Below are 114094 nucleotides of genomic sequence, written 5' to 3'. Positions count from 1 at the left end.
GAGAAAGGAATTTGTTACCCATTTTTAAAATCAGAAAGAATCAAACTATGGCTTCAGAGTGTTAACCCCTTATTTACTGTAGCCTGGCTCTACCTATCCAGATTTTTGGCTTAAATAATTTATCCTGACAAAAAAACTATTATTTTACATTAGGGAATAGTTTTAAGTTTAACACAGAATGTCACAGAATGGCTTACTGAAGAGGTTCTCAGGTGTCACTCAGAGGATTCAGGATCTCTCAAATGTGAAAAGGATCTTGGATCTAGTATTGTCAGAATCTTAACCTCAATAAATCCTAACAAGTTATTTAATTTAGCTCATATAAGCACTTCACATTTAGTAGCATGAACATATTTATTTAACAAACTTCATTGTAATTATCATGTTTTCTGGTTACATCTGAAGTCTTAAAAAAACAACGGAAAAATAGGCTGACACATCAACTATCACCTAATATAATACCTGGCATATGTTGGGCAACTGGAAAAGATAAGAGTCAAAATGAGAACTTGAAAATTGGGTCTTTTCAAAACAATCCAAAATTTTCTAAACTACATACACATTCAAGTAATCCATTATTCAATGTGTTCTTATACTCTGTATTGCATTACTTGAAGCATAAAACTTTGTATTGCATTACTTACAGCATGAACAGTAGTTTAATAGCTTATTCTAAAACTAACAATGAAGCATGTGATAATCCCTATATAAAAAAGAATTACATTATCATAAATAGAATCTTGTTCTAATCATTTTCTTATAATGACTAAATACTAAAGGCAAAGTCATGGAGAAAACTTACCTATTATAATCTCCTTTACTTAGCATTCAGTATTGAGTATAAAAGTAACAATAGATTACATAAATTTAGGGAAAAAATTACTGAAAGTTTTAGCATAAAGTAGAAGCCAAAGTGAATTCTCTGGTTAGTAATCAAATGAAAGCTTTTTACTTGACCCAAACAATGGCTTATTCATAATATGGAAATTAAATATTACAAAGTATAAAATCATAACCCAGTTTGATGAAACATTTTAAAGAAACTTTAACCTTAAATACTAAAACACTAAAGTGACTAAGTATAAGAATATAAAGAATTGTATAAAAGGTCTTCAGACGAAGTTCCCATAACAAAAGGCTTAAAAGATGTCTAAAAACAACGAATTTAAAACTAACCAAAGACCATTAGCAGATGTGTAATAGGTGACTTTATGGTTTTCTTCAATATTGAGACCAATGGAAAACAAACTTGAAATATATGGCATTTTGACAACTCAAACAGTTAGGAAATACAAATACACATTGATAAGGTTTCATAGCATAATGACTTTAGAAATTCAATGTCAGTAAGAGTTGTGCACTGGCTATAACAATGAATAGAAAAAAGAAAAAGAACAATCACAATATTAACCATTTGACATAGTAACACTGCAGAAAATAAATATAGGATTCTCTACTATGCCTTGACTATACAGATTAACCTAAATATCAAATTAATGGAACATCCTTAAACCCAGAAGATGCTTTGCAATAAGTATGCTTCACTTTAAAATGTGAATATCCTAAATTATTATTTACATCATACCTTATCCCTAAGTCCCTGTCTACACATAACATAGTGAAATGAGGAACTGAAATACTGTTTCTAGTTATCGCCAACCAAGCATATTGCTTCCATACAAACCCTACCCTACCCAAAAACTGTGTGAAATTTCATCAGTTTTAATTACCACTTCAGGAGAAATTAAAACTACAAATGACCAGAAAATAGCTTTAATTAGGTTTTTTGGTTTATACTGGTTTTTAATTTCATAAAATCTAGGTAGGGTTGAGAAATATCCAATTTATCATCACATTTAGAATAAAAGCTATATGGAAAATTTGAAGTTTATATTAGGTATTCAAACTTTTATTAATCCTTTAATTACTTTTGATAATTTAACAATTCAAGACAAAGACATGCCTTGTGTCAAGTTCTTAAAAACTTCAAGTTAAAATGAAACTGTAATTTGCTGGGTCTGTCAGTAAGTGTAACAAAGGAAATTGTATTAGGATTATGTTTTAGTTTTCCTTTGGTATTAAGAGATATGTTGTTTTCCTTTAAAAAGTTATCAATAATTAAAGGATGTCTTGGGGAGAATATAATAGTTGATTATCTGCTATGTATATTTAAAAAATGTGATTAAAACCAACCTCTCATAAAGATTTACCTCTTATCCAATTTACCTTGGTGGAAAACCCATTTAATATTTGATAATAGATTAGGGACATAAGACTTTTCCACTTTCTTCTTTTGTAAGAACATACACATGGGGACATGACCATGGGACTATGTATCTTCAAATTCTTATTATATGATTTTTTTGTTACTTTTAGGTGTTCTTTAATTTTTAGTAACATTAATAAAGTTTAAAAGGCAAGGAAAGGTAAAGAGTTTATAGTAAGATACAATGAAACACTGTAGTTAATTCTGCATGGTGACATCAGAGTGGGTTTTTCATTCTATTTGCATTTCTTTCTTACGTGTTTCTAGGTTGCTTTTATAATAACAATATCTTTCAAGAGCAAAGAAGATAACTGTATAACACAGTGGTACCAGTTTACCTATCATACAACCATCTTGGTAATAAATAACTGTCAAATAGTCAAACCTACCACATGGCGATCCACTGAGATAACTGAGACACCAAAAATGATTCTGGATCAGACATAATGTGATTTAATACAACACAGGGGATACAGAGAGGGGAAAAAAATCCTATGATTAAAGACAAGGCTTTAAAGAAGACACTTTCTTAGGTATTTTTAACCATATTTTATCCACCTCAGAAGTGTTCTTAAGACTATATGGAATGTCCATAGATTTTAGAATATTTGTGCAATTCTGCTTTTCATATAATACTTCCCATTAGGCATAATCTAATTGCAGTGAAGGTCTGTTTTAATATAAATCAGTAATCTAAAAGCATTTTTAATCAATTTAGTGCCATCCTAGAAAAAAAAAAAAAAACACTTATAACACGTTCCCTGGAATATATGCCTTTGATTTATATAACAGGATTTATCAATTAGCTTTTCTATTTAATGCTTTAAAATAAAATAATTTGAAAATTTTGTAAAACTAGAAAAAACATTGTGGCATCCTATAGCTAATACTAATTTGCAGAAATAGTGAATACAAGTTTTTTTCCCCCATATATATATATATATATATATATACCATGCTATTATACTTGAAAAAAGTCTGTACAGCTATTTTAAAACTATTTATATTAAAGTTTATGAAGCATGTATTTTAAGAAAATAGAAAAATATCAACTTTGACTGGTATACTTTAACACAAAAAGTTTTTAGCTTAAATGGCCAAAACATTCCTTTATGTTCATATCATAAATTTTATTGGGCCAAGAAGCTGACAAGTTTGTTCAAAAATGATGATGGACAGATTTCTGAAACAAAAAGTATCAATAGCAGCTTTTAAAGAAGCATGTCTTTGTTCAAAACATTTAATGTCCAATGTAGTGAGTACTTTCTTCCTTTTCTAGTCTTAGAGTGTTTTTTATGGCAAAATCCATATTTTCTTGAAATTCTTGATATGTATTGGTGATTGGAAGAGCTAAACAGTTATTACACTTGTTTCCGACAGGAAAATCCATATGAAGACACTCAATTGAAGGAGTGGGTTTAAATCCAGCTGGTGGAATGGAATTGCAACCAGTTGCAAAAATAAGAATGTCTTCCATTGTTACTGCAGATTTACCATCTGAAAAGTTTACCAAAAAAGAAAAATAAATCCATGTTATATATATTGCTATCATCATAGACTCTTTCCCAACTAGACAGTGAATGAATATTTAAAGGCAGAGAATCTAACATCTATCTTAGACAAACTAAATCACCAGATCAAATGTAATAAGAGGAAAACTGTACATCCAATAAATGTTTATTTGAACCTCAAAGTAGAACTCAGAAAATCATTTAGTAGAACTACTCATTATACATTCGAATGCCTTCTCTAATATAAAATTATCATATAATTAAAGAGGTTCAGTGGGCATGATAATAAAAATAATTTTAAACCATTTCCGGATCATCCCTATTTAAGAAACTAGTTCATCAAATGTAGAGAGGAAAAATAAATGGTGTAAAACAACTAAACAGCCCACCTAAAAAGAATTTTAACTAAAATTTAAATCCTTCCTGCTCAATTTAAATGGAATGATTTTACATAGCTAATGCTCAATGATATTTACCATTTCCATAGCCCTAAGCAATGGATGAAGAATAATTCAATTTAACTTAACATTGCAAAAGATGAAATCGATGACTAGTTTTAGGATTACTCTATGCTGTGGCAATCCCCTATTTATTTATTTTTCAAGTTTTTATTTAAATAACAGTTAATTAACATACGGTGTAATATCAGTTTCAGGAGTAGAATTTAGTGATTCACCACTTACATACAGCACCCAATGCTCATCACAGCAAGTGCCCCCTTAATGCCCATCACTCATTTAAACCATCCCGCTGCCCACCTCCCTTCCAGCAACTCTCAGTTTGTTCTCTATAATTGAGTCTTATGGTTTGCCTCCCTCTCTCTTATTTTTTCTCCTTTCCTATGTTCATCTGTTTTGTTTCTTAAAATTACACATAAGAATGCCTTTCACATCAAATTATCAAGAGGACAATATATTGCAAAATTTAACTTTACTCTGTAATCTTTCCTGATCACTTTTAACTCAGTCATATAAACTTGTCTTGAAATACATTCTGTAAATATGGAGTTAGATGAAAAGTCTTATTACCAAAAAGCAAAACTCAAAGAAATAAACTAATATACTATAACAAATTTTTTAAGACAATTAAAAAAAAATAAAACATCCACATACCCTCAACAGCCTGTAAATAACTGTTCCAAAACCCCAAAGACTGTACATTGGATAATGTGCGGACTGTAAAAAGATCACTAAGGATTTCTGCAGAAAGATTCTCAGGTTTATGACAGAAGATACTATAAAATGCTTCTGGGTAAGCCTGAATTTTCTCCAAAACACCAAGAGTTTTCAGACCCTGCTTAAAACTTAAGAGAAATAAACAATAAGCCAACATTTATACATGTGTTTGGTATTACAATTACAAATTAACATTTCTAGCTAATTTACTACCACATATACTTACATATGAGGAAAAATATATAATAATATAGATATACATGATATACTTTTAAATCAATAACAAACAGGTATACTAATATAAAATTAATATTTTATCTGCTCACATTATTTGAGTTTATAAACTAGTTATAAATTAAGCTAACAACTTTTTAAAAGGAAAAAAGTAGACATGTGAAGTATTTTACACTGCAAAGTTAGTTGGTAGAAGAATGAAGATGCCTGGAGAATGCAAAGAAAAATAGTAGTAATAAATCTTAGCCACATAAAAAAATTAAAATATGTACTGCTAAAAAGAAATTAAGAAGACAAAAAAAAGTGGGAATATGTTTGTTATATACATGACAGAAAACTAATTTCTCTAATATACAAAAAATTGAAGTCATTTTTCTGAAAGAACAATTTAATAGGAAATGAGCTAAATATGAATGGGTAATTAACAAAATACAAGAAGTAAACTTTTAAAAATGCACATTCTTACTAGTAAGGAAGAATGGAGGTTTATTTTTGCCTATCAGACTGACTGAGCCCTACCTGCGGCTCTAGATCCCCTACCCACCTTCTTAGGTACCTGCTACAGATTCATCTCCTTTTCTATTGGCTTTTCCTCCAGAGCACAGAAATGTGCTTATCTTTCCCATCTTTAAATAGAAAAAAAAAAATCTTTCAATCCCATCTGTTTTCCTTTCTAAGTAGATGGTCAAGTAGGAGACCACCCACTTGAAAGATTCATGTACATTCACTATCTTCATTTGCTTATTTCCTATTCACTTTTATTCCATTCCTGTCTGTATCTGAGGAAAAACTGCCCTAAGTTCATGAATGATCTCCTTCTACAGCATCAGTCTTCTGGTTTCTCTTATTTCTCTGGCCAGATCGTTTCAGGCTCTTACAAAGCTTTGTCTTTCTTTATTTTGCCTTAAATGTTGCTGTTTCTCCCTCATTGATCTGTAACAAGGCCAATTTCTCTTCTCCCTTACCCTCTCCCATGGCTGTATTTAGCAGGTATACACTCACTCATCACTATAAAATCTATTACCTCCAGCCCAGAAATATACCCAACAGGCTAATTGTTACCATATATCCCAAGCAACCAAACAATTATCAAGTCCAAAAGAAAGTTAATTAGCTTACTACCAGAATCTGAACCATAATTGACAGTATATGCCTCCATTATCCCTCAAATTAGGATAGCCAAATCTAAAAGTCACCCTTAACTATTTCCTCTTCCATCCCTTATTACCTAGTCCTATGAATTTCCTTTTCTGAAATCCCTTTTAGCTGCTCATTTCTCTGTATACCCCTCTACCACCCTATTACAAACCACTTGCAGAGGAATTGTATCAGGCATGCAAATTCCCAAGTTTGTTTCCATGCTCTAGCTCTAGAGATGTGCCAGAAACAAACCCTAATACTGTCAGTCATCCTGACGTAGACTGAAAAGACGTAGACTTTTTCCTTTGGAAAAAAAGGTCTAAATAAATATAATTAAAGATCTTGAGATCATCCTATCTAGATTACTTGGGCTGTCTAAATACAATGACAAGTGGGTTATAAAGTGTCTCTTTATAAGAGACACAGAGAGGAAAAGGCCATGTGATAGAGATTCTAAACTACAAGTATTTTCTACTGTGGAGTGATCTCCAGAATATATTGCCAATTAAAAAAAAAAAAAAGACCAGAAAAAAGAGTGGATGGTATGTTACTATTTATCTAATAAAAGAAATTAGTACACATTCACACAAATATTTATCTGCTATCATTAAAAAAAAACCCCAAGTAGAGGTGCCTGGGTGGCTCAGTCGGTTAAGTGCCTGACTTCCCTCAGGTCATATCTCATGACTCATGAGTTTGAGCCTTGCGTCGGGCTCTGTGCTGACAGCTCAGAGCCTGAAGTCTGCTTCGGATACTCTCTCCCTCTCTCTCTCTGCCCCTCCCCCACTCAGTCTCTCTCTGTTTCTCAAAAATAAATAAACATTAAAAAAAATTTTTTAAACCCATAAATAATAGAAAGATAAACAATGAAAATCACTAAAATGATTACTTCATCAGGGAATGAAAGGTGAATGTGATAAAGATGAAAGCTATACCCCTCTGAATACAACTGGTATAGAGCTCAGTTGTTTTTTTTTTTTTTTGAGAAAGAGAGGGTGAGAATGGACACAAGTTGGGGAGGGGCAGACAGAGAAAAGTGGGGAAAGAGAGAATTCCAAGCAGGGTCTGTGCTGTCAGTGCAGAGCCCGATGCAGGGCTTGAATTCACAAACTGTGAGATGGTGACCTGAGCCAAAATCAAAAATCGGACACTTAACCGACTAAGCCACCCAGTTGCCTCTGAGTTCTTTCAATATACTTTCATTATAGATTAGACTTTGGAACCATGCAAATATTTGACATTATTTTAAAATAAAACAAAATTTTTAAAAATCACAAAAAATAGAGGTGCCTGGGTGGCTCAATCCATTAAGCATCTGACTCTTGATGTGAGGTCACGATCTCACAGTGGTGAGATCAGCATCATGTTGGGCTCTGCACTGAGCATGGAAAGGAGCCTGCTTGGGATTCTCTCTTTCCCCACTTTTCTCTCTCTGCCCCCCCCCCCCAACTTACATCCATTCTCACCCTCTCTTTCTCAAAGGAAATAAACATTAATAAAAATAATAAGTAGGGGCTCCTGGGTGGCTCAGTAGGTTGAGCGTCTGACTTTGGCTCAGGTCATGATTTCATGGTTTGTGACTTCGAGCCCCACATAGGGCTCTGTGCTGACAGCTCAGAGCTTGGAGCCTACTTCAGATTCTGTGTCTCCTCCTCTCTCTGCTCCTCCCATGCTCATGCTCTGTCTCTCTCTCTCAATAATAAATAAATGTTAAAAAAAAAAAAAAAAGAAAGAAAGAAAAAAGAAGAAAAATAAGTAAAAATTATTAAAAATAAAAAATGAAAATAAAATGTATATTCAGTTAGTAGTATAAAAACAGAATATTCCAAATGTTTTTAAAATACAATAATTTACACAGCCCTAGAAAAATGTTAATCTGTTTTCAATACTAATATGGTATTGGTGATAATGTTGGTAATGTTATTTGAGACTGTTATTAATGAAATGTGGAACAAATCAAGTGAGTATTTCATACTTTAATTCTCCTATGTTGTTGACAATTAAGATTCTCAACATGGAGCAAAGAAAAAGTTAAAAATCTTGTAGTAGTGAATTTGAAGTTATCACTAAAAGCCAATATATTTTTTACCTTAAAAACCTGAAACCAAACCAAAACAGTCCTATATTTCCTAGTTTGGCTCCACTGAAAAGGCCTAAAAACAGTGACTAATCTGGCAAAAATAAGCATTCCTAGCATCCAGATTGTGTTTTTCAAATACTATTCCCCTTTCAAAGAAACAAAGGTCCCTTAGTTCAAAATGCAAAACAGAGCCTGAAAGACCTCATCATACCATACAGCAAGAAAGCTATCATAGATCATTAAGGTTAACATCAGAAGAACTCAAAAAAGAGGCGCCTGGATGGTTTAGTTAGTTGAGTGTCCGACTTCAACTCAGGTCATGATCTCATGGTTTCATGAGTTCAAGCCCCACATTGTGTCACTGCTGTCAGCTCCAAGCCCACTTTAGATCCTCTGTCCCTCTTTCGGCCCCTTTCCCGCTCATGCTTGCATTCTCTCTCTCAAAAATAAAGAGACGATAAAAAAAAAAAAAAACAAAACTCAAAAGAAACAAAAGAAGATTTACAATGGCAAAATATGGAGACAATTAGAACTTAAGTGTAATGGTTTTGAACGCATCAAATGTATTTAAATCTATGGATTAACAAGGGCGCCTGGGTGGCACAGTCGGTTGGGCGTCCGACTTCAGCCAGGTCACGATCTCGCGGTCCGTGAGTTCGAGCCCCGCGTCAGGCTCTGGGCTGATGGCTCAGAGCCTGGAGCCTGTTTCCGATTCTGTGTCTCCCTCTCTCTCTGCCCCTCCCCCGTTCATGCTCTGTCTCTCTCTGTCCCAAAAATAAATAAACGTTGAAAAGAAAAAAAATTAAAAAAAAAATAAATCTATGGATTAACAAAGGTAAATGAACAAGACTGGCCACAGGCTGACTAGTAATTATTAGATTTGTGTGGTGATTACACGGTGTCCCAGTATGCTTACTTTCATATGTATTTTATATTATGAGAATAGAAAAAATGTGAGAACCATAAACTTCCAAACTTCTTTTAAGAGTGACTAGAACAAAAAGTTTGAAGACCAGTGTTCTAAGCTAACAAAGAGCAAAGCTCACACCTACCTTGTTAATCAAAGAATGCTTAGTACTTATTACTCAGCAGACAACAGGTGCTCAATAAATAGTTATTAAGTGAATGAGTAGAAATCGAATAGTTGGCTTATATGCTAAGAAATTTAAAATATTTTTTATTTAGAAAAATAATTATAAGTTGAGACAATGATTCCTTTTCCTACCCAAGTATGAGACATTTACACAACTCCATATAAAAGGGTTAGAACAGTAACTATCCTTAAGACATTAGTTTTAAAGCACTATTTAAAATAGCTTAAATTTTTATCAAATATATCTAACATTATAAGACAATCACTTTAAACATGTAATTTGAGAGAATCATATAAACAACTTACCTTTCAAAGGGTGCTTGGACTCTCTTAATTACATGGTAAACTAGTATATCTTTTGCCAACATGTATTTGTCACTTATTGATGTTATAAGTCTTAGACATCCAATAAGCTCGAGATAGTTATAGCATTCATTTACTATTGAGTTTAAGTCAGCCACAGTTGTTGCAGTATTTACCTATAATGAAGAAAATATACCCAGTTTACCCATATACGTGTGAATGATATTTACATACAAATGACACTTACTACTTTAAATTTAATTCTAGAGAACACCAGAGTGGAGTGAAAGTATATCAAGAATTATTTTTCTATAATAAATGTATGGCAATCCAGTTTAAAAAGTGTAAATTTCTGCCTTCAAGAAACATAGAGTATAATGCCACTTTAATATAGAAATTTATTTACATCTGAGGCAACAATTGACACAGAACAGTTACATAGCATGAGAGAGGCAAATGAGATAACCTGAGATTTCATGAGAGTATCAGCTAAGACTTAAAAGAGGGATAGAATCAAAAGAATAGTTGAGGGAACAACATAAAACAAAGAAATTCTTGACCATTTATATGCCAGACACTTCCATATAGGTTAGCTCTTTAACAAAATTACACAGGGAAAGAAAGATTAAATATAGGAAGCAGTCAGGGTGCCTGAGTGGCTCAGTCAGTTAATTGTCTGGCTCTGGATTTTGGCTCAGGTCATGGTCTCATGGTCTGAGATGGAGCCCCGCATCAGGCTCCGCGCTGATGGTACAGGGGCTTGGTATTCTCTCTCTCTGCCCCTCCCTTGCTATAAACAAACTTAAAAAAAAAAAAAAAATAGAAAGCAGTCAATAGTCTATTTGAATAGAAAACTTCCTTTTTATTTCTTCTTTCCAAAAGACTTTTTTCAGAGATTTACATGATTTTCCTCATTCATTTCAGATCTCTGCTGAAATCCCAGAAGTTTTTCCTGACTACCCTCATCAAAATACTACCTTCACACTCAGAGACTAACAGTTGGGTAATATTACCTTATGCCCCCAAGCCCAACCTGAGTTTTAGTTAGGCACACAGCCAAACTTTCCTTACAGCTCAATGTGGCTATATGTGATTAAGAGCTGTCTAATGGAATATGAGTGTCAAACTTCTCTGAACTTTACTTCTATTTCCTCCTTTAAGAACAACCTTCATGTAGATGAAGACAATATCATGATTACACAAGAGATGAGGGAATCCAATTCCCTAGATGACTTGGTGTATCATAACTATACTGCTAAAATAGAAGCCCTCTGAAAGGCCAGAGACCATTTTACACTTTGTGAACCATAGGGTGTCTGTTGCAACTACTCAATTCTGCCACTATAGTGTGAAAGCTGTCACAGACACAAAACAAATGAGAAATGGGTAGGGTTGTGTTCCAATAAAACTTTTATTTATAACAAAAGAGGCAGCAGGCCAGATTTTGTCAGCCATAATTTGTCAGACTCTACACTAAAATCTAGATAACAAGTTTTGGAGATATGAGTATCTGTTGGGGTCTCTGTTAGGGAAGCTAAGACTAAGCTCCAACTTATTATACCCCAAACATTATCTCCTCTCTTATTCTGTTTTACTTATTTTTTTAAATGTTTGTTTATTTTTGAGACAGAGAGAGAGAGAGAGAGAAACAGAATATGAGTGGGAGAGGGGCAGAGAGAGGAAGAGACACAGAATCTGAAGCAGGTTCCTGGCTGTGAGCTGTCAGCACAGAGCCCAATGTGGGGCTTGAACTCACAAACTGTGAGATCGTGACCTGAGCCGAAGTCAGACGCTTAACTGACCGACACACCCAGGTGCCCCCTGTTTTACTTATTTTTATAATACATTTTACTACATGACAGTATATTATATATTTATTTATCTTCTGTCCTCCCTCTAAAATGTAAATTTCAAGGAAGCAGGGACTTTGGTTCACTACCCTATCTTCAGTGATGAACCAGTATAGGGTACCTAGTTACTTGTTAACTAAATGAATGAACAGACATGGATAGGAGCACAGAAATAGGAGTAGATAAAGCCATGAGGAGGCCTGGAAGTCTTAAATGCCCTAATGAAGAGCCTAACTTTGTTCAATAGGTATTGAGAAGTCACTGAAGATTCCTGAGGAAGAAAGCAATGTGGTCATAACTACTTTTCAAAGAATCATCCTGAATAAGAATATTAGAATAATATCCTAATTATTTAAGCCTAGACATAATTTGACTTTGGTACAGTAAGTGCATTTGAAATAAGAAGGAAGGGCTGAAGATAAGCCACTTTTAGAGACAGATGACTTGACACACACTGATAAATAGAATACGGAGGAATGAAAATGACCCATTCTCCAGAAAGGCATGGAAATAAGAAATCTCTTGAAAACAAAAATCAGGCAAAAAACCCCACAAATTCTGGGGAAAAGTAGTTCTGTCTTAAATATATTTGGCTTAGTGTGTCAGCAAGATTCAGATCCTATTTGATATAAAAGTCTAGGGGCTCAACAACACAAGTCTGGGAATCATTTAGAAGGTTACGGGGGAGAAGAAGGTTTCCAAATAGTACAGAGTGAGGACTGTTACAACAAACCTAAAAACTACCCCAAGTTTCAGGAGTAGGAAGAAGTAAATATTAAAAAAAAAAAAAAACAAAAAAAACACAAAAACAAAAAAACAAAAAACTGTAGAGATGAATTCCAAGATAGTGGTGATTACAAAAGGAGATGAGGAAAGAAAGGCCTTTGCATATGGTGATTTAGATCCCTGGAGATCAGCTACAAACTAGGGAACTTGGGATAATGGTGGTGGGAACAGAAGCCTGACTATAAGAAGAAATGAATATGAAAGAGGAAGCTGAAACAATGAAGTTATAATAAAGTATAGTAAAGTATACTATATACTATATAGTAAAGTATAATAAATATAGTAAAGAGGAAAAAAGGAAAAATAAGTTGAAGAGTTAAAGGGTTAATTTAAACTAACATTTTAGGATGAAGTGTTTTGGGCCAAATAAAAAAGACAGACTTCCATCTTTCTTACTTTGTAGTTTTAAAACTGAGGCTTAACAAGATTAACTGATATGCCCAAGGTTACACAGTTTATAGCACTTATTTTAAATTAAAATCTGACTTCTGAGCATGTGCTTTTAAACATTAAACTATACTACCTATCATTTGAGACAACAGAGTAGGCTTAAGCAGGAAGGAGGTTAAAGGAAAAAAAGTTGAATGGATTTCAGGGTCTCCATTAGTTTCCAAATCAGTAACACGTATGTAGACAGGGATATTTATAGGGCATTATGATAGTTAAATTTTGTTTGTAAGGTCATATGTAGTACAGGGCTCAAAAAATCGTAACTATTTTTAGGTGGAAACACTGAGTCTCCCCACTGTTTCCATAAAGAAGAAATTCAGCCTTGTCCTTCTCTCCACCTAGCACTCTTATCTCCCTGTAGGAGTTAGAGTAAGTTTTTTGACTGATAAGCCAAGTCCTTGCTCTCTTCATATCCATGTGCCTAGAGAAAAGTACACTTTCATCTGCTCTCTAGCAGGCAATAAGGAGCCTGCCTTATGTCGTTTCTAGCAGGGTAGATAAATCCATCTAACTCTGAGGAGTGTTAACAAGCCATTTTGACCAAAGACCAAAGTCACATTATCCAACTGGTTGTATCAACATTAAGCCTGGCCCTTTGATCTCTAGTTGTCTGACCTTACTTAACATCTATCTCTTAATTGGTTGTGAACTCTGCTGGTAAACAGAACTACTGATGATACACCTTAACTACCACAAAAAGAGAAGTATTATTCTATCATAGGTCCATCATTTATATTCAAATATAACTAGAATATAGTCTTTATTTTAATAAACAAGTACATTTCTTACCCTGATTATCATTTGCGCCACGTCAAAGTCTGAAACATCGTCTAAAATTGGTTGGGTATTTTCTGGTCCATAAACAAGGCAGTTAAACAAGGTTTTAGAAAAGAAACCAGGTGAAGGACCACCATGAACCAAGGAAATGGCAAGGATTTTGCCAGCTTCATAGTAAAGATTCTCTTTCAGAGCTGTAAATACAGATAAAAATACATCAAATATATTTTATTATTATAAGATAACCATCATATGTGATGAATACATATACAGTAAAATTAAATACCCAAAAACTTAAATAAATGTAAAATAACTTAATTCACAGAAATTAGAATCATGTATAAAATATAGATGTCACCTAAATATATTTTTCTGAATAAAAAATGACCCATAATAGAAAAATGTAAATACAGAAAATCTTTTAATACAAAAATCACCTATAATCCTATCACCAGAATAACCAGTGTGCACATTTTGATGTAAATTTCTCATATGTATATTACTATATACACAAATAGTTTGACTTCTGCATTTTTTCACTTATTATATTGTAAACTTTTTCTATGTTATTCAAAATTATTCAAATTTACAGTTAATAAATGTACTAAGACTAATTTACAAATGTGCTACAATGTAAACCATCTTATAATGGCTATGTTAGCTAAGTTACATTTTCAATTATATGAGACACAATATTAACACCTATTTCCATATTCTTGTTTATATATCTTTGGTTACTTGATTACTATAAATTCCTACATATGCTAGTAGTTCAAAAGACATAAACATTTTTTTTTTTTTTCAACGTTTATTTATTTTTGGGACAGAGAGAGACAGAGCATGAACGGGGGAGGGGCAGAGAGAGAGGCAGACACAGAATCAGAAGCAGGCTCCAGCCTCTGAGCCATCAGCCCAGAGCCCGACGCGGGGCTCGAACTCACGGACCGCGAGATCGTGACCTGGCTGAAGTCGGACGCTTAACCGACTGCGCCACCCAGGCGCCCCAAGACATAAACATTTTTAAGGTTGTTGATACATAGCACTAAATTATCTTCCAAATGGCACAAATTTACTCCCAACAGTATATGCTATCTTACCATGTAATCACAGATTTCAATATTTTTAAAATTATCACTTAAAATGTTTTAGCTAAGTGAAGTAAGTCAGCAAAAGACCAATATCCCATGATTTCACTCATATGTGGAATTTAAGAAACAAACCAGGGAAGGGAAAAATATGAGAGAGAAAGAGATACACACACAAATCAAGAAACAGACTCTTAAGAATAGAGAACAAACAGATGATTACCAGAGGGGACAGAGGTGGGGGGATGTGTTAAATAGGTAATGGGGACTAAGGAGTGCACTTGTCATAATGAGCAGAGGGTGATATATGAAGTGTCAAGTTACTATATTGTACACCTGAAAGTAATATAACACTGTATGTTAACTACCTTAAATTAAAATAAAAACTTAAAAATAAATAAAATGTTTTAGGTACTTTGATAAATCAAAAAGATATCATGTAAATTTTCCTTAAAATTGTTCTGAGCAAATTATTAATAAGTAACATTATCAATACATGAACTAAATGAAATCTCCTCAACAATAATAACTTTATATGCAATGTATTAGCAGTCACATTTTACAGTTGAACACCCTGAGTTCCAGAGAGGGCTACATAATTAACCTAAGGATGTAAAACTACTGAAGCAGATGTGTACGAAACTGAATTCAGATTTTGTGAATTCATGCACTCATTCACTGCACCAAAACTATCTTGAATTAACACTGCTGATTATTTGGAGTGTGTTTTGTTGTTGTTGTTTTTTGTTTTTTAAAAGGAGTTTAGAATTAAACTCAGTGTAGTGCATATAATACAAATAAATCTTGATAGTTCTCAATTATTTTAATGATTCAGGCAAAAGTGAGGAAGTAAGTTCTATGACATATATAGAAGGAAATTCAAATGGAATAAAATGAGACTTCTTTCAAATTTCCTATTACAGCAAAAGTGGTATAAAAGCTCCTAAAGAGTGCTAGAATTAACCATGCTTTTTTTTTTAATTAAAAAAGGTTTTTTAACCATCTTCTGAGATGCATGTTTTAATTCCTTACCAGAGAAGTATCATATACATAATTTCACACAAAAAATTCTTGAAAGCAAAAGTACATTAAAAAATCCATTACAGAGGCGCCTGGGTGGCTCAGTCGGTTAAGCGTCCGACTTCGGCTCAGGTCATGATCTCATGGTTCGTGAGTTTGAGCCCCGCATCGAGCTCTGTGCTGACAGCTCAGAGCCTGGAGCCTGCTTCAGATTCTGTGTCTCCCTCTCTCTCTGTTCCTCCCCTGCTCTGTCTCTGTCTCTCTCAAAAATAAAGATTAAAAAAATTAAAAAAAAAATCCATTACATATGGACCAGAATAGTATCTGATAAAAATCCTAGGTTGTAAAGAAACATCCTATCAGCAAACTCCAAATATGTGAACAAGAAGGGCTCAAATAATCATCCATTCCATTTGGCTACATTATTCAAATGAAATTACAATGAATATAAAGTACATTTTTAAGAAGCTACACTTAATTATGAATTCACTCTAAGGAGGATATTTGTTATAAAGAAATTAAGCATATTCTTAAATAAAAAACGTTTCACTATAAAATTTACTTGTAAAAGTATCACTCCCCCTTCTCTTTTCTGTGATTCAATCGGTATTTTATTAACAAAGTGAACTATACATTTCGACCACAGGACTGAATAGTAATTCTAACCAACTATCTCCTTCTTTATACATGGTATCTTCAGTAGGTACAATAAAAAATAAAACAATTACCTTGAGAATTTAGAGACAAGTTCTTAGACAAGGACCCTTCAAATATTGGTGAATTCTCAAGATGCTGCATTAAGAGACTTAGGAATTCTTGCTTTGATCCAGGATGTTCTCTTCCAAAATTATCATTTTCATTAACATATGCTACTTCAATTGTGTATGAAGGATTAAAGTTTTGATTTCTGAATCCATCTAAGGCACTATTCCAGATATTGGCTTTATTAATCCATAATCTTTTAGCTTTTTTTTTAATTTGAAATCCTAATTCCATTATTATTGTTGATATATCTCTTCTAAATTTGCTGCCTTGCCTATAAAACATGAATTTAAACATAAAAGTTAAGTACTCTAAAGTACTTCATGTGACACAGCAGTTATATAGCCAATAAAAAAATAGAAAACTACATTAAAAGGAAGTTCTTCACCAACTCCCACCCAAAAGCACACAACAGGTCCCCTATTATTTGATTTGATTCTAAATTCTTGACTTCTTCCCAATTTCCTACCAAATTAAAATGTAATGTCATAAATGATTTATGAGAATGTTGATAGATCTTTATATCAAATTTGATCATTTTAGTAGATTCAGATATAAGAGTCAGAAGCTCAGAATCTCACCATCTTGGCCAATGGCTATAATAAACAGTTGCTTAAGTGTATTTCAAGCTCACGAGATCCTTTAAAAATAGAACAAATATAATCTTTGCTTACTCTATGAGAAAACCACAGTTGTAAGAGATTACACAATGTATTTAATCATAGAGTTAGTTAACAGCAGAGCTAATATTATAAACACAATTCACAACCCTTTAAATCGTACTTTTTAGTACAGACCAGTAATTCTCAGAGTGTGGTTCCAAACCAACGGCAGCAACATCATCTGGAAACTTATTAGAAATGCAAATTCTTTTTTTTTTCTTTCAAGATTTTATTTTATCTTGACACCCAATGTGGGGCTCAAACCCACAACCTTGAAATCAAAAGTTGCATACTCCACTGACTGAGCCAGCCAGGTGCCCCAGAGATGCAAATTCTTGAGCCACACAACAGGTAAACAGAACCAGAACCTCTGAGCGTGAGGGCTAGCAATCTGTGTCTTGATAAGACCTCCAGGCAATCGTATGGACTGACTCAATTGTCCCCGCCTCAATTTCTACATCTGTATGTGGAATTAATGTACTCAAAATAATTCTGTTTGGAGCAATGCCCATGGATCATCTTTCTACATCAAGTATAATTTTTTCTCATCCTAAAACATTATAATGTGCCAATGTGGGTCAGCCTTTGCTTTTTTTCTTCACACAACCCTCTCACTATTCATTAACCCAAGTTGCAGGAAAACCAGTCTTTTGGAAATTAAGACTATCCTTCAGAAGTATGCCTTCATGTAGCAGGTTGATTTCTTGCTCCTGCCTGGAATGGAAATGCCAATGCTATTCTTTTAGAATATGATGTTAAAGCATGGAACAAGGAATCAAACTTCCCTGGTATAACATCTTTGGAAACCTACATACTAAAATTTTTAAAACTAAGGTGAACATCGTTTTTGATACTAAAAGTAATATAAAAACATTTTTAACAGATTTCCAGTTAACACAAGTGGTATCTTACAACATCAATTCTTTACTTTTTGAAATAACTTCATATTCAAACACTTTTGGAATACTTCATATTCCATTTCTATCCATAAATCTAGTTATCAAATATTTTCACAGAAATTCTTTACTTTCTCAGTTTAAACTCGATACTATTATTAACAAAAAATATTTCAACATGTTTAGCTACTATAATGTTACTTGTCTGTTTTTTTTTCATAAGCTCCTTTGTAAAGTTATATATACTTAAAAATCTTAACTTCGGCTGAAATAAATACCTGACACAGAATAAGGTTGTAATTCTAGTCTTATTTAAATGTTTATGAATGATTTTAAAGTTACTTATTTTGCTTTTATGAAAATATTTAAGCATCGCTGAGCGCGGTGGTGCGCGCCTGTTGTCCCAGCCATTAAGGAGGCTGAGCCAGGAGGATAGCTTGAGCACAGGAGTTCTGGGCTGCAGTGCGTTATGCCAATCGGGTGTCTGCGCTAAGTTCGGCATCAATATGGTGACCTCCTGGGAGCCGGGGACCACCAGGTTGCCTAAAGGAAGGGGTGAACCGGACCAGGTAGGAAAATATTTAGGCATTAATACAATACAATAATACTTGTAAGTATGTCTTAAACTTTCTAAAGAGGTGACATTTAGACCTCTGACATTGACAGCAAATATATTAAGCAAATGATTATAAAGTAAAAAAATAGTATCTATATTAAATGATTCCTTCCTTTTAATAAAGTAACACAGTATACTTGATATTTTAAACTACCTTTAAAATGATCTATAATATGTATTTTACATCATGATTTAGTACACAATAAATTTCATACACATTCTTTCTATGTGCAGTGCAATCTGATATTTTACATTCTATTTCAGCCTGTTTTTCTTTTTTTCATGTCGGTTACACTGACTTCATGATGATATGTTGGTCCTATAGTTTAAAAAACACTCTTCCAGGGGCACCTGGGCAGCTTAGTTGGTTAAGCTCTTGATTTTGGCTGAGGTCATGATCTCACGTTTTGTGAGTTCAAGCCCCACATCAGGCTGTGCACTGACAGCCTGGAGCCTGCTTGGGATTCTCTCTCTCCCTTGCTCTCTGCCACTCCCCTGCTCTCTCTCTCTCAAAATAAATAAACATTACAACAAAAATAAAAACGAAACAAAAAACGCCTTTCAGGGATGCTTGGTGGCTAAGCTGGTCAAGTGTCCGACTGTGGCTCAGGTCATGATCTCTCTCTGCTGTCAGCACGGAGCCCGCTTTGGATACTTTGTCCCCCTTCCTCTCTGCCCCTCACCTGCTCACAGTCTCTCACTCAAAAATAAACATTAAAAAAAAAGGAAAGGAAAAGAAAAAGAAAAAACACACTCTTCCAGAATACTAAGATCAGCTAATATGCTAAGTGTATAAAGCTACTTCCTATTGTAATTTTTTTCAAAATAGAGTTTTATAGGGATTGCCTGGCTGGCTCAGTTGTTAGTGCAAGTGACTCTTGATCTTGGGGTCATGAGTTCAAGCTGCACATTGGGTACAGAGCTTACTTTAAAAAAAAAAAAAAGTTTATATTTTTCTCCAATTCAAAATACATACCTCAGAAGATCTTTATGCTGGGCTCCAGGTGACTGTCTGGGTAATTTAGGTGATGATTCTTCCAACAAACAATCAGTTATTCCCACATTATTAGTGTTGGGTAATGTATGCTTTTTGGCTTTTTGGAAATCCTCTGCAGATTTAAAACCCTATGTTAGCATTATAGAAATATAGGAAGAAACTTTTCAATAATATACATTTGAAAAAAAAAATCTTTATTCAAAATTGCAAAATATTACCTGAATTGTAGAGAATACCTCTACATTCCAAACACTCCCAATTTTGTTCCCATGATCGTAATGAGGAACAAGCTAAATGTGTTCCGCTAGAACCACAACACTGACAGCGCTTTATTTCCCATTTGCTGAGGATATAAAGAGAAGCAAATGTTTACATTTTGGTATTAACTTGGTCTAATTCCAACCACTAGCACTACCATAGGCCAGCACATATAACCACATATAACCAGCTCTTCTACAAAAGGAGGAAAAATAGATTATCTGCTTTGATACTATATTAGTTTTTCTTCAAGTATTTTTTTCCTATTTCATTTATTATGTTTATAACCTCCTCCTCTAAATATTTGCTAATTTAAAAGACCTAAACTAAATATCAACATGTACATGCACATACACAAAAATATAAACACTAGAAAGAATATGATTAAGAAAGAAAAAATTTCTTTTATATTTGGAAACTACTATAACCAAAGGGAGATTGCTATGTGAATGTGCCCAACATGGAAGAAGCACTCATTAAATATATTATTTACCTAAAATATCTTTCCAATTCAATGTGAGGAATTAGTTCCTACAAAAGATTGTTCAGACACCGATACTGGGCAGCTCAACAGGATCCAGATCTTACTATCTTGCCCATATTCATATTCTCTTATTTGTTCCCCTCCACCCCCACCCCCATGTTTCCCACTAGGCTGTGTGGTATGTGTGTTTTTTGTATAGGTGTGGGTATGGGTTGTGGTGTGGTGCCTACTTTTCGTTTGATTATGAGTAGACCCTCAATGAATCAAAATGGATATACATTCCCTGAGTACATGGATGTGTAGGTGATGAGAGAGGCAACTGGAAACCCTCCCGTCCAGTAGGTATAGGTGAATCTCTCTCTGTGTGGATATGGGATATGGGTCTACAGCTGTGTGTCTCCCCAGCTTCCCCCAATAGTTCTGCCAAATGATGATGAAGAGAAAGAAGAGCACAGCGCTTAATATACACTAGGACCAGTTCTCACTCTTATACAAAAAGTTTAATCCTTGTAATTTTAAAATGTAGGGAAAACCACTGTTACCCTTCATTTTAAAGAAGAGGAAACCATAGCATAGACGGGTAAATAACTTGCCCAATTAAATTTACAATGCTAGTAAGTCTCAGTGAGGCTTCCAACCTAGTTTACCCGGCTTCATTCAGGCCCATGCCCCTAACCATTACACCATGGTGCCTTTCAGCAAAACTGCTTTTCTATCACTAGGATGAGGGAGTGAGATTACCAGAAAAAGCATTCAAATGGCAGGTATTGTGCCCCAGGAGAAATGAGAAGGGACAGCAATCTTGAATAACTGCTAGAAAGAAAAGGGAGCTTGGTAACTACTGACTGGGTGAATAAATTTAGAAAATATCAGCATTAATGAACGTATTTGCTTCTTAGAAATCTAAAGTGCTGGGGCGTCTGGGTGGCTTGACTGGTTAAGCGTCTGACTCTTGATTTCAGCTCAGGTCATGATCTCACGGTTCACGGGTTTGAGCCTTACATCAGGCTCTGCACTAACAGTGTGGGGCCTACTTGGGATTCCACTCGTGCGTGCCCCCGAACCTGCCCTCAAAAAATAAATAAATAAGCTTAAAAAAAAAAGAAATCTAAAATACCTTATTGTTTACAAAGCACATCTATATACATCATCTTATCTGTGTGTCAGCACAACTCTTTAGAGGGGGTATTATTGGTGTTTACAAATGAATAATCAGGATCACCAGTCACATAAGAATATACAACACTTGCCATCTTTGATAAGATCTCTGCCCTTAAAGAACTTTTAGTCTAATGAAAAAAACAAACTTGAATAATGTCAATCATATTGTAACATGCACACAAAAGAAAAAAACCCAGCCCAGAATGGGAAATCAGGAGTGGTAAGAGCTGCTTAGGGAAATTTTTCAAAGCTGGCAAGATATCAGCTGAGTCTTTGCAAATAAGAGGTATCTTACCCAGCCAAATCACTTTCCATGAGAAACAAGGCTCCTAATATTCTGCTTTGCACTTTAAGTTTCAGCTTGCCATGTTAAGATTGTGTAACAGGGATTAAAAATTTATTGAAATATCCTCCATAAATTTCAACAAAACTAGATTGGTTACTGTTTATTCTACATCTTAAAAAATGAAGATACTCTTGATTTCTAGTATCCAACACAGTATAGTGTACACAGAGGGCACATAATGATTATTGATTCAGATTAGAGCCAATATCCACTGACAGTACTTAAGAATAATCAATAAATTTCAAATGCCAAACCCTTTTTATAGTGATCCAAAAGAATACTGCTAGATTATTTTAGTTAAATTAAGCTATGGAATAGTGCCATCCAAAAGAAACACAATGCGAGTCATTTAATTTAAACTTTCCTAGTACATGATTGAAAAAGGTAAAAGAAACAGATGAAATGAATTTCAACATTTCCAAAATATGATTTTGCTTGACATGTAATCAATATAAAAACAAATATAAAAAATTATATTAACAAGATACTTTAAAACTTATTAACAAGATAAAACTTATTAACAAGATACTTTAACTTATTTTTGTCTTACTGTTATGGGCTGAATTGTGTCCCCTCCAAATTCATAAGTTGGAGTCCCCAAACCCAGTACACCTCACTATGTATCTGTATTTGAAGATAGGGCCTTTAAAGACATAATTAAGATAAAATGAGGTCATATAGATGGGCCCTAATTTAATATGACTGGTGTTCTTACAGGAAAAGAACATTAGGAAACAGGCAGAGGGACAATCATGCGAAGACAAAGTTAGAAGGGAACCATGTGCATGACAAGGAGAGAGGCTTCAGCAGAAATAAAACCTGCCGGTACCTCTATCTGGAACTTTTTTTTTTTTTTTTTTTATAATATATGAAATTTATTGTCCAAATTGGTTTCCATAAAACACCCAGTGCTCATCCCAAAAGGTGCCCTCCTCAATACCCATCACCCACCCTCTCCTCCCTCCCACCCCCCATCAACCCTCAGTTTGTTCTCAGTTTTTAACAGTCTCTTATGCTTTGGCTCTCTCCCACTCTAACCTCTTTTTTTTCTATCTGGAACTTCTAATCTCTAGGATGGTGAGAAAATGAATTTCTGTTGTTAAGGCAGGCTTAGCAAATGAAGACACTTAAAACACTTCTCAATTTGGAGTAGGCACATTTCAAGTGTTCAACAGTCAATGTGGCTAGTGGCTACCATACAGGACAGTGTAGCTCTAGAAAATGAAGGCTCAGTAAATACACCACAGAAGTAAGTTACAACTATGTGGACAACAATAATTTCTCTGTAAAAATGCATTTAATAAATATACCTGCAAGTTAAAACTTCAAACATTCTAAGAGCCAAACTACATTTCACGAACTAGAAAACTACTTCCTCAACCGACTGTTTAAATAAGGACACTAAACACATGGGACTTCCCAACATACCTATCAGGTGCATTATAGTCTCGCCCTTCTTTGCAACGACATCTCTGGACATCACAATGCTCATAGTGCTGCAGAAGTTCTTGATAAGCATTTTCCTCTAATTCCCAAGATGCATCTCTGTAAATGAAGAAAGATATAAAATACACTTTGAACTAAAATTTTACATAAAAGGATTGGTAATGAATATAAAAAAAACTTTTCACATACTTGGGAATAAGGATAAAACTTTTGTTTTTTAGGATTAATCATTCTCTTCAAGATATATATCTATTAGTGTCATTTTATCCTACAGTTAATTATTCTTACAGTGAATTTTCAAATGTTAAATGAAAAATTAGAAATTTCCTAAAATTTATATTTTTCCTAATATTTCACTTCTAATTTTTAAACGTCAAGTTTAGTGCCATTATTTCTGGATTCCTCCTCTTTAAGTATTAAGAAAATCCTTCTTATACACTTTAAACCACATCCTGATTCTCTTAGATAATTTATACATACCATTGTGAAGTCTGTTACTTGGGTATAAGTCAACCAATTAATATTGTATACACTGAGGTATTTATTAAGAGACTGTAAGTCAATTAATGAGACATTTAAGTCACAGCCCCTGCTCTCAAGAACTAGCAATCTGGGAAGAAGGAGGCAGTTTTGGGGGGGGGGGGGCAGCAGCTTTACATTTCCCCATTTAAGATGGCTGCTTATTTATAATTTTAATCATTCATAAATGATTATTTTGATTATTTCCACTGTTATTAAATACTACATTTAAATTATCTTTTTTGTCAAAGGCTAAATGGTACTCACTTTTCAGGAATATGAATTCCCATTCTCAACATCTCTTTCTGAAATATATCACTATTATTGCATATTGTGCATCTAAAGAAAAACACTCCTGCATTTATTGCTTGAACCTGTAATAGAAAACAGAAATCCATTGTTAACAATTTGATTATAAATTATAACAGCTAACAGAACATGTGATATTTTTTACTTAATATATTATGAAAACAAATTTTCTATGCTAGTTCTCAAGCTTTGATAAATGAAGTTATTCTATTGCTAAAATTTTGAAAATTTTTCCCCCAATGATCAAAAATAATTGTTAATAAATCGGCTATTCTTAGCTTTACATCTATCACTCACATATTTTTCTCAACCTTTGTTATTTTTTCTTTCTTAGGTCATTTTCTTTTTTTACTGTTTACTTATATGAGAGAGAGAGCAAGTAGGACAGGGGGAGAGAGGGAGGGAGGGGGAGGGAGGGAGGGAGAAAGAGAGAAAGAGAGAGAGGAGAGGGAGAGGGAGAGGGAGAGGGAGAGGGAGAGGGAGAGAATGAATCCCAAGCAGGCTCCATGCTGTGAGCACAAAACTCGACATGGGACCCAAACCCACTATCATGAGGCCAAGATCTGAACCAAAATCAAGAGTCAGACACTCAACTGACTGAGCCACCCAGGTGCCCCTAATGTCATTATTGTCCTCAAATATTGTGTTATCCATCACTGTCTGTGAATAAAACAGTAAAAATATTGACTTACTTCATCTGGAAGGGTGTTTAAATAAGTATTACTATAAATCATTCTTGGTTCTGTTTTTAACTCAATCTCAAAGTTACTTTTTTCCTAAGAGGGGAGAATTATAAAACCTATTCTCACTTTCAGCACATAGAAATACAGAGCCCTCAGGCAGAGAGTACAAGGAAACAGAAAACTATAAACCTATTAGAAAGAGTAGCCAATCTCTATTTAAAAAAAACTAGCAGCGGGGCGCCTGGGTGGCACAGTCGGTTAAGCGTCCGACTTCAGCCAGGTCACGATCTCGCGGTCTGTGAGTTCGAGCCCCGCGTCAGGCTCTGGGCTGATGGCTCAGAGCCTGGAGCCTGTTTCCGATTCTGTGTCTCCCTCTCTCTCTGCCCCTCCCCCGTTCATGCTCTGTCTCTCTCTGTCCCAAAAATAAATAAGCGTTGAAAAAAAAAATTAAAAAAACAAAAACAAAACTAGCAGCACATATTCATTTAATAACTATTTACCCCCCATTGTGTAGGTGCTGAACACTATGCTATGTACCAAAAATAGAAACATAAAATAACCTAGATCCTGTATCAAGGAATTTTTGTGAGGTACAATTATAATTTGTAAAAGAGTGTGTCTTTAAGTATATACATGGAAGAGAGAGGAAGAAGTACCTAAGTCTATGTAAGAGCCTGACAAAAATGTCACAGGAATTGCGAGGTCAAAGCAAAATTTGGAAGAGGAAACAAAGGTTTACCAGGAAAATAGGACAAAAGACATTATAAGGAAATGGAATTGCACATATCAAGTTTCCATGGCAAGAGAGAGCACAATGTGATCAGGGAACTAATTAATAATATACTTCGGGATTACATGCTGGCAATACTGAACTCAGTAATGAGGTTAGACAGGTAAATCAAAGCCAGTAATGTATGTGAAAAACTGGTAAGGAATAAAGCATGCAGGAGAAAAGGACAGTTAGTAGGCTCCTCCGAAAGTCTAGCTTAAAAAAAAAAAGTGTCTAAAGTTATATCACAGAGGGTTAAGGCAGAGGCTAGCAACAAATAAAGATACACAAAAATATCTACCAGGTTGAGCTGACAGATGGGGAATTTATGAATGATAATGAAAACAAATTCGACTTGAGGTTCAAAAAACATTAGTAGTGAGGCACCTAACTGCTATGTCAGAAGAGTGAGCAACTGTTGGTCTCAGGCTCATGGGTTCAAGTCCCACATTTGGTGTAGAAATTACTTAAATAAATAAAATATAAACAAAAGCAACCACCAAGTAGCAAGTGGGACACACACACACACACACACACACACAAAGAATGTGGGAGGGAAAGGGTGTGTGGGTGGCTCAGTCGGTTGCCCCGACTCTTGATTCTGGCTCAGGTCATGATCTCAAGGTTCTAGAGATAGACACATGAAGCCCCAATGGTCAGGTTCCGTGATGACAGCTGGAGCCTGCTTGGGATTTTCCCCCTCTCTCTCTACCCCTCCCTTTCTCTCAAAATAAATAAATAAACTTTAAAAATGTGCGAGGGAAGCAACAAGTTACTAAAATCTGTGAACTAAAGGGTTTTTAAGCAACTGTACACAGATACCAAGATCTTAGTAAATAGAGTATATAATACATGAAAGTGTCTAGTATGGAGGAAAAAACAACATGGGGCATATGGAAGATACCAACAAGACCACTGCAATGATGGAGGAATCCAAACTGAACAAGAACAGTGGCAATTCTCTACATACACAGAGTGAAAAGTTTCCATCAATTTTTAAATGCTTATTTGTTTTGAGAGAGAGAGACAGCGTGTGTGCACACAAGCAGGGGAGGGGCAGAGAGAGAATCCCAAACAGGGCCTGTGCTGTCAGCACACAGCCCAATGTGGGGTCCAAACTCACGAATGGTGAGATCATGACCTGAGCCGAAATCAAATTGGACACATAACTGAGTCACCCAGGCACCCCCAATTTTTAAAATATTAATCTGCATGCTCTCCTCACAAAATCCCAATGTAGTGGTCACAAATGATGAAATATGCTTAACCAAATACAATTCTCATTCTATTTCTTCAGTCTGTTTTTCCTTCGACTTTTTTATGTTAATGAAGTTCAGGAATTAAACAATTTTTTTCTTTGAGGGGCGCCTGGGTGGCTCAGTCGATTAAGTGTCCAACTTCAGCTCAGGTCATAATCTCACAGTCCATGAGTTTGAGCCCAGCATCAGCCTCTGTGCTGACAGCTCAGAGTCTGGAGCCTGCTTCGGATTCTGTGTCTCCCTCTCTCTCTGCCCTTCCCCTGCTCATGCTCTGTCTCTCTCTGTCTCAAAAATAAATAAAAACATTAAAAAAATTTTTTTTTAATTAAAAGAAATTTTTTTTCTTTGGGTATTGATATATAATGGGAAAAACTCCATTTACTATTTCAGTTAAGACTTGTGACAGAATGGCAAAGGCACTGTCAGATCCTTTACTGAACATGACTCAAGAATTAGCTTGTACTGGGCTCTAATCAAGTAATAACGGCATGTTAGTATTAGGTGTCTGTGTGGCTGTGATTTTATACTATATTTGCATAAAGTAGGCCTACACTGTTGTAAGAATATTATTTTAACTTTTTAATGATGGAATTAGAAATCTGGTATTTTCAGTGTTCACACAAAGCCATATGAATACTAGGGTCAAGTCTGAGAACCTGTTTCATTACCAACAAATAATTGAGACAAATCTTAATTGTTTTGAAAAATAATATACTCTTACAAATTAACAAGAGGATGCATTTGGTAATAATTACATTCTTTCAAATACAAATTCTTAATGAAGAAAAAACTGTTTTTGTAAAATTGTCATAAAATGTGAATTGTTCCTCATTAAGCAAAGATAACTCTTCCTGATATTTATGAATTGCACTCTCTGGATCCTTTTTTTACAAACACTTCCTTGTAAGAATTGACAGAATTTATGAAATTTACCCAACAAAATTAGGCTCCGCCCTGCCATTTTTAACTGAATAATCCTAAATATAAAAAAGTTCAAGGCTCATGCAAAAAACAAAACAAAAAAAAAAAAAAACAAAAAAAACCCCAAAAAACTACTCAAGTATTTTTCTTTATCTAAATTACATTTTATTAATAATACAAATAAAAACTGATTTATCAGATGAAGCTAAAAAACAAGGTCTCTTTTTAAAACATAATGTACCATATTAAGGGCTTTTGGGTCTATGGTATAACTAGGACTGTCATATTTCTTCCCAGATACAACCTAGAAGTCAAGGTTTTGACATTCATCTAAGATTACCTGTAATAATCCTAACTCACATAAAAAATCTCTTTTGCAGACATTTACAGTGGGTGACAGTTAACATTATCTCCTACCTTTTGTTACATTTTTGTCACGTCCCTTTACCCCACTGTTAAGCATGAATATATAATTTCATAATTCTGTTTTTTAAAATGCATACTGTTGTTTCTTTATTTCATTTAGTTATATACATTCCTGATCATCTGATTTACTTTCTTTATCAAAATATACCATCAAAATAAAGGTATGTTTGAGGTTGCTTCAGTGTTCAAGTTTGCGTGTGCTTTTCTTTTTCTCAGCTTTTCTTTAATTGTCCTAAACATGACTAGCTTCATTTTTACAAATATACATGATATTGCTACCAAGTCAGGTTTGATACTGATTGTCCTGACAGTAAAGCATTTAAGCTTCTCCCCAAAAAGGGCTGTATGTACTGCTTCTTTTGCAGGTTTTGAAAACTGTACTTTCCCAACAGTCATCTCTTATGAAAGTTCTGCTTAAGGTTGTTGTTCTATCAGTGGGTTAAAAACCTTTTGTTTTAAGCTTCCCTGTGGAAGACTAAACGCTGTGTTGTGCCACCCACTGCTAAACTCAGTACACAGTGTGACTTAAAGACATAAGTCCTGTAGTATTTCCTGCAATACACTGGCCAGCATCTGTCTGTATGTCTTCACAGAACACTAGCACTCATGAGGACAAAGTACAGAAAAGTTGTGCACGGTTTCATTTTATTAATGCTTTTTAATTTTAAGGCACTGCTTTTCTCAGGTAAAGCTAAAAAGGGACATCAATATGCTTAATCACTAAGACGAAACAAGAAAATCAGTTAACAAAAGATTACCACACTATACACATAGAAATAAAGAAAATAATAAAGAAATCCCTTAAAGCAGACTCAAGATTGGTACAGTTGGAAAAGCTTTGGGATATTTCACTGCATGTTTGTACAAACAACACACGCTGCTTTCCTTTTCATCCTTAGATCCCAGAAGCTGGCTTTACCTAGTGGAGTTTTTGGGACAACAAAGACAAGGCCAAGAGTTCCACGAATTCATGAAGTTCTTCCCCTATCCACTGGCACTATGAGGCAGCAACAGTTTTTAAATAATTAAACCTTGTTCTTTTTCTTCATGTTTGTAGTGTTTCACTGAAAACTTTTTAAATTTAATTTTATTTTATTTTGAGAGAGAGCACATGTGAGCTGGGGAGGAGCAGAGAGGGAGAGAAGGAGGGAGGGAGGGAGAAAGAGAGAAGAGAGACAATCCCAAGCAGGTTCTGTGTCAGCACAGAGCCCAACGTGGGACTCAGTCTCACAAACCAGGAGATCATGACCTGAGCCAAAATTAAGAGTCCGACACTTAACCAACTGAGCCACCCAGGCACCCCCTCACTGAAAGCTTTAAAAAAGAAAGAAAGGAAGAAAGGAAGGAAGGAAGGAAGGAAGGAAGGAAGGAAGGAAGGAAGAAAGAGAGAGAGAGAGAGAGAGAGAGAAAGAAAGAAAGAAAGAAAGAAAGAAAGAAAGAAAAAAAAGCCATCATTCTACTCTTTCCTCTTGTCAAAACTCAGTAGTGCCATGAGGGTGAAAAGGTAACTGGGAACATCTAGGCATTAATATAACAAGAATTATCCATAATGGGCTACTGGTAACACTGTACATGGTTAGACAGTGGGCAACCAAGATGAATTTCAACTGCCCATGACATTAGATTGAGGTATTATTAGCTCTGTGGGCTGACATTTATCATTAGAGTAACAGCATCTTGTCACACCGTCACTCTGACAAAATCCTATGTAGCATAGGATGACTATGCTATTTAAGTTTATGTACTGTGAAATAGCACTGTGAAAAACTTGGATGACAGACCAGTTTCTTGAACTTCACATGTGACTTTAGAGACATAGGGCTTTTTGGCTCAGATGCCTTGGCATCTCACATTGTTTGCAGCAGATTAAGGCTGGATAGTTCAAAAAAATACAGGCAGTACAATTCCACTGAGACCCCTCACCATCTTCTGTGTCTTGAGTCCTTGGTGTTTTGATAGTGGACCTTTGATCTTTGGGTATTGGTGGCACAGGATCTACAAATCCCATATTGTCATAGAAGTTATGAATAGTGCTGAGATTAAAATGTGGTCCTCAGGTTTAAAAAAGATCAATTTCTTTGGTTAATGTCAAGGTCAATCTGGAATGGTCAACTACAATTCTAAACTGCTACATTTCTTTGAGAGAAGATATTTGGGGATGTGGAATTTAATCTTTTCAGGTGCCCCTGAGTTAGAATATTTTCCATTTCAATGACCTCAGATTTTAGTTTAACCAGCTTTTTCTTTTGAATTTCGAGTTCTTTTTAAGTTGTTCTATTCTGGCCTTCTGGTGTACCAAAAGAGCTTGAGTGTAGACACCATCATCAGATCCCACACTCAACTTCTGTGCTTCACTTATTCTATCCACATGTGCTACAAAGTAGGGTCCATTAGGTGCATTTGAATATTCTCTATTTCTACATAATGATCAGGATGGCTTAAAAGATTTGTAAGTTCAAAGGTAGGGGACACAACCCCTGGTGAAACTGCAGAGGGTTTATTACGAGAAACTGTAATTTTCAATGTTTATTTATTTTTGGGACAGAGAGAGACAGAGCATGAACGGGGGAGGGGCAGAGAGAGAGGGAGACACAGAATCGGAAACAGGCTCCAGGTTCTGAGCCATCAGCCCAGAGCCTGACGCGGGGCTCGAACTCACGGACCGCGAGATCGTGACCTGGCTGAAGTTGGACGCTTAACCGACTGCGCCACCCAGGCGCCCCGAGAAACTGTAATTTTGAAAGTATATTTTTTACTGGGCTGAGTGACCACTACTTGAGAAGAAACTGAAGTTACTGCCTATTGTTTGGTTCATTCAAGTGCTTTACTATTATTAATACTTTTAAGACTGTCTTGAAATATGAGGATTTATAACATCTTTTAACTTTAAAAAGTACTTTTGTGGATAACCTATAATGAATAATAACATTATATTTTACTAAACAATAATAAAAGCCAAACTTTAATAAAAGCATTAAACTTAAATCCTTTATTATTTGGCATTCTATTAACTATAACTATCAGTTGGCCGGTTCACACATGTACATTATTGTATATGATGTTATCAATAAGTGAGATCTTTTTAAAATCTTCAAGAATCATCTGAATCAAATAACTGTTCAATTACTTAATGTTATGTGTTGTATGGTATTTACTTAATAACTTGTCATCAAGTTTAACATACAAGGTGGCTTTCAAAAAGAACTAATGCTTTTAATTCATTAAACAGTAATCAGTCCCTGTCAAGAAGCTGTCATATAGTGTTGACCACAGTTGTTTCTGTTTTTGTTTTTGTTTTAAAGGCCTCTTAACATTTAAGTATCTTAGCTTACAGTTAAATTATCAATTCACATATCTTGGTCTTCTAAGCTTAAATATGTAAATGAACTTGGGAATTAAATCTGTGTTTTATTCACTGTGAAATACAAACAAAAGCCTTAGGTAAAAACAACAAAAATGTTCAAGCATAATAAAAACTAAAAGGTAGTATTCTAAACTATTTATTAAAATATTAGTTTGATATTCACTTCAAAAGAGTAAATTTCAATACAGTAATTCTTCAGTACAGTATATTTCATATGTAAAATATGCTTTACTTAAGCTGTTTTTAAAAGTTACAAGTACAGGTAAAATACACATGTCAACTCTTTCCAATTTAAAATTCAAATCAGGGCACCTTGCCACCCTCAGTTGGAGGAGCATATGACTCTTGATCCCAGGGTTGTGAGTTCAAGCCTCATGTTGGGTGTAGAGATTACTTAAATAAGTAAGTACATAAACTTAAAAAAAATAAAATAAATGAAATGAAATTCAAATCAGCAAGCAACAAATTTTATATCAGAAAAAGTTTACAAGATATCTTACCTGTAAACAGTCTCTATGAAACCAAGCATTCTTACAACAAGGACTTCGTAATATGCTGTAAGTTGGAATAGGCTCAATAAATTCCAAGCAAATGGTACATGGTAAGGAGTCTCTATAATTATTAGATGTAATTATTTGAACAGGTCGATGGTTCCAACAAAATGACCTAAAAATATAAATTATTTAAAAATAACATCTAATAAATTGCAAAGCACAATCAGGCTAGCATTGTAATTTGCATTTAATAAAAGAAAACTCATTTGTATCATTATTAACCTACAATAGACAGGAACCTTAGCACTATAAATCCATCTCACAGGGAGGGGGGATGGGCTAAATGGGTAAGGGGCACTAAGGAATCTACTCCTGAAATGACTGTTGCACTATGTGCTAATTTGGATGTAAATTAAAAAAAAAAAAAAAAAAGAAAAAGTAAAGGAAAAATAAATTCGTGGTTGTAAGACATTCATATGAATGGGTATCATTTAAATTTAACTTCATATTTCTCTCTAAAGGAGTGAGAATGAATAAAAAGTTGAGAAATACTATTGTAAGATAATGAGAATTTGAAGTTGTTCTGTCTCTACCTCTTTACCTAATAAAGCTTGACTATTACTAACTTTAAAAAAAAACTGGAGAGTGTTATGCTAAGTGAAATAAGTCATACAGAAAAAGACAGATACCATATGTGTTCACTCTTATGTGGATCCTGAGAAACTTAACAGAAGTCCATGGGGGAGGGGAAGAAAAAAAAAAAAAGAGGTAAGACAGGGAGAGAGCCAAAGCATAAGAAACTCTTAAAAACTGAGAACAAAGTGAGGGTAGATGAGGGGTGGGAGGGAGCGGAGGGTGGATGATGGGTATTGAGGAGGGTACCTTTTGGGATGAGCACTGGGTGTTGTATGGAAACCAATTTGACAATAAATTTGATATTTAAAAAAATCCATTTCACAATCTATGAGCAAGGAGAGCTGGACATTCAGAATGTGTACCTTTTGTTGGTTAGGACTTAACTCACAGAATTTCAGTAACTAGTATTATGTTGAGAATCCTATGCAATAATATTGTTAGCAACACCATTATACTCAACAATGCACAAAAGAAGGAATTTAAACTTAAAAAATATTTTAATCAAGTAACACATAAAATGTAAGTAAAAACTTATTTTAAGTCACTAAATTTATTTCCTCTTGTATTTTCTAAACTGCAGTTTTATACATGGTAAGAATCCATTAAATAGTTCAAGAACACAAAGACCACAAGAAATAGGACACTAATAATATCAAATACTAAAATTCATAAATTTTGATGTTTAAAGCTTGATTCAGGAAGTAAACATTGTCTGGGGCACTCCAGGGCATAATATTTATTTTTGGACTCCACCAAATTTAAATGCCTTCAATTTACTCAATGAGAAATATATCTGGCCCTGTGGAAGAAAAGTGGATCATAAATCTAAAAACATGACATAAAAATCTAGACTTATGAAAGGTGGAGATTTTTATTAAATATGAATAATTTAAGGGTTCCGTATCATATTCGAGAGTTGAAAGCTGAAAGTGAATATTAATTGTTAAGCCCATTCTACACTGGCAATTTCCAAGACTTTGAAGACAGTGATGACTCCATAAAAGAGGGGAGTATTTAAAACATAAATGTACATATATGTGTAAACTCAGTGTAGCTCTGAAAAGAAATTTTACAAAGGAATTATCATTGGGATATCCATATCCATTTTCTACTTTTCCCTAACATTCATCGTTCATATTCAATAGTTAATTAACTTACGCAAAATTGCCAGTAAATTGGAAAATACATTCTCTCTGAAGTCCACATGGAAAATGATAACTTCGTTTACATCGGGGTGCAACACATCCAATTGAAGCACCAGTTTTCTTGCAAATACAGCATTTCTAGAAGAAAATATGAAAACAGAGATCATAACATACGAAAGCTGAGTACTATAATATGACCCAGGTATAAATGAATATTCTTTGTGGGGAGTCTGAAATTATTTTCATCTTACAACAGCTATGATGATGGTATATTAAAGCAATTTCCTGAAAAAAACTGTCCAACCCAGAAACAATCTAAAGACACTAAAGATTCACTACTGTAACAATTTTTCATAAAGGAGTCATCTCCCATCTAACATGTGGATGAGACAGAGATGCTTCTTTTCCTTTCTACCTGGCTAAAATACTTTCAACTAAAGGATTTGTAAACATAACGGCTATACATTAAAATCTCAAATCTCAGGGCGCCTGGGTAGCTTAGTTGGTTAAGGATCCAACTCTTGATTTTGGCTCAGGTCATGACCTCACAGTACATGGAGTCATGCCCCATGTCGGGCTCTGTGCTGACAGCATAGAGTCTGCTTGGGATTCTCTCTCTCTGCCCTCACCTCTGCCCCTCTCCCACTCTCTCAAAATAAATATATAAACATTAAAAAAAAAGTCTCAAATCTAATAAAAAACACATAACTAGGAAATACTCATCAAGGAGAACAGCTGAACAATACTAGAAACCAATCTGTTAAAAAAAAAAAAAAAAATCTGCTAGGATCAATCACTCTATCCTAACTAAATGAAAAAAGTGTTAGATACTCATAATAGGTTACATAGTGACCTCCCCCCAAAAAGATATGTTCAAGTCCTAATTCCTGGTACTATGAATGTGATCTTATTTGGATATAGGGTCTTTGTAGATGTAAGTTAGTTAAAGATCTTAAAATGAAACCATCCTAGATTTAGGGTGGTCCCTAAATCAAATGACTAGGATTCTTATAAGTGAAAGGAGAGGGACATTTAAGACACAGACACACAGAGGGGAAAGCCATGTGAACATGTGAAGCTGAAAGCAGAGACAGGAGTTATGGTGCCACAAACCAAGGAATGCCAAAGGTTGCCAGTAGCCACCAATAGCTGGGAGAGAAGCATGGAAGGGATTCTCCCTCAGAGCTCCCAGAAAGAATCAATCCTTCTGACAGTTTCATTAGGAATTTCTGGTCTCCAGAACTATGAGAACAAATTTCTGTTTTAAGAGACCTAGTCTGTGGTAATTTATTATGGTAGCCCTAAGGAACAAACACAATACCAATGGCACTAACTAAAATATAACACTGGTATATGAACACAAAGACTAATATTAGATAATTCAATCATTACTAAAATACACAGCAGTATCTAAAACATTTTGGAACCCTTGAGACAGCCATTATAAAATGGTCACTGATGAAGGAAGTATGTAGTCTTATTGCTGACCCTGAAGTACCATTAGGTTACTGGAGAATACCTTGCCAACCTGATGCTCCTCCCATAAACTGACATATGGAACTCTAGCTTCAGGTCACAAACGGAGACAACTCAAGGATGAGGATATTTTTAAAGGTTCACAATATGCTCACAGAGGATTAAGATGTTTTTAGAAAACAGGTATTTCCAAACTGCAAGGAGACCCTTTCAGGTCATATTTCACCACAAGTTCACTAATCATCAGAAGGTTGAGGAATTCTGATACTAATATTCTCACATAGTCCTTAGATAAATGCCACTGCTAACCTTTCGCCCAAGGTTTTCTTTTATGCCCTACAGTTATATCCCACCATCTAGTCCCATGCCTCCTCAACATATTTAAAAATAACTGTTTCCCCCCCCCCCTTTTTTTTTTGCCTCAACTAAAATAAAGGTCTTGGGGCGCCTGGGTGGCGCAGTCGGTTAAGCGTCCGACTTCAGCCAGGTCACGATCTCGCGGTTCGTGAGTTCGAGCCCCGCGTCGGGCTCTGGGCTGATGGCTCAGAGCCTGGAGCCTGTTTCCACTTCTGTGTCTCCCTCTCTCTCTGCCCCTCCCCCGTTCATGCTCTGTCTCTCTCTGTCCCAAAAATAAATAAACGTTGAAAAAAAAAAATTTTTAAAATAAAGGTCTTGCTTCCCTTTCAGAATTTCTTGGATGAAATTTCTTATTTTCCCATCGTCTTTCATTTTCATTCAGACTTGGCAAGGGTTGGGAGGAGGATATGGAAAAAAGCAAGGGGGATATCAAAATATTATTTTAGTTCTCTATTACAGACTATAGTCCACAACTCTACCTTCATACTTTAAAAACTCTGGTCCTTTGAGCCTAATGACATCTATCCTCTGTTACCTACTAACTTCTCCTGCCTTGAGACTTTGGCACCTTTCTCTGTATCTAATTCTTGCTATCATTGTAAACAACTCCTACATTGATGAGACAACCTTTCTTCGACTTCTTCAACTATGATGTGTCAATGCTCTTCATCTCTACTCCATAAAAATCATCAGTTCCAGTTATCATTTCCTCTGGACAGAATTCCCTATACTTCCAACCTTCTCATTTTTTTTTTCTCATTTATTTAACCTTCTCATTTTCTAATTCTCCTTATTTCTACTCACACCACATGGAAACCTATAATTCTTTCTTTGTGTTTAATACAGTAGGTATCACACAGAAGACTCACAAACTATAATTAGATGAACAAAGGGTTAAAGTTTAGAATACAGTAAAACCTTGATTTGAGAGCATAATTCATTCCAGAAACATGCTTGTAATCCAAAGCACTTGTATATCAAAGCGAATTTCCCCATAATAATGGAAACTCAGATTACTCATTCCATGACCCAAAAAAATTCATATAAAAATGATTACAGGATTGTAATATAATACAAAATAATAAAGAAAACACAAAATATAAAGAAAAATAAACAAATTAACCTTTGAAGACCTTCATGGCTGAAGTGAGGGAGACAAGAGAGAGGAGGTTTATGTGTAGGACAACTTCCACTATCACTAACAGAATCACTGCTCTTGGCTCAATGGAAACTTTTTCTGCACAGGGGCCACTGTATACACTCGCACAGATGTTGACTACAGTACAGTATTAATAAACGCTTGTCATATACTGTATTTAATATAACTGGCAATAAGGCAGAGGAGTAAAGGGTCTGTTATCTGCAGGCACCCTGACCTAGAATGAAACAAAGCATTCCTAACCTAACTCTCGTATGGAAAGGCAAAGGACTGTAAATAGTGTTTTGAAGTGACAAAAAAAAAAACATGAGTGCCAGTTGTGGGCACCTTTCAATGTTCTGAAAAATCGCTGATTTCTGCCAAACACCACGAGCTGAGACAGAGCATCTGAGCATGGGAGACGATCACCTACAATCCCACAGTGAGAGCAAGAGAAGAACCACTGGTTCAGTTGTGATCATGTGACATTTAGTGTCACATACTACTTGTATGGCAAGACATCGCTCATTTATCAAAATTTATTAGAAATGTTTGCTCGTGGGGCGCCTGGGTGGCGCAGTCGGTTAAGCGTCCGACTTCAGCCAGGTCATGATCTCCCGGTCCGGGAGTTCGAGCCCCGCGTCAGGCTCTGGGCTGATGGCTCAGAGCCTGGAGCCTGTTTCCGATTCTGTGTCTCGCTCTCTCTCTGCCCCTCCCCCGTTCATGCTGTGTCTCTCTCTGTCCCAAAAATAAATAAACGTTGAAAAAAAAAAATTAAAAAAAAAAAAAAAAAAAAAGAAATGTTTGCTCATCTTGGAGAACACTCGCAGAACAAGTTACTTACAATCCAAGGTTTTACTGTACTTATCTTGCAGAACATGAGAAGGAAGTGAACAAAGGTACACAATGTCACAGAATGGCCACAAGAGGTGTAGAGATCATAAATTACTGGTCTGCCCAGCTGCATAATTTCCACCTCAACTCATCATGGCAACTCACTAACTGAGGTATAGGAATGAAAAGTGAATGACTGGGTTGACTCAGGATTAAAGATTTGAAGAATAGCAGAGTAAAAGTATGTTCACAATTCTGATGGTAAGAGTAGGTGAAATGATGGATAGGCTGGAATAAAATAAGGATATGAAACCAGCATTGTCACATGTATTATTGAGGTTGGTTAACCTCACTCTCATTGCAAACATACAAAGTGTTCTTTTAAATTTACTGTATTTGACAAAAATAAGCATTTGAACATAAAATCAAAGTCTTGTAAATTTCCAGTTGGGAAACTGATGGGAAAAAACCTCCCTAGTATGACCATACTTATAGTATTTAGTGTAAAGAGTAAAACAATTTACTTACCAGTTTAGAAGCTCTGTTCACTTCTTTCCTGATGTCTTCTATTAGAAAACCGTAAACTCCTTCTTCTTCTTTACCTCTCTGCCAAATTCCACTTGACATCAACTATAAATATATTCTCAATTAGAAAACAGACTCTAACAAACTAGTTTAGAAATATATGTATGTGTGTGTGTGTGTATATATATATGAAATATGTGTGTACACATATACATATATGTATATATACATGTATACAAAATGTATAAATATATATACGTATATATAAAACATGTGTATGTGTGTATATATAGAGAAGATCGATAATGTTCCACTGAAAAATGGACATAACTCAAATTTCAAGCGCCTCTTATCTATAACAGTTATTTTTCATGGTCAAATTAAGAGGCTACTCAAATTCTTTGATTTGGAAGACACTGTATATTAACAGTTCTTATAACCAAACTGGTTTCTAAAAGCATTCCAGAAAATAATAGAAAAAGAGAGAAAGAAAGGAAGGCAGAAAACACCTGTTTTAGAAAAAATAGTGGTAAATACTGTAAGGTGTAAATGTAGTATCAGTAAATGTTATGGAGGTAATTCAGTTTATCAGTGATATTTCAGGCCAACTTGAAATCTAGCTGGATTCTGAATCATAAAAGGAGTATTTAAAGGGAAACCTACTGAATTATGGTTAACATAAATGTTTGAATTTTTAAAAATCTTTTAACTTCAGTTTAAATATGTTAAGGAAACATGAATCAAGAAAACACATGGGACTATGAATAAATCCCGGCTTGCAAACCAGGCTCTGTGTCCTGGAACTTTCTGGAACTCTAGGCAAGTAATTTAGCATCTCTGACCTTAAACACAAAAATAAAAACACTGGACTAGATTGTCTCTAAGTCTTTTTTTTTTTTTAATTTTTTTAAATATTTATTTTTGAGACAGAGAGACAGAACAGATGCAGGGAAGGAACAGAGAGAGAGAGAGAGGGAGACAACAGAATCCGAAGCAGGCTCCAGGCTCTGAGCTGTCAGCACAGAGCCCAATGCGGGGCTCAAACCACGAACCGCAAGATCATGACCTGAGCCGAAGTCAGAGGCCCAACCAAATGAGCCACACAGGCGCCCCTATAAGTCTCTTTCAACTCTAACATTCCATTACCATTTATAACATTACTGTACTTTCCTGTTCACAATGAAATGGAATCTTTGACGTGTTGAGCCTTGGGTATGTTTTGAATTATCATACTCGTTAAAGACAAACAATATAAAGGACATTTTCATAAAATTAAATATATTTAATAATTTAAAAATACTTTAAATTTGTGATTAGAGGATTATTTTAATCAATATAATACATCCTAAACTAAAAAATACACATTACTTAAGAATTCGTTATGGGGGCACCTGGGTGGCTCAGTAGGTTAACCTTTGGACTCTTGGTTTCATCTCAGGTCATGATCTCATGGTTGTGAGATTGAGCCCCACGCTGGGCTCTGTGCTTAGGCAAGCATGGAGCTTGCCTGGGATTCTCTCTCTCCCTCTCTCTCTGCCCCTACCCCACTCACGTGCTCTCTCTCTCTCTCTCAAAATAAACTTGAAGGAAAAAAAAAAAAAAAGAATTGGCTATGAAAACATAACCCAATTACTAATAAAATAGCTCCCCTGATTCTTCTGCATAAAAAGTAAAATAAACTCTTAGAAAAATGAAAAGGTTTTCTTTGGTGATACAAAATTTAAGACTTCCAACTTACAAATAAACTTGGAATGCCAAATTCAAGTTCCCTTAAATCTTGGTACAAAGTAATTAGGTTCCTAAGCCAGTCCAGAAGTCTATTTTAATCCATAGGGTACCTGAGACACAACACTATAGTCTTAGAGAATCACCAAGAAATATGTTAAATGGTTTCTCAAGAAGTATCTAGAGTTTTAACAGGGATCCTGGGGTGGGTATGAAAATAGATGTACATATTTATTGATACTTCATCCTTTAAGAGATGGGGCCTATTTCCCTTTGCCTTGAATGTGGGCTCAACTTAATGACTCACTTCTAACAAAAAGAATAAATTAAAAGTGACAGTGGTATGGGACAGTGAACACTAGGTCATATGGTTCTATCTTGGTGTCTATCTATCTCTCCATTTTTTTCTCTTTCTCTTTTACCACTTCTTCTAAAAGAAGCCAGATGCCATGCTGTGAGTACCCTACAGAGGTACCCAGGAAGTAAGGAACTGAGGCTTCCTGCCAATACATAGAAACTACTAAGGCCAAAAGCTATGTAAAGTGAGCCATCAGAGATGGATCCTCTGCCCTCTCTCGCCTTTATATGACTGAACCCATATTGCAATTTATATGCAATATGAATTGCAACCTCATTAGAGCCCCTGAGACAGAACTACCAAACTCAGCCAATACCAGATTCCTGACCCTCAAAAAGTGTTTGAGATAATAACTGTTTAAACTGCTAAATTTCAGGATAATTCGTTAAGAAGCAATATATAACTTACATACTATCAAGAAATATTGTGTCTACTGATGCAACCTTGGCATGCTAAGGTAGTGATGGTGCTATTAATATAAGGCACAGACTGAGTGAGGTAAGAAGTTGGTAAAGGAAAGGGGAAACAAATGAGAGACCAATTCTCAGTATGAAATCAGTTTTTCTTTCTTCCAAGTGACCCATAAACTCACCTATTTCCTCTTCCACAAGAATTTATTACCTTCATTCAAAACTTTTTTTTGCAGGTTCTCTGTGAAGTAAAATACTTTCCTTCTATTCCCTGAACCTTCAACAACTCTTTTCTGATATTTACCACTTGCAACAATGGAAACAAAAAAGTGAAAAAAAAAGATACCACCTTAAAGCCCTAACCATTTTCTCCTTTATTCACTTAGGCCCTAAAGGGTTAGACAAAAATACAGATAATGATGACAGGTCTTCCTTCATACATACCAACTAATTTCAGGATCTTGGAATTTGATAAATGAAAAACCTTATTTTAGATATAGGCAAATGAGATCCAAAAAGAAGTTAAATGACTTATCCAATTCTCAGAAACCAGCCATCAAGATCTAATTGTCTTCTTTAGAAGAATATCAAATTTCCAGGATTTAATTATAAATTATACTCACCAAACAATAGTAATGTACAGTGAGATTCCATTTCTCATTAGTTTTCTTTTCTCCATATTTATTAGGACAGTCATCATTTTTTCGACAAAAAACACAAGCTAACAGTGAAAAAAGTAAATAGATATAAAAAATATTTTTAAATTTTTAAAATAAAACCTATGGAACTGGAGCTTCTCTCAAGTGAGGTGTTCAATTCTTTCTGAGAGAGCAAATCACATTATACTATTATCAGTAACTTAAAATTTCTAACACCTATTTCTAAACAATAAACAGTGTTTTAGACTTTGCATTTTTTTAAATTTATCTTTAATGATGAATTCCAGTGTGTCGTCAAAATGGCAACTAGTAGGGTAATCACTGAAAATAGATTAGGAAACCCCAAAACACTATCTCCCCACTAAGGCAACATTTAAGCTGCCAAAAACTGTCAGAATCAATTTTTTAGAAACTCTGAAATCTAGTTTTAAAACTCACAACACTTAGGAGAATGCTCAATAAAAAAACAAGCTGGTAAATTCTGATGAGCACTTTGTGGCATTTTAACTTACCTGCCTACCATCCCCCACTCTCCAGCTGAGCAATGGCCTTAGGTACGATGGCCCATGTTCCAGGTTTGGCTTGTCCAAGAGGAGGTGAAATGAACCTTGTTCTTAAAGAAATGTGATTATGTGTTTTGATATGTGTGGTGGATCCCTGAGGGATGAGCTCAGATGCATGCCCCTGTTTTGCTTGCCTCAGAACTTTCTCAGGGCTGGAGTCTCACCATTTGTCAAAAGCGCTTAGACAAATATACTAGCTGAAGCAGCTTGCACCAAAGGGTAACAGACAGGACAAGCAGGTAACAGACCAAAACACCCAGGAAAGAAGAGACTGGGAAAAGGGGACTCAAGGATAAATAAAGGCTTTGAAAAGCTCCCACAGATACCTGGGAATCTAGAAAGACACACACATGCTCAGGACACACACATGCTCAGGACTAGATACATGCTCAGAAAAAGACCCCAGAAACCCTAAGCTTTCACCTCTGGCTGATCTCTATGTAAGCCAATATGAAAAAACAAAGACCCCAAATCAATGACAATTTTAACCTTAAAGAACTAGAAAAATAAAAACATATTAAACCAAAATCTGGCAGAAGGAAGAAAAAAATAAAGATTACAGCACAGATAAATAAAATAGAAAACAGAAAAACTATAGAGAATAAAAACTAAAGTTGATTCTTTGAAAAGGTCAACAAAACTGACAAAACTTTAGTTAGACTGATCTGGAAAAAAAAAAGAAAGGAAATTCAAAACTTAGGAAAAGCCACAGAAATCAAAACAGTGTTGTAGCGGCCTAAGGACAATGATATAGATCAATCGGGGAAAAAGAGTCTAGAAATAAACCTATACATGTTATCTATGGTCAATTAATTTTGAACAAGGATGCCAAGATCATTCACTGAGGGAAAGAACAGTCTCTTCAACAGATGTTACTAGCACAACATGATAGCCACATGCAAGGTAATACAACTGAACCCCTACCTGACACCACATACAAAAATTAAATCAAAACAGATCAAAGACCTAAATGTCAGCACCAAAACTAAACTCTGAGAAGAAAATATAGGGTAAATCTTTATAACCTTGGATTGGCAGTGGTTTCTTAGGAATCACATGATACCAAAAGCAAAAGTAAAAAAGAAAAAATAGATAAATTGGACTTCACCTAAGTTTTAAACTTTTGTGCATCAAAGAACACTCAAGAGAGTGGAAAGACCATCTACAGAATAGGGGAATATATTTGGAAACATATACCTGCTAAGGGTCTAGTGTCCAGAATGCATCATAAGAAATTCTTATAACTCAACAACAAAAATACAACCGATTTAAAAATGGAGCAAATGATTTGAATAAACATTTTCCAAAGAAGATACATAGCCAGTAAGCACATTAAAAGATGTTTAATATCATCTGTCATCAGGGAAATGCAAATCAAAGCCACAATGAGATACCACTTCACGTCTACTAGGATGGCTACAACCAAAATGTCCAAAAATAACAAATGTTGGCAAGGATCTGGAAAAATAGGAACCCTCATACGCTGCTGGTGGAAATGTAAAATGGTACAGCCACTTAGGAAAAATAATATTTTTTGTTGCTTAAAATTTTAAACATAGTTACTATATGACACAACAATTCCACTCCTGGGTATATATGCCAAAGAACTGAAAATGGATGTTCAAACTAAATACTTGAATACTAAGATTTATAGCAGCACTATTCTCAAGAGCTAAAAAAGGAAAACAAACCAAATGTGCATCAATGAATGGATGAATGAATAAATTAATACATTACATCCGTACCACGGAATATTATTCAGCTATAAAAAGGAATGATGCTCTAATACATACTACAACCTGGATAAGCCTAGAAACATCATGCTAAATAAAAGAAGCCAAGCACAAGAGGTCACATACTATATGACCCCATTAATATAATAGATTACATTATCCAGAATAGGTAAATCCACAGACAGCCCAAAAAGCAGATTGGTGGTTTCCAGGGGCTAAGGAGAGGGAAATGAAAAGTAACTGCCTAACAGGTACAGTCTCCTTTGGGGATGATGAAAATGTTCTGGAACTAGATAGTGGTGATGGTTGTACAACACTGTGAATGTACTAAATGCCACCAAACTGTATACTTTAAAATAGTTACATGTACTTTGTGTTATATGTATTTTACCATAACAATAATAATTTCATAAAGGCAAACTGTAGAGTCAAGGAGATCTGAGTTAAATTTCAGCACCACACTCCTGCTGTGTAATCTTGGACAAGTCACATAAACACTTTATGGCTCTGTTTCTTCATCTTAAAAATGAGGACAAGAGTACTTACCTCAAACTATGCCTTAATAAGGATTAAATGAGATGGCATACCGTAATATAATTAAAAGGGTGTGGCAGCTAGATAGAGCTGAATAAACATTAGTATTATAATTATCAAACTTTTCTACCTTATATTTACTTGTAAAGAAAATTTCTAATAACATACTAATAAAACTATGAGAAAATCTTACCAGCTGAAGAGAAAAGACTCTGAGAATCTCAAGGTAGATTCATAAGATGAAAGGAGCTTGAATCTCTTAAGTGATTGCATGGAGCAGAAACCCCCTATCTGCTCCAATTCCCCTAACCAATTCACACTGGACTGCAACTTAACCAAATAATAAACTTTTGTTGTGTTAAACCACTAAGACTTCAGCATTTACCTATTACAGCAGCCAGTCTTATTTACCTTTAGTTAATACATGTAATCAAGAATGGATGTTATGCATTGAAACGGTACAACATCTGGGGCGCCTGGGTGGCTCAGTCGGTTAAGTATCTTCAGATAAAGTCATGATCTCACGGTTTGTGAGTTTAAGCCCCGTGTCGGGCTCTATACTAATAGCACAGAGCCTAGAGCCTGCTTCGGATTCTGTGACTCCATCTCTCTCTGCCCCTCCCCTACTAACACTGTCTCCCTCTCTCTCCCTCAAAAATAAACATTAAAAAAAAAAGAAAAGAAAAAGAAATGGTACTACATTTAACAGTGTACTCACAAAATAGATTCCAGGACTGGAAAAAAAATATCATGAGCTAATATTTAATATTATGAAATATCCCCCCCTATATCTGCCCTCCGTCACTAAAGGTTAGCCATAATTGAAAGCCCTTTCTGCAATCTTTCAAAATATGTCAACTCCCCTTCTGTCCCCATACAGAGTAACTGACCACATCAACTCCAGCAAATTGCCATTTATTTACAGGACATCTTACACCAGCAGCTCTCATCTGCTCTCATCTTAAATTCTTTCATCCCCAGTGCCTGTAATTTTAGCTGTAACTGTGCATGCAGCTATCAAGAGGAAGAGAAATACAAGGAATTAGCTAAGACTACAGAATGGGAGTCCTCATGATGAGCACTGGATAGAGCTGCATATGCTATGATGCCATGAACCTGCAGCTTTCCATTTGTCCCCCTTCCTACCTTCACCCATTAGATGGAAACACTGGATGTAGAACACACTAGTTTTCAGGCATCCATTTTTATATGTAAATTGTTTTCGTTTGTATTTGTACTTTGTTGTCTTTTACTTTTAATATTTAAAATGCAGTAACAGTGTTCTTTCTGACTTCACTATGTTAAGATCACCTTATAACTATAGCAAATGATACTAGCTGTATTAAAATAATGAAATAAACACATTCAGATAAGTAAAAAACTGAGTCAATCTGAGGAAAAATATTAAGTAATAACAGTAAAGGCAGTATTTGCAGTTAACAAATACATGAAGGTAGTCCATGAATTACGAAGTTTCTGAACAATTAACATAGTTGGCAGAAGTCTGTAGGTAAAAGCAGAAAAGCAAAGTACAGGGAGGAGTAAGAGCACAAATTTCTTTATCAACCATGAAGGTGGAGTTAACAGACACTCTTTATTAGTGATGGTCAAGACAGAGTTTTAAGTACAATACTTTTAATTTGAGAGAACATCAAAAATTAAATCTTACAAAGGGTAAATGAGTGGAGTAATGGCAGAAGAGCATAACTTAAATTTCTCATTTTCCATGGTAGCAAATCAATATATTACTGTTTAAATTAACAAATGAAGAACAAGTAAAAGCAAAGGTATGCATCTATTTGAGACTGTTACGAGCACCTACAGATACGTCTTCCTTTTCATGTTAGGTTTTGTGTATTGTTTAAAATGGTCTTACCCGCATTTTTCCTTTTCTAAGAAAAAATCATACAAAAAAGATGAAAAAAATTGTGTTTATTAAATAATGCTGTTTTATTCAGATAAAACGCATACCTGATAAATACATAAAGAGAATATGAATAAAATTTGACAAACTGTTATCTTACAGTGGATTTTTCTTGAAATGAATACACACGATATTATTATTTTAGTATATGGATGTATGAACAAAGCATGGACCAAGGAACTCATTCCTATTTTGAGTCAGCCCTCTATAAAGTTTTAATATAATAAAAAGGCAAGAGTAGAATATCTTAATATTATATTTGTTTATATTATATATAAACAATATTATATATTTCAAATAATTATATCTGAAAATGTTTTAAATATTTTACTTACCAAGATTCTGTGAAGCATCGGGTTTATTTTCATTCATTTTACTAGGAAAAATAAGTACATACTATAAGCCATCTTAATTTCTAAAGTTTCAAATTACCCACTTTAATAAAATTTAGTCACTCCATGATTACAAATAAGTTGCATTATCATTTCTTTCTCTAGAATTTAATTTCTTTACCTTTCATACATCTAAACCCAATAGTTTTAACAAGTATGGCAAAGTTTGGGAACATTATTAAAGTTGGAGGAAATGTTTTTTTAGTTGTCAAAAACATTAAGATGACTACTGGCTTTTGGTGGAAAGAGGTGAGGATTGCAGGATATCCTGTAATGTACCAAAAAGACCTACATAACAGTACAGACTTTCAAATTTCCAGCTGGAGCTCTGAACAGGTAAAAAACAAAAAAAAAACAAACAAAAAGCAAAAAACTAAAAAAACCCCAAAACTATTATAATTACATTAACCTAGAACTGAAGCCTATTTGACACATAAATACAGTCTTTTTTTCCTTGCTATTTTAGAATAAAATGAATTATTTCCAAACTAGAACTCCTATTAAATCAAGAAAATTTGTATTTTATTTTTGTTTATAACTTTACCAAGAATTTGTTCATTGTGTAGGGAAAAAAAAGTCACACCATCAATAGCAGTGCCATTCACATTTAAGTAGCCTACAAACCTTTATCAGACTACATCCTGTGACTTGCATTTGCAGGGATTCTATACAGAGCTTTAAGCATCTGACTGCCATATCACTTCTTCTAGTACAACATTCAACCACGTACATACTGAAAGACACTGTTCTGTCTCTGTCTCCTCACTCCTTACTAGTTAACAAAGTTACTTATATTCATTACTGAAATATACCTTCTCTAACTTTTCTCTAGTTCCAAAAGATCAAATAGAGGAAGGACATTATCTTATTTTCTTTAACGTTTATTCATTTTTTTTTTTTTTGAGAAATGGAGAGAGACAGAGCATGAGTGGGGAGGGGCAGACAGAGAGAGAGGGAGACACAGAATCTGAAGCAGGCTCCAGGCTCCTAGCTGTCAGCACAGAGCCTGACACAGGGCATGAACCCATAAACTGAGATCATGACCTGAGTTGAAGTTGGATGCTTAACCGACTGAGCCACCCAGGCGCCCGAGGAAGGACATTATCTTAACATCAAAATTTCACTTTACCAAAAATATATAAATAGCCTACTTAAAATGTTATGAGATTCAAGTAGATAATGTATGTGTAGGCTCTTGGAATTTAAGTAGAAAAGAATTAACTTAAAATGCTACTCAGTAAATGTAATCTCACTTTACAATTTTCAAACCAATGCTCACAGAGGTTAAATAGTTGTCCAAGGTCACAGAGCTCGTAAGTGGGAATAGACTAACCCATAACTGAGTGACTATGCCACTTCACATGAAAATAATAAAAGGACACAATAAATAACAGAATATTAAATATCAAAGGAAGGACAAAAATACCCACAAAGATGGCTATCAAATTCCATCAATGCTTTTTTACAATTTAGCACTTCGATTTCATACTGATTGTAAGAACTGATTTCTTATATAAAAAGTCACTTTTGTGTTTTTATAAAAAGTCATAGGCCAAATCTTTTACATTATTTTGTCTTCAAGCCTTCATTATTTCCTGGTTCTTCCTTACAAAACCATCTGTGCTATCAATTTGGTATTTCTTAAAAGAATCTATAAAACAAAAGAGCCCCACATTGAGCAAGCTTTGCCAATTAAGTAGGTCCAGCCTACCTTTCCCATCTCCTCTCCACACCATTAATGCAATGTTAAAGGAGTATTTTAGTGTTTTTCAGGCTTTTTCTTTTTTAGAGGCACAGATCATACTCTATACGCATATGACAATACTTTTTTTTAAATTATTTTTTTAATGTTTATTTATTTTTGACAAAGAGAAAGACAGAGCATGAGCAAGGGAGGGGCAGAAAGAGAGGGAGACACAGGATCCAAAGCAGGCTCCAGATTCTGAGCTGTCAGCACCTAGCCAGATACGGGGCTTGAACTCATGAGCCGTGAGATCATGACCTAAGCCAAAGTCGGACGCTTAACTGACTGAACCACCCAGGCACCCCAACACTTCTTTTTATTGTTTATTTATTTTGTGAGAGAGGAACATGGGGTAGGGGTAGAAAGAGAGGGGGAGAGAGAATCCCAAGAAGGCTCCGAGCTGGCAGCATAGAGCCCGATGCAGGTCTCAATCCTATGAACTGTAAGATCATGACCTGAGCAGAAACCAAGAGTCAGACCCTTAACTGACTGAGCCACCCAGGTGTCCCAATGCTTTTGATGTTTATACATGTTCATGCAATGACTGCAGACTGCCCCAGTGGCCAAAACTGAAAGAGGACCATAACCTAATTTTAAAACATGTTAAAAGGTGCATGGGGGTAGGGGTTCATCTTAAAACTAATGAAATACAATAGGAAGATAAAATGCCTCTTTTATTAGGACTTCTTTATAATTCAACCTCTGATGATGAATTCTGTTTATCATAAATCCATTCATACATAAGAATCTATTGCAGAAAAGTCCATAAACACATAACAGTTCAGTTAGAATAAACATAAAAATTTTAATTTATAAATGATGTTTAGTCAGTATCCAGCACCACAGGTTTACATTTGAGAGTCACTCTCTACAGTTTATAATTCCTTACCCTCTACCCTCTGTGGGTAAACTGAATCTATTTTTTACTTTTAGATTTATTGTAATTCAGAATAATGACTGAGGTCCACAATACAGACACCTATAATAAAGATATTTTAAATTCTCTCAATGACCTTAATGCAAATATTAATCACATATTACTCTGTATTATGTTTACTTCAATTTTTTTTTTAATTCTTCAGCTATACTGGCAAATGCCCTGAGGGTAAAATTCCCACAACATTCAGCACAGTGCTAATAAATATTTGAAAGCAACTGATACATATTTGATACTGATATGATGGGCAAGGTTCTAGACTAAGCTTTCTAAGTGGCTACATCTTCTCCTCCTTTTCCCTTTCCCACTACAAAGACCCAGAGCATCTCTTGATGGACAGTGTGATGGAAGTTCTACCTAGATCTTTATAACACACTTAAAGATAACTATGTTACCTTTAAAAAAAAAAAAAGGTATCTGAACTTTTTGGTTAATTACTAGTCTCAGAACTCGGCACTAAACAAGAATTTTCTCACACTTACAAATAAATATAAGAATTAAAAGTGAACATCAGTATCACAAGACATAAAAAAGTATCATAGAAGTATGTACAGAACCATGCTGAAAAGCCTCCAACAGTGATTGGCTATAAACTGATCTTAAGAAAGATCTCCTGGAATTCCTGGGTAGCTCAGTCTGTTAAGCATCCAGCTCTGATTTTGGCTCAGGTCATGATCTGTGTTGGGCTCTGTGCTGGGCGTGGACCTTGGTTAAGATTCTATCTCTCCCTCTTCCTTTGCCCCTCCCCTGCTCACACATGTGGTACACACTCTCCTCAATCTCCCAAAATAAATAAACATTTTTTAAAATGCTATCAGGGTGGCTGGGTAGTCACCCAGACCACTTGGGTGGCTTAGTCAGTTAAGCATCTGACTTCAGCTCAGATCATGATCTCATAGTTCATGGGTTTGAGCCCCATTGCTGGGCTCTGTGCTGACAGCTCAGAGCCTGGGGCCTGGTTCAGATTCTGTCTCTCCCTTTCTCTCTGCCCCTCCCTTTCTCTCTGCCCCTCCCCTGCTCACACTCTCTCTCTTTCTCAAAAATAAACATTAAAAAATGTTTTTAATGCTACCAAAACATGTATAGTAAAAACTTTTCCCTACATATGCCAATATCTAATAAGCACTTTATGTAGTTTTTTAAAGTGTAGTAATATATACTATTCCATGGGTGCCAGGGTGGCTCAGTCAGCTGGGCATCCAACTTCAGCTCAGGTCATGATTTCGTAACTCATGGGTTTGAGCCTGGCATCAGGCTCTCTGCTGTCAGCGTGGAGCCTGCTTCGGTTCCTGTCTCCCTCTTTCTCTTACCTTCCCCAGCTTGTGCTTTCTGTCTCAAAAATGAGTAAGAAGATAAAAAAAATTTAATACACACACACTATTCCATACAGACCTATGGAACAAAACTAAAAAGCCCAGAAATAGATATTTTTCCAGTCATTCAATTTTCAACAAAGGTAACAAAGCAATCAATGGCGAAAAGTCTTTTCAAAAAATGGTGCTGGAAAAACTAAATATCCATATGGAAAATAAATGAACAAATGAAAGTTGATCCATACTTCGCACCACAGAAATATTAATTTCAAGTAGATCATAGAACTAACTTTACAAGCTACAACCAAAAAAATTTAACAAAAAAAGTAGTAATTATGGAGTGCTTGGTGGCTCAGTTGGTTAAGCATCTGACTCTTGATCTTGGCTCAGGTCATGATCTCATGGTTCATAAGTTCGAGCCCCACATCAGGCTCTGTGCTGACAGTGCGAAGCCTGCTTGGGATTCTCTTCACCCCCTCTCTCTCTGCCCTCCCCTGCTCTCTTTCCCTGTCTCTTAAAATAAATAAGTAAACGTTTAAGAAAAGAAACAAATTATGCTTCATCAAAATTAAAAGCTTTCACTCATCAAAAGATACAATTAAGAAAGTAAATATGCATGCCACAGATGAGGAGGAAGTATTTGTAAAAGTTGTGTCTGACAAAGACTTACACGTAGAATACATAAAGAACTACAACTCAACAAATATAAAGAAAATAATCCAATTTGAAAAAATGGGCAAAAGACATAAATGGACACTTCCTGAAGGAAGATATATGAATGGTCAATAAACATGAAAAGATGTTCAACATCATTTGTAATTAGGTTAATAAAGATTAAAAACAGGGTGCCTGGCTGGCTCAGTCTGTAAAGCATGCAACTTTTTTTTTTTTTAATTTTTTTTTTTTTCAACGTTTATTTATTTTTGGGACAGAGAGAGACAGAGCATGAACGGGGGAGGGGCAGAGAGAGAGGGAGACACAGAATCGGAAACAGGCTCCAGGCTCTGAGCCATCAGCCCAGAGCCCGACGCGGGGCTCGAACTCACGGACCGCGAGATCGTGACCTGGCTGAAGTCGGACGCTTAACCGACTGCGCCACCCAGGCGCCCCATGCAACTCTTGATCTCAGGGTTGTAGAGCATGCAACTCTTGATCTCAGGGTTGTAAGAGCCCCACATTGGATGTAGATATTACCTAAAAACAAAATCCTAAAAAAAATTTAAAACCACTATGACAGACCACTTCATACCCATAATAATGGCTAAGATTAGAAAGACTATCAACACCAAACACTGGAAAGGATATAAATCAACTCAGAAATTCACATAAATTGTTGGTGGAAATGTACAAAGGAACTTTTCATTCTGAAAAGTTTTTGCACTTTCTTAAACATATACCCAGACACTAGCCTTTGATGCAGGAATTTCACATCTATTTATCTATCCAAGAGAAATAAAAACATATATAGACAGAAACCTTATGCACGAATGTTCATAGCAGCCTTCTTCCTGCTCCAAAGCTGGAAACCCACCTGTCCATTACTAAGAAAATGGATAAACAAATTGCAGTTTGTTGATGAAATGCAATACTACATAGCAATAAAAAGGTAAGAAGTGTTGCAAGATGCAACAAAACAGATGAAACTTACAGATATTGTGCTGAGTGAAAGAAACTACATACCATTCATACCTACATTATTCCATTCATATGAAGCTCTGAGCTGACAAAATTAATCCACCATGAAAAATACCAGAACAGTGCTTGTCTCTCAGACAGGGAAACGACTAGAAAAGGACATAAGAAAACTTTCGCAAAGAGGATCTAAGTAAATAACTGATACAGAGAAAAAAATCTCAATTGCCAACAAAGGTACCAAACACAACTTTCCTCCTTTCTCTTAATTTTGTAGTTTTCAAGGAAACAACACCGTAAGTCCACTGTGCAGTCCAGATCTGATGCTGACTCCTTTACATACAGCTTGGCTGTGGCTTTGCTTTAACACTATCAGAACACTACTTTATTTAAATGTCACCTAGATGCCACTCTTCTTCAAAATCCTTTAATAAATCTGTTTTACCCTACAGTGAGAAGTCAATGGTTCCTCTGATCTTCAATCTCTCTCACTACAATGAGTTAATAAACCCTAACTGTATCACACTACAGTTTTATGCCTGGAGGTTTTAGGCTGATTTTTAGGTTTTAGGAGAAAAATTAACAAGGCAAATGTCACAAAAAAAACAACTGCTGAATCTGAAAAAAGGCTGTTTTTCAGGAATTCTGTATATATTCCTGTAACTTTTCTGTAAGTTTAAAATTGTATCAAAATTAAAAGCTACCCCCGAATTGGATGTTCTAAAGACAGCACTTATTTCATACTTTTGACCAGTTGACATTAGCCTTCTTTCTAATCCCCAGTACCTGAAATTAAAATTTTTGCTGATTCCTGATTGATGACTGCTTTATTTCAAACAGTCTCCAAAACAAAACTTCGGGGGGGGGGGGGGGGGGAAGGGGGAGGACTATTCACATATTTTTGATTGATATTATCATTTGTTTTCCTTCCAGTGCATGAACTTTGAGACTTCCTAAATGGGAGGAGGAAAACAATGATATGTAAATATGTCTCAATAACAGCCCAAGTCTTAACAAACTTAGTCTTCAAAATAATATCAAACAATTCTCTCCTTCCTTGAGACATCAACAATTTAATGAAGAGTTCCAAGAAACCACTGTCAAGAAGTATTCTGAGTCTCTTCTACTGCTTACCTCTACTTGGCCAGTCAGGGATATTCACATTTTGATACTCCTCCCTTCAAAAGTTACAGCCTGATTTCCCTCCCTTTCCTTTACTGTGGCCATACTTAGTAACTTGCTTCTACCAAGACGCCTGGAAGAAATGGCAATGTATGACTATTAGGTCATATTAGGTCATATTATGACTACTAGGTCATAAAAGGCATTGTGACTCACCCCTTATTCTCTATCATGGATCACCTGTGCTGGAGGAAGCTAGCTGCCAAGTCATAAGGACTTGAAGATGCTCCTTACAAAAGGCCCACTTGGCAAGGAAATAAGGCATTTATCCACAGCCATGCTGAGTGAGCCATTTTAGAAGCAAATTCTCCAGGGGCGCCCGGGTGGCTCAGTTGGTTAAGCATCCGACTTCGGCTCAGGTCATGATCTCGCCTCTGGTTCATGAGTTCGAGCCCCGTGGCAGGCTCTGTGCTGAAGGCTCAGAGCCTGGAGCCTGCTTCGGATTCTGTGACTACCTCTCTCTCTGCCCCTCTCCTGCTCATGGTCTGTCTCTGTCTCTCAATAATAAATAAAGATTTAAAAAAAAAAATTAAAAAAAAAAAGAAGCAAATTCTCCAGCCTCAATTAAGTCTTCATATGACTGAAGACTAGCTAACAATCTGAGAGCAACGTCACAGGAAACCCTAAGTTAGAACCACACAGCTAAGCTGCTCTCAAATTTCTGACCCACAGAAACTGTCAGATAAGGTTTGCTGTCCTAAGTCACCATGTTTTGAGGTGATTTATTGTATAGTAATAGGTAATTAATAGAATAAAGTAAGCCAAATTCCCTCTTAATTCCAGGTGGATAACTATTCTAAAAGTTTTTTGGTAAGATTTTTAAGATTTTCAAAATAGAAGATCGTGTCATCTTGCAAATAGGCAATTTTACTATTTACTTTCCAATTTGGATGTCTTTTATTTCTTTCCCTTGCCTAACTGCTTGGGCTAGGAATTCCAGCTATGTTACATAGGAATGGTGATAATGGGCACCTTTGTTTTATTCCTGATCCCAGAGGAAAAGCTCTCAACTTTTCACCACAGAGTATGGTGTTAGCTGTGGGCTTGTTATGTTTGACCTTTTATGTTGAGGTATGTTCCTTCTGTACCCAATTTGTTGGGAATTTTTATCGTAAAAGGATGCTGAATTTTCCTAAATGCTTTTTCTACATCTATTGGTATGACCATTTGATGTTTACTTCTCATTCTATTAATTTGATGTGTCACACTGATTGATTTTCATAGATAGAACCATCTTTGTATCTGGGAATGTATTCCACTTGATCGTGATGTAGAATCATTTTTTTAAATTAATGTACAGTTGACATACAGTATTGCATTAGTTTCACATGTACAGCATAGTGATTCAACATTCACATTACAAAATGCTCATCACAATAAGTCTAGTTAGCATCTCTCACCATACAAAGTTGTTACAATATTAAGTATATTCCCTATGCTGTACTTCTCATCCCGACTTATTTATTTGACAGTTCTAAGTTTGTATCTCAATCCTCTTCACCTATTTTGCCCATTCCCTCCCACACCCCTTCTGCTCTAGCTACCATCAGCTTGTTCTTTGTATTTATGAGTCTGTTTCTGGTTTTTTAGTTTTATTTGTTTTGTTTTTTGGAATTCTACACATAAGTGAAATCATATGGTATTTGTCTTTCTCAGTCTTAGTTCACTTAGCATGATACCCTCTATATCCATCTATGTTGTCACAAATAGCAAGATTTCATTATTTTTTATGGTTAAGCATTCCAATGTGTATATAAACACACAATATCTTCTCTACCTATTGATTTGTAGAGAGAAAGTTAGGTTGCTTTCACATCTTTTAAATAATGCAATAAACAGAGATGCAGATATCTTTTTGAATCACGTGTTTTCATTTTCTTCGGATAAGTATCCAGATGTGGAATTACTAAATCATGTGGTAGTATGATCCTTTTAATGTGCTACTGACTTTGGTTTGATAGTATCTTTCGGAGAATTTTTTCATCTACACTCATCAGGAATATTGACCTGTAGTTCTTTTCTTGTAGTGTCCTGATCTGGCTTTGGTGTCAGGGTAATGTTGGCCTTATAAAACAAGCTTGGGAGTTGAACACATACTTTAGCAGAAATATAAGGCCAACAAACACATCAAAGAAGAAAAGCTGGAAAAAAACACAAAAATGTGGAGATTAAGCAACACATCTTAAACAAGCAAAAGACAGGAAATCACAAGGGAATTAGAAAAGATATAAACGAAAACAAAATACGCTAAAACCTAAAGCATATAGCAAAAAGTAATAAGTGGAAAATTTACAACTATAAATACAGACATTAAAAATTTAAAGACCTCAAAATAGTATCATAACTTTATACCTGAAGGGCCTAAAAAAGAACAGCAAACTGAAATGGAAGATAAAAGGAAGTAATTCAAAAAGATTAAATATAAAAAATAGAAAAACAGAATAAAATTACAAGTTGCTTCTTCATAACAAACCTTTAGTCAGACTTACCAAGGTGTGGGGGGAAAGACTCAAATTACTAAAATCAGAAACAAAAAGGAGACATGCCACAGATCTTACAGAAATAAAAAGGATTATGTGAACTGTATGCCAACCATTTAGATAATTAACTAGGTTAAACAAATTATATAATCTTACAAATCAGACTCAAGCAGAAATAGAAAATTTCACAGACCTATATCAAGAGATTGAAATCAGTAACTAAGACTCTTCCAACAAAGTCCAAGCCTATAACTTCACTGGTGAATTCTATCAAATATTTAAAGAAAATCTGGCAAAGCTTCTCAAAACCATCCAAAAAAAAAAAAAAAAAAAAAAAAAGAGGGAACACTCTCTAATTCAATCTATGAAGCCAGGATTACCTTGATACCAATGCTAAACACATTACTACTCAACAAAAAGCTAGCACACTGAATCCTTGTTAAGAGAATTATATACCACGACAAAGTGGGATTTATCCCAGTAATGCAAGGGTAGTTCAACATAGGGAAAATTAATGTAATACACCACATTAACAAAATAAGAGAAAAAGGTCACATGATCATCTTGACTGATGTAGGAAAAGCATTTAACAAAACTCACTCATTTTTCATGATAAAAACTCTCATCAATCTAGGAATAGAAAACTTCCTCAGCATGAAAAGGCATCTGTGGAAAACCTACAGCCAATATCATATTCAATGGTGAAAGACTGAAAGCTTTTCACAAAGGATCTGGAGCAGAACGATGCCACTCTCACCACTTCTATTCAAAACTGTACTGGACATTCCAACCAGAATAATTTGGTAAGAAAAGAAATAAAAGGCATCCACATTAAAGCAAGAGGTAGCTCTATTTGCAGAAGACATAATCTTACATGCAGATATCACAATGAATTCACAAAAAAACGTTATCTAATTCTGCAATGTTGCAGGATGCAAATGAACATGTAAAAATCAGTTGTATTTCTATACAATAGCAAAGAACAATTCATAAAGGAAATAAGAAATGAATTCCCTTTATAATAGCATCAAAAAGAACCAACTACTCAGAAATAAATGTAACCAATGAGTGCAAGCTCTGTGCACTAGAAGTCACTAAGCATTGCTAAAAGAAATTAAAGAGTCCAAATAGAGGACAAGACACTGTGTTCATGTTTGTAAGATTTAATATTGTTAACATGGCAATGCTCTCCAAAGCAATCTATCTACAGTTTTGATGCGACCCCTATTAAAATCCGATATTCTTGTTTGTAGAAATGGAAAACCTGATCCTAATCATTTGAATTGCAAGGGACCCTGAATAGTCAAAACCAAAAAAGAAAAGGTGAACGATTCATACTTTCCAATTTGGAAACTTACCACAAAGCTGTAGTAATTGAAACAGGGTAATACTGGCATAAGGATAAACATATAGATTAAATCGAAGAGTCCAGAAATAAAGTCACACATCTATGATCAATTAATTTTTAACAAGTGTGCCATGACTATTCAATAGGGAAAGAACAATCTGTTCAACAAATAATTCTGGGACAACTCGGTAGCCACATGCAAAGCAATGAAGTTGGCTCCCTAACTTGCACTATATACAAAAATTAATTCAGGGGTGCCTGGGTGGCTCAGTCAATTAAGCATCCAACCTTAGCTCGGGTCATGGTCTCACGGCTCCTGAGTTTGAGCCCTGCGTAGGGCTCTGTGCTGATGGCTCAGAGCCTGGAGCCTGCTTCGGATTCTGTGTCTCCCTTTGTCTCTGCCCCTTATCTGTTCATTCTCTGTGTGTCTCTCTCTCTCAAAAAGAAATAAATATTAAAAAAAAAATTAAAAACAAAAAAACAAAACTCAAAGTGGATAAAAGACTTAATACGAAAGAGCAAAAACTATAAAAATCTTAAAGGATAATTAATGACCTTGGATTTGGCAATGGTTTCTTACACAGGGCACCAAAACCACAAGCCAATAAAAAAAAAGAAAAAGAAACAAATCAACAAAAATTAATTTGGACTACACAATCAAGAGAAAAAGACAATCTTCAAAATGGGGGAAAATATTTGGAAATCATATACCTGATAAAGAGCAAGTATCCAGAATATATAAGAAACTCTTAGAACTCAACAACAAAAGCAACAAAATTTAAAAACAGGCCAAGCGGTCTGAACGGACATTTCTCCAAAGAAAATATTTAAATGGTCAACAAGCACATGAACAGATGCTCATCATTAGTCATTAGAATATTCAAATTAAAACAACAATGAGATACCACTTAATGTCCACTTAAATGATTACAATTAAAAAAACAAGAATACAGAGAAATTGGAAACTTCATGTGGGGCTAATGGGAATGCAAACTGGAACAGCTACTGTGGAAAGAAGTTTGGCAGTTGCTCGACAAATCACATGTAGAACTACCATATCACCCAACAATTACACTAAGGACTTATCCAAAAGAATTGATAACATTTTCAAACAAAAACTTGTACTGGTTCGTGTACTTGAATATGTTCATAACAGTACTATTCACAATAGCTAAAAAATAGAAATGACTCATTTGTCCATTAAAATGATGTTATACAAAATGTGGTCCATCCATAGTATAGAATATTTAGCTCTAAAAAAGAAAGAAGCATTGATATATGCTACAACCTGGATGAACCTTAGAACCAAGCTAAGTGAAAGAGGCTAGACACAAAAGGTCACATAATATATAATCCCATTTATATGAAATATCCAGAATAGGTAAATCCATAGAGACAGAAAGCAAATTTGTTGTTTCCATGAACTGGGGGAATAGAATATACAGAATTACTGCCTAATGGCTATCAGTTTCCCCTTACGGGTGATAAAAATGTTTTGAAACTAGATGGAGGTAATGGTGATGGTTGTACAACACTGTGAATGTACTAAATGTCAATGAATGGTTAAAACGGCTAATTTTATAAAACTGAATTTTATTTCAATTAAAAGCTAAATGTGCAACCTATCATTTGCTGCATTATACACAAATATCCACAGTAGCTAAAAAATTTTCTTAGTTTTATAGTCAAAACCTGTAACCTAATTGTCCACCAACAGACAATGGATGAGATAAATTGTGGTACGTTCATATAATGAAGTACATTTATTAAAACGAAACTGCATACCACCTCACACCAGTCAGAATGACTAAAATCAACACCTCAGGCAACAACAGATGTTGGTGAGAATACGAAGAAAGAAGAAACTTTTTGCACTGCTAGTGGGAATGCAAACTGGTGCAACCACTCTGGAAAACAGCATGGAGGTTCCTCAAAAGTTAAAAATAGAACTACCCTATGATCCAGCAACTGCACTGCTAGGTATTTATCCAAGGGATACAGACGTGCTGTTTTCAAGGGGCGCACACACCCCAATGTTTATAGCAGCGCTACTGACAATAGCCAAAGTATGGAAAAAGCCCAAATGTCCATTGACAGATGAATGGATAAAGAAGATGTAGTATATATATACACAATGGAGTATTACTTGGCAATCAGAAAGAATGAAATCTTGCCATTCGCAACAATGTGGGTGGGACTAGAGGGTATTATGCTAAGTGAAATTAGAGAAAGACAAGTATCATATGACTTCACTCACATGTGGAATTTAAGATACAAAACAGATGAACATAGGGAAGGGGAGCAAAAATAATATAAAAACAGAGAGGGGGACAAAACATAAGAGACTCTTAAATACAGAGAATGAACAGATTGTTGGAAGGGTTGGGGGGAGATGGGCTAAATGGGCAAGGGGCATTAAGGAAGACACTTGTTGAGATGAGCACTGGGTGTTATGTGTTGGAGATGAATCACTGGAATCTACTCTTGAAATCATTATTGCACTATATACTAACTTGGATGTAAATTAAATAATAATAATAAACAAAGAAATAAAATGGGTGAATTTTATTCTATACAAATTCTATTACCAGAAAGATATATAGTTAATACCTTCATTAAAAAATATATTTGCTTGAATTAAAAAGAAAAGCAGCACGTAAGCAGCTTGTAAGTCCCCACCCCATCCTAACAAGAGCTGAAAAAACTGAAAAATCAACATTTTTTGGATCAGTAAGAGGGAGGGACACCAGACAAAACCACTGCCCTCAAGAATGGAGACATGTGTGGGGCGCCTGGGTGGCGCAGTCGGTTAAGCGTCCGACTTCAGCCAGGTCACGATCTCGTGGTCCGTGAGTTCGAGCCCCGCGTCGGGCTCTGGGCTGATGGCTCAGAGCCTGGAGCCTGTTTCCGATTCTGTGTCTCCCTCTCTCTCTGCCCCTCCCCCGTTCATGCTCTGTCTCTCTCTGTCCCAAAAATAAATAAACGTTGAAAAAATTAACAAAAAAAAAAAAAAAAAAAAGAATGGAGACATGTGGGTACAGGGAGTCACAGCTTAGTTTAGCAGAGATTTACCAGCTGAAACCACTGTGGGATCAGTGCTGGGGTAAGAAAATCTGAACTGTAGCTAACTAATGGCTAGAGCTCAACGTGCACAATTTTCAGAGTTAAAAACTTCGGGGGGGGCAATTATGGGGACTTCTCACAATATTGTGGAGATTTACCACCAGGAACTCAACCAAGATATCGACCAGGATCCCACAGTAAATATAAGAGAAAAATCTTGTCATTCTGGCAGGAAGAGGGGAAGAGGTACCATTTTGAAATAGGCCAAAGCATTCAGTTCTTCTTAATTAAGGCCTGCCCTCAGGCGAAACTAGTTAACCAGAGCCTAACCCGCTAGGATATTATCAGAGCATAACTGACCCGGGGGAAGGGAAATACCTGACTCCAGCCTACTCTAGCCATCCTGTCCAATATAAGGGAGAAGCTGAGAAATATGTGGGAGAAGCTGAGAAATACTTCTAAGCTTACAGACCAGGGACGTAAGCTCGTCAAACAACTAAGACCTAATCATAGGACTACTGAACACTTCCCCTTCACCCACACTTCACCACCACATTACTAATGGCCTATTTATAGCAACTACTTTTACCTAGTACATCATGTATGAGTATCGAGAAAAAATTACAAATCATTGTGGCAAAGGCATAATCTGAAAAGACAGAGCAAGCATCTGAACCAGACATGGCAGGAATGTTGTAATTATCAGATTTGGAATTTGAAACAACTATGATTAATATGTGAAGGGTTCTAATAGATAAAGTACACAGTATACAAGAACAGATGGCAATGTAAGAAGGGAGGTGGAAATCCTAACAAAGAACCAAAAGAAATGCTAGGGATCAAAAACATTTTAACAGAAATAAAGTATTCCTTTGATTGATTTTCCTCCTGGCTGAGGAAAGAATCTCTGAGTTTGAAGATACCTCAACAGAAACTTTGAAAACTGAACAAAGAGGATAAACACTGGGGAAAAAAAAAAAAAAATCCAAGGACTGTGGTACAAATACAGAAGGTATAACATACACATTCTGGGAATATCAAATGAGAGGAAGGAATAGAAGAACTATTTTAAATGATTTAATGACAGGGGTGTCTGGCTGGTTCAGAGCATGACACTTTTGATCTTGGGGTCATGGGTGCAAATCCCACAATGAACATAAAGCTTATTTAATTTAAAAAAATGTTTTAAAAATTTAATGACAAATCACACTGTCAAACATAAAACCACAGATCCGCTAAGTTCAGAGAACACCAAGCAGAATAAATGCCAAAATACCTATACCTAGGTATATCAAACTACAGAAAATCAAAGCTAAAGAAAAAACCCTGAAAAAGGGAGTGGGGGGAGAGGGTTGGGGAACAACCTACCTATAGAAGAACAAAGGAAGGAATCGCATTTCATGTCTCCTCAGAAACCACGTAGGCAAGAAGAGACAGCAGTGAAATACTTAAAGTGATAAGGAAAAAGAAATTCCAATCTAGAATTCTGTATACTGCAAAATTATCCTCCAAACCTGTTCAAAAGTGAACAAGTAAAGATCTTCTCAAACACAAACTGAGAGAATTTCTTGTCAGTAAATCTGCCTTACAAGAAATGTTAAAACAAGTTCTTAGAAGAAAATATCCAGAAATTCGGATCTACATAAAGAAGACCATTAAATAATAAAAACTTTTATTTTTCTTATTCTTAATGATCTAACAGACAACAGTATGTTCAAAATAACAATAGCAACAACATATACAATTACTGTATGAGTTATAAATATATAATGCAACTTCTAGGGCAACCACTAAAAAAATTTTTCTTGTTTAGGGGCACCTGGATGGCTCATTCAGTTAAGCATCTGACTCTCGATTTTGGCTCAGGTCATGATCTCACGGCTGGTCATCGGATTCTGCTGACAGGACAGAGCCTGCTTGGGATTCTCTCTCTCCCTCTCTCTCTCCCTCCCTGACTGGTGAGAGTGCATGCATGCTCTCACTCTATCTCAAAATAAATGAACATTAAAAAAAAAAAAAAAAAAAAAAAAAAAACCACAATAACCTTTAAAAAAAGTTAATAAAAAAAGTTAAAAAAAAAAAGGAAATATAGCTGATATCCTAAGTGAGGAGAAAAAAATAAAAATCATATAAAATGCTCAATTAAAACCACAAAAGGCAGAAAAAGAATGGAGACAAAACAGGAAAAAAGAACAAGGGCCACAAATAGAAAACAATAACAAATATGATAGACGTTAATCATGTTGACATGATGACATTATATCAATAATCATGTTGAATGTCAATGGTCTAATTGTACCAATTTAAAAGACTGAATGTTACTATACTAAAATTTAAATTAAAAAAAAAAAAAAGATTTGTCATGGTGGATTGAAAAATAAGACCCAAAAATGTTTTCTACAAAAAAAATCCACTTTAAATATAAATTAAACATAAATGGATGAAGAAAAACATACCATGCTAATACTAATTAGAAGAAAGCAGGAGTAGCTATATTAATTTTACACAGAGTGGACTTTAAAGTAAGGAAATTATAAGGGATAAATACAGCACTAAATAATGATAAAGGGGTCAACTTTCTAAGAAGACGTAACAATACTTACCACGTACACACCTAACAGTGTCAAACTATGTGAGGCAAACTATGAATGGCAAAAACTAACACACTTGCAAAGACAAACAGGTGAAACTTGAAAACCTCTCTATTAGAAATGGACAGATCCAGTAGGCAGAAAATCAGTAAGGAACTTGATTTGATAATTGAACTCAACATCATCATCAAACAACTAGATATAATGAAATACTTTATCCAAGAACCGCAGAAAGCAGATTGTTCTCAAGCTTACATAGAATAGTCACCAAGACCATAAACATATACTAGGGCATAAAATAGTCCTTAACAAACTTAAAATCAAAATGATACAAGGTCTGTTCTCAGGCCACAATGGAATTAAACTAGAAATCACTAACAAAAAGATAGTGGGAAATCCCAAAATATGTGGAGATTACACAACACATTTTTAAATTTTTTTTTAATGTTCATTTATTTATTTTTAAAAAATTTTTTTAACGTTTATTTATTTTTGAGACAGAGAGAGACAGAGCATGAATGGGGGAGGGTCAGAGAGAGAGAGACACAGAATCCGAAACAGGCTCCAGGCTCTGAGCTGTCAGCACAGAGCCCGACGCAGGGCTCAAACTCACGGACCGTGAGATCATGACCTGAGCTGAAGTCGGCCGCTTAACCGACTGAGCCACCCAGGCGCCCCTAATTTTATTTATTTTTGACAGAGAGAGAGAGAGACAGAGCACGAGCAGGGGAGGAGCAGAGAGAGAAGGAGACACAGAATCCAAAGCAGGCTCCAGGCTCTGAGCTGTCAGCAAAGAACCCGACGCGGCTGCAACCCACAGACCGTGAGATCATGACCTGAGCTGAAGTCGGACGCTCAGCCGACTGCACCACCCAGGCACCCCTACACAACATTTTTAAATTACCTAAGGGTCAAAGAAGAAATCTCATGAGAAAATACAAAATATTATGAACTAAATGAAAATGAAAACATAATTCATCAAAATTTGACAGGTACTGTGAAAGGCTTAGAGGGAAATTTGTAGCACTAAATGAATATATTAGAAAAGATCTGGGGTGCCTGGGTGGCTCAGTTGTTTGGGCATCCGACTTCAGCTCAGGTCACGATCTCACGGTCTCTGAGTTCAGGCCCCAAGTCAGGCTTTGTGCTGACAGCTCAGAGCCTGGAGCCTGCTTCGGAATTCTGTCTCCCTCTCTCTCTGCCCCTCCCCTGCTCATGCTCTGTCTCTCTCTCTCTCTCTCTCAAAAACAAATAAACTTAAAAAAAAAATTTTTTTTTTTAAGAAAAGATCTAAAATCAATCATCTAAGTTTCTGCCCTAGGAAACTATAAAAACAGTAAATAAATCCAAATTAAACAAGAAAAAAGTAGTAAGAATTAGAGCAGAAATCAAAATTGAAAATAAGATCAATAGAGAAAAATCAATAAAACCAAAGCTGGTTCTTTGGAAAGATCAATAAAGTCAGTAACCTTCCAGCCAGGACAAAAAAAAAAAAAAAAAGAGAAAGGACACAAATTACTAATATCAGAAATTAAAGAAGAGATACCATTACAGATTCTATGGACAGTAAAAATATAACAAAGGAATACCATGAACTCATGTCCACAAATTTGATAATCTAGATGAAAAGGGCCAATTCCTTCAAAGACACATTTTGCCAAAATTCACACAAGGAGAAATAAACTCGACTGCATCAGAAAAGCTGACTCAGTAATTAATAACCATCCAAAACAGAAAGCACCAAGCCCAGATGGGTTTCCTGGTGAATCCTACCATACACTTAAGGAAGAAACTATACCAATTCTCTACAACTTCCTTCAGAAGATTAAAGCAGAAGGAATGCTTCCTAGCTTACTGTGTTATGCCATCATTACCCTCATCATACCAACACCAAGGACGTGACCAGAGAACTACAGACCAGCATCTCTCACAGATACCAAAATCTTCAACCAAATATTAGCAAATCAAATCTGTTTGTTTGTTTATGTATTTATTTTAGAGAAAGATGGAGAGAGTGCAACCCGGGGAGAGAGGCAGAGGGAAGGAGAGAATCTTAAGCAGGTTCCATGCTCAGCAACGGAGCCTGATGCTAGGCTCCCATAACTCTGGGATCATGACCTGAGCCAAGTGAAGAATTGGTTGCTCAATTGACTGAGCCACTCAGGGGCCCCAAATCTAACAACGTATTTAAAAAATTATATACCACAACTAAGTAGGATTTACCTCAGTTATGAAAGGATGCTCCCTGATATTTACCCAAAAGAGGTCAAAACTTGTGTCCACACCAAAATGTTCATATGTATGTTTACAGCATCTTTATTTACCATTGCCAAACCTTGGAAGCAACTAAGATGTCCTTCAGTAAGTGAATGGATAGGTATATTATGGATCATCCAGACAATGGAATATTATTCAGTGATAAATATTATTCAGTGATTCAAGCCATGAAAAGACACGGAGAAAACTTAAATGCATATTACAAAGTGAAAGAAACCAATCTGAAAAGGCTACATACTGTATGATTCTAATTATACGACATTCTGGAAAAGGCAGAACTCTGAAGACAGTAAAAAGATCAGTGGTTGGGAAAACGCAGAGGAGCATATCTTTAGAACAGTGAAAATACTCTATATGATACCATAATGATGGATACCTGTCATTATACATTTGCCCAAATCCAAACAATGCACAAAATCAAGAATGAACTGTAACTTCAACTATGAATTTTGAGTGCTTATCACGTGTCAGTGTAGGTTCAACAATTTTCACAAATGTACCATTGTAGTGGGATACGTAGATAATGGGAAAGGCTATGCATGGGGTGGGAGAGAAGGGATACACAGGAAATCAATATTATCTTTCCCTCAGTTTTACTATGAACCTAAAGCTGCTCTAAAAAAATACAGTCTTAACAAAAAAAAGGAAAAGGAATAAAGTTATACGTTTATACTGACTTTTACAACTAGTCTCTGGAAGACAGGTTCCTCTCCCCCACTGTTCATTGGTTCCATATGCAACATTTTTCATAGTCACAATTCCACTGTGATCTCAGCAATATAAAGACCTTTTTGGCTTGGCTCTAATAGTTTTTGCCATCCCAACTCCAAAATTCAAGAAGAAATATGAGTGGTCTAGCCTGCATCGGATATTCAGCTCTGATTCAAATACCTGGTACTACTTTGGCTGGAGAAGGTGTTGTGGAATGGGAGTCTATATTAGGATCATAAGCTTCTTACACCAAACCCTACCCAATGGTCTTTAGAATAATGTCCTTATATTATGGGGCAGCTTTTAAAAGAAAAGGTAATGGGCAAAGAGGTCAAATAACAGCTATTCACACTCAAAAGGAAAGGCAAATTTTGCTGTTTTTTTAACTCCCCAATATTTTCTTAATTTAGAATTAATGTAGAAATGAATATTCATGTATGTACAAGTGGTACTACATCTCTATTATAATTATCTAATTACACTTAACATATATTATTCTTATACTAATAAAAAAATTCCACCAGGAGGAAGTTAAATGCAAAAAGTTTTTTTTTTAAGTAACTGAATCTTTTGGTGCCTGGGGGAAAATAATAAAATGACTAGAAGGATTAAGTGAGAAAATATATACAAAGCATGTGAAGTTCCATGAATGTCAGCAAATACTGCTTTTAATTTTTTCCCACTTGAAATGTCTTCTGAGCCTACAATTTCTATACTTACTTTTCCATACTTGTGAAATATACAAACCATATGGTATCACTAAAATCTCTACTAAACTACCCAGAATTACATACTATCACCTCAGAAAACATTTAAAAACTTCTTCAGCAATGACGTGACACAATGTATTAAATTGTTAAAATAATAAGAACTCATTGAACATAACACAGTTTCAGAGTACAAGGACACTCACTGTTCCGAACCAAGAAACTGCAGATATAAAGACAAAGAGGATAAGATCTCTCAGTCTAGTGCTATGTTTACAACTAAATTGCACTGAGGAAGAAGCACGCTGCCTGGGCAAGTCCACCAAATTATTTGAAACCCATCGGGTAAAATCTTAGAGGAACATAAAAAGTTCATGTTAAGTACACATAAAAACAATAAAGAACAGATCTGGGCAATGGTAGTAGTATGACTAGAACATCACAGGTTGGAAAAGAGTGGTAGAATATTACTAAATTGATGCTTGTAAACAGAGATTGGAACCAGATTGACAAGGGCTTTGTAAAAAAAGAAAGAAAGAAAGAAAGAAAGAAAGAAAGAAAGAAAGAAAGAAAGAGCTGAGAATTATATTTGGTAGACAAAGCATTATCAGAGATTTTTAAGAAGCAATATTTGGAAGGATAGACTGCAGAGAAAGGCAGGAAGCATTGTTTAAAACAATAATAATAATAATAATAATAATAATAATAATAATAATGGAGCACCTGGATGGCTCAGTCGGTTAAGTGTCCGACTTCGGCTCAGGTCAGGATCTCATGATCTCATGGTCCTTGGGTTTGAACCCTACACCGGGATCTGTGCTGACAGCTCAGAAACTGGAGTCTGCTTCAGATTCTATGTCAGCCTCTCTTCCTCTGCCCCTCCCCTGCTCACACTCTGTCTCTCTCTCTCTCTCTCTCTCTCTCAAAAATAAATAAAACATTAAAAAATTTAAAGTAATAATAATGATAATATTTTTAAAGAGGCATAATCTAACCAAATCTAGATTCTGAACCTGGTCAAATATTTTGGTAGTTGTGTGAGAACTGAACTCCTCTCAGCCTCTAGTTTTATCTGAAAATAGTACATACTGTGGGGTTCCATCGTGTAATGGTTAGCACTCTGGACTCTGAAAATAGTACATACTGCAGTGTTATCTGTGAAGATTGAGATAATGTGTGTAATGTGGTCTGTACATGCTTAGTAATTCAATAGGAGATACATATATCATTTACTATGTGCCACACACTATTCTAAGATTTTTGTATGTGTTGAGTCATTTGACTCTCACAATAATCCTACAAGGAAGGTATTGTTATTATCCCCATTATACAGTTCAGGGATTTGAAGCACAGAGAGGTAATACAGCTTGTTTGGGTCATACAACTACAAAATGGTACAGATGGAATTCAAACTGAGGCAATCTGACTCCAGTTCCATGCCCTTAACCAGTATAATGCCTCGATAGAAGAGATCAAGTCAGTGCTCTTAAAACCCTTGTCAAATGTTCTAACCTTCCAATTAAATTTACAGATTCCTCAACACCATCCTCCAGACTTACTGGATCACCAATCTATGAGATTTGAAGTGTAGGAATCAGAATGTAAGCCCTTCAAGGTAATGTGTACACAATAAAATTTGAAATTCACAATGGTTTAGGTAGAGAGAGCAAAAACTCAGTAAAAAAAAAAAAAAAAAAAAAAAAAAAAGTCCAGGTAAGGACAAGTAACAGATTAAAATGTAGAGATAGGGAGCCTGGGTGGCTCAGTCAGTTAAGCCTCTGACTCCAGCTCAAGTCAAGATCTCACAATTCAGGGTTTTAGCCTTGCGTCCCGCTCTGTGCTGACAGCTCCCAGCCTGGAGCTACTTCCGATTCTGTGTCTCCCCCTCTCTGTCTCTCCTCTCTTTGTTCGTTCTCTCTCTCTCTCTCTCTCTCTCTCTCTCTCACAAATAAATAAATAAATAAACATTAAAAAAAAAACTTTAAAAAATAAATAAAATGTAGAGACTAATTTTTTTTCAAATTACTATTTGCCCCTAGCTTCTATAAAATGAGAACAGCTGTCTGCAATTCTTAAAAGTAAAGCTCAAGTCTTTGCTGAAGTCTCACCCAAATGTTTAAATTTCAACAATCGTAACTACTCAACATTTGAATCTATTTTACCTGGTTAACAGTGAAACAAAAGTTCACTAGTAGGATGGGAAAGTAGGATTAGCCAGTAACAGATGAAAGAATACATTAAAAAAGATATTTATACATTTTTATGGTATGATACCATAAAAGAAACACAAAATATCACTTTAATGTTTAAAAGAAACACAAAATATCAGTTCCTATAAAGCAACATAAAATTAGTGTGACAGTCTTCAATAATATAAAATTTCTCTACATTTAAACTCATTTATATTTTAGACGTAGGGTACACATTCAAACTATTCCAGAAGGCATGGCTTTGCTATGGGGTTAAATAGTTTGATATGTGAGGTAGTTCATCACTAATAATAAAACAGCAAAAACAAAACAAAACCAAACAAAGAAAGCCCAATGCTGGAAACATTAGTAGAGCGTTTCCATTATGACTCCACAATAACCCAGTTGGCCAATGAATGAAGGAGGTGAAAAGGTAGTTCTGGGGAGCTAACTAAACCTTAACCCTATTGTTAGCAAACTAAGACCTTTGTAAATTATCACTGTTACCGTCGTCAGTTTAAATCAGCAAGAGTCTCGAATTTTTGCGGTTCACGAAAAATGTCACTCGTGAAAGAAAAATATCCGGGTTTTAAATACAAAGGATACTCAGATTTCAATTTAAATCCCCACCGGGCATTTCAAAGGCTGTCACTTCCCTGCAGTCCAAAGTCATAAAGACTACTCCGAATATCCCTCTTAGGAGAAACGCAGAGCCACGTAGAGCATCTCATTCTAAACCTGCCCCTAACCTTCCATCTTTAATAAAGGAAGATTCTTTTACCTGTGGTAACGCTTTCGCAATTAGATTTAACTACTGTTACAGCTTCAGCATTCGAGTCCAATTGGCGTAAACACTAAACTGTATTTACCAGAAAGTCAGAGATTGAACAAGGCTTAATCTCAGGGACGGGGGGGCTCCGAATCCTCAATACTTAAGAGTTGGCTTGTGAGCGCTGGCCCGCGAGACGCTTCCCAGCACCTCGACTTCCCAAAGTCTCCACGCCCGGCCCTACCACCCGACACTCCCCAAGGCCCTCCGATTTCCGCTACACTGTCCCGCCTCTCGACCCCTGTCCCATCCGACGGTCCGAATTCTCTCCCTGGAATACTCAGTTTCTTCCCTTTCCCCATTCACTCACCAAGGCACGCTGGGCAAAAGTTCCAGAGCGGTCGTATCAGTTTTCCCTTCTTTCCCAGAGCCGCAAAGCTGACCTCGAGCAGCCCCATCCAACGGCCCACAGGATTCAAATTCGCCCACTTCCGCCTGCAATCCGGAAATAGAGTTAAGCTCCACCCCCACAAGGGGCGGGGCCCGCGGCAACGTGGGACGTTGCGGGGAGGGACGAGAAGACCCCGGCTCTTTTCTGGTGGCATGTTGGGTATGGTGTGCTACCTTCGCTTCACAGTCTTTTGTCTGACTCCTTACATATGTTCACAGAAAAGTCCGGACGCAGCATTGGTGTTCCTGCCCGGTGATTCTTGAGGGGATGCTCTTGTTTCCAAAATGGACAGAGACGCGTCCTTCAAGGACTGGAGAGAATAAAAGCACTAATGGAGCCCTGACGTTTTTACCCCTCCCATCGCCCTCCCGTAAGCAACAGCTGCAGCCCAAAGGAAAAAACAAACCCTACACAAACCTGCTTTCCCTGGCCCTCCTCAATCCCGGCACAGTAGGACATTTAACCTCTTTCCCTCCCCTGTTTAAGGAAGACAAAAAAGCCAAGTGCACCAATCACACTTTTTCGAGCCACAAATTAAAAATTAGTGATCGGACTAGTTGCTGGTTCCAAATAAAATACTTGAGGATACATGTTAGAAGGCGACAAATCTTTTTTCTTCGCCTATAACGAGACTATTTTACATGATTATTACGCAGTTGTCCTGTGAAATTCTTGGGACAATAGTGTTTACCAAGGACCGCTTCTGAAGGGATATATGTAGGAGCTATAAGGAAAAGAAAGACCGAACATATCTTAGCCCCAATCCTCAAAAAAAAAGGGAACTAAACTCTGATTTTGGCGTTGCCACCAGATCATCCTCACACCTAATATTATTGATTTACGTAAACAGATCATTTCAAACCAATCCATCCACGACAGAACACCCTCAGCCTCTGTCAAAACTACAATTTGAAAGATTAGAGTTCTACAAATTTATTTTACAGATAATCTGACAGAAGGGAGTGTAAACCTATTAACTGGTGTACTGTTTTTAATAGTGGGAAATAGGAAATAACCTAAATGTCTATCAGTAAGGGAATGATTAAATAAGCTATGATACTTTAGGATCTGATATTGTGCAGGCACTAAAAATAATAAAGTAGATCGGTAGATACTCAAATGAAATAATGAAAAAAAAAATCAGCTGTAAAAGGACTATGTACATAGTATCCTTCTTTTAAAGTATGCGAACGTGCCTGGCACACAAAGTTTCTGGATGGATAGTAAACAAAAAAGTTATCTCTGTGAGTTAGATGATGAATGAGGATGTGAACAGACTTTTTACCTTTTGCTTTATAACCAGTTGAATTTTTTAACTAACAGCATGTTTTACTCTTGTAATTTGAATTCTTTTTTTAAGTGAAGATTGTTAGAAATTGAATATATTAGAAATTTAATATATTCTAGATATAGAATCAAGTTAATAAATGTATAAAAGTAAAATGTTTGAATAGTCTGTGTCCATTCATTCATAGATTTATTCAAAAAATAATATGGTAATGGTTTGACCACACATTTTGTCATTTATAATTTGTTGTATTATTTAATGCCACCACATTTCTAAAGTGGCCCCATTGAATAAATATATTGCTCCTTCAAGTTCTTTGAAAGCAGAAACTATGTCATATATTTTCCTATTTCTTTCATATGTCTTGGCACCTTCCCACCATTAAGTTTTATTCCTCACATGAATTACATCCTCAAGTTATTCACAAGCAAAAGTTAAATACTCAAATGGGGGAGGGGAAGCTCCCAAGACAATTATAAAATACAATAAAAAATATTATTTCTTAATACAACTATATAGGCAAGTTTTGCTTTGTTTTAATGTTTTATTTAAATGTTTGTCATCTGAGTTTTCCTTACTCAGTTCTTCTTGGACTCTCAATAAATTCTTTAATTTCTTGTCAAGATGTTGACAAAATATCACCAGCAGCCCTGTCATCAGTCAGACCAATGATACTAATTTCTCATCTGCAGTGGAGGGTCCCTTAAAGTCACTGACATTTTTTTAGGCTTAATTGTATAAATTTTCTAGGGCTGGTGTCTATTAAGTGGAATATCAGGCTTGTTTGCACTTTTTAAACTGTTACTCCTTCCCCTCCCCACTTCAGAATAACTATAGGTGAATTTGAATAAAATCAGTATTCAAGTACTGCTAGAGCATTTCATTATCGCAGAAGATCTACAATAAATACTCACTGACTAAATTGAGGAGTCTGAGTAACCTCAGACTTAAAAACATTTTAAAGAATATATTCACTGCAGGATATATTTAAACTAATAAATCTGGCCATCAAACTGGGCATTCAGATAGCTAATAAAATTCTTAAATTAAGTAAAATACATTGATATGTGTATTCCACTTACTAAAAGCTGAAAAAACTGGAGAGAAAAAAAAACACACACACAAGAGAGTCTTATTTAGTTTCTGGTAACCGCTCAGTAATCTGAAATAGCTAAGAACGGAATCCTTAGAAATTTTGAACCACAGCTAATATAACCTTCTCTCTTCCCTGCTTTCCTCCTCGTATTCACTCCATATGCCACAGAAAACAGGACAAAAACACATCTGGGACCAATAGTCATCAGCTTACACACAAGAGCCAATACAAAGTGTGGCAGAAGAGCTCCTAGAACTTCCTTTGAAAGATTCTTATCACAAGCAACGTGACTGACAAGAACAATAAAATGCCTAGAAATAATTTTTTTAAGTATAGGATATGTAAAAAGTTGGAGACCATAAGTGATTTCAATATTTGCAAATGGAAGATGAATGTTTAAGAATAGTTTAGAAAAAGAAGAGTAGCAGAGGCCTGGAGTGGTCAATGTGTCTTACCAGGTAGTAAAACCTAACACAAAGTTACTTTGATCAAGGAGTAGTAGGGAAAAAAATTATTAGTATAAAAAAGATAAATACATAGAGAATCCAGAAAAATTCAACTATACATAGAATATGAATATAAAGGTGGCATTTCAGTTTAGTGGGCAAGGAATATTTTCACTCACAAATTAACAAGAAATGGCAGTAACTGGCTATCTGGAAGATAAAAAGTTAGATCTCAACCTTGGTAGAAAAATTCTACAAGAATTATAGATTGAAATATAAAAAATATAACAAAAATGTGTTGGGAGAAAAGTTAGAAGAAACTGTTACTTTAGGTTAAAGAGATATCCTAAAGAAAGAAGGAAACTTAGAAGCCATAAAATAAAAGATGAATGTGCCATGCCAAAATGTGCCACTTTGGCATAAAGAGTATTCTGAACTGAAGGTAACTGAGAAGCAGACATGGGAAGAATTCTCTGCCTTCTGTCATCTAACAAAAGCAGGGCACAAATTTCCCTTTGTGAAGATGTTTCCCTCTTCCCTATACCAAAAGAAGAACATCCCTTAGCAGTGGAGGTGGAGATGGCATTGATGAGTCCGCATTAAAAAGCCTCATTAGGGGTGCCTGGGTGGCTCAGTCGGTTAAGTGGCCGACTTTGGCTCAGATCATGATCTCATGATTTGTGGGTTCAAGCCTACATCAGGCTCTGAGCCTGCATCTTGCTTTTGATTCTGTGTTTCCTTCTCTTTCTGCCCGTCCTCTGCTTGCGTTCTGTCTCTCTCTCAAAAGTAAACACTTTTATGGGGTGCCTGGGTGGCTCAGTCGGTTGGGCATCTGACTTCAGCTCAAGTCATGATCTCACGGTGGGTGGATTCAAGCCCCGCATCAGGATCTGTGCTGGCTCTGTGCTGACAGTTCAGAGCCTGAAGCCTGCTTTGGATTCTGTGTCTCCTTCTCTCTCTGCCCCTCCCCAACTCATGTTCTGTCTCTCTCTGTCTCTCAAAAATAAATAAATTTTTAAAAAATAAAAAAATAAGCATTTTTTAAAAATTAAAAATAAATAAATTACATTAAAAGACTTACTAAATAACTTTTATCTACCATTAGTTTCCCTTATATATTTACCTCCCTACAATTTACCACTCCTAGAAGCCCACACTCCTCTTCCTTTGTCTAGTTATTTCACAACCTACTGCCCTTTGTTAAAACAGTATATAAGCTCTCAAGCCTAATCACTTCTTTGGGTTTTTACTTTTTTTTTTTCTTATGGACCCCCTGTACATGTAAAATTAAAAAGAAAAAGTATATACCTTTCCTCCTGTTAGTCTGTCTTTGCCAGTTTAATCTGCAGGACTCCAAGTTCTGAATATAAGAGGGTTGAGAAAAAATCTTTCCTCTCCTGCAAATACAAATGACTATGTTACAGTTTAGCGTATTTAGTTGGCAAGATTCACCATAAAACCTCAAGAGATAAATGAAAGACTGTGATAATATTTATAATATATACGATACAGGTTAACAACTCTAATTTAAACAATTTTTATAATTTGATTTTTTTCAAAAAAGTAATCACAATGGGCAAAAGAAGTGACCAAGTAATTCACTGAAGAGGAAATGAGAAAGGACAATAAACAAAACAATACTCAACCTTACTACCACCCAACCAAAATTTTCTTGGACTGGCAAAAGTTAAAACAAATCATAACATCCAACACCTGGAAGATGTGGTGGTAAAATATGCATTCCCATCTACTGGTTGCATGCACTACTACAACTCTTTTGAAAAGTAACTCTTTGACCAAATTTTCTCAACTTTGGGATTCTCCTATAGAAATAAACATGCACTCCTAATTGGAAAGAACTGTTCATCAAGAGGGAGGTGATTATATAAGTTAGGATACATCTATGTTATCAAGAATCTTCACAAAGCTGTATATTGCTTTGCCCCCAAACCATTGCTTCCAAAGTTAGGGCAATAGAAGTCTCAAAGACACACACATGAAAATGAAGACTGGTATTATTTAATTAGAAAACTAACAATTTTCTTTCTTTTTTTCTTTCTTTTTTTTTGTGCTAAGTCTTCAAAATTGGTAGACACTTGACCTTTGAACAACATGGGTTTGAACTGTGCAGGTCCATTTGTATGTGGATTTATTTTCAATAAATACAGTATAATACTCTAAATGTCTTTTCACTTCCTGAAGATTTTCTTAATATTTTCTTTTTTCTAGTTTACTTTATTGTAAGAATATAGTGTATAATACATATAATATAAAAAATGTGTTAATTGACTGTTTATGTTCTCAGCAGGGCTTCTGGTCAATAGGAGGTTATTAGTAGTTAAGTTTTGGTGAATCAAAAGTTACACGTGGATTTTTGGGGTGCCTGGGTGGCTTGGTCAGTGAAGCGTCTGACTCTTGATTGAAGCTCAGGTCTTGATCTCAGGGTCACTAGTTCAAGCCCTATGTTGGGTTCTGTGCTGGGCATGAAGCCTACTTAAAAGAAAAAAAAGTTATACATAGACTTTTGACTGTGGTGGGGGGAGGGGAGAGGTCACTGCCCTTAACCCCCGCGATATTCAAGGGTCAACTCTACATTTTATACTTATATCACATCTCAACTGTACGAACCATATTTCAAGTGCTCATTAGTCACATGTGACTAGTGGCTATCAGCCAGCACAGTTTAAAATACGTCACAATTAGTCCTTCTGAAGAATACAGGCTATCATGAGACTATTCCCAAAATTCTATTTCTCTAACATCTGACAAGCATTTGAAAGTATGAAATAGAAATAATTATCTCCCCAACTAACTCTGTATCTTAACTATTCCTGCTCTTCTGTATTTACCTCAGATTTGTTGTTTCCACTTTCTTTTTTAATGGACGTTTTTGTTCTTACCCTCTGTGTAAGAGGCTTTCCATAGGCTTGTCTGTTCCATAGGCTTTCTTCTATGATTCTCAGTCATTTTCAAATACTTTAGAATATACTTATTTGCAAAACAAATTAGTTCCTTTAATTGATCACCTCTTGTGTGCAAGTCATAATGAGAACACTGTACCAAACAAGTATATGACAATAAGTATATGACATATATACATATGTCAGCAGTGCTAATAAATTTCTGTGTGGAGTTTTCACTATGTAACTAAAATACTCCTTATATTAGGTTGCCTGGCCAGTCTTTTTACATCAATTTTTGAACTTGAATCAGAATGCATTTTAGGACAAGTAGGCTGTTTGCTACCAAACAGAATTCTTTCCCTCAATGTCTCACTCACATAAATGTTTTGATCTAAATTTTTAATCTAACTGTGGTTTGCTGTCTTTTAAGTCAAACACACCACCTCCTGGCAGCAGGAAGTACCACCCAAAACAGCAATTTCAGGTTTCTTGTTTCAGGGTTGTTTGGATAATAAGTAGGTTTATTAACAACAGTGATTTGGAATGATACCATTCCCGCTGGGTAACTGCATGATTTCAGCAAGAAGGGCTCAAAGTTTGCTTGCAGCCATTATGAGACATGGTTTTTTATATGGGTCAAAGTTATGATGTGTTTATGTTAGCATTCCTCCTCTCCATGTTGGTGATTCAAATGGTTGTCTGGATTGCTTTTTTTTTAATTGCTGTCCTTTGGCCTGAAGTATTTACATAAAAATCAGAGCCTTTTTCCAGTTAAGAGTAACTTCACGCACTGGTAATGCCACCCAGAATAAATCAAGTAATGAACAACATGTTTGAACTGAATCTTAAAAATTCTTGGATGCAATTGCTGGCAATCAAAACTGTTTTCAGTTTATATTGTGTACTTTGATTTTTTAATCCCTCCCAGAATAGTTGAGGGAAATGACTTCTCAAGTGAGTTGATAAAGTGAGTCAGTTATAATCAGCCTGGTCCTCACCTGCATGTTTTGATGGGGATGGAAGAAAATTTCAAAAGTCCAGAGCACAGAATTGCCATTTAGGAGGCAGACACTTGCTTAAAGCCTAGCTTAGACTTTGTGACTGTTCTTTAGGGAAAATTCTTCAAGGAGACCGATGGTATAGTGGTAAGAACTAACACTAACTCACACAATAACTAAGCGGCCTTTACATCTAGACAGGCTGGGATTTAAATACCAGCACCATTACTTACAAGCTGCATATGAAGGACCCAATCCTCTGAGCATTACTGTTGGTTTATAAAATGTAAATCATAGTAACTACTGCACAGGTATGTTGTAAACTTTAAATGAGAGGCTATTTTAAAGGTAATTACAATTAGGCAAAATGGGCACAACATATAGCCAACATAATCTTCCTTCTCTCAGTAGCATGAAGCATTCCACGTCCAGTTTCTTGAGTCTGGCGGTCCACTTAGAATCACCCAGACTTGTCTCCCAAGTGGATCTTCACCATACTCCTTACCTCTTCCCTTAGAGTCTGTGATAAATTCCTCAGTGACTTGCTCTCTACTTTCCACCTTGGCAGCTAACGGGAAAAGGTTATCCTTGTTAATATAAAGAGTGAATGCATTAGTTTTAATAAACTCTATCTGTTGCTCAAAAGGATAGTGAGATTCAGCCAGGTCACGATCTCGCGGTCCGTGAGTTCGAGCCCCGCGTCAGGCTCTGGGCTGATGGCTCAGAGCCTGGAGCCTGTTTCCGATTCTGTGTCTCCCTCTCTCTCTGACCCTCCCCCGTTCATGCTCTGTCTCTCTCTGTCCCAAAAATAAATAAACGTTGAAAAAAAAAATTAAAAAAAAAAAAAAAGGATAGTGAGAATTTGTGGGTAGTCAAATATGATGTTTTTGGTATGTAACTCTCCCTCCTCCTTTTTTCAATAATTTGGGTTTACAAGTCTGGTATCTCAAGAAGCAGTTCACCTCTTTTCTGGTGTTTGTACGGTAATAGATTTAAACCTCAGTACGTGGGCAGTGATTATAATGCTCAATCAGATTTCTCAGAAACGAGATTAATGAAGGGGATATATGATAGGAAAGGAAAAAGGACACTAACATTTATTCAATACTTTCCACATTCCAAACACTGGGCTAAAACTATTCAAAAGTTGATTTACCTAATCCTGACTAATAAAATAGGTAATGAAACTTAATGCAATTAAGTAATTTGCCGAAGGTCACAGTAGACAGAACTGTTTACAGACACAGTAAACACTGGTCTTTAAACACAGCTCATTTGCATACAAAGGCTGTTCTTTATCCATCACAGCATTTTAATTCACACACCCCATGAGAGATATGAGCAGCTATAAAAAAGCCTGACATTAACCTAAAACAATCAGTGAATATTATAGTTTGGCTTTTAAGGGAAAGTTGTTTTCTTATCTGCAAAATTGTGGATGTTGATTTGGTAAAAGACCTTAGATATCATCTATTCTCTAACCCATAGCATGTAAAATCCTCCCAACTTTCTAGGCCTTTTGTAAAACATGTATTCAAGAGAACTGAGGAGACAAGAAAGCAGTCCAGAATTCCCCTTGAGTAGAAAAAGTTTGGATCTCAAATCAAGCTCAAGTTTTCTGCCCATTTAATGAAGTTATCTAAAGATTTCTTTTTCTAAGAGGGGCATTCATGTCTAAATTGAGCCCTGATTGATGTCTGGCCTCATTTTACCAAGGTGCAATCCCTGCCGCATTTCAGGTAGTGGCCAGTATGCTTTTGTAGCGCAAATCCCATACCACATGTTCGCTGAAGACCACTTGACGATATATTCTCTACTAACATACTCCCAGGAGTTGTCAAATAGCGTGGTAACATTTTGCCATCACTGGCACAAGGAAAGGCTATCTGTAGTATTGAGATGCTTAGATAGATTTAAAGCAAAGGAGAGAGGTAGTGTAACTCATTTGTAAAATCTGTGACAGCGAGACAATCTCCAAATGTACATTATCTGCTCCTTAGAGCTCTTCAAAATCGTATTCCTGTAAATAATTGGTTACAAAAGCTAGTTCCTATGAAAGCAACTTAATTATTATTTCAGCAAAGATGGAAAACTCCATTTCTATCATAGAGATGATTTGATAGGGGAGTTTAGATTTATGGCTGTCTGGCCTGTTATGTTGTTTACCATCTAAATATTCACCTAATGATTGAGTTCAGTTACCCAGGAAACCTTGGGTTTCCTTGATTCATTACAAGAAACTGGTGCCAAGGAATGCTGAGTGTCTCTCAAAGGAAAATGTATACAAACCCATGAGTCAGTAAGATTGTATGATTTAGTCAATCACAAGTAAATTACAGCCAGGTGTTAGATTCATACCAGCAAGTGACTAAAAACACAAAAACTAATATTAAGAACAAGGGCTTTAAAAATCAATCAATCAATCAATCAATCAATAAATCGCATTCTTTATTTGCAGACAAGATTGCCTATGTCAAATTCTGAAAGAATTTACAAATAAGCAACTACAGTTTTACATGAGTTTAACAGGTTTTTGGATATACAATCAATACACAAAAATGAGCTGTATTTTTATATACTAGCAATGAATAATTGGAAATTGAAAATTTATAAAATTATCTGGATTAGGTAATAATTTCCGAGACTCAATACCAAAGCACAAGTGATAAAAGAAAAATTTGATAAACTGAACTTCATTATTAAAAAAGTCTTTTTAACGTTTATTTATTTTTGAGAGAAAGAGAAAGAGGGTGAGCAGGGGAGAGGCAGAGAGAGAGGGAGGGAGATAAAATCTGAAGTAGGCTTCAGGTTCTGAGCTATCAGCCCAGAGCCCCACTCGGGGCTCAAATTTACTGAATTTACGAAGTTATGAACTGTGAGAACATGACCTGAGCCTAAGTCAGAGCTTAACTGAGCCACCTAGGGGCCCCTGAACGTCACCATTTTTAAAAACATTTGCACTTCAAAGAATACCACTAACAAAGGTAAAAGACAAACCCATAGGCTTGAAGAAAACATTTGCAAATCATATAATTTGACAAGGAACTTATATTCATAATATAGTAAGAACTTACAGCTCAATAAAAAGAAGATAACCCAATTAAAAGATGGACAAAAGATTTAAAAGAACAGTTCTCAAAGAAAAATTCACAAATCACTAAGCACACGAGAGAATGCTGTCATTAAACAGTAGGGAAGTGCCAATCAAAAACAACAAAAGATATTACAAGAAATATAGCCACTAGAATAGTGATAAAACAAACAAACAAACAAACAAACAAACAAAACAGAAAATAACTAGTCCTGGCAAAGATGTGGAGAAAACAGAGTGTAACTGTGTCCCATGCAACCTGAAGACTACATATTTCTAACTCACTGACCTGTGGCCTTCAGCTCATAGCTTGATTAACTATAAATTCTTTGAGATTTCAACAAAACACTGACTCTGGAGAGACAAGGAACACTAACCAATGTTGCCAATGTGACCAATTATTGGATCCATCATCCAAAGCCTCCATCAGTACGGTCATTCTAATCCTAGAGTTACTCCTGTGTATAATTTCACTCATGTACCCCCTCGCACAACAGATTTACAGAAACCTGTTTCCCCTGTCACTTATCAGGTCTGTCTAGTAATCCCCTATTCAGAAGTCCCATGTTTCTTTCTTACTCAATCTCTCATCAAACATTATATTCAAAATAGTAGTAAAGACCCACAAGCTTACAAATGTACTTTCTATTGGCCAAATGGAATCCCTAAATTAACTACTTACTGTAAAAGTTCTATTATGGCCTTTGCAAAATCACCACCTCTAAGCTATTTTATTGAGAAATGCTTCAACTCCTCAGATGGAGATTATCAGACCCCCATTTGTAACACAGTATGTTAATATAAAGAATGTTTCTTGGGGTTTGGAAAAATTAACTGTCTGCCAAGTCAGGAGGAAGAAGTCAGCTCCCTCAGACAAACTCCCAGTTCAGAAATTTAACACCTATTATACCTAAAAATACCTCTATAAATCTTTGGGTAGGTACTGTCTGCACACTCCCTGGATGTGTTTTTGGCTATGAGGATAATAAGAGGACCTCATGGGTTTATGATTGTTTGAACAGTGGGACAATGGGAGGCATGTGCTTGTTAGCATTTCTTATCACTCCCTTCTTAGTACACAATAAGTCTAAAGTGGCCCATTGGACTAGCTCTTTCAAATTATTTACCTGGGCTACTGGGGATCTCCCTGGAGAAATACCAGGTGGAGATGAATATTTCTTTGGATATACTCTGCTCTCTGGTAGGGAGTTGCAATTCATAAACATGTGTTAGAAAATGTGTCTAAAATGTTAATTCTTATTGCTAACAAAACAGTAACTCTCTTGCCATTCTGCAAAAATCTTTGGACTCCTTGGCTAAAGTGGTATTAGACAACAGAATAGCTCTAGACTATTTTTAGCAGAAGAAGGAGGTGTATGTGTAGTAGTCAATTCTTCTTGCTGTACTTAAAATAACAGCTACAAGCAGGTTGAAACTAGTATAGACAAAATTAGACAGCAGGCCATTTGGCTGAAGGAGACCTTACAACATTACACCCCTCTGCTTCAAAAGGGTTGATTGGTTTACCAGCCTTTTTTTTTTTTTTTTTGATCCCTCTAGTATCAGATCTATTTTATTTTATTTTATTTTATTTTATTTTATTTTATTTATTTATTTTTTTAACGTTTATTTATTTTTGGGACAGAGAGAGACAGAGCATGAACGGGGGAGGGGCAGAGAGAGAGGGAGACACAGAATCGGAAACAGGCTCCAGGCTCTGAGCCATCAGCCCAGAGCCCGACGCGGGGCTCGAACTCACGGACCGCGAGATCGTGACCTGGCTGAAGTCGGACGCTTAACCAACTGTGCCACCCAGGCGCCCCCAGATCTATTTTAGAAGAAATAACTGATACTTACTGGAATGTAGTTAGGGGAAAAACAATAATGTTATGTGTCACTAGATTATGCAAAATGGTGTCCAAAGTTGTAGATAAAGAACTGCTTCTGATATCCAGCCCCCCTCACTTAAAACAAGGGACCAAGACTTCCATCCTACACCATGTCAAGACCTTCCATTCCAAAAACCCTTCTACACTCTGATTCAGCTTGAAGTAGCTATGGAAGACAGACCCATATTCCCCATATTCCATAGAAATGGAATGAAGGAATGACAATCGGGATTTGTAACTGTGTCCCAGGCAGCCTAAAGATTACATATCTCTAACTCACTGACCTGTGGCCTCTAGCTTATAGCTTGACTACTGATAAATTCTTTGAGATTTCAACAGAACACTGACTCTGGGAAACAAGAAAGCAGAGGTTCCTTGAAGATTAAGGTTGACCATGCTAAAAAATAGCCTTCCTTTGTGCCAGCAATTCTGCTTGAGACCATACTGAGAATGATTAACCGCTATACCACCGCTTCCCCTGCTTGTGGAACGTCACTACTTCTCTGTGCCCCCCCCCCAAAAAAAAACCTCCCTGCTTGATCTGGAACTTTGGAGACGGTCTTTGGACATTAGTGTGTCACCTCCCCAGGTTGCTGGCCTCCTGAAAAAAGGAGCAACCTTTCCTTTCCAACTAACACTTGTCTCTGGAGTATTGGCTGTTCAGGGACAAGCTGCTGAACTTCGGTTTCGGTAATAAGAACCCTTATGTGTTGCTTGTGAGAATGCAAAATGGTGCAGCCTCTTCAGAAAACAGTTTGGCAGTTTCCTATAGGGTTAAACAGAGTTATCATATGACCCAACAATATTACTCCTGGGAATCTCCATAATAAAAATGAAGTATGGGGGCACCTGGGTGGCTCTGGGTTAAGGGTCCAACTCTTGGTTTCGGCTCAGGTAATGATCTCACAGTTTGTGAGTTTGAGTCCCACATCGGGTTCTGTGCTCACACTGCAGAGTCTGCTTGGGATTGTCTCTCTCCCTCTCTCTCTATGCCCTTCCACTGCTCTCTCTCTCTCTCTCTCTCTCTCTCTCTCTCCTTCTCTCAAAATAAATAAATAAATGTTAAAAAATGAAGTATGGGGGTGCCTGGGTGGCTCAGTCGGTTGAGTGACTGACTTCGGCTCAGGTCATGATCTCACAGTTTGTGAGTTCGAGCCCCGCGTCAGGCTCTGTGCTGTCAGCTTGGAGCCTGGAGCCTGCTTCCGATTCTGGGTCTCCCTCTCTCTCTGCCCCTCCCCCTCTCATGCTCTTTCTCTGTCTCAGAAAAAAATAAACATTAAAAAAAATGAAGTATGAATGCTCACAAAGAGACTTGTAGCAGTATTATAATCGCCAAAAAGTAGACACATCAACTGTTGAATGGATAAACAAAATTTAGTGTATCTACACAAATAATACTACTTAGGATTTAAAAGGAATGAAGTGTTGATACATGCTATAACATGGATGAGTCTCAAAAGGATTATATTCAGTGAAAAAAATAAGATACAGAAGATGATATATTTTATGATTCCATTTATGTGAAATGTTCAGAATAGGCCAATCTATAGAGACAGAAAGGGATTAGTGATTGCCTAGAGCTATCAAGAGTTGTTGGGGATTGACCTCTAATGGGCACATGTTTTCTTTGTTTCAGTGATCAACTGAATCAAAATATCATAAAATTAGATCGTACTGATTTTTGTACAAGTCTATAAGTGTAATAACTGCCATTGCACTGTAGACCAATCATGAGCAACTTTTATGGTATGTAAATTACATCTCAGTAAAGCTACTTAAAAATAATTATAACTTTTGTGTTTTTGGATAAGTGTTTCCTGAAAAAACAAGTCATGTCAATGAAAACAAAGGAATAATAAAGTTTTTTAATGAAGACAGAATAGTAAAGTCATATTTATAAAGACAGTAACTTATGGCATTTATGGTTTCAGATTTAAAACCAATACATACCTTTTTAAATCATAAACACATCAGATACTTAAAAATGTAAGGCAAGAATTAAAATATAGTGTGTGATAGAATGAATGCGTTCTAGATGAAGCATTCAGAGAGGACTTTTATGAAAACACCTTCTATTTATTTTTTATTTTATTTTATTTACTAAATGAGAGATATGAATGATAAAGAGGAGCCAGTTTTGTGAATATGGCGGTGGGTGTGGGCAGAAGTATGGGAAGAGCATTTCAGAAAAGGAAATAGCTAGTGCAACTGGGGCTATTTCTTAGTTAATATTTCTCTAAGGCCCTAGAGTAACTCTTTAATATCCATCTCTCCAGACACCCAAACAATGCATTTCTCTAGTTCCTGTCAGTGCTCAGCAAACTCTTGAATGTATTGATCTTCCTTTAACTTTTAAAAAACATCTTTATTGAATTATAATACAAACACCATAAAACTCACCCATGTTAGGTATACGATGTAATGATAGTGTATTTACAGATTTGCTCAAAAATCACCACAATCCAATTTTGATGAGCTCAAAAAGAAATCTTGTAAATAATGTGACTCCTCCTCATACTCCTCTCCTTTTTTTCCTTTCCATCTCTCTCTCATCAACCAAAGGTTGTTGAAAACTTTTTCACTCTTCTGCATTGGCCCGCTGACCAGTTGTTAAGAACCACTATTTTACAGCATTTTCCAACACTAAAACTTTGTGATTCTCTAACTTACCCATTCTTTCATTGTGCTTTTCTTTCTTTCCTGAACTTCCTAACTTATTTTCTAGTTGACAGAGTAGGCGCCAAGGGCAGGCTTGCCCCAAGATTGGCACTTTGGCAAGAAGATCATTCTGAGCTGAAAGCAATTGAAACCTAATATCCTTAAGAGAAACTTTTGCTCCGTCCTTAACTATATAGAAGGATCTAAATTAGGGGTCTTTTCCAGAAAAAGGATTATTAGCAAAGATAAATTCTACCTGAGTGACCCCTCTGTATGGCAGGGCAAATATCTAATCACCGAACATTTACTCTTCTTATTGCCCCGTGAAGTGCATTTCTTTTCTCTGAAGTCCCACCCCCTTCCCTCTTCTCTTTAGTTCAGGATGACATATATACCTCATTTTGCCTGACTGTCTTTGGAATTTCTATGTCTGTGTGGATTCCCCATATGTATGCTATTAAATCTAAGCCATGCCGATTTGATTCTTACTTCAGCTAGAAGAATCCTTGATGCGGACAGGAATTCTTGCTCCCCACCAATGGCATTATCTTCATTACCTCTGGGAAAATTAAAATTTTATAGCAGAAATCAATGCAAGTTTTACTGTTATTAAGACTTCAGCTAAGTCTCTGAAGAATAAAATATTAGGGTTCTGAAAGGATGGAAATATAAAATCAGTGCCAAAACAAAGATGAAAGACTAAAATAGATGCATGTATACCTAATCTCCTCCAAGGCCCCTTGCCACTTCCTCCAGACACCTAGTTCTGCCATGAGACTTTGTTGAGGATACAATTGAATGCGCTGTATGAACATTTTCTTTTTCTTAACAGAGTACTAGTAAGCTTCTTCCCCTATTGGAGAATGAGGTCCTTAATCTTCTACACGTCCCCATGGGTGGCGGTGGCATAGAAGGGAATGCCCTGGTGGGACCAGAGGGAGTCAGAATAGTGGGGAAACCTTCCTGATTCTAATTCATTTAGTAAATATTTATACTAGGCGTTTCAGACTCTGACTGTGCTCTGACTTTCTGACAGTGAAATTGTAGGTGAACAATGCACTGTAAAGAATTATAATTTGGTACATTTTGCAATAAATATTCATGAAATTTATTGTTTATAACATTCTGGAATAAAAGTTTCACTATGTTTCCATCTATTCAAGTAAATTAATGTCAATAGCCCTTGTCAATGTTTTTACAATGAAACTAAGCTTTTAAAAAACAACTATCCACTAACTAAATTCCACACTTCCTCATTTGCCTTTTGAGAATAGTAAAGTCAGCAGGAGAGGAGTTTATTCAGGTTCCCTCCTGCTATCCCTCTCTTGCTTCCAATCAACGCTTGCTAACATTTTGTTTGTAGAGAGAAGCTATAAATAAAAATTTTCATTGAAGAAGAAATAATAGGCTTATTACAGTAAAAATTCTGATTAGAAGCCAAATACATGGTGCTTTACCCCAGCTCCTAATTTTAAATGAATTTTTAAGGCAGATTTTTCTAGATAGCTAACACATTAGATTGTCCATAAGAATTTATAGTCAAATATATGCCAGAAAAAGTCATTTATTTTTACCTTAGTGTACTTCATATATTATCTTTTTCAACAGAGAAAGAGAGAGAGAGAGAGAGGGAGAGAGAGAGACCATGTGAGCAGGGGGAAAGGGGCAGAGGGAGAGAGAGAATCTTTTCTTTTAACTTTTTTTTAATGTTTCATTATTTTTGACTAAGTAAGAGAGACAGTGTGTGTGAGTGGGGGAGGGGCAGAGAGAGAGGAGAACAGAGGATCTGAAGTGGGCTCTGTGCTGACAGCAGAGAGCTGCACGTACGATCATGACCTGAGCCAAAGTCAGACACCCAACCCACTGAGCCACCCAGGAGCCCGGAGAGGGAGAATCTTAAATAGGTTCCATGTTCAGTGCAGAGCCCAATGCAGGCCTTGATCCCACGACCCTGGGAACATGACCTGAGCTGAAATCAAGAGTCGGTTGCTCAAATGACTGAGCTACCCAGGAGCCCTACAACAAAAATGTTTAAATGTGTAAAGCTGTGATTTTGATATGACTAAAAGGAAAATATCAAAGATGAAATTATTATAAAGATAATTATTAATGTTCACAACTGAGTTGATGGTTCACAACTGAGTTGATGGTTCACAACTGAGTTGATGGTTCACAACTAGCAAGGTAATAAAAAGTACAAAAATCATAAATTCTATAATAAATAATAAATAACAATAAACATTTATATCTATCTATTTTATAAAGTGCATTTTCTTACCTTACTTTCAGAAATTCCCTTCTCCAATCACTTCAAAATCCTTTAAAAGACTATTTCTTGGGGCACCTATCTGGTTCAGTCAGTAGAGCATGGGACTCTTGATCCTGGGGTCATGAGTCTAAGTCCCACATAGAGCTTATTTAAGACTTTTTTTTTTAAAGAATATTCTTTAATATCCAAGCATTATATCTCAATTGTATTTTAATAAAACTGGAAAAAAAATCCAAGCTATTAGTCTTGTAAAATCCATTTTTAACAGCCTCACTGAGGTATCATTGACATACAATAAACTGTATACATTTTATGTATACACCTGTGAGACCATCACCACAATCAAGATATTAACTTAGCATTAACATATCCATCATCCCCAAAAGTTTCCTCTTGGACCCTTTTGTAGTCCCTCCCTCCATTCCTTCCTTTCCCATTGCCCTATTCTGTCTTTTTTTTTTAATTTTTAAAATGTTTATATTTATATTTGAGAGAGAGAGAGAGAGAGAGTGCAAGCAGGGGAAGGGGCAGAGAGAGGGGGCTCTCATCTGAAGCAGGCTCCAAGCTCCAAGCTGTCAGCACAGAGCTCCACGCAGGGCTTGAACTTATTAGCCAAAGTCTGCTGCGTAACTGACTAAGCCACCCAGGCACCCCTGCCCTATCCTGTCTTAAGGCAACCACTGATTTGCTTTCTGTCACTATAGGTTTGTTTACATTTTCCAGAGTTTTATAAGAATGGAATCATAGAGTATGTACTCTTTTTTATAAAGTTTCTTTCATTCAGCATAATTATTTGGAGATGCATCTAGTGTGTGTGTGTGTTTATGTATATTTCCTGTATGGATATACAATCTGTTTACCCTACTGATAGACTTTTGGTTGTTTCCATTTTCGGGCTATTACATATAAAGCCGCTACAATATTTATATGTAAGTCACAAGTATGGATGTAAGATTGCATTTCTCTAGGATAAACCCCTAGGACATTGCAGGTGTATGTAAACTTTTTAGGTTTTTCAAAATGCTGTATCCTTATACATTCCATCAGCAGCCGTGCATGATGGTTAAAGTTCTTCTGTACCCTTGACAATATTTGGTTTGATTAGGCTTTTTTAATATTAGTTATTATAAGGGCCTCTCTCCATGGGGCTGTGAGGGGTCCCTTTTCTCCTCAACCAGGGCTGGAGGCCAACATCAGTCCTTGAGGATCGTTGTGAGGGCTGCTGGGGGCTGGCAGCCTTGTTTTCCTGCCTTGGACATCTGTAGTTGCTGGGAGCCCCCACTTGGTCTATTCTAGGCATGCCAACTCCACAGCCAGACTAGGGGCTAAAATGGCAGTGCTGGGCCTCCAGCCTCTGGCTGTCCTTGGGTAGTGCCAGGCTCTCATGAGCTGCCCCTGGCCTGTAGCTCAGTCCCCTCCCTGCCCCACAGACAGCACCTAACAAGAAAACACACCTAAACAGGAACATTCTTCTTTCACAAAGTTGTTTTGGCTATTCTTGATTTTTTCATTTCCATCTGAATTTTAGAATAAGCTTGTTAATGTCTACAAAACTCGGTTGGAATTTTGGTTGAGATTGCGTTGCCTGTATCAGTCAAATTGGGGAGAATAGATATTAACAACATTGGGTCTTCTGACTTGAATACAGAACACAGCATATATCTTCATATTGGCTCAGTTGTGATCATGTGACACTTGGTGTTACATACTATTCGTATTGCAAGACATCACTCGTTTATCAAGTTAAAATTGATCAGGAATGTTTGCCCATCTTGCAGGACAAGTTACTCGCAATCCAAGCTTTTATTGTATTGAAAAACAAGAAGAACCACTGTCAAACCAGAGTTCCATGCCTCATGAAAATCTCTTTCAAAAATGAAAGAGAAATAAAAATATTTCCAAACTTTTTCACACTTTTATTGCCAGCAGACCTGCATTATAAGAAATGTTAAAGGAATTTCTTCAGACAGAGAGAATATATACATGATACCAGATGAGAATTTGGATCTATGCAAAGAGATGAAGTGTTCTGGAAATGCATAAAACAGTGTCAAGAATGAGTAGAGCATTATAACTTGTTTCCAGGAATTGTCCATTACTCATGCCTCACCAGCCTTGATCATAGCATAAAAATTTAAATATATTTGAGCAAATTTATGATAGATGAAATAAAGGGAAAAACATTTCTTACCCTCTGAAATATTACCAATTTGTTTTCCTACATCTCAGGATTTTCAAGCTGTATCTTTTAGGTATGTAATATTTTTCATCTCACATATGCAATTCATGGCCAATGTTTCATATTAAAATCACTTTACAAGCCTTGTGTTTCTGTAAACAGAAATGTAAGTCATAGGGCTAATATAATTTACTAACACTTTGAGTGAAAATCAGAATGAGTATAAATGACATCTTGGCTGAATAAAACCCAGAAACACATGGTTTAAAACCATTTATGTCTTGGCTCTCCTCTTTTAAAATATTCGTTTGTTTAAAAAATCTAGGGGCGCCTAGGTGGCTCAGTCGTTTGAGCGTCTGACTTCAGCTCAGGTCATGACCTCCCAGTCTGTGAGTTCGAGCCTCGCATTGGGCTCTTTGCTGACGGCTTGGAGCTTGGAGCCTGTTTTAGATTCTGTGTCTCCCTCTCTTTCTGCCCCTCCCCCACTCATGCTCTGTCTGTCTCTCTCTCTCTGTCAAAAATAAATACACATGAAAAAAAAATAATCTATTTATTCATACTATCAACAGTGATTATTGAGGGCCATGTTCTATTCTAAGCCCTGAAGACAGAACAGTAAACAAAACCCTTATTCTCATGCAGCTCCTATTCTAGTGGAAAGAAACATAAAACAAGTAAACAATACATATATAATATGGCAGATGATGGTAAGGGCTGTGAAGAAAAATACAACAGAGCAAAGTAATAGTGGGGAGGGAGGTTTTAAAGTGAGATGTCATGGAAGTCCTTTCTGATAAAGCAACATTTGAATAACTATGAGTAAGGTCAGGGAATGAGACACTGACACAGAAATGTGCTTGAAATGTTCTGGGAATAGGAAGGGTGTCAACCGGCAGCAATAGAGTGAATGAGACAGAGTTGGAGGAGACGAGGTAGCCAGGGGCCAGGTTATGCACGCCTGTGGGCCATAGTAATGACTCACATTTTATTCTGTGTGAGATGGAAAGCTACCAAAGGGTTTGGGGGAGGAAAGGACACTATCTAATGTTTTAAATGTCTAACTTTAGTCATGTTGTTGAGAATGGAGAGCATGAGTGTCAAGAGAAGAGGAAGGGAGACATGTTACAAAGATAAATAACATGACATAGCAAAACTTTAGGTCAACTGGAAGTTCTTTGTGCTCTGCTAACAATATCATCCAAGTGTAAATTTAAGGAGCAACTGAGCCTGTTGCTACTGTGGAGCTTTCTGGCTTTAGGGCTCTGCAAAATGACCTTTGTGTCTATTTGGCAGCTTCTCTGAGGAACTGTTCTTAGCATTTGGGTTGCAATTCATTTTGGTGTTGTTCCAGTTATCTACTGCTACCTAATAAATATCCTTAAAACTTAGTGGCTTAATATAATGACATTTGTTTTGCTCACAAATCTGTCATTTTGGCAGGGCTTGTCAATCCATATCTCTGCTCCACTTGGCAACAGCTGAGAGAGCTGGAATCATCTGAAGGCTGGGTCACTCACATCTGGCATTTGATGCTATCAGCTGGGTCCTTGGCTGTGGTTGTGTTCAGAACACTTACATACAATTTTTCCATGTAGCTCCCATGGCGTCCTCACAGCATGGTAGCTTAGTCCTAAGAGCCAGTATCCCAATGGTGGCTGGGGTCCAAACGTGAGCCACATGAAGTGATATGACCTTTTCTAACATAGTCTTGAAAGTCAGGCAACAACCCTTCCACTGACTTTGATTCATTAGAAGCAAGTTTGTAAGGCCAGCCCATATTCAGGAGGCAGGAAATTAGTTGCCACCTTTTGATACAAAGAACATCAAGTCCCACTCTGAGGCAAGTTGAGTTGATAGACTGGATGGCCTTAGTAATATCTCTAGGCCTTTATAAAACAAACTTTCTTTGCCTAGCTCTAAGAGGACACAGACTTTTGGGAGAAAAACATGTGAAATATAAAGTTAAAAAAAAAGAGGGAAAGCATCAGAACCACCCTTGCTAGTTTATTTCCCCAACAAACAGCTGAATCCTTGTCACAGTTTAGGATCCCTAAAATGCAAGTTCTTGAAGAGCTCACGGTCTAATGAAGAAAAAACACACAGATTGTGAAGTCTTCAGTAGAAGGGCCCATTTCTCACTCATGTATCCTTAGTGCCTAGTATTGTTCGTGCAACATAATAGACACTTAAATGTTGCATAGTTGAACATTCTATTGTAATAAGTGTTACATACAAATATTTAAGGGAGTACAAAGGAGGGGGAAACTTCCCAGAAGAGGAACATGGAAGATTTTTCAGAGTATGTGGCATCTAAATTAGGTCCTGAAAAGTAACTGTGAAGTCAGGGACATCAGAAATATGTGCAAAGATGTAGAAGCATGAAAGAGCCTAAGAGAAGAGCAAGTTCAGATGACGGTGTTGCTAAAATATATTCTTGACATAGAGTAGTCAGAAAATACTTGCTGAATAAATACATGGATGAAGAGTATTGGATGGTCAGCCTAGAAAAGTGAGGTTTTGGCTGGGGGTTGTGAATCTTTATGTCATGTAAAGAATGCTGGAATGTATCCTACATGCAATATGGAGCGATACAATGTTTTTACACAGGAAAAGTGCTGTAATTAGAGATGTGTTTAAGAGTGAGAACTCTTGTAACAACAAGAATGGGCTGAGATGGGGAGAGATTGAACCCTGGTAGGCAAGACTAGTTTGGAAGCTACTGTAAGAGTAAAGTAAGATAGTAAAGTAAGAGGAGGAGAGAACAGATAAAAGAGGTAGTTTGGGTGGTGGAATTGATAGGATTTGATAACTTGATTGAATGAATCATGGGGAGCAAAGTGAAGGCGAGGACACTTCTTGGTTTTCTAGCTGGGTGACTACAGGATGATTATGCCATCACATGAGGTACAAAATACAGGGGTCAGGATATGCTTTGCATATTTTGTTTTGTGTGGCTGTGTGATATAATCTGTTCTGTTCTATGTATTTTTTTACTAGATCCTCAAGTGGGACATGCAAAGAAAATGACTGGTTTACATTTAGAGTGTATATGTAACCTTGGTTTTTCTAGGGTCCACAGGCTGGGACATAAAATAATATTCAAACAAGAGACTTAAAATTGGATCTCATCTAACTAGCCAGAAATCTAGCCTCGTATTTTTTCTTCCTGGTTCAACGATACTTTTGATCTGTTTAATGTGTCCTAGCAGGCAGTGGTAATAACCTACGTCTTAATGCTCTGAAGTATTTTTTCGGTCTTCCCCTGCTGTTGCCATCAATATTGGGAACTGGTCCCCTGGTTAAGCATTGACTCTTTTTTTTTTTTTTTTTTAAGTATTTTATTTTTAAGCAATCTCTACACCCAATGTGGGGCTCAAACTCACTCATGAACCTGAGATCAAGTGTCTCATGCTCCACCGACTGAGCCATCCAGGCATCCCATCACTGATTCTTGAAGACAGTTCTTGTTTCTGTTTCATTTCTTGATTTTTCACATGCATCATGGGAACTCATGGAGCTCCCATAATAGTGCTAACATGACACCTCTAAAATTTCTGAAGGTGGTGTGTCTGTTTTCCCATACTTTAAAAAAAATTGTTTTTAATGTTTATTTATTTTTGAGATGGAGACAGAGACAGACAGAGAGCAAGCAGGGAGGGGGACACAGAGAGAGGGAGACACAGAATCTGAAACTGGCTCCAGGCTCTGAGCTGTCAGCACAGAGCCTGACATGGGGCTCGAACTCATGGACCATGAGATCATGACATGAGCTGAAGTTGGAGCCTCAACTTACTCACCCAACCAGGCACCCCCCCCTTTTAAAAAAAAATTTTAATGCTTATTTATTTTTGAGAGACAGAGAGACAGTGCAAGCAGTGAGTGGGGCAGAGAGAGAGGGAGGTGACACAACCCGAAGCTGTCTTCCATTCCAATTCTGGAGACACCATCATGATGAAATAAGAAAAAATGCTCTCCCCAGCACTTGTGTGGTGGCCATGGAGGCGTGTCTCTTACATCTCCCCTCAAGAGAATCTGCTGTTGTGTGCTTTTTGACCGACAGCCTCCAGCTTCCTCACCTTTGGATCTGCTGTGGCATTGATGCTGAGGTGATGCTTCATAAGGGCTGCTCCCACTCAGTGACTGAGCATGGCTGAGGTACTATAGCTGACCTATCTCGGCCCAATATGGGACTCCTCTAATAGCATCCTTTGTTCTGGGACACCCCACTGGTTTGGCCAAGGCTTTCTCAGAAAGACACTACAGTTTGAAAATCTTCCTGCCTTGTGTTCTGAAGTCTCTTCCCATCTATTCCTGTTCTCTCCCTCCCCCTTTATCGTTCACAGGCATTTTTTCCCAGGAAGTTTCTTTAAAAAAAAAAAAATTAATGTTTATTTATTTTTGAGAAACTGAGAGATAGAGCATGAGTAGGAGAGGGGCAGAGAAAGACGGAGACACAGAATCCGAGGCAGGCTCCGGGATCTGAGCTGTCAGCACAGAGCCCAATGCAGGGCTCAAACTCACGAGCCACCGTGAGATCATGACCTGGGCTGATGTCAGAGGCTTAACGACTGAGCCACCCAGGTGCCCCTCCCAGGAATTTCTTATACATCTAGTTCTGTTTGGGCATTTGATTTTTGGAAGATCTGAACTGACATGAGTGGTCCTGAGAGTGGGGTTGTGGGGCAGGAATTACTACTACCTATGTACCCTCAAATCAAAGGTGAGATTAAAAAAAATTTTTTTTTTAATGTTTATTTTTGAGCGTGAGAGAGAGCCTGGGCAGGGCAGAGAGCAAGGGAGACAGAATATCTGAAGCAGGCTCTGTGCTGTCAGCAAAGGCCCGATGCAGGGCTCGAACTCACAAACTGTGAGATCATGACAGGAGCTGAAGTTGGCTGCCTAACTGACTGAGCCACCCAGGTATCGCAACGGTGAGTTTTTTTTAAAAAGGGGTCAAGTAAGTAGTTCCAATAGGCACTTTTAAGATGTAAACCCAAATCTTTCTGAAGAAACTCACCTAATTTTTTTTTATTATTTTATTTTTAAAATTTATATCCAAGTTAGTTAGCATATAGTGCAACCATGAGTTCAGGAGTAGATTCCTTAATGCCCTTTACCCATTTAGCCCATCCCCCCTCCAACAACTCCTCCAGTAACCCTCTGTTCTCCATATTTAAGAGTCCCCCTCCTTGTGTTTATATTATTTTTGCTTCCCTTCCCTTATGTTCATCTGTTCTGTGTCTTAAAATCCTCATATGAGTGAAGTCATATGATATTTGTCTTTCTCTAATTTCGCTTAGCATAATACCCTCCAGTTCCATCCACATAGTTGCAAATGGCAAGATTTCATTCTTTTTGATTGCTGAGTAATACTCCATTGTGTGTGTGTGTGTGTGTGTGTGTGTGTATATATATATATATACATATATATATATATATATATATCACATATTCTTCATCCATTCATCCATCAATGGACATCTGGGCTCTTTCCATACTTTGGTTATTGTTGATAGTGCTGCTATAAACGTTGGGGTGCATGTGCCCTTTGAAACAGCATACCTGTGTCCCTTGGATAAATACCTAGTAGTGCAACTACTGGGTTGTAGGGTAGTTCTATTTTTAATTTTTTGAGGAAACTCCCTACTGTTTTCCAGAGTGGCTGCACCAGTTTGCATTCCCACCAGCAGTGCAAAAGAGATCCTCTCTCTCCACATCCTTGCCAACATCTGTTGTTGCCTGAGTTGTTAATGTTAGCCATTCTGACAGGTGTGAGGTGGTATCTCATTGTGGTTTTGATTTGTATTTCCTTGATGAGGAGTGATGTTGAACATTTTTTCATGTGTTAGTTGGCCATCTGGATTTCTTCTTTGAAGAAGTGTCTATGTCTTTTGCCCATTTCTTCACTGGATTATTTGTTTTCTGGGTGTTGAGTTTGGTAAGTTCTTTATAGATTTTGGATACTAATCCTTTATCTGATATGTCATTTGCAAATATCTTTTCCCATTCCGTCGATTGCCTTTTCGTTTTGCTGACTGTTTCCTTTGCTGTGCAGAAGCTCTTTTATTTTGATGAGATCCCAATAGTTCATTTTTGCTTTCATTTCCCTTGCCTCTGGAGACGTGTTGAGTAAGAAGTTGCTGCAGCCAAGCTCTAAGAGGTTTTTGCCTGCCTTCTCCTTGAGGATTTTGATGGCTTCCTGTCTTACATTTAGGTCTTCCATTCATTTTGAGTTTATTTTTGTGTATGGTGCAAGAAAGTGGTCCAGTGACATGTCACTGTCCAGTTTTCCCAGCACCACTTGCTGAAGAGACTGTCTTTATTCCATTGGATATTCTTTCCTGCTTTGTCAAAGATAAGTTGGCCATACATTTGTGGGTCCATTTCTGAGTTCTCTCCTCTGTTCCATTGATCTGAGTGTCTGCTCTTGTGCCAGTACCATACTGTCTGGACGATTACAGCTTTGTAGTATAACTTGAGGCCTGGGATTGTGATGCCTCCTGCTTTGGTTTTCTTTTTCAAGAGTGCTTTGGCTATTCGGGATCTTTTCTGGTTCCATACAAATTTTAGGATTGTTTGTTCTATCTCTGTGAAGAATGCTGGTGTTATTTTGATAGGGATTGCATTGAATATGTAGATTGCTTTGCATCTACACTTTGCAAAACACTTCAGTTTTGGTAGTGTATATGCTACTAGGAATTTGTCCATTTCTTCCAGATTGCTCATTTTATTGGCATATAATTGTTCATAATATTCTCTTATTATTGTTTTTATTTCTGCTGTGTTGGTTATGATCTCCCCTCTTTCATTCTTGATTTTACTTATTTGGGTAGTATCGACATTTTAACAATATTTGTTCTTCCTGTCCAGGAGCATGGAATCTTTTTCCATTTTTTGGTGTCTTCTTCAATTTCTTTCATAAGCTTTCTATAGTTTTCAGTGTATAGATTTTTCACCTCTTTGGTTAGATTTATTCCTAGGTATTTTATGGTTTCTGGTACAATTGTAAATGGGACCCATTCCTTGATTTCTCTTTCTGTTGCTTCATCGTTGGTGTATAGAACACAACTGATTTCTGTGCATTGATTTTATATCCTGAAACTTTGCTGAATTCATGAATCAGTTCTAGCAGTTTTTTGGTGGAATCTTTTGGGTTTTGCATATAGAGTATCATGTCATCTGCAAAGAGTGAAAGTTTGACTTCCTCCTGGCTGATTTGGATGCTTTTATTTGTTTGTGTTGTCTGATTGCTGAGGCTAAGACTTCCAATACTATGTTCAGTAATAGTGGCGAGAGTGGACATCCCTGTCTTGTTCCTGACGTTAGGGGGAAAGCTCTCAGTTTTTCCCCATGAAGAAACTCACTTTAAATTCAGTCCTCAAATAAATTTCATATTGAAGTCCCAATAACTGTGAGTTCACAATAAAAAAAATCACAAAACACATGAAATATATACCTTTCAAGAATAAAACTCATACCTGTAAATGGGAACAAATGGAGTAATATTGTCATATACAAAGATTTATCACAATTGATAGTTTAATAATACATATAAATGTAATAAAAGCAAGAATTAGACAATTTTATCATAAAGTAAACTAGATATTTTAGTTCATAACAACTGAACACAAAGATAGGATTCTTCAACTCTGATTTTGTCAAAAGAAAGAACATGGGATAACAAGAAGCAATAAATAATAAAATTAGTAAATTCTTCAATGCCTAGAAATGTTTGGAAAATATACCCCCTAGGAGTACTTTTGCTCTCCAAATGGTATTTTTACAATTGCTTAATAAAGCTTCTCTTCTTTTAAAAAATGAGTTATCATCTTACATTTGCAGAAGTTTTGACACTGAGGTCTTAAAAAAATCCAATACCCTTGAGACTGGTGTACCTAATTAATAAAATGCTCTTTGCAAACAAAATAAATTCAGAAAAATTCATACCACAATTATAACATTGAGATAAACATTTGCATCAAAGCAATTTGATTTCAGATGTTGCATCAAATAACAAGCTGAACACTTCACACTGTATTTATAGACATTCCAAGAGACTAAATTATGCATAATTTATTGTAACTTTGAGCTTGCCACTCACTATGTAGTGTTAGCAGCAAATACTGTGGAACACATATAAGTATCAAAACAAATTATGGAAGGTGGGAGAATATGTCTTTAAAGCTAAAAGCCTCATCAGCTCTTTTTGTATTTTCTACAAAACAAGAATTAAAGCACTGTCCATTATGTTACTGAATAATGGTAGATAAAAATACCCTCATGATAAATTCCTTCTAGAGTTTCTCACCACAAAGATGCTTATTTTTCCAGGCTCATTTGACAAATACTTTGGTAAGCTTGAAAGTATGAGTATTTACTTATGTTTCTCTCTTCCGTCTGTTGGATCTATCTTCTTTCTCCAGATGACTTCTGTTATGGACTTCTGCTGAAAACAGTAATGCAGGCCTAGATTGTGTTACGAGCACATGAATATCATACATCATTAGACACTTAAGCTAAATCACCACTAGCAGGTCCAGTTCATAAAACTGTTCATTCCTTTCAGCTGTGGCATATGTGGGACCAGGGACTTCTTCTGCTATGAAGATGGAAGGAATGGCTTGAGGAATTTCAGAGAAGGCAGAAGCAGCAGCCTCTAATAGCCCTATGCCCTCAACATCTGGGGATCTAGTTGCGGATGGAGGAAACACAGAAGGAAGTGCAGGAGATTAGGAGTGTGTGAATTGCCTGATAGAAACGTGGTGTTCTTTGTTCATAAGGAGGCGTGGAAACTGTTTTCAGGAGAGACCACTGTCAATTCAGACTTGGGCGCCAGGAATGTAGGGACCAAAGAGAGATGGAAAGAGAAAATTTGAGGTTTTAAATATATGGGATAGATGATAGGTGGAGAATGGGGCTTCAGAAAAACACTTTTTGAATAGAGGTGTCCCAAATGCAATTTCTAAAATGTGAAAGAAACCAGGAGTGTTTCAAGGATGTATTCTCTGAGAGAGGCAGTGTGCCAATATGCATAAATGATGGATTTCCCATTGGCTTCCTCCTTCCCTTCTGGATGAGGAGTTCTAGCGTCCTACCTCCTCATGGGCTCTTTCTCCTGGGTGAAATTTAAGTTTACAGATGGGGACATGTGACAACTGGCATGGATTGACTAGCATCCTAGTGAAACTGAAAGTTGTTTTTTTTTTTTTTTTTCCTCTCTTCTCTCTCTCTCTCTTTTTCTTTTTGCTATAGTTTATGGCTGGTAAGAATTATGTGGACCCTGATTTCAGTATTTCCTCTTTAGTTTGGGAAATTATATTTAACAGGTAATTGATACTTGTGCTATAAATTGCTGAAGCAGTGGTCACATTTGTTCTGGAAGTTAATTGTGTTTTGCGATTTTTTTGTTAGCGAGAGGTTTGCAATCATGTTCTTTATTGCACCATGCTGTACCTCCGGCATTAAAAAAAAAATAGACATGAAATGTTTGTGGTCAGAGAAACTCAATTTTGTAGGTACTGAAGGAGCTACATTAATTAATTCCAATGGCAGATTGGAGGGAGTTTATTTTTAGCATTGTAGCTTGCTTAAGCCTACCATTGTGATAACCAGTTTTTCCCCAACACAGGACACTGTTCTGTGGTGCCTTTAGCATGAGTGTTACAGTAAGGGAATTCTTGGTCAAACAAGTTTGAGAAAAATTCTGTTGAGTTGACTTACCCCATTTTTCTTTTCCTACAGAACTTCTCAGTTTTTAACATACATTTTTATTTTTTGTTATTTTTGATGTTTATTTATTATTTAAAATGTTTATTTATTTTTGAGTGAGTGCAAGCTGGGGAGGGATAGAAAGAGGGGGACAGAAGATCCCAAGTGGGCTCTGCACTGACAGCAGAGAGCCCGATGTGGGGCTCAAACTCACCAACTGTGAGATCATGACCTGAGCCAAAGTTGGATGCTCCACTGATCGAGCCACCCAGGTGCCTCTGTTTATTTAATTTTGAGAGAGAGAGGTGGGGAGAGGCAGAGATAGGGAGACAGAGGATCCCAAGTAGACTACGCACTGACAGCAGAGTTGATGTAGGGCTCAAATTCACAAAATGTGAGATAGTGACCTGAGCCAAAATCAAGAGTCTCATGCTTAACTGATTGAGCTTAACAGGCACCCCTGTTAACGTGCATTTTTAAATGCCAAGAGGGAAATATAAAATGCAGTATTTCCATGATTTTTTTTTGTCATAGAATACTTTAATATGGCATACCAATTAATATCTCTTAAATAGTTCATAGGAAAAGAGTTTGAGAACCATCAAGCTGTGGAAAGGGACTTGGCTACTGGTACCTGCTTAGTTCATACTCTGGGGCTTTGGACAAAAGCTCCGTAGTAATAAAGAGGGCACATTTACTTGATGGGCTCTGTGCCTGTGCAAGGGGGCTGGGGAGGTATGGGTAGTTTGGACAGAGGGAAGGGAGGGGAGAAAAGAGGTGTGGTTATGGCTGGACAAACTACAGGCATTCAGAAATCTTGCATACTATCCAAATCTTGTTTCACTTCCACCTTTGGTATGTCTTACTGAATCAGAGAGATCTGGGTTGAAATCAAAGCTATACTAGCTATCAACAAGGCAACTAAGGGAATGTTACTTAACCTTTTAAACTTCAGTTTCCTTGTCTATAAAGTTGGGGGAATATAACTCACTCATTGAATTGGTGTAGGAATTACTAAGAACCTACCTGGCATGTAGTAAGAATTCAATAAGTATTTATTCAACAAGTGTGCCTGGTTTAGTTTTTGGCATATAATCCTCAACAAATAGAAATTTTTATAATTACTACTATCTTTATGAGGTCTGAATCTCAAATATACATGCAGTCAGAATAGACATCAGTGTTAAAAAAGGTATGTTTACTAAACCTAATTTTAGACATACTTATGGATATTTTTTGAAGGGCTCATATATGGGTCTAAGTTATCATAGAGCTAAATCTAGACTTATAACATATCATGAGGAGGTATTAAGTTCCCAGCTTGGGGGGGGAACAATGTACCATGTAACCAGGGCAGCTGACGTCTCATCATTGCTTATGCTAGGGAAATATATGCCCCCAAATGTGAATAATAGGTTCTCTTCTCATATCAAACTATCCTACACACCAATGCCAGAGGAATCCTCAAATCTCAGCATATCAGGTTGCCGCTCAAAACCTTTAATATTTACCTATTAACAGAACAATGAACCCCACTAAGAATCTAGTGATAATTATGGAAAGTCTCCCTAGGGAAATGAATATATGTTCACACACAGAATAACTACCCTATTCTAAGAAATTCTTGGACACACCTGAAGCCCACTATGAACCATGGATGCCACAGTCATAATTTCTGGGATTGAATCTAATGAGATGTGGTCTAGCATTTTAATCTTGACATGAAGATCCTATACAACAAATCTATAATTACTTTATTTTCTATCCTTCTCCACCTCTGTTGACCACACATACAGAGACTCATTTTCGCAGGGAAAGGATTTAGCTGCTGTCTTTCAAAAATGCCAGAGCCAGAAAATTCTTGTCTCCCAATCGTGTTTGTAACCGTCCCTCTAGCCTGAAATACTGTTCTCAGTCTTCTCTGGTTATGTAATTCTCACTCTCTCTTTAAAGACCATTTTAATTCCATGTAATTCTTTGAATTCCATTTTAATTCCTTGAAGCCATTTTTAAGCAAAGGTGACTATTGAAAACCATACCTTTCTCAGAGTTCTTATAGTATCTGCCTTTAGCATTTGATAATTAATATTCTTTTTTATCTTCCTTTTTATACAAACGTCTCAAGTCTCTGTGACTTGACCCCAGGGACTGTTTCATTCATTTGGATTCAGGGTGAAATACTAGAGATAGCAATGCCATGTTTCTTCAGACTGTAATAAAATCTTTCACAAAACTAACAAAATTTAGCCTAATTCTTCACATAAATACAATTTATCTGATACAAGCAGGAATATGAAGACAAAATGGCATTTTTAAAAAGCTGAAATGTAGTTTAGAATTTGGGAGAATTACAATAATTTACCACTAGATGGAGGAAGTGATTTTCTTAGTCCAAATTTGAAGTTTTTCGTATGAAGAATTGAAAACACATGCTTAGGCCTCAGAAGGTAATGGATAGGAATTTGTCAGGTTATCAATATCTTTCAGAAAACTAGTTTTCTTCATAGTTTTAAAAAGAGTATTTTCTATCTTTCCTTCTCAAATGCCCACTGGTAACAAAGGCCAAACAAAAAAAGGCAAACATATATAATTTGTGTGAAATGAAACCGACTCAGTAAGTGATTTAAAATATACCTTTACACTCTGGGAAAAATTTCGTTATGATCTCATCATGTGTTAACATAATTAATGTCTCTTTGTAATAAGATAAAATAAACGTGCTGATGTGTATAGACATTTCTAGACTTCAGTGTCTTTCAGGGTAACATGCTGTTTGACTGTATTTATTGCTAGTGTTGCATTTTAGACATCAAACACGCCAACTTTTGCTTCAATTTACTTCTGTTTTGAAAAGCCCTTTGTGTTCCTTCAAAAAGGTAAACTTGCAACTTAGAAAAAAATGAAATCTATATAACTGTGAAAATCACTTTTCACTAAGAGCAAAATTGGTATCATTGCAATTGGTTAGAAAGTGAAACCCTTCACCTTTCTTTCTCTTTTCCTTTTTTTTTTTTTTGTAAATGTTGTTACTTTTCTATAACTCTAGCAGAAATGTTAGAATTATCATAAATGAGCTTTTGCGCATGCTGTTATTTCATCTTCTGTAAAAAATTTCAATCATATTCTTAATGTTTCTGTTTCCAAGCCAACTGTTTAATGCTCAAGGCTTTATTTCAGATTGAAGCTCAGACTATTCATTTATGCTAACAGTAGAGCTTGAACAATACTCTAAATTAAAGAAAATGTAATTTTGGGATTTGTCTTATAATTTACCATTTTCAAAAAGCACTCTCTGGAGAAATTAATAGCTTAAATATTACTGGAATAATGAGGATCAAGTTTGAGGAAAATATAGCTTGAAAGTCTATTACTGAAAATGATGGAAATAGGCATTTTTGTATTGCTATCTGAGCAAATATAATACCATACCATTTATCTCTAATTATCCCTAAGAAAAAGAACAAGAAGCACTGAAAAAACAAAGAGTAAAGATTTAAATGGATCTGTTATTCTCTTGCTTTCCCTCACCTACTATTTCTGTTATTATAAATATTAACAAAAATCAGCAAATAGAACTAGAGAGTAAAAACAGAAGGCTGATATAGTCTTTGGGCCAACAAAGAGCTTCTACCTAGCACATTGAAAAATCTTGAGCCTATTATTCTGGGAAAATATCCTCACATATAATCCAAATGTTCATTTTCAAATCCATTCATGCTCGATGAAGTGTGTGATTTTTCTATTCAAGTTAAAGAAAGCCAGATTGCGAATTTATCTAAATTCAGCTAATTACATTTGGTCAAGCATTGTCCTTGGCACAATTAATCTTCAGAGCTAAATTTTTGTACTTTTAATCATCTATGGTTGCAGGGGCCATCGGCTGCAAAAATAGAAATTTTCATTACCTCAGGATACAGAGCTTCCACTAGACCTTTATATTTTGGGTTGCTTCTTCCTGTCCAAATAAATGGTTAGGTTTATGCAACAAATGTGTCCTAGAGAGGTAAAATAGGGACAGACAACGTGGAACAGTTCAGTGAGATTAGTTTGTATCTTAGTTCAGCTTTGTCAAGTTTCGAACTTAATTTCTGAATGGTAGGTAGCTTCTACCTGACAGCCATTTGCATTGTATCCCTTATGGCATAGTCATCATTTGGGCTGGGTAGTTGCACCACCACCCAATTCATTTTTAAGTTATACCAAGGAATTGACACATTGTCTTGTTATCTGTGATCTTGAAGCTTTGATGCCTCACTTTACCACAGCCCTCTCCAACTTGTGAGAAAGACTTCTTTCCTTTGTAAAGACAGGGATATGAAACAGAAAAGAAGCAGGTAGAATTTTTAGACCTCCTCTTGTCAGTCTGGATGATTCACTAAGCTTGGTAGGCTGCATGCCCTGTATCAATACAATTACATAATCATTACCTGTAAGTTAAATCACTTCACACACCCACTGGCAAAAATATAACAATAAAGCTATTCTTATGATTTTTCCCCTTCAAAGTAATTATATATAGTTGAAAAACTAAACTGCCTTCAAACTAATGTAACTTCAAACATTACCTTTCCCCTTATAAAACTTCTTGCTCTTCTTATCTTGCACTATACTGAATTAAAAAAAAAAAAAACTAGTTATGGTGAATAGATAAAATGAATTTTTCAGCTATTTAGCAGATAGAGTCAGAAAAAAAATAACGGAAACTGGTAGCATTTTCACACTGCCTAACAGGTAGTAGGTGCTCAAAAAGCACTCAACAAAACAATGTTAAATACATAGATTTCTTTCAAAGTGACTTGAAACATGCCAAGATTTCCAAGAATAAAAATGTAGTTAGGGGATCATTTTTCTATAATAAATGCAAGCATTAATAAAATTTCCATGAATTAAAGGAAATAAGGATGGCTTTCTGATTTTATAATTAGTTAGCTTTGAAAATTAGGGTGCCTAAGTTCTGAGTAGTGAAAGGATTTCATGATAGGAGAGGAAGCCATGTAATTTCCAAGGGCATGCCTTTGAATCCAATGAAGGTTGTCACAGAAAGTTGATACCATTTGACAACTATTTTGTGAAATGAGCTGGTCTCAGTCCAGTGGACAGATGTCCATATCACAAAATGCTCTAATTGGCAGTCTTAGTTGAGGAGCCAAGAATTGAACACAGACAGGCCTGGAATCTGAACCCTTTTCTCACTCTTTCGAGGGGCAGAGTTTCATTCATAAAGGAAACTTAGAAATGCTGGTGGCAATCAGATATATGTTTTATGGCTGAACAGACAACTTCATGTTTCAAAGCTGTCAAATTTTTCAATAAGCTCAAATACTTTTAATAAGTGTCCCCCAAGTTGAAGCAAGTGTTCATTACTTTCTGCTGCAAAGTAATATTGCAAGCTTGCATGTTGTTAAAGAAAAGCCAGAGTTGGACAGTATTTAAAGCAGCAGAAACAGATTTTTATTCAGGAACTGTCGCAATATGGCAAGAGGACCTCACTACAGAACTGGACTCGATTCTATATACAGCATGGGCAAGTGAGGATCTATAGCCAAGGAGCAGGATAGGGGTCAGTGGATAGAAAATTGCTAAGAGGAAACATTAGCAGTTAGGAAGGATTCTGGCTAAACCAACTTGATAGGATTCTCGCGGAAAGCTGGTGTGGGTGATCAGATATCACATGGGGGATGAGGAATTTGATCAGATATCAAGGGTGATCAGACATTATGTGGGGGGGAGGGTGGGATTCTTGCTAAACTGACTTAAAAGTGTTTTTGCTAAAAATGAGTATATAAAGTTAGACAGGGAAGTCTGAAGGTTGAGGCCTAGTTAAAAAGACAGTTCAAAGAAGCCTGACTAAAGTTTGGTCAAGGAGAGAGTCTTTGTCAAAATACTAGTGTGTTTCTCATGTAAAATGTGCACTATTGTTGGGTTTAGTGACTATCAGTAGTCAGCTAAAAATATCACACATGCCATGAAAACTGGCAAGTAAAATCCAGTAAGTACTTGAACTTAGAATATTTTGCCTGTGGCTCAAAATATGCCCAATCTGCTATAGCTTTTCTGTGTGCTACATTGAAGCAGATATTCCCAAGGCCTGGAAAATCAGATGGACTGAATTACTGGCCATATCCTTTTAGAATTAATGACATAGCAGTAGGCTTGATCAGGGCCTTCATACTGAAAAATGACAAATGACTGCCTGTTGATATGATTTTAGCAGCTATGAGAATGCCTACTGTCTCCATATGCCTAAAATTCCAGACCTGAAGTGTCATTCTTTTAGCTTCGGTTTTGATGTCTTGGGGAGAGGTCGTTTTCCACAGTCCACAGAACGAACACTACTAGTTCTATAGCTTTGCCACTAACTTCCTCCCTCCCTCCCTATCACAGATGTGCACACTCACTAGAAATGGGGTGTGCGTGTATGTGTGTGCATATGTGATTCTGTGGTCATTTAAATTCAGGAAAAACTTAGTTAAATAGGTTTATTTATGCAAAGTTTACAAAGACTTTAACATACATCTTTTGACGCTCAAAGAAGAGAGAGTATGCAGCATTTCATATAATATATCTCATTCAACTCAAGCCCAAGGCGGCCCCTGACGGGGCCCCATTAATAACACAGGGACCAAGCCCTGCCCACAACAGGCAGAGAGAACCATTGCAGACGACTGGACTGAAGGCAAATTCAGCTTAGCCACAACGGCAGGGAGCGTGCAACCCACATAGGAGACACCTCTGAAGCACAAGGTTCTGGTGAACAGGGGACATTGCACTGTAGGACACTAGAGGAACTCCTCTTCAAAAGGCCACTGCTTTCAAGAGCAAGAGATGTAGCTCACTTTCTTAACACATAGAAACAGGCATAGAGAATTAGATAAAATGAGGAGACAGAGGAATGTATCTCAAATGAAAGAATAGGACAAAATCAAAGCAAGAGAGCTAAACATACAGAGATAAGTATATGCCTGGTAGAGAATTTAAAGTAATGGTCAAAAAGATACTCACTGGACTTGAAAAAGAGGAGGACCTAAATGAGACCCTCAACAAAGAGATAGAGAACATTAGAAAAAAAAAAATCTTAAAAAAAAAGGGCATCTGGGTGGCTTAGTCAGCTAAGTGTCTGACTCTTGATTTCAGTCATGATCTTATGGTTCCTGAGATGGAGCTCCACATTGGGCTTTGTGCTGACAGCGTGGAGCCTGCTTAGGATTGTCTTCTCCAATGCTCGCTCTCTCTCTCTCTCTCTCGAAAAAACAAAACAAAACAAAACAAAACAACAACAACAAAAAAACCCCCAACAACATAAAAAAGGAGGGGCACCTGTGTGGCTCAGTCAGTTAAGCGCCTGACTCTTGATTTCAGTTCAGGTCATGATCTCACAGTCATGAGTTTGCACCCCACGTTAGGCTCCACACTGATTGTGGAGCTTGGTTGGGATTCCTTTCCCTTTCTCTGCCCCTCCCCCACTCAACATGCTTTCTTGCTCTCTCAGTCTCTCCCACAAAATAAATAAATAAACAAACATTAAAAAAACATAAAAATGAACCAATCGGAGATTAAGAACTCCATAATTAAAACATATAACACCTGTTAACATTGCTGGAAACTTGTATTCCAAGGACCACAGGTTGACAGACGCTCTTCTCATTCATTTAGAGTTTGGTGTGCACTATTGCTAATTGATACCTGACAGCAGAATTTTCAAAGGAAAGGGGAGAAACAGGCAAAATGTATTACCTGGAATTACTGGGGGACTACCCGTTTTTCCACAATTCTGCTGGCATCAAAACATTGTTAAAAAAATAAATAAATAAAAATCTTCCTCGGAATGAAAATGGTTTTCTCTCTGAGAAGTTTACTAGATTCTCAGCAGTGTGTTGCTACAGGTAAACTATTCTCAGTAAATCATCAGGACAGTTCAATTTCTTGTTATCAATTTTCTTTGAAATGTTAGATGAGGAAAGTACTGTTCAGAGTCCTTCAGTGCCCTTTCTTGTTAAGCCTACAGTCCTCCTCTGCTTGGGATTGGCATGGCAGGCTACCACCAGTAACATACGGGTAGTTGAGGAGAAATTGTAATGAGAAATTGTGTTGAGTAGGACTATCTGTGGAAAATTCTTTCAATCATCATATGTGGGAAATTACAGGATTTGATTCTCACTGACTCCAATCAATTTTTCTCCTGTCAGACATATGTTTGATAATGGAGCAGAGAGAATTACAATTACAAATGTGCCACTCATTTTTCTTTGTTAATAGGAATTGCATAAGATGGAACTTATTTCCTGTTCCTATTTGTGGGGAACAAACTTGCAGCAATACTATTATTCTTTCTACAGAGAATATTGTAAAAGCGTTGCTTATGAAGAAGATTCAAAGAACATGAAGCCAAAAAATGTGGGTGAAAAGTGTCATAGATGTGTGTCATGTAATTTTGATTCACAAAAATATTATATTATTTTTCTGGCATTTGAGATATGCATGGCATTTGTAAACTTTTAATATTTTTAAATTGTTTTGATTACTCTCCTTAAAAACAAATATTTGCTTTCATATTTAATTTTGTACTATTTAGCTTTAGGCACAAGAAAATCTGGATCTCTCCCTCATATACTGATCATAAAATGAATTCAAGTAGTATTCTTTTATATGTTCTTATTAAATTTTATTTAACATTTATTTATTTTTGAGAGAGAGAGAGAGAGAGACAGAGCATGAGTAGGGGAGGGGCAGAGAGAGAGGGAGACACAGAATCCAAAGCAGGCTCCAAGGTCCAAGCTGCTAGCACAGAGCTGGATGTGGGGCTCAAACCCACGAACCGTGAGATCATTACCTGAGCCAAAGTCAGCGCTTAACCAGCTGAGCCACCCAGGCGCCCCTAAATGTTACTATTCTATTGAGCTAGCATGCTCTAGGTCAAAAAAATATGAAAACAATTTCTCTCTCCTCCTTTGTCTCTGTCTCTTTCCAATTAAGAAGGAAATGCTTAGTTTATGAAAGTTAATTAAAAAAAAAAAACTGGGGTAGCTCCTCAAAAAGACATATGTTTGAGTGGGTGAAGAAGAGGAGCTCAAAATAAGACTAGGAATAAAGAAGATGAGGGAAAGATGAAAAGAGGGACAGTGAAATTTGAAAAGGAGAAGATAAGTAAGGCAGAAGAGAAATAAAAGAATTAGAGAACAGGGGGAAAAAAAGGCAAAAGAAGAGAGGTTGGATAAAATACTAACTGGCTTTATAAAATAGTTCAATAAATTATAGCTGACTTCCATAAACTACAATCTCTGTGAGTGGGACACATAGTGTAATGATTACTTTTCTAGGGCTTTATTTCTTTCTGAGTATCATTCTCTGTGTTTTACACCATACACACTCCCCTCCCACATGGTCTGATGCTCATTCATACTAAAGTGCTAGAGACAGAGCACCTGGGTGGCTCAGTCGGTTAAGCTTCTGACTTCAGCTCAGATCATGATCTCCTGGTTCATGAGTTAGAGCACCGAGTCAGGCTCTGTGCTGACAGCTCAGAGCCTGGAGCCTGTTTCAGATTCTGTGTCTCCCTCTCTCTCCCTGCCCCTCCCCCACTCACACTGTCTCTCAAAAATGAAATAAACATTAAAGAAATTAAAAAAAAAATAAAGTGCTAGAGACCAAGCACTTATATAAGAATTGCCACATTTGGGTGAGATTTATGGTCCATCAACTCAGCATTTTGTTTAAATGGGGCCTCCAAGACGTGGGAGAAAGTGTTTTCAAACTGAGTTCATGTAAATTTGAAACTGCTGTAAGTATTCTCTATTTCAAGCAGACTGTAAGGAAAAGTTAGACCAAGAGAGCTTAAAGTATTCTGTTTATCAAGGGAACCTAAGTAATACAGGACTGCTGAGTTAGTACATGCATAGTTTAAATGGACAGATTTAATTTCTCATAACGATTCTACAGATTAAGTGGAAAAATACAATTTTCTTTTTTTTTGAAAAATACAATTTTCTATATGTTTATTATATACTTTGTGATTAAAAATACTTAATGTATTGCAATAATTAAAAAACTGTAATTCAGGGGCGCCTGGGTGGCTCAGTCGGTTAGGCGGCCGACTTCAGCTCAGGTCATGATCTCGCGGTCCGTGAGTTCGAGCCCCGCATCAGGCTCCGTGCTGACAGCTCAGAGCCTGGAGCCTGCTTCATATTCTGTGTCTCCCTCTCTCTGATCCTCCCCTGTTCATGCTCTGTCTCTCCCTGTCTCAAAAATAAATAAACGTTAAAAAAAAAAATTTAAAAAAAACTGTAATTCAGGAACTGGTGAAATATTTGCATCACTGACCTCCTGATTCTCTATTTTTTCCCCCATTTTTATTGGTGGAAACATGATCTCTCCAGTCATTTAAATCATAAACTTTGGAGTCCTCCCAAATTTCTCCCCCCTCAGTTACAATATCTAATTGGTCACCAAGTCCTGCCATTTCTATCTTCTTAATGTTTCTGGAATTGTCTCCTCTGTAATTTCATGTCCACTGCTGTAGTTCAAACTCTCATTATAACTCACTTGGATTATTGTAGTTGTTTCCTAACTGATCTTGTTGCTTTGGGACCCATCATCTAATCCAGGGGTTGGCAAACTATATAGCTCATGGGTCAAATCCAGCCTGTTTCTTGCTTTGTTTTGTTTTTTGTAAATAAAGTTTTTGTTGGAACACAGCCATATCTATTCATTCACCTATTGTCTATGGGTGTTTTCATGCTACAACAGGAGACTAGTTGTGACAGAGACCTCATGGCCCACAAAGCCCCAAATATTTACTATCTGGCCCTTTATAGATAGTTTGCTAACTTCTTTTTTTTTTTTTTTTTTTAATTTTTTTTTTCAACGTATATTTATTTTTGGGACAGAGAGAGACAGAGCATGAACGGGGGAGGGGCAGAGAGAGAGGGAGACACAGAATCGGAAACAGGTTCCAGGCTCCGAGCCATCAGCCCAGAGCTTGACGCGGGGCTCGAACTCCGTGAGATCGTGACCTGGCTGAAGTCGGACGCTTAACCGACTGCGCCACCCAGGCGCCCCAATAGTTTGCTAACTTCTGATACAATCCATTCTCCAGTCTGCAGCCAGAGTGGTATTTCAAAAACTCAAATCTGATCATTACTCCCGCTTGAAATCTCACACAACTTCCCATAATCCATAGAAGAAAATTTATACACTTGTATACTACCTATAATTCAAACCCATTATTATTATTATTATTATTATTATTATTATTATTATTATTTGACTCCTGCCTACCTTCCTAGTCTCACCTTCTACTATTTCTCCACTTGGTTACTGTATTCAATTGTGAAAAAGTATTTGCAGTGCCCTGGATTTGCAATGCTTTTTCCTCAAGTTCTTGCTTCTGGCAAACATAGTCATTTCTTTAAGTTCATGCACACTGTTGATCCTTAACTAGACTTTCTAGTTTTCTCCATGCCGAATTAAATTCTTCCTGTGAATTTATGATATTTAAAATACTTATCAGGGGCGCCTGGGTGGTGCAGTCGGTTAAGCGTCCGACTTCAGCCAGGTCACGATCTCGCGGTCAGTGAGTTCAAGCCCCGCGTCAGGCTCTGGGCTGATGGCTCAGAGCCTGGAGCCTGTTTCTGATTCTGTGTCTCCCTCTCTCTCTGCCCCTCCCCCGTTCATGCTCTGTCTCTCTCTGTCCCAAAAATAAATAAACGTTGAAAAAAAAAAAATACTTATCACCAGTAGTACTCATTTTAACTTGTTGTCATTTTTAATTACTTCTCTGAACTTCCTAATAGATTATGAGCCTTTGGAGGATCCGGATGGTGTCTTATTATTTCTAGTATCCCTTGTGCCTAACAAAGTGCTTTATATGTAATAAACACTTATGAAACATTTGCTGAATAAATGAATGAAGGAACTTTAGCTGAATCTTTCTTGCATAAACCTTAATGTGATCTGTGGGAAAGTGAACTCTTTGCCTCAAAGACTATGAAACACTACTGAATGCTTTTATACCAAAATTTACTGAGGATTGTAAAAGTAAAACAGAAAAACAACACTTCTCCATAAATTTATGAAGTAGAAGAAAAATCAATGTTTTACAATCAGAGGAATGAGGGGTGCTTGGGTGGCATAGTCGGTTAAGCATCCAATTTTGGCTCAGGTCATGATCTCGCAACTTGTGAGTTCAAGCCCTGCATCAAAATCTGTTCTGATACATTGGAGCCTTGGAGCCTGCTTTGGATTCTGCGTCTCCTTCTCTCTCTGCCTCTCCCCGCTTGTGCTCTGTCTCTCTCTCTCTCTCTCAAAAATAAATAAGCATTAAAAAAATAAAAATAAATAAAATCAGAGGAATGAAAACATTTTAATGAGAAAAACAAGAAAATGTTTTTGTTATTGATTGTGACTATAAACTATTATTTAAATTAAATTATGTTGTTATAAGTTGAATTCATTAAGAGATTCCATTTGGATTCATAACACAAATGATTTTTTACCTTCTAATAATGCTTTGCCAGGTTTTATAGACTGAGCTGATTGTATAGACTAATGTTAGGACTTGAAAGCATTTACATTTCTTGTGTGAAGATCAAACTAAAGGCTCTGAATCCAGATAACCAACAGATATAATGAATACACCTATCAGAGCACATAAAACACATCACATAGTAAATATCCATGTAAAAAGCCAGATGATATAATAATAATTGGAAGAAAAAGAATATGAAAATATATATTAGATTTAGGCTTTTAGAAATAGCAGAGTAACTTAGCCAGAATAATCTTGCAGATAACAATTATAATATACATGAACAAAATATATTTAACACCCCTTCCCACCCCCCAACCATTTAAAAGCATTGAAGAATACGAAAGAACTCAGATACTGGAGGGAGCATACCCTTGAAAGACAGAACTGTAACTAGTGAGATTTGGGAATGTGTACTTTTGACTGAGGGTACATCCCAATCTGTATCACGCTGTGGGTAACAGTAAGTTGCAACCTTACTGGCGTAAGGTAAAAGAAGACAGAGTTCTTGGCTGGCAGAGAAGCTCAAAAGATCAGGGGGGAAATCCTGGAAGAGAGTGAGCTGCAAAAGGAGTGAAACTCAGGATCTGTATATAAATTCCACTCAAATCCTTGATTGACCACTAAAGTGTACACGTCCCAGAGATACTCCAGCATGCCTGGTGAAAAAGTAGCCCCTGGAAGAGGAAAGATTTGGGCAGAGATTCTAAGTGTAGCCAAGTTAACTACCTGCGGGAACAAAAATCAATACTCTTCAAAGAAACATAACTGAATCCAGAATTTCATAATGTCCAGTATATGATAAAAGGATACCAGATATACAAAAATACAGGAAAATGTGATCCATAGTCAGGAGAAAAAGCAGTTAGTAAAATCCAGTCCCATAAGGCCAATAACAATTTTAAGAAAAAAGCACATAGCTGGAGTTATCACAATCTCAGATTTCAAATTATATTACAAAGCTGCAATAATCAAAATAATATGATTCTGGCACAAAATAGAAACATAGATCAATGAAACGAAAATAGAGAACCCATGAATAATACTATACTCATATGGTCAATTAATCTATAACAAAGAAGGAAAAAGTATATAATGGAGAAAAAAATAGCCTGTTCAATAAATGGCATTGGAAAACTGGACAGCTACATGCAAAAGAACGGAACTGGACTACTTTCTTACACCATACACAAAAATAAACTAAAAATGGATAAAAAACCTAAATGTAAGACTTGAAACCATAAAATTCCTAAAAGAAAACATAGGCAGTGAACTCTGGACATTGGCCTTAGCAATATTTTTCTGGATATGTCTCCCTAGGAAAAGGAAACAAAAGCAAAAATAAACAATTGGGTTTCTATCTATTTTGGATACTAACCCCTTATTGGATATGTCATTTGCAAATATCTTCTCCCATTCAGTAGGTTGCTTTTTCATTGTGTTGATGGTTTCCTTTGTTATGCAAAACTTTTTAGTTTGATGTAGTCCCAATTGTTTGCGTACTTTTAGAAGTTGTGGGTTTTACATATAGGTTTTATGGTTGTAGGTGTTACACTTAGGTTTTCAATTCATTTTTAGCTTATTTTTGTGTATGGTGTAAGAAAGTGGTCCAGATTCATTCTTTTGCATGTAGCTATTCAGTTTTTCCACTACCATTTAATCACTGAATAAAATTCTTATTTCTTTTTTTAAATTAAATTAAATTAATTAGTTAATTTTTAGAGAGAGAGAGAGAGAGCACGCACATGAGCAGGGGAAGGGAAAACAGAGAGGAAGAGAGAGAATCTCAAGTAGGCTCTGCACTGCCATTGAGCCCAATGCAGGGCCCAATGCGAGGCTCAAACCCATGAACTGTGAGATCATGATCTGAGCCAAAACCAATAGTCTGATGTTTAACTGACTGAGCCACCCAGGTGCCCCTAAAATCCTCATTTCTTGATCTGGGTGCTGTTTATAAGGATACATATGCTTTGTGATAATTCATGGAACTAAACACTTAACTTTTTGTGTACTCTTTTCTATGCGTATTATACTTAAATGTTTATTTACAAAAATGGGCTAGTATCAGGGTGTGAAAATTTAGAAAGATATTATACAATTAATTAATAATTTCACTAATAAAAGCATATTAGTGAAAAAAGAATGTATATATATATACATATATACATAATATATATGTATGTATGTATATATAAACATGTATGTATGTATATATATATTATGTATATGTGTATATATATGTATATATATTATGTATATATGTATATATATGTATATATGTGTATATATATATATATATATATATATGAAAGAGAACACAAGTATGAGCAGGGGAGAGGGGCAGAGAGAGAGAAACTTAAGCAGGCTCCACATGCTCAGTATGGAGACCTATATGGGGCTTGATCCCACAATCCTGGGATCATGATCTGAGCTGAAATCAAGAGTCAGGTGCTCAAGTGACTGAGCCACCCAGGTGACTCAAGGAAGAGTATATTTTAAGTGAAATGAGTAAAAGCAGTGTTCAAGTATAAAAATTAAATTTTAAAAAATTTCCATAGTTCACAGCTATGGGTAGTGAAACTTAATTATGGGTGACTCTATAGAATCCTTTGTAAATGTTTTTGAGGTTCACTAAAAAACAAAAACAAAAAAACCACCACTAAGAAGGAGAATATCGATGCTATTTTGCATATCTTAAATTTGTCATCTTTTTATTACCATTTTGCTCTTCAAGATTTCTTTCCTTCTGCATTCTTTTACAAAATACTTGTAAATTTGTTTTGCAATGTTGCAGACAATATTAAGAGCATATTTTTCTTTGTGGTATTATGACTCAGAACTGCCAATTCTCACTCCTAGGGTCATGTTTTTGGTGTCAGAGATCTGTAGTTACTTGGATGGTTGAGACAGAAAAATCTTTGAATTATCATTATTTAATTAACTCAGCCTAGCTGGACTCATGTTTTTCAAGCTTACTTCTCAACATATGAGGTTATCTGATATTTTGCTTACTGGTATCTTGCCAAAGCACATGACTTCAGCTCCTCCTTCATCTTTAGTTCCCTTGAGCTAACAAATGCACAAATACAGTTGTAATTTCT

The 114094-nt window shown here is 36.3% G+C and overlaps 1 protein-coding gene and 1 non-coding gene across 7 annotated transcripts; one reads left to right on the top strand and one right to left on the bottom strand.

The window, feature by feature from the left end:
- Positions 1-1188: 1188 nt before the first annotated feature.
- Positions 1189-70137, bottom strand: G2E3 (G2/M-phase specific E3 ubiquitin protein ligase). 6 transcript variants are annotated; one of them, XM_045450592.1, is made up of 16 exons: positions 70119-70137; positions 69865-69989; positions 46495-46535; positions 41370-41467; positions 38257-38358; positions 33937-34061; positions 32149-32314; positions 24185-24291; positions 23381-23497; positions 19922-20046; positions 19683-19815; positions 16499-16806; positions 13678-13859; positions 9806-9978; positions 4890-5080; positions 1189-3763 (listed from the first exon to the last, which is right to left on the bottom strand). In XM_045450592.1, exons 3-16 carry the CDS (start codon positions 46529-46531, stop codon positions 3507-3509), a joined length of 2121 nt encoding a protein of 706 aa, XP_045306548.1. In that variant the 5' UTR covers positions 46532-46535; positions 69865-69989; positions 70119-70137; the 3' UTR covers positions 1189-3506. The 6 variants fall into 6 exon arrangements, 4 of the variants coding, with proteins under 4 accessions (XP_045306548.1, XP_045306550.1, XP_045306549.1 ...); XR_006704911.1 differs by lacking the exon at positions 1189-3763 and adding an exon at positions 5731-5812 and having other exon boundaries at positions 4975-5080; XR_006704912.1 differs by lacking the exon at positions 1189-3763 and adding an exon at positions 5743-5812 and having other exon boundaries at positions 4988-5080.
- A 17577-nt stretch (positions 70138-87714) lies between these two features.
- Positions 87715-87844, top strand: LOC123584722. Its single transcript, XR_006705668.1, has one exon. It is a non-coding gene; the product is annotated as a small Cajal body-specific RNA 20 (non-coding RNA).
- Positions 87845-114094: the final 26250 nt, after the last annotated feature.

Source organism: Leopardus geoffroyi, chromosome B3, assembly GCF_018350155.1.
Source record: "Leopardus geoffroyi isolate Oge1 chromosome B3, O.geoffroyi_Oge1_pat1.0, whole genome shotgun sequence".
Classification (NCBI taxonomy): domain Eukaryota; kingdom Metazoa; phylum Chordata; class Mammalia; order Carnivora; family Felidae; genus Leopardus; species Leopardus geoffroyi.
Note: the sequence above shows the minus strand (reverse complement) of the source record. Positions and strands in the feature narration are given on the sequence as shown.

Coding starts and splice junctions, on each gene's coding strand:
- G2E3 (XM_045450592.1), bottom strand. CDS start 46,531: ATGAATGAAAATAAACCCGATGCTTCACAGAATCTTG. Junction 38,359..41,369: donor CTGTACATTACTATTGTTTG/GTGAGTATAATT, acceptor ATATATTTATAG/TTGATGTCAAGTGGAATTTG. Junction 13,860..16,498: donor CTTGTCTCTAAATTCTCAAG/GTAATTGTTTTA, acceptor CTGTATTTACAG/CTCTGAAAGAGAATCTTTAC.